Source organism: Marmota monax, unplaced genomic scaffold (assembly GCF_021218885.2).
Source record: "Marmota monax isolate L192 unplaced genomic scaffold, Marmota_monax_Labrador192_F-V1.1 WCK01_AAM20220418_F8-fsc00307, whole genome shotgun sequence".
Lineage (NCBI taxonomy): Eukaryota > Metazoa > Chordata > Mammalia > Rodentia > Sciuridae > Marmota > Marmota monax.
Window position 1 is genome coordinate 9,085 of NW_026695211.1, and position 144,179 is coordinate 153,263.

At 38.6% G+C, this 144,179-nt stretch overlaps 2 protein-coding genes across 3 annotated transcripts; one reads left to right on the forward strand and one right to left on the reverse strand.

Moving 5' to 3' along the window:
- Window positions 1-21,613: 21,613 nt before the first annotated feature.
- Smpx (small muscle protein X-linked) lies at window positions 21,614-77,725 on the reverse strand. Of its 2 annotated transcripts, none has more exons than XM_046430591.2 (5): window positions 77,520-77,722; window positions 73,829-73,885; window positions 60,653-60,739; window positions 54,092-54,239; window positions 21,614-22,026 (listed from the first exon to the last, which is right to left on the reverse strand). In XM_046430591.2, exons 2-4 carry the CDS (start codon window positions 73,865-73,867, stop codon window positions 54,105-54,107), a joined length of 261 nt encoding a protein of 86 aa, XP_046286547.1. In that variant the 5' UTR covers window positions 73,868-73,885; window positions 77,520-77,722; the 3' UTR covers window positions 21,614-22,026; window positions 54,092-54,104. The 2 variants fall into 2 exon arrangements, with proteins under 2 accessions (XP_046286547.1, XP_046286548.1); XM_046430592.2 differs by lacking the exon at window positions 21,614-22,026 and adding an exon at window positions 34,250-34,573 and having other exon boundaries at window positions 77,520-77,725.
- Window positions 77,726-139,764: 62,039 nt separating this feature from the next.
- Window positions 139,765-140,867, forward strand: LOC124083844 (ADP-ribosylation factor-like protein 5A). The gene has a single exon (XM_046430584.2). It carries the CDS (start codon window positions 139,946-139,948, stop codon window positions 140,486-140,488), a length of 543 nt encoding a protein of 180 aa, XP_046286540.1. The 5' UTR covers window positions 139,765-139,945; the 3' UTR covers window positions 140,489-140,867.
- Window positions 140,868-144,179: the final 3,312 nt, after the last annotated feature.

Sequence of the window (144,179 nt, forward strand, 5' to 3'; positions counted from 1 at the left end):
ACTAGGAGATGAAATGTGACTCTACTTTTCCTGTCAAAGCTTGTGTACAAGTTACTTTCTTGGCTTTGACACACAGAGAAAGAAACTAGCCTCTCCTTATAAAGACCTCAAACGTCTCCCACACTTAGGCATCTTATCCATATTTGGGACTGGGTGGGCCTGAATTGATACTCTTCAGCAAGCCCTGAGGTGGCTATACCTAAGCTATGAAAACTCTTTGACCTTAGGATGTGGGGTACTTGGTGTCTTGTCTCCAGAATGGATACTAATAATAATCTGAAATAGTAGAAAAACTCTCCCTGGACTTGATGGACATAAGTGCCCTTCACAAGTGCCCCCAGAGTCCCTTGCTACTTGGCTCTGAACCCCCTTACATAGTGTGGTTCTTACTTGCTGTATCATCTATCTCCACTGGACTGGCTAGTCTTTCAGTTTTCTGGCTCATCCTAGAACCCAACTTAGTGCCCACCATATGGTGAGTGCTCAATAAGTATTTTTTACAAGACTGGGTCAGCTAAGTTTAGTGTGGGAAGATTTTAAGGAAAAAAAAGAAAGTTTTACAAGGATTGGAAAGAGAACTTATACTTGTTTTCAGAAAGAAAATGGAAGATATTCCAAATAAGGGAAATAATTTGAGACAAGTACATAGATAGAAAAATTCTGTGTCTATGAATAGAAATGTTGATTGGAACAACACAGTGAATGTATTCTATATCAAAAAATGAAATGTTGCTTTATAAACTACAGAGTTTTGCAATTTTTGTACAATAATAAGCCTCTATCATGTATATCCACAGTAATCTTTCCATATAAAGGCATATGTCCTCAATTACAGAATTCCTACAAAAGATACACTCTTTGGGTAAAGCTAGACAAAGAATATTGCATCATGTTACCTCATTCCTTATAGCTATTGATGCATTCAAGGTTTGTTTAACAACATAATTTCCACTTTAAAGTTATTTCTGATTCCTTCCAGTAAGTTGATATATGCTGAACAAATTCCAAAATCATTTAGGGGCACAAGGTTGGTTGGGATAAACAAAGTTTGGATGCCCTGACTATGTTTTATAAATGCCTAATTAAAGGCATTGTTATTTGAATTCTCTGTGTGTTACATATCTGGGGTCCTTTTGTGAATATTCCAGACAAGATGTAATTTACCCACAGTGGATAAACATTTGTAAATTACTCCTGCAGAGATATACCCAGAGTTAAGAGAAAATGTGTATTTATTGAACTAAATATATTTGAAACAGAAGGGTAAAGCTGATTTTCTGGGTCACCTATCTCTACAAGAAATTCTCTTCTTAAATCACTCCATGCTGTTTGACTTCTTTTGAACTTTATATAATCAGCAGACTGCTACATGACTGTTTGTAAGAAATTGCAAGGCTTGAGTTGCTTTAAACCTGTTAGATTAATGGTGTCTGCTCTTGGAAAGTTACCAACTGGCTCTCCACTAGGAATAGAGTTTTCCTTTAGATTTGTCTTTGATGAGTTGAGGTTGATGGTGATCTGCAGCAATTGGTTAATTAAAGCATGTGGTTCACATCATTTCTGGTTTCAAATTGCCATTCTCTCTCCATCATACCTTTGGAGTGAGAATTTAAGCTGACATTCCCTACAGCCTTGAGTTTTTCCCTTATTGTTTCCCTCAACCACTTTTTCTTAAAATCTTAAAAAAAAAAAAAAAAAAAAAAAAAAAAAATCTTCACATAGTTTCCCGAAGTATTTCAGACTACTACCCCGTGTTTTGGCCTATGTACACATTCTGCCATGTGAAGCAACTCTAAATGACTCAAGGAAGAGACAGATTTTCAATCAGCAAAAGAATTCAACTACAAAAGAATTCTTGACAGATGCCTTTTAATCTCTCAACATCTCTCAACCTCCCTTGCTAACTGAATCTAATCTGTTCCTGAAACATACTGATAGCAAATTTTCATATACAGGAAGCTTAAATGACAAAAATAATGTATTCTCAGGCCATCCAGAAAACAGAACTGATGTTCTCAAATATCACTAAAATACTCTTAATCCAATATATAACCATCCATCAAAGATTTGTACATACTGTGAAGCATTTAAAACACTAACCACCTAATTATTTGTGTGCAGTAACCTGTTTCATAGTGGGACCAGGCAATTCAAACTTTGGCACACATAAGAATCATCTGGGGAGTTTGTTGAAGCACAGAATCCTGGGACCCAGAGTTTCCAATTCAGTCGGTCTGGAGTGGGGACGAAGGATTAGCATTTCTAATACAGTCCCTAGTGATGCTGATCTGCTTGGTCCAGAACACTGAGATAAGGACTGCTATAGAGGACATGAATTTCATCTTTCTCCCACATTCAAGAAGTATTACAAAAACATCTATAAGGGGCTGGGGATAGAGCTGAAGTTGGTAGAGTGCTTGTCCTGCATGCACAAGGCCCTGGGTTTGATCCTCAGCACCACAAAAAAAAAAAAAATCTATAAAAGAACTAATATGTTGAAGATACTATGAATAATGAATGGAAATTACACTTGAAAATGAAATTAAATTAAATGACAATTTTCAAATAATGGTTATCAACTAATGGATGAGTTGCCTAAGAAGAGTCTGGTGTCCAGTAGTGGACATGGAAGCATTAGTCACAGTTGAGGGTGAGTAAAAGAATGAATGGAAGGGTAGATGGCCTCATGTTCTCCATGTCCAAATGCAAGGACCTGGAAGACCATTTTCTCTAATTAGCATGTGAAACTCCAGAAGTGGGCAGGGCTGAAACATTGCCTGAAACTGTAGCATGAGGAGAATAAAAACTGTCAAAGTGGACAGCTGCTTATATTGTCTTTGCTTAAGGTTACTGCTCCTGCTAGCCTAAGCAGGGCTTGTCATTGCATTTCTAAAATGTGGCTCTTTCTTTAATACCATGATCATACACACTTGTTATAGCAATGGCTTTCTGGGTATGAGCTACAATTTCTTCTAAAGATTTAGCATAGAATATTCATAGGTCCTCTTTTCCCCTTTCCTGTAAATAATGTTGAACATGAAGCTGAATAGGTTCTGCTTTCTGAGAAGACATTTCCACTTAGTAATTGGGAGTGCTTATGTGGCTGTTGATAGTGCACATTTAAACAACATGTATCACCAATCAGGCAACAGCTGAGATAGAACTGCAACACAGTCTGTATTCTCTTATTTGGGCTCACTTGCAACTTAAGCAGGTTTTCTGGCAATTACTTGCTAATTTGCAATATCAGGCTTTGTTTCAGATAATTAATCTGGAATAAAAGATTTTGCAGGTTGTAAGTATTTAGATAATGACAGTCCAGGTGGTGAGGAGTACCTGGGTAAACTCAGTCTTTACTATGCAGCAAGCATAGGTCTGGATGCTGGGTACATATAGTGATTAACACAATAAATATGGAGCTGCCTTCATGACCTTATAGCTAGTAAAAGAGAAAGAATAAACAAGCCACAAATAAAATGTATGTTACTACAATGCATGATAAAGACAGAGAGGAAAATAACAGGATGCTATTAGAGACAACAGTGTAGAGACAGAGAAAGGGGGGCCTTCTGAGAAGGTAACATTTTGTTTTTGTTTTTGTTTTTGATGGAACATTTTGTTTTGAGTTTTCTAAGGAAATGTTTAAAGTACAAAAAAGTACCAAAAAAAAAAAAAAAACACCCACATCTCCACCATCCAGAAATAGCTTCTTAACCATTTGGAATTGCTACTTTCAATTAGGTTTGCAAAAAATCTATTCCACTGCTGAAAGGAGAAGTGGATTTAAGGAAAACTCATAGCATCCAGGCTCAGCCTAGCTTCTGTGGTTATGGAGTAAAGGGAAGTGACAAAAAGGATCTGGCATACAGCATGATGTGGCAAAATTTCAGTGCCTGAAAGGGAAGAAAATAACATGAATCCTAGGTGTTGGCATAAGTGAGTGAGTGATAAGATGGGAAGGGAAATGTGGGTAAGATTGGAGGTGAAGAAAGGAGACCAAGAATTCAGTAATTTGAGATGCATGTGAAACATCGAAATAACACTATCAAGTAGGCTATTGGATTAAAAAAAAATTCTAGGGCACAGGAATGTTGAAATGTTGCAGATAGATGCTATTTAAAATCAAGAGAATGGAAGAGATAATCTGGGGGAAAAGTTAGAAAAGAAAAGGAGCCAGGAATGAGCCCCAAGGAAAGCCAACATGAAAACGAATTAAAGGAAGAGCAACTAGGCTACAAGAATGAACATACATATTTGTAGGGGTAAGAGGAAACCCTGATAAAGTGTGTGGCAGGCAGAAGAGTTGCTCCAAAATATCCAAATCCCAATCCCTGGAACCTGTGAAAGTGCCACCTTACATGGCAGAGAGTTTGCAGATAGAATTAATGTCATAGACCCTAAAATAAGGATATCATCTTGGATTGTCCAGCTGGGCCCAATGTAACCAAATGGATCCTTAACAGTTGAAAAGGGAGGCAAAAGAGATCAGATTGATTCAATGATAGAAAAAAAGATGGCAGGTGAGAGTCAAAGACCCACCATTGCTGACTTTGAAGATGGAAGAAGCAGACCATGAGCACTGGAATCTGGGACCTGTCCTCAACTGACAGCTAGCAAGGAAATTAAGCTCCACCAACAACTGAATTCTGCCTGCAACCTCAATGAGCTTGGAAGCAGATTCTTCCCTAGAGCTTCCAAAAGGAACCCAGCTCTGCAAACACCTTGGTTTTAGTCTGGTAAGGCCTATGCCAAACTCCTGACCTACAAAACTGTAAGGCAATTCATTGTGTTGTTCTAAGCCTCTAATTTTGTAGTAAATTGTTATGGCAATTAGTGCTCAAACACAAAAGCTATTATTATCCTTTTTAAGACTCACTTGTTGTTTAGCTAGTGAAAGTATGGCTTCTCTCATTTGTGGCCCAGATGAGTCATTAAAAGGTATAATTAAACTTCCAATAGTAGGCAGTATCAGAGGCAATGGTCAGTGAATCTTTCATTATGTCAGCCTGACTTGTTAAGTGGTTGGTCAGTTCCTAGCCAATGGCACAGGGATGCCATCTACATCCAGATCAAGGTATGTTTTAGCCAGCTTTTTCATCACTGTGACCAAAAGACCTGACAAGAACAATTTTAGAGGAGGAAGTTTATTTGGTGCTCACAGTTACAGAGGTCTCAGTCCAAAGATGGCTGATCCCATTTCTCAGGGCCCAAGGGGAGAAAGGACATCATGGCAGAGGAAAGCAACTGAGGACATGGCAATCAGGAAGAAGGGAAAGAGAGAGAGAAAGAGGGAGGGGGAAGGAGAGAGAGAAAGAGGGAGGGGGAAGGAGAGAGAGAAAGAGGGAGGGGGAAAGAGAGAAAGAGAATGCTCCATTTACCAAGGACAAAATATAAACCCCAAAGGCATGCCCCCAGTGATCTACCTCCTCCAACCACACTACCTGCCTACAATTACAACTCAGTTAATCCATTCAAGTGGATTAATCCACTGATTAATTTAAGGCTCTCAAAACCCAGTCATTTCCCCTCTAAACTTTCTTGACACTACATATTTGAACCATAACAGTATGCTCCCTGTCTCCTTATCTCAATTATGTCTAGGCCCTCTAAGAAGGGCCATCATCAGAGTTCCTATCCCTGGTCCATGCCTGTGTTCAGAGAAGCAAAAAGGAGTTGCATACAAAGTAACAGAAGCATCTAAACGGTTTGTACCCTTTGCCTAAAGGTGAGGCTTTAATGATTATTCCTTCCCTATTATTCTTGCAACACTGGTAATAGTTCATGACAGCTGGAATTTACATATCTACTAAACAGGGGCACTAAGGACAAGCTGAACTCCTTGTCTCAGAGGGCTTCTTTAGACTGGCCTCACTGCCATTAAAAGCAACTGGAAGGTTTTTTGTTTGTTTGTTTGTTTTAAACACTGATATTCAGGACCCACTCTAGAATTTGAATCAGAATTTCTGGGTGTTGGGCAAGGCCTGGGTACTTTTTGAAAGTATCCAGGTGGTTTCAAAGTGCAGTGATGTTGGAGAAGCACTGCCTTAGCCACTTTCCCTTCCACTGGTTTTTCTGCCAAGAGTGGGGGACAGCTTTTGAGTCTTGAACCCTTCAAGCTCATGGGAAGAGGCTCCAAACTGCAAAGTGCCCCTGTAGGTACTGTGGGAGGAGACATCCAAAGGCAAACATCTGCACATGGCAATGGAAATCTTAACTATAGCTGCCTTCACTATTGATACTGTACTTCTGGTCACAGGCAGAGTCTAAAGCTTAGAAAGCAAAACTATTTCAGTCTTTCATTAACTTCATTAAAGGTACTCAATATTTCAACAAAGCAGGAAAAAACTCATATATTCTAGTTTCATAATGTAGCAGATAAAATGTTATCCATATATCTTATCTTAACCTGTTATGAAAAATACCATAGTGTGGATGGCTTGAACCACAGACATTTACTTTTCATGGTCCTGGAGGTGGGAAGTCTGAGATCAAGGTAGCAACCTATCTGGCTCTGGGCAAAGGCTGGCCTCCTGGATTTTAGACAACATTCTTCTTACTATATCATTACATGGCAGAGAGAGGAAATTCTGGGTCTCTTTCCTGTCTTAAAAGGCTATTAATTCCATCATGGGGGGCCTTATCTTTATGATTGCATCTAAATCTAATTACTTCTCAAAGGCCTCATCCCCATACACCATTGCATTGTAGGTTAGAATTTCAACACATGAACTTTGGGGGAACACAAACATTTGGTTCATAGTATCCTATAATTTCCTATAGTTCTATGGGTTAGAATGAACAGTGTCACTGAGCACATTGGCACATGCCTGTAATCTTAGTGGCTCAGGAGGCTGAGGCAGGATGATCTCAAGTTCAAAGCCAGCCTCAGCGACTTGGCAAGGCCCTAAGCAACTCAGGGAGACCCTGTCTCTAAATAAAATACCAAAAAAAAAAGGGCTGGGGATGTGGCTCGGTAGTTAAGCAGTCCTGGGTTCAATCCCTGGTATCAGGGAGAAAAAAATGAATGAACAGTATCCTCTAGGTACCTGAAGAACCCCAATAGCCAGAGCTTGATGAAAGTGGTGGGAAACCCTGTCTTTGGAGTCCTTGGTGATCTTAACAGGGAGGAAATTGCTGTGGCAAAAAAATGTCCTCCAAAAGATGTCCATACTCTAATCCTTGGAACTTGTAAATATGTGACATTACATGACAAAAGGTGTAGTTAAGACTACAGCCTTAAAACAGGGAGATTAGCAGGTACACAGTGCATGCCTGTAATCCCAGTGGTTTGGGAGGCTGAGGCAGGAAGATCGCAAGTCCAAAGCCATCAATTTAGCAAGGCCCTAAGCAACATAGAGAGACTCTGTCTCAAAAAAAAAAAATAGCTGGGGTGTAGCTCACTGATAAAGTGCTCCTGGGTTCAATCCCCAGTGCCCCAGCCAAAATAGGGAGATTAGCCTGGATAGGGATGGTAGCCAAGTGGGTCCAATCTAATTACATGAGTCCTCCAAACAACCCTCTCTGGCTAGAGGCAGAGAGTTGTGGCAAAAGAGAGCAGAGAGACTTGAAGCTTGAGAGTGATTCTGTGTGCCATCACTGGAATGAAGATGGTAGAAGGATGTGATGAGGGGTGCAGATAGTCTCAAGGAACCAAGATAAGTTCCTGGATGACTTATAAAAAAAATGTAATATGGGGATTATAGTCCTACAACTACAAGGAACTGGGTTCTACCAACAACCTGAAAGCTTATAAGTGGATTCTTTCCCCAGAACCTACAAGAAAGAGCTCAGGCTAACCAACACCTTGATTTCTGCCTTGAGAGTCCTAGAACAGAGGAAGATAGGGAGCCCACCCAGGCTTCTCACCTACAGAACTGTGAGATAATAAACCTTTATTGTTATAAGATGCTAAATTTGTGGTGATTTTTTAGGTAGCAATAGAAAATTATCATTTCAAATAATGTAACTGCTGAAGTAGTTTTGAGCTAGTAGACCATTGATAAGCGATTCTAGTGACATTGACATTCCTGAACACAAACCATAAGTTGAGATGTGAGAAACTGGCAAATTTGGGTGGTTGATTCATTCCTAGAACATTTAGCCTGCCTGCTGACGTGCCAAAGAGGAGTTATGATGGCAAATACTTGGATGATGTTCCTTTCTACAAAGTCCTCAAACACAGGAAAGGAAAATGCTGATGACTGTCAGAAATTATTGTGTCTGCCTAGCCATGTTGTAAAAAAAATGACCCAGAGCTATGACTATTGCAAGAAAATGAATGAAATCAAATGCATAAATTTAGAAAAGAGATTTAACCATCATCAAGATGATTTTCTCCTGTAATAGACCTACAACAACAATAGGGACTTCTGAACAATTCATCTTGCTCCTTGGCCATGGATGTTATACTAAGGAGCTGGGCACATCCCAGCCTTTATGGTCTTCTCAATTTCCCAGCATCAAATTTCTAGCTCCAGCCAGGGGTGCCATTAGTGAACCCCTGCTTCTAGAATCACAGCATTATCTTTTAAAAGGCTTCCTTCTGGGCATATTTTATTAACTCCAACAACAGAAACCAACTCTACTTACCTTAAGCAGAAAATCAATTTATTGCAATTTATTGAATAGCTCACAGAATTAACAGAAAGGTTGCAGAAATGGCTCTAAAAATGGTAGGAAGCAAAGGAAGCTGAGCAGTTGGATCTACTGCTAAAATGACACCATAGGAACAGTCTCTTTTAAAAAAAAACAGAGAGAATATTTAATATTTATTTTTTAGTTTTCTGTGGACACAACATCTTTGTTTGTAGGTGGTGCTGAGGATCGAACCCATGCTGCACGCATGCCAGGCAAGCGCGCCACCACTTGAGCTACATTCCCAGCCCGGAACAGTCTCTTAAAAGAGTCATCTCTGAGCCACAGCTGCATCTCTGCATGCTGCCTCCCATGGCTAAAGCTACCAAGAATTCTAAATTGTTCCCCATTTGTATCTTCAGAACCAAAACCCTAACTAGAAGAATGTATTTCTTCTCAGTTTAGATAACACACACATACACACACACTCCATCCCTCAGGGGAAGAGAAAAACATGTTTTAGTTTCCCTTTTTGAGGCAGGACTCACCTTCCCCATAATACTTTCACTGTGAACCATTCCCCATACATAGAAAAGGATGCAAGTTTTCCAGACCACACCTTTGGCTGGTCATTATCCTTGAAAACTCACCTTCTTATACTCTTAAGTGCACATGTGCATACACACACACACACACACACTTTAAATAATGCAAACTCAGGCTGGGATTGTAGCTCAGCAGTAGAGCACTTGCCTCATTATGTGTGAGGCACTGAGTTCAATTCCTAGCACTACATATAAATTAGCAAATAAAACAAAGGTTCATCAACAACTAAAAAAAAATTTTAAAAATAATGCAACCTACCCCATTCCCAAAGAAAATAACCCACTACTTCATAAATTTCTTCTTCTAATCCCTCATTCAGAGTATCTGAAGGAGGTTAATTTTGCCATAATACCATCTCAACCACCAGCAAATTCTGTATGCAATAGTGGGATAAAGGAAAAGGAAAGAAAGGGAAATCACTTAAAATATATAAATGTGTACATGAAATTGCAAGGAAGAAAATCTGAGAAGATCCTGTAGTCCCTGTTTCTGATGAGGTATTTCTGTCTTCTTTCTTCCTTTGACCATTCTGAGTTCCCCTTCCCCTGAGGCCCACCTTGACCATGATACACTGGTAAATGTTTAACAACCAACTCTCTGTGGGGGGTGGAGGGGTGATATTCATTATAAATTTTACTGATGTAAAGGATATACAGTGCACAATTTACAACTAATAAAAATATGGAATGTTCTTTATTATAAATTCCATAAAACAAATTGATTCTCCAATATTGCTTTTGTGGATTTTCCCCCAACCAATGATGGCAATTCAACCATGATTTGACAAAACCAGACTATTAATACTTTCTTACTCTACAAGTCAACCAAGAAGTTGCTCATATCTAACTAATACATTTGGCATGGATATTGGTTGATAATCTCATTTGCAATAACAAGCAAGATGAAAGTTTAAAAATGAATATATATGATGGAACATTATTTGTTCTTCATTGATATGTTACTGGTTTACTGAATCGGACAAGTTTTCAAATACTGGAAGAATAGTTACTCAATTTTTTGTGCTATCCACAATATAGTGATTATAAATAAGTCTCAGTTTCAGGCACAGGGATGTAGCTCAGTGGTAGAAGGCTTGCCTAGCATGCACAAGGCCCTGAGTTGGACCTCCAACATTATCAAAAGAAAAAAGCAAGAAAAAGAATAAAAATTATTTGAATAAAGTTAAAGGGACCTAATAGCATATTTTTAAAAGACTCACTTTTAAGTTTCATCTGCATTATTAACATTGTCTCCATCATATTCTTTAGATAACCATGAACCAAACAGATCATGACTTGATCCATTTAAAATCTACATAAATGAATTCCTAGTTAACATCAATAAACTTTACATCTTGTTGAACTTGAATTTCCATATCTTGACCCATAGAATTTTATGCTGAGTAAATAAATTTGTAAATATATATATATATATATATATATATATATATATATATATATATATATATACTATACTTCTCCATGTTTGTATATATAAAGATAATATCCACTGGATTTTTCTTATTTTTTCCAGCTTTATTGATATAAAATTGACAAAAATTATATGTTTGACAAATAAAAATTGTATATATTTATACCATACAATATAATGCTTTGACATACACATTCAATGTGAGGTGATCATTACAATCAAGATAATTAATATATTACTTCATATAATTATATCAACTTAAAATTTAAATTTCATATCTAATGGTTAAATTATTCTTCTGGATTGATTTATATGGTTATTATTTATATAAAATTGACCAAAACAGCATAAATATAAATGTTGATGGATAATCATTAAACAATAAAAAAGCAAATTTAATTGAAATTGAATTTCTTAATAATATGGATGGGGTTGATTTTTTAAAATTAGTCTATGTATCTATGAATGAATATGAGTTGTTGATAGAATGAGACAGTTGCACAAGAATTCAACATTTATTCCTATTTTTCTTCATTATAGATGTAAGCACCAAGAAAACTTGTTCACATAAATAAGTATATAGGAATAGAGTTTTGCTATACCAACCTCACTTGATTTGTTGAATTCTCTCCAAGTATATGCTAAATGTTACATAGTGATCTATCAACAAAGTTTATTTTTAATGATGTATCAGCTTTCATAGTTTTTTCAAATTTGTTGAGAGCAAAGAATTAGAATTATAAGACTTGAAAAATAAATTGACACCTGTTCTTTGCATCATTATTTTCTCCATTTCCAAAAGTGTACCAAAAAGACATTACCACACAACTATCAATTTTACTTTGTCTTTCTGTAAGAAATCTTGTTAGGCTTAATATACTTAGAATAGTTAGCAAATATTTTTCATTAAGTATTTGGCATACAATATTATTTCTAAAGTACAATCATATTTTCATCTAAAATTTGGAACTGCAGCTTTAACTCCATTCAAGTTAAGTAACATGTCTGCCATATGGGAAAACCTGTTCTCATTGTCAATTCACTCTCCATGTGACATCTCACATTCTAGAATTTCTCCATATGACTTGGGCTTCTCCAAGAATGGTGGTCTCAGGAAATTTGCTCTCCTCACATGGTGATTGCCTTCTAAGAATCAAGAAACAGGAACTGCCTGATGAGTTAAGGGTTATACCTGGAAGTGGCAAGATGTCACTTCTGTCCCATTCTATTGATCAAAGTGGTCTCAGGGCCCACCCAGATTCAAAGAAGTGAAGAAATAGACTTTACCGCCCAATAAGGAGGGTCACAAGGTTACATGCAAAATCCATCAGGATCTGAGGTATCATTTGGAAAATGTAATCTGATTTGCCACAGCCAGTTTCTGAGAATATATTTCAGTAACATCCAGAATGGAGAAAAGAACATGGGGATGAATTCTGTGTCTCTCTTTGTGTTCTGCCTCACCTGATTAATGGTTCACAGTAACTTTCTGGTCCTTGGAAAAGATGTGTTTCCCCTTTCACAGTGCACATTTACTATGATAAACCACAGAGTCTCTCAGTAGACTCTCACTGATGATGGCTAGAAAGATGATCCAGAAAGTACTGGGGAAGCCTTTGCAGGTTCCTTTTGTGGAGCACACAGTCTCCCCTTTATTCATTTCCAAGGAAGAATAGCTTTTGTATTAGTGAAATAAGATTCAGCTGGACTTAAAAACTGCATACTACAGGGACACAGCCACATCAATGTTTATTGCAGCACAATTCACAATAGTTAAACTGTGGAGCCAACCTAGATGCCCTTCAGTGGATGAATGGATAAGAAAAAATGTGGCATACATACACAATGGAATATTACTCAGCCTTAAAAGAGAATAAAATCATGGCATTTGCAGGTAAATGAATGGCGTTGGATAAGATAATGCTAAGTAAAGTTAGCCAATCCCCAAAAAACAAATGCCAAATGTTTTCTCTGATATAAGGAGGCTGACTCATAGTGGGGTAGGGAGGGGGAGCATGAAAGGAATAGATGAATCCTAGATAGGGCAGAGGGGTGGGAGGGAAAGGGAGGGGGCAGGGGGTTACCAAGGACAGGGGAATGTGATAGACATCATTATCCAAAGTACATGTATGAAGACTCGAATTGGGTGTCAACATACTTTACATACAAACACAGATATGAAAAATGTGGTGTATATGTGTAATAAGAATTGTAGGGGCTGGGATTGTGGCTCAGCGGTAGAGCACTTGCCTAGCATGGGTGGGACCCGGGTCCGATCCTCAGCACCACATAAAAATAAAGGCATTGTGTTGTGTCCATCTACACCTAAAAAATAAATATTAAAAAAATAATTGTAATGCAAAAAATAAAGTACATGTATAAAGACATGAATTAGTGCGAACATACTCTATATACAAATATATGAAAAATTGTACTCTATATGTGTAATAAGAATTGTAATGCATTCAGCTGTTGTGTATTTTTAAAAAAATAAAATCAATTAAAAAAAAAAAAAAGATTCACCTGGGAGTAACAAAAAGCCCAAAGTATAATAAAGCCATTTTATTTACCTGTCTCAGAAATATAGGCAATTTCAGTCTAGTATTCCATCTCTGTGGACCTGGGCTTCTATCATCACAGTTTCCAACTCATGGTGCAAGATGGCCACTTCCAATCCAGTCTTTCCATCTGCATATCAGCTAGAAGCAAAGGGGAAAAGGGAAAGAAAAATGTACCCGACCTCTCCCTTCAAGAATACTGACCAGGAATTATAATTGCTGGTTTTACCTAATAAAGTTCACCAGAATTTAGTCAAAGTCCACCTCAAGCTGCAAAAGAAATGGTCATACAAACAATTAAAATTCAGGATTTTTATTCTGAAGAATAAGAAGAAAATGCACAATATGGGACACTGAGACCTCTCTGGCTCTATCAAGAAATTTTTATATTTTAAAGTGGTAAAATTGCCTTCTACCTTTTCTACACCTCTATCCCCCCATGCCGCCTCAAATCACTATTGCATAGAAAGCACTCAACTAAAAAGATTTGCTTGCCACCCTTCGACCTCAGAGCTTCCCAGGACATCATATAACGATCTACTCAACCACATTTCCATTGCTGATGGTTTTATTTCCTAATTCCTTCTTGATACTATTAGCTCATTTGCCATTTTCACTGCAGAGGCTAGCAAGCTACCAAATCATGGATATCGATTACACATTATGTTCAAGTCCTCTCTTTTCACTCCTTTCATCAATTTATTCAAGGATGCTTTCTTATTGAGCTGATACTTAAGCCCCAAGTCCTGTACAGTTTTGCAATGACTTACACAAATAAGAGTGAAGGACAGTCTGAGATGCTTTGGGGCCATGGGATTTAACCATAAGGATATTTTATTGCATCTTTCAAAAAATCCTAATAGCCCCAAACATGCTGCTTTTGTAGAAAAGAGACATTTAGGTCTGATCAACTGTGTTTCTAGTGACACATCTATCTTCAAAATGAAAACAAACCTTCAGAATGATAGTAGTTGTATACATTAATTGTATGTGAAGAGCTAGCAATATTAACCATGTAATGTTATTATCTGAATTTATATATCTATAGATAAATATATGCCTCCCTGGATTTATCTTGTGTTATTATGATGAAAAATTTGTTTGGAAAATATAAAGAGAGGAGGAATAGATATGAGATTAGGTAGCATAGGCTGTTATATAGGATTTCTATTTTTTAAATTGTTTTATCATCAAAACTGTTTCTAAATGTACACCCTTGTGGGGGGAAAAAAACAGATATCCCTTTGCCTTGCTTTTCCAGCAAGTGTTATGCCCCTCACTAATTTTTAGTAGGTATGGTTCACTTTGATACATTTCCTGAATTAATGATGCATATTTAGTCACATCTTCAGTAGAAAATATGTTCTGTGGGGCTGGGGTTGTGGCTCAATGGTACAGTGCTTGCCTGGTATGTGTGAGGCACCGGATTCGATCCTCAGCACCACATAAAAAATAAATAAATAAAATAAAAGTATTGCGTCCATCTACAACTAAAAAAAATTTCTAAGAAAATATGTTCTGTGATCTAGTACAATAATATTTTTTATCATTTCATAGAAGCCATCATGGACCCTATCCTCCTAGCTACTACATTTTGAACACAAATAACCCAGCTTCCTACTTTCCAACCACTGTGTGGCTTTGGGGCTTTTCCCTGAGCTGCAAGGTGAACTTGCTCTGTGTGACAGGTAGTCCTTAAAGAAGAATGGAAGCTTACACATGATTACATCAGCTCCCTCACTCCTCAGCTGGGAAAATTCTGTGGCCTGTGTTCTATTCAAACTCCGGGGCTTCTTATGCAGGATTGAGGTCCAGTTACCCATTGTACTAAATGAATTAATAGCAGCCTTCCCTGCCTCATCTCACCTCTTCAGTCCCCTACTGGTGTTTCCTTTCCTGCCCAAACAACCTATCTTGATTTGAATCCTCATCCCAGAGTCTGCAGCCAGGGAAAGCAAACTAAGACAGAAGTTGGGGGGCGGTGGCTTACTACCCTGGATTTTTCCCTAAATCATAACTTCTGATTTAGATAGAGGAATCTGGATTCTGAAAGATATTGAAATTAAGTCCAAATAATTTGAATCATGACTTCAATCACTTGATATGTAAATTAATTTTGAATCATTGTTTGTCATTTGTTTTTCTACAAGATAGGCCTCTATACCAAATATAACCCTCAAACATACCAGAACTCCAGGAGATATCAGGAAAGTGGTGAAGGGACAAAACCGTGTGGAAATCTTTCCTCCAATGGCACCAGCCCTGTGCTGGATCAGGGCTCATGGCCTATTGATTTGACTGGTAGGCTGTTTTGCAAACACATGCAGCCATTTTAATTAAGCGGTGCTCTTTCTCAAGGGGCAGCTAGGATTGAAATGCAGATCAGTCTGAGCAGAGAGATGAGCTCTGTGCAGGACTGGCCTATCCAAAACTGAAAGCAAGCCATGAGCTGTTAGGTGCTGCTCTGTGTTAATCTCACTGGGGTAAAGAGTAAGGGATTAAGGAAGGGCTGGTGCCTGAGTCACTCCAGGGCTATTCCAGGTCACATGTACATCAAGACTATGTGACATTTAGATGTCCCAAGTCACCCCAAGCCAGATTATCCTCTGGTCCTCTCTTGGCTTCACCACTTGTACTTGGAAGCTCTTGTGCATCTTCCTTACCCCTCTGAAGAAAATAGATGATGAGTGTTCAATTGTGCATGAAGCAGATATGCTTTCCTTGCTCAGCTAGACTGAAAAGAAGCCACTGAATTTTTGGTGACCCTCCAAAGGGTTGGCTCTAGGAGTAAGCCACTCTCCCTCTTCTCTTTTCTCTTCTCATTTCCTCCCTCCCTCCCTCTTACTCTGACCTTCCTACCCGCATCTTTCTCTTTCTCTTGTACAGAAAAAAAAAGAAAAAAAAACTCTGAAGTTTAAAAACCAGATGTTCTTTGACATATCTTTCTTTGGGTAAAGTCATGTGATACAGGCCCACCCCTATCATTCTTAGAAGCTCCCACCGCCTTGCATCCCTCTTTGTGCTTGAATATCTGTAGAATTTCCAGTACATGGGTAATCAGCTACAATGCATCAGGGACGAGTCTATTCTCCTAAAACTCCTATTCCCAGAACCACAGCAAGTGCTTTTAGCTTATTTACTGGGATTGAAAGTTGGCAAATAACCATAATATCCTAGGACCAGAGACTGTTATATAATCATCCTTTGGTGGAGACAATGAGGTCACATGTTTGCTTGTCTAATCACTGATCAGGGGCATGTTTGATTGCAGATAATGTGCTCACTGACCCACAACTTAATTACTGAGTGTCTGAATCAACAAAGCTTTCAGATGTAGGTCTTGCCTAATGGTGCAACTGTTCAAGATCATTGCCTCTGTTCAACCTCTAAACCAAAGGTCTGGGGGATATGATGACAGGCCATTGCCAGTGCTACTCTCAAGGATCTCACATTGGAAAACATGCCAATTCCCATGGTTTATTTTCTAGCCAGCAATAGGTTTCATTGTTTGTATCCAAGGACAAATGGAACTAACAACTCCAGAGTGCCAAATACAGGTAAAGCCATCGATAGAAGCATGCTCTGTAAGGAAATTATGCTACTTAACAGAGAGGAGGTGGTTCCCTTCCCACGATGGTAAATAAAATAAGCTGGGGAAAGTCTAGGGAATAGCCAAGGGGGCCACAATATGGAGTGTATTGGTTGGGATCTCTGTAATAGACCAGAATCTGATGACAGAGTTTGGAGTCTAGTGGGTTCCTCAGTAAGGACATTTTTCCTGGGTAATTTTATCTTCAAAATGCCACAGTGAATTCCACCTTTCTCTATATCTATAAAGCACCAATCAAAAAAAAAATAGTGAGGGGCTGGTGTTGTGGTTCAGCAATAGAATGCTCGCCTATTATGTGTGAGGCCTTGGGTTCGATCCTCAGCACCACATAAAATAAATAAAATAAAGATATGAAAAATAAATAAGTGAAAGGAAGACCAGTAGAGGAAGAAGAATAGGAGGAGATAGGAGGGAGGAGGAGGAGGGATGGGAAGTGGGGACACTGGGGAGTGGAATGGAGTAAATCAAATTCCAGGCATGTGTGATTTTATGAAAATTAACCCAACTATTATGTATAACTATAATGCAATAATGAAAGAAAAGAATTCCTACCCAGTGTGTGGGTATGGGTGGGTGGGCTGTTGCCCTGGATTCCAAATGGAGTTCTGACTTCCTCTCTCCTGAACTGTTGTTATCACAGCCACAATGCCTAGCAATGAATTTGAGATTTGGAAAAAAATATATGTCTGGAGGGTTGATCTTTTTGTGTTTTTCCCCAAATATTTAAGGAATCTTGGTCTATGTGCTATTGTTATTTTATCATTTAGAGACAGCTGTATTGTTTCCTATTTCCTTAGCTGCAAATTTAAATAAATGGAACATGCCATTTTAAAGAAATTATAATAAAGTTGGTTAACCCAAATGATTTTAGAATACTAAGCAAATGCCTACATTCCAACACCAAACAGAAATTCCCAGGCCTGTTGGTCAGCTGGCCTCCTAGAAGTTGAAAGGTCTCCTTTGGCTTCTCCTTATGTTCCTTATCTCCCACCAAGTATGGAAAACTCATCTCTGGCTGGGAGAGGAGGGTGAGGATCGCCTAAGCCTGAGAATCTTGGTGTGTGGCCAAAACCAGAAGACACAGTATGAAATAAAGCAAAACAAAACCATAAATCAAGAACAAAGCCTTTCCTGTTTTGTTTTTGCCTAAAGCTTGCCATTAGCCATCAAGCAGCATGGCTTGTGTGGGTGGGTGAATCACATGTTGATGTGTTCCAAAAATGTTTGTGAAAAGAAATTTCTCCAGGATCCTGCCTTGTCTAGTGCACCATAGGTTTTTGAGCAATGTTAAGGAGCAGGAATGGCTCTCAGAGAAGTCTAGACCACCTTTTTGCATGCCCAGAATCCATCAGCCACCCACACACTGGGGCAAAACCTGCCTGCACCTTCCCTCCCCATTGCTCCTCCCAGTCAGTTTTACAAATTCGATTTCAGAGTGCAGACTTGCCGTTTGCTTTGCAGCTCGCTTTAAGCCCAAGGGGAAAGCCTCCTTCCCTCTGGAATCTGCATCTTAATATATCCTCACTGAACCAGGGAAAGAGCTAGTCATAAAAAAGAGCCTTGTTACCTGATAGTGTGGTTTCTCCTAGTCAGTGATGTCTCTGAATTATTTTGCTCAGGAGAAGTCAAATGTTAAAGGATTGATTTTTCTCCTATAATAAACAAGCATAGAGGTGAAGGATATGAGGCCAAGAGCTTCCCAGAATCTGAAAATGATTGCTTAATTGAGGTTGTTTTTCTTTCTCTGAAGAACACCTTTAGGTGATGATGTTGTTAAGGCTGTAATCTTAGTTTATGTCTGAATCCCCTCTTTCTATAATCAGTATATTTTTTGACAGTATGATTTGCCTTCAATGCAGGATCTAAACAAGTTTTGTCATTTGCTTAGAGAAAAAAAATGAACTCAATACATGAGTTCTAAGGGTTTTCTTGGCCTGGCAATATGCTAGTGGATTGCTGTCTATCCCAGAGAATGCTTTATGTGTGGCTTGTTGAATGAATACATGATTGTGTCTGAGTGATATAATATATCCTTTCCTTCAAAGCAACACAGAAATTTCACTAATGGTACATAAGGCAAAGAACTAACAATGGGCCACATTGATGTACACGCTCAGCATCAGGTTAAATTCCCAAGGGAGCATCAATTATCAAATTAAATGCAGTTTCTATTTCAAGCTAGATTGCAAAGCAATGGGATAATGCCACAGGCCTTCCAAGGAAACGAGTTTTAATTGATCAATCTGTAGTCCTTGAATCCAAATGAGCCCTGTGCTCATTCCCAAAGGGGAAACCCTGATTCTAGGTCAGCCCAAGAATGTAGGAGAGGGGATTTCACAGGATGGCACATTCAAATTAGTAGCGTTCCTTACATGGACCTAATCACAATGGGAGGCTTTTTGTAAATCCTCTAGCTGCTCTAGTTAAAAATGAGGGATTCATTTGGGTAATTATCATCCCCCATGCCCAGGGCCTAACTTCTAGAATACTACTGTGCCATTCAGCTATTCAGTAAGCAACCTTGGAAACAAAGCTAATTACATCCAGTCTGTGCTCTCAAAATATAAAGATCATGCAAAATGAGTGGCTGAGATGATTCTGAACAGTGTTTTCTATGGTTTCTGATCCAAAGGGAGAAGGCTTTCCAATTGTCCCATTCAGTCATGAACCCAGCAGGGCCTTTTTCCTTTACTGTCCCAAGTACAATATAGGAAGATCCCAGATTTAGGGAAAGGATGAGAGGGAGTGATGGGGGGTGGTATTTTAAGCAAGGTGATTTTCTGGGTGAATTTGCTCTGTGTTCCCCAGAACTTAATATAGAGCCTGACATATCTATCAAATGTGGGCAGAGTGGATGTTGTATCTTTGAGTACACAATAAAATGCTAATCATCATTTACAGCATGCACTCTAAAAACTGGATATGGTAGCTTATGCTTTTCTTATTCAAATAGGTGTTGTTTCTAGGATTTTTTTTCTTTCCTGATGACTCTTCAACTACTTGAACTTGTTTCTCCCCATACAAAAGTTGCATAATAACTGGTTGCTTACAAACCCATAAGATAAGTGTGTTTCTGAGTCATGTATGGCTTTCTTCTCCCTGAGACAAGGTCTCAATATGTTGCCCAGGCTGGCCTTGAACTCCTGGGCTCCAGTGATCCTCCTGCTTCAGCCTCCTGATAACCTAGGACTACAAGTGTACCACCATACCTGGCTGATGCATGGGTATTCTTGTTTTTGTTTTGTGGTGCTGGTGATGGGACCCAAGCCCTAGGAAAGCACTGTGCCATGGAGTCATATCCCTAGCCCATGATTTATGGTATGCTACTTACCATAAAATGTGTGATTTTTTTTAAACTTTAGTTTTTTTACATATTTAATTGTCAATGGACCTTTTTTTGTTGTTGTTGTTTGTTTGTGTGCGGTGCTGAGAATCAAATGCAGTGCCTCACATATGCTAGGCGAGCACTCTACCACTGAGCCATAGCCCCAGCCCTGATTTTTTTTTAAATTATAGCTTTATAGAAAGCCAAAGCTCTAAATTTTCCTATATTATACTATAGGTACTCAGCAATGAATGATAGAATATGGAACTCCTAAATCCTACACATAGTGATTTTGAACATTAACAAAATAAAATACACATTACATTTAAAGCTCTCAAAAAATCTATTGAATTCATCTCATGGCTTCGGTCTGCATTATGCTGCAAATGTGTCTTGGGAGACTTATTAAATTATGAAGACAGTTTTCATAACACTGAACCAGAACTTAATTTTGAAACTGAGTGTGGATAATTTATATTTAAACAAAGTGAAGACTGAGGTAAATGCTGTAACCCTACCCAACCATGACAATTAGGAAGGAAAGAGACAGCCTGAGGCAACCCAGCACCATATTATTTAGAACTTGTTCACCTGCTCTACTGACAAATGATAGGCTGGCAGTTCTGATTGAGCTTCCCCACCCCATAGGCATATATTAGATGTAGATCACCAAGATAAACCACAGTCCAGCAAGATACCTAGGACCTAAAACCAGATAGGCAACCCCTCAGGAAAATGTAAACCCATCAGGCATCAGAGAGTCTCCAGCCAGTCACAGGTGTGGGCAATAGTCTTGCTTTTGGAAACCACTCTCTGCAAAACAGAAAAGCAGATTCATTTCCACTTGGGCTTTTTAGAAGTACATCAAATTTTTTACAACAGCTGGCTCTGAGGCAAGGATAAAGTTGTTTAGCCCCAGAAGTGGTGTTGAGGTCTGTGCATACCAGGTAGGTGACACCCTTTGTGTTTCGAACACCATGGCCTTTGATCATCTGGTCACTCGTGTCCTTGCACTGTGAAGTTGCTTGTGTGATTCTTTTTATTCTGTGATAGTGTTGGACATTGATTAAATTTACACAGAGACTCTTCATCTGAGCTGCAGGTGGCATGTTTCATGTTCCTTTGCACAACTAGCATATGATCTGCCCCTCTCTTTTGTTCTGATCTCTCAACTTTATTGTGCCTTACAATAAACTCTATTCCATTTGGGTGAAGGGAGTTTCTGAGCCTCTATGGAAGTCAAATACACTCTCCACAAATGTCATCTTTGGAGAAGGAACATCAGTGATATCCAATCCCTCAGGCAATATTTAATTTTGTGTGCAATGATCACCCAGCCATAGTGTTATTCGTAGTAGCTAATAATTCAGAATAAGAAGCCCACACTTAGGCAATAGAGGATTTGGCTCATTTTTACATCTTACTTCTCTCCATGTTAGTGAATATGTGGCTGTATGAAGATATGAAAATTAATTTAGTCTAGATTCAGATTTTACATTTACTCCGATATTTATTTGAACTCATAAAAAGTTTATTGACATAATTTAAAAGGTGAAGAACTAAAATGCATTCCAAATATTGACCAAGAGACTGTGGGAAGTAGCTTAGAGATCTTTCCATCAAAATCGCTGTTACACACATTGCCATATCCTGCTCCATAAAATCATATCCCTCCTCAAAACCACACCCTTCAGGTGGCGAATTTATGGGCTGATTTCCTCTGCAAGTTGCCACAAATGAAGATAAATTAAAGTGAAATGCAGCCAACTAGAAGGAAGAGATATAAATGTACAAACAGGCCATTTCTGCTAGAGTCTCAGGCATTCAGGAGGTTCATAATCTTCATACAAATATAGAAAAATTTTTATTGAGCTATATTCATTTGAATCCACTCTCTTCATTTTTAATTCTTCACATCAAGCCTGCAAAAGAAAAAAAACACTAGTTTTCTCTCCCCAGGTTTATTTTAAGGCATGGCAAACAAATAAAAATCGTATATATATATTTATGGTGTACAGCATGATACTTTGATATATGCATGCATTGTGAAATGATTAAACCAAGATAATTAGCATATTCATCACTTTACATTCTAACTTCTTATAAGAACATTTAAGACCTATTCTCAGCAATTTTCAAGTATACAAGACATTATTATTACCATTATCATTGTCACCATACTATATATACACTAGATCTCCAGAATATAGTCTTCCTATATCTGAAATTTTGTACCTTCTAATCAACATCTCCCCATTCACGCAGTCCCCTGCAACTACCATTCTACTCTCTACTTCTGGGAGTTCAACTTCTTCAGATTTCACACGTAAGAGAGATCATACAGTATTTGTCTTTCTGTTTCTGGCTTAGCTAACTTAACAGAATGTCCTCTATGTTTGTCATGAGTTTCCATGAGATACTTTTAGGGACAGGTTATAAATCAATCTGATTGGTACAAGCCAAATGGGACACAAGACCCCATTTTCACTTGGAAATTTCATCTCAATTCCATGAATGTAAAACGAACTATGGGTAGAAGGTGTGACCACCAACTTCAGCTCCAGTGATTTAAATAATTGCAAACTAAATTAGAATGGCTTCCTTGTGAAGATTTAGAGTGTAATACTAATCTTATGACGATGAATTCCAAGACCTTTGGTGCCTGAGATAGATTTGCATTCATGGCTCCATTCTGTCACCCCTCTCTATATCCATTCCTGCTATGTAGTTTCCTACCATTGTGGGTGGGATATAATTTTTCATGCTTGAGTTTGGCCATGTGACTTACTTTGGTCAACAAAATGAGGCAGAAGTGATGATGTTCTAAGCCTACACGTCAAGAAATTTCACATGCTTTTGCTTGGTCTCTTGTACTTCTGCCATTGTTGTAACAAGGGTATGCCCAGGCTAGCCTCTGATCCCAAGAGAAGGATGAGAAACAAGTAGATCAGAGCAACCCTAGTTGTAAAGCCTCATGTAATAGAGAGCCCCCAGCTGACCTGAAGACTCATTAATATTTCTGGCCAAGATTAGCTGAGCCCAAACAAATTAGCTAGAATTTTTAAAAAATGGTTTTTAAGGGACTAGGGTTGTGGCTCAGTGGTAGAGCACTCATCTAGCACGTGGGAGGCCCTGGGTTCGATCCTCAGCACCACATAAAATAAATAAATAAATAAAGGTATCGTGTCCAACTACAACTAAAAAAATAAAAAATATACATATTTTTAAATATTTATTTTTTAGTTGTAATTGGACACAATGCCTTCATTTTATTTATTTTTATGTGGTGCTGAGGATCGAACCCAGGGCTGCACACGTTCAAGGCAAGCACCCTACCACTGAGCCACAACCCCAACCTCTGAAAAATTATTTTTAAAAAATGGTTTTTAAGCATTGGATTTGGGGTAGTTTGTCATGCAGCAATAGTTAATTGACATGTCCCATTTTTTTGTAAACTTCTTGTAATGCAGGGATTCTTGAACATCACTGATACATCTGTTTTCTGTTAATCTTTGGTATCTTCTTTGTGTGTTTTACTTATATAAATGGGATAAGTATTTTCTAAGTAGAATACTCAAACTTTTTCATTACCAATAGCTGGAAGGAATAAAAACTCTGCCAACAAGGGTCCTCTCCCTGCTAAGGTAAAAACTATGGCTTCATACTCTCCACAAAGCCCAGTTTTCTCTACTTCAAAGGCTGGTGAGCCAAATACTCTTATTTTTTTAGTCTCTCTTACAGCTAGTGGGAGCCATGGGTCCCAGGTCTGGCCAGTGAGTTCTGAGGAGAAGTCTATTGCAGAGATCTGTTAGAAAGCTTTGCTTTCCTGTGTATTTCTTTATAGATCACAAAGCCCCTTGTGTCATTGAACATTTGTAGCATTGCTATGATGCAGGATGTGGTGTATCCATTGGTAAGATGAAATACATAAAGGTTCCAAAAGCTAAGTGACTAACTCAAAATGTCATAGCTGACAAATGGAAAAACTGGAATTTTAATTCAGTTGTCCTGACTCTGAGACTCTTTTTACTCTACTGACATGGAAGGTTTGGATGGTTTGGGAACCATAGGGAAAGTTAGAGGGATATTAATAGTTGTAAAACTGAAAATGCTCTCAATAGCAGTTGACACAGTCCCTTGTATTTCTCTAACATTTTATTTTATTTGCTTATCTTTTATTTTATTGTGGTAAGAACACAACATGAGATATACACTCCTAACAGATTTTTAGGTATACAATAAAGCATTGTTGAGTTTAGGTTCAGTGTTATACAGCAGAACTCTAGAGTTTATTCGTCTTGTTTGACTGAAACTTTATACCTCTTGATTTATAACTTCCTTTTTCCTCTTCCATTCTGCCCCTGGCAACCACCATTCCACTCTTTGATTCTATGAGTTTGACTATTTTAGCTACCTCATGTAAGTGGAATCATACAGTGTTTGTCCTTTTGTGACTCTGCCTAATGTCCTCCAGGTTCATCTATATTGTCACACAGTACAAAATTTAATTCTTTTTGAAAGCTGTATAGTATTCCATTGTACATTTACATCACATTTTCTTTATCTATTCATCTGTTAATAGATATTTAGATTGTTTAGTTTTTAATTATCAATTTTTTGTGCATGTTAGTCACCAAGAGAAAGTAAAATACCACCATCTCCACAGTCCAGGGTCTCCACAGGAGATATGTATCATTAACCAGCAATTTCAAAGCCTCATCCTGGTGCACCATGCCAGCCCCATCTCTGACCATTCTCTCTCATTCATCTGTACTCTGAGTTCACTGGACCACTTACTTAATGCTTCTTTAACACAAGAGCCATCAGGCCTCCCCCTCTTTGCTTATAACTTTGGACTAAAATCCTGCCTCCTCATGACTCTCCATGTAACATACTGAATTGTAATCATTTGCTTATATGCACATCTCACTCCTAACATTTTTTTCTGTTATAGCTCTCCTGCCACTAGGCTGTGACCCTGTGTAGGGTCTAAACATGTCCTATTCACTTTTACATTCCATTGCCTATCATGGTACCTGCCATATAGCAGAGACCAGGGAACTGATGACTTGGGCCACTGGATAAATGAGAAAAGAAAAAAAGGCTGAAATTGTAGTTACAGCCAAACCCACATTCTTCAATGTGATGCAGCAGGAATGAGCAAGAGGTTCATAGATGCAGTAAACCAGGAGTGCTGATTAATGGGCTAGGTCTCCACTGTGCTGTCAATTTTGCTCTAGACCCTAGCCACAGTCCCATCATGGCCAGGGTATGCTCTATTCACTTTACTGCTGTGGTCACTGTGCTGGGTGACATATGGCCCAGTCTCCCTGGCTAAGTAAGAGGCCCATGACAAGCTGCCCTTGAAGCCGAGACATTCCGTAGGCTTCTCTGACCAGCATAAAAGGGGTGATGATCCATAGCAAATTGTCACTAAAGCATGTTCTGTGAGGTGTGATTTCTCTCCAAGAAATATTCAGACTGGGAAGCACTATCTGCAACCCAGAGATCAGTGCCATTTATATGGCAGGATTGATATGTACTCTGAACTAAGGTAGATAAAATTGTGACTATACTGAGAAATATTACTTATGCAACATTAGCTGTAGGGGATCTGGGCTCTTTCCCTTTACCCAAAGTGCCCAAGGCCAAGGACACCTCTCAAACTCTGATTAAAGATGGGAACTCTGGCAGTGTTGTCAACCTGTGGCTTCATATGGGGGTGGAAAAAGAGCTGATGGTGACTATACCAGTCTCAAACACCTACTATGTTCTGGACACTCCACCATGGATTTATACAGTTACCTCATTTGATCTAAAAAGTGAACCTGATTCTTCTTCCTAGAAGAAGCCAAACAGGAGGCAGTGGATGAAAGAGAGAAAACATTGCAGTTGTCCTGTAGATCACACTGTGCCTCCAGATCCCTTTTCCTCTCCTGGGTATCAGTAGAATTTGAGATGTCCCAGCTTGAACACTGGACTCTGCTTATGGATAAGGACTTATATAATCCTACCTGGAGTACAAAGCCACAGAGGACCAGAATCTCCAACCCTGGCCTCATGGGAGTTGGCATATGCTAGCAATGCCTGGAAGATATCAGAAGACAGAAATTCAGGAATCCAGAGACCTGAGCTCCCTGCTCTGCGTCAGGGCTCAAATTTAGAAATGGAAATCAATGGGAAGGGATCCAGAGCTAAAATTGCCCATGCTGTAAAGCACACTTGTTTGTTGGGGCGTTGGAATGCAAGTGTGTTGGGCAGTCTCCAGGGCCACACTGCTTTGCTGCCTAGACAACAGCTGTCAGCTATTCTCCTGTGCCCTGTCCTTCTGTATGGGGGCATTTGTAAGAAGGATGGGGAAAGTGAGGCACCCTGCTGAAAAGTCACTCGCCAGTTACCCCACAACTTTTGCACTCAGATTTTTTTTTTAAGTGGAAGCCCAACCTCTAGTTTACTTCTGGGCAAGGGACACTTTGGCTGGTGCTAAGATAGGCTAAATTTCCCCCTTGTGTCACACCACATCCAGCCTGAGGAGCATGTGATGTTTACGCCTTGCCATGACCCATTTATAGCTGTGTTACTCATAGTCACTGTGGCCCTACATATATCATGTGGGAAATGGAGTCTTCTCAACACTTTGGTCTTTTAACCAGACACTGTATTTGGTCTTTTAACCAGACACTCAGGGGGCAGTGCAACAATTACTTGCTCCTATGTGGTGCTAAATCATAAAGCCATAAACACAGTGACACTCAAAAGTAGTTGGGATTCGGGCAGTGTTTCACACTCTGTTTTCATTTGCAGTGGCCCACCACATGCCCAGAGAAAACCAGTGAACACTTTGAAGTTCGATAGAGGGCATCAGAAATAAAGACAAGAGCCTGGCATTTGTGGAGCCCTCTAGAGGTTACAAAGCACATTCACACACATTGTCCTATGTGATCATTACAACTACCACCATGAGGAAAGTGTTAGGGAACACCACACACACACACGGTCATAGAGACAAGACATGTACAGTTTGGAGTTACGCTCAACTCCAAACCCAGAATTCTTTCTTTTATCCAAAACAGCCACTCATAAGATCAATGAAACAAAATTCTGAAAAATTAGAAAATTTTTTCCTAAACTATGAAACATGCATCAAAATTGACTCTGGCATATCATGAAGCCTTTGGTGGCAACACTGATAACTGAATTGTTTCTACCAGTGACTATTTAAAAACAGAGAAGATGAGAGAGGTGTGAAGAACAAGACATTTGTTCTGGCAAAATTCTTCACCTGAAATCCAGAGTAAAGTAGCATTTTGTGTAAGACATGGAGAATTTGAGTGACATCAAGGAAAAGGCAAATTACATATCCAGGTCAAATCTCATTAAAGTAAATTCAAAAGGAGCTTTTAAATTTTATTCTATTGATAGCATGATACATTGTCAGAGTTAGGGGCCACAGGAAGCTGAGACACAAACTTAATTTGGTCGGTGAGATCTTGATGAAGAAAGGGGCATCATCTAAGTTACCACAGGTAGCTAGAGAGTTTGTGGAAAATTTCTCTCCATCCATCAGAACATATTCCTCCCTGTTTTCAAAGGGGCCACTGACTTCATTGTGGAAATACTGACTCGAGATTTCCCTGGCAAAGCAGAGGTCAACAATATCGAGAGGTAGAAGAAGTGATAAGTTGAAGAAATGACTATCTTGACCAAAAGCTTCTGACTTCCCAAATACAGGAACATTCTTCTATGTTGTGTATACCTTAGCATTTGAATCCTAGATACAATGGTGATTACATGGGAAATACCCAGAATCCTCCTACAATTGTCTAGCAATGATCTGTGGTAGCCATGTGTTCTGGAACAACCAAATAGAAAACCAATTTCTTGACATAGTTAACAGAACACCTGAAAACAAATATAGGCCTCTCTGCTGTCTTCCAGAAACATACTCCTGGAAACCACATGGTCATACAGATTGACTCTGTTTTTATAATAACAATGATCATGATGAGTGGTTCAAATTCTCAGTATTAAAAAAAGTACAGCCTTTGATGTACCATCAAGCAAAGATATAACCATAAAGTTTTATCTTTCAAAATAGTTAAACTTATTTTCAAATATGAATGAAATTAGAGGGTTTTTATTGCTTCTCATTTTAGAAATTAAGAAATTTGAATCCAGATGGTTTGAGTCTCTTGTCCAAGATCATACAGCCAGTTAATGGCTAATTCAGGAAGAAAAGCTGGTCTGGAGCTCTTTCCCTTACACTAAATTATTTTTCAAAATTTCTGTAAAATACTGACAGTATATTAGAGACACCAGTGGCAATAACTGATAAAAAGAAATATATTGGTAGTGTATCAAAATTTTGATTTAAATATGTGTACTTGTTCTGTCCTAATGAACACCAAAATTTAATCAAAAATGTTTCTTGTCTTCTTAGAGGCATTTTAAAAATATTTTCTAGATAGTGAGGCCCTAAGCAACTTAGCAAGACCCTGTCTCAAAATAAAATATAAAAAGAGTTGGGAATGTGGCTCAGTGGTTAAACACCCCTAGGTTCTATCCCTGGAACCAAAAACAAGCATATATATATATATATATATATATATATATATATATATATATATATATATATATAGAGAGAGAGAGAGAGAGAGAGAGAGAGAGAGAGAGAGAGAGAGAAGAGAGAGGATATATATACACACAAATATATCTGTGTGTGTGTGTGTATATATATATATTTTTTCCTAGAGTAAAATGCTGAAATCTGACATGAACAGCATGAAGTGTTGGGGGTTTTTGTTTGATTGGGTTTTTGTTGTTGTTGTTGTTGTTATTATTGTGGTTTTGATACAGACTCAACTCAGGACCTCTTATATACTAAACATGTGCTTTACTATGGAGCTACAGCACCAGCCTTTTGTTGAGATTCTTTTTACTATTTACAGCTTGTCCCCAACTTACAATGGTTCAACTTATGATTTTTAAAGGTGTTGCCTTAGGAGTATGTTAGGAGTTAGTAGAGGTAAACAGGGTAAACCATTATTATGGGAAAAGAAAGAGTGAATATGGCATTTCCTCATCAAGCCCAGACAGGGGGAAAAAGTCATCTGATTCAATTTGTGTTCTTTGATTTGATGATGAAAAAGCAATCACATTAAGTAGAAAATGTACCTTGAATGATGAATCTTGATTTTTTCCTGGGCTATCAAGACATGATATGTTCCTCTACCACCATGCTGGGCAGTGGAAAAATCAAGAACTCCCAATTAGCCAGGCTATGATGTGTGGTGGGCTAGGTGTAGTAAATGCATTTTCAACTTTGGTATTTTCAACTTATAATGGACACAACCCCATCATAAAAAGGAGGATCTATATATAACCATGTATGGCTTTTATCTTTACATAACTATGAATATCATACATGCCAGCATATCCCCAAAGTTTTGTTAATTTGTTTGAGAAATACTAATTCCAACAGGTGATAAAAGAAGTTTCACTTTTGAAAGGGAGGGAGAAAAAAATCCTCTGTGGTCAGTTAAATTAGAATTGACCAAATTTTACTATGTATATATATGAATATACCATGGTGAGTGTGTGTGTATATATAGCACCAATTAAATAAACAATAAATAAATAGAAGATGGACCAGTAGAGTAGAGGTAGGGGAACAGGGGAGGGAAAGAAGGAGGAGAAAAGGAAGTATTGGGGACAAAGTGGAGCAAATTATATTCCATTCATTCATAATTATGTCAAAATGAACCCCAGTATTATATATAACTATAATGTGTCAATATAAAACATTTTTTAAAACATACTTAGTTAAGGAAAGATAATCCAATTTCTTAATTTTAGGGCTCCTTAGAGCTTTAGATATATAAATGTATATTGTGTGTATTAAGAGTAAGAATAAAGCCACATTTTATTTTCAAAATTTACTCCACCACTACATTTTCCCAGTTATAGTGTTTGCATTTTTTATGTCTCATTATTATGCCACAGTGTCTGTAGTATTTCATCAGGAGACTGCAACAGAATTTGCTTGATTGAAATCCTATTATTGAACATGTGGGTTTTCAATCAGTTTTTAAATCTTAAATAAACAATTTTTTCTGCATGAACATTGTCTTTTGGAAGTACTTCCATCAAGGCATACCTAGGTTGGAAGAGATAAAAATCCACAAGGTGTGAGACTTTCTTCATTTATTAACCCCCCCATCCTCATCACCTATGCTACTATAGTCCCTGCTATGCGGGAGACTCTCAATACCCATGGAGAGAATGAGTATGTCTGTCTCATGATCATTTTCCCATTCATCTTTGGAATTTTCTAAGAGGAAAATTGTTAACTTTGTTTTCTTGAGCATCCCTTTGATTTCTAATGAGGCTGCACATTTTCTCATGCTTCTCTGCTAATTACATCCACTTTTGTGAATTGTGTGTTCATTTTCTTTAACTATTTATTTATTAAGGTGTTAGTGTTTTGCTTCCCAATTTGCATGGGCTCTTTATATAATTATACATTTCATGCAAAACAATTTTCTTGATAGGGTTTGCTATTTAATGTATTTTTTCCAAGTATAGACTTTTAAAAAATGATCAGCGTTTGGAGGGATTATTTCAATGGCTCTTATTTAAAAGCTTATCATGGAAGCTTAATGCTTTCATCCCACCCCCAATCATTCAACCATTATTTTTAAAGTTAGTTATAGCCAAATTCTATCTTTTGAAGATATCACCAAAGGACTTTAATGTTATAATCCTAAGAGAGTTAAGAAGTCATGAAAGGATATTTATGGAAAGGAAAGAAGCATTGGATATTTGAGGTCTTGTTTGTAGCCTTTTTTATATAAATCACTCCCAATGTTGTGGAGAATTTTCTTCTTTTTGAAAACCCAGAACAGGAGTTCAAAGTTGGCTGCACATTAGAATCACCTGGGCAGTGCTATTTGTTGTTGTTTTCAATCCTAAAGTCCAGGCTGCCCCAGACCAGTTATACTAGACTCTGGAGGTGCAATCAATATTTTTTAAAGTTTCCCAGGTGCTCTGATGTGTAATCAAGGTTGAGAACCACTGGTCTAGAAGGGATTCTCAGACTTCAATGTCCATGTGACCTGGGGATCCTGTTAAAATGCAGATTCTGACTCAAAACATGTGGAGTGAGGCCTGAGACTGTGCATGCCCAGCCTCCCAGGGAGCACTATTGATTCATGGACCATGTTTGGAGAATTAAGGGTTGAAAGTGGTGGTTCTCAATAGGGAGGGGCTTGCCCACCCCCCACTGTACATTTGTTAATATGTTTAGGCATTTTTGGTTATTACAGCCAACAGGAGGAGGGTGGGCCATCCAACAATGCACAGAACAGCACCCACAACAAAAAGTTATCTGGTCCAAATGTCAAAATACTGATGTGAAGAAACACTGGTCCAGAGAGAGCTGTTTCCTGTGAAAGAAAATGCTCACAAACCTGAGCTAGTAAAGAGCTTTGTGTTCTGGTGAAATAAGTGGTTCCTTCTGGGAAACACTGCTGATGAAACATGATTTTCTGATCAACTTTAATGAGATTAAGAGATCCTTCAGGGATATTAGATTTACCTGCCTCACTAGATTTGCCTTGTAACAGTTTAATGATCACTTGTACCTGGTTTCACAATGTTATCTGACCACATTATTTCCTATTCCACATTTTAAAAAATTTCTCTTATTTATTTTTTATGTAGTGCCAAAGATTGAATCTGGTACCTCACACATGTTAAGCAAGCACTCTATCACTGAGCCACAACCCCAGCCGAATTCCACATTTTTTGAACTGGATTTTTGAAGCCACTTGAAACAACTCTAAAATAAAGCTTTGACATGTGCTCACAATCAACTCATCCAGAAACAGCTTCAACAGCTTTGCCTTGCCGGTCTCTGAGCTATTTCCCAGGTAGGATCCAGACTCTACATTCAGCTAGGGTTTTCCTGCATGCTCACTGTGGAGATGTTTCCACAGCAGAAGCTGCCTTCACATGTCAGCTCTCCTGCTTTCTACCCGTGCCACCTTGCACCATGTGCAAGTTATTTAACCACATAAACCCCACTGTTTTTCTGATGGATATGAAAATAATAGTGTCAAGCTCATAGGATGGTTATAAGGATGACATATTCATACATTTAGCAGAGTGCCTCCTACATTATCATTGTGCACTTTTGCTATTATTCTGAGACAAAGGCCCACAAAAAGCTTATAAGTCAACACATTCCTTCCTCCTCCTCTGTCTTCCAAGTAAGATTTTCAGTCTATGTCATCTTAGCTTCAAGCTCTTCATGGTGCTTATAGTGGAGGGAGATCTAAATGGGTAGAGGAAAATTGAAAGAAATGAATTGAGTCTACATTACAGGGGAAAAGAAAGGCTTAGGGCTCAGTGTAAAATTGTGATTCTCAGAAAGAAAGAAGTGAGATTTGAGTTGAGGTAAAAAAAAATTCTCTATGATAAAGGAAACTTGGGCTGATTATGAGAAAATTTTAGGTAGTTTTACCATGTAACTCTTTCTTAAATATTTGCATCTGTTTTTGAGGTCATTTTTGGAAATAAATTTACATTTCTTTTTGGCTCTATACTTACATGTACTAAATGGTCCTAAAGGTGGAAAACAGAATTCCTGTCTAATTGGGTTGCACTGTAGGCCAGGAAACGTATTAGACACTATACATATATGGTAGACAAGTCAAACAGGTTACTCTTCTTCATGGAACTTAACATCTAGAAGGAAAGTCTGACAACAACATAAGTGATGGCAATTCACTCCTCCATTGTGATAGGTGCTGCCATGATGGGACAAACACAGAAAACTATGAATACCTTATCCAGCTTAAGGGGCCATGCAAAGGCTTTTCAGAAACTGCATTTATTTAAACTGGGGAAAAGAAAGGCTTAGGGCTCAGTGTAAAACTGTGATGAGACCTGACTCATGGGTAAGAGTTAGCCAGATAATTGGTAATGGAGGTGAGAAAGATTGGAAAAGAATTTTCTGAGTATTATGGTTGAGATATGAGGTGTCCCCCAAAGCTCATGTGTGGGCAATGCAAGAAATTTTAGAGATGAAATGATTGGGGTATGAGAGCCTTAACCCAATCAGTTTGTTAATCCCCTGATAGGGATTTGCTGGGTGATAATTACAGGAAGTAGGGTGTGACTGGAGGAGGTGGGTCCCTGCCTGTGGGGATGTACCTTTCTGGTTTATAATTTGTCCTTGATGGGCAGAGCCCTCTTTCTGCTTCCTGGTGCCCTGTTCTCGGCTGATTTCCTTGGCCACACTCTTCTGCCATGACCTTCTGCCTCATCGCAGGCCCTGAAGAATGGAGTCAGCCATGGACTGAGGCCTCTGAAATGGTGAGCCCCCAAGCAAACTTTTCCTTCTCTTAAATTGGGTATTTTGGTCACAGCAGTTAAAAGGCTGACTAAAACACTGACTGAGCAGGTGCAAATGCCTAGAGTCAACGTAGCACCTCCATGAACTGAGAGAAGTTCACTAGGATTGGAGCAAGCTAAGTCCTGGGTAGAAAAAAAATGCAGGATGAAAAACTCCTGGTTGGTCTGTATCATTTACTGCACACCCTAAGGGTAATGGGGAACCACTGAAGAATGTGCAGCAGTGCAGTGATATTATCACTTCTGTGGGGGTTTTGTTGGGGAGTGGATTTAAAAAGCAAGCGAGGAAAAGCTTTGAGGGGTGAAATTCACAGGTAACTTTGGCACTTGTAGGACCTCAGTGAGATCACCTGTGTGACAGCAATAAGCATTGTGAATAATTAGAGTTTGCCAAACTTCATTTAAGGTCATCAAACATGAGAAATTCAGCACTTGTCCAAAGGCTCTTGCTTGAGAATTGAGAAAGGAGGCCCTTATCTATTGGTAAAACCCCTAGTGCTCCTCAACGAAGAGTTTCAGTTCCCGATCTCAAATTTCCATGGAGAGCTGAGGAAAATTTCCACAGGCCTCAGAAGTATTACTTGGAGCAGTAAATACAAGATAATTGGCAAGTGACCAGACTGTTATGGCATGCAGTGGGAACTCAGACTGAGCTCTTTCCTGTCACTTCAAAGTATTTTGTGGGCTGGGAAGAATTTGACCTTAAATAAAGTAGAAATGAACAGTCTCTTGGATCCCATGGCTTAATTTATTGAACAGGAGAAATAAGCCTTGTGAGGGAGACAGATCCATTCCTAACAATTTAACCATTAATAAAGCCCTACTATATATGGAAGTCAGGAGAGAAGGTAGCTTGTCAGAGGGCAAAGGAATCGGCCCCATTATACAAAATAGGTCAGGCAGGGAAAAAGTTGTTGTGTCTCCTGACTAGTTAAGTTGATCAGAGATGACAGGCCTTGTCGGTTTTGAAGAGATTGAAAAAGGATAGAGAATATACAAGAGGTTTCTTTCTTGCTGTGTCCTTTCTTAGGAGATAGCTGTTTCAAAGAGGACCTGAAAAGGAAAGCACTGATAATATTTATCACAGTTTTTAAGTTTCATGCTTGAAAAACTGTGTTTTTGTAGGCATGGGTGTTTGTGTGTGTGTGTGTGTGTGTAGAAACAAGTTTTTCCAAAACAAAGTTGCTTCTTCTAGGGAGTTCCTGGGGCTGAATAATTCTCTTTCATTTAGGACTAATGAAATTCCAACCCCTAAGGAGAGTCTTCCCTTCCATTGGTTTGATTTGGGTGATACCCTCTGCTTTTTTCATGTTGTTCAAGTTTTTTGTCCTCAGAAATTAAGAGAGTGGGGAACCCACTGCATATGGAAATAAGCTAAAGAAAGAGAGGAAACAAAAGTTAAAACGTGTCCCTCAAATGCTGGCTTTTTGGTTTACTTCTATATCTGCTTCCCCCCTGAAACATCTCCTCCCTAATAACTCAAATAAGCAAAGGAAACACTTTTCCAAGTGATCAGAGTATGCACTTTGCTTGTTTGTCATCTGGTTTGTGAGAGAATAGCATCAAGGAAACTGACTTTGTTTGGAAATAATCTTTCTAATCTCCTCAAGATAAACAGCATTTGATATTTTAAGTACATATACGAAGTTGTGGTTGGTGAGGATCTGTAAAGGTGAAAGAAAAACAAATACTGAAGTGTTATGGTTATGTGACTTCAAGCAAACCTTACATCTCTGGACCTCAAGTTTCTCATCTGTTAAAAAAATCAGAGAGGTAGCCCCCAAGATGTTAATAGGACCAACTTGTATAATCAATAGAACATTACAAAAATGACACAGTATGTCTTCCAAGGCTAGATCATAAAATACTTTGCTTGCTTGCATTGCATTCTCTTGGATCACTCACTCTTTGAGAAGCCAGCTGCCATGTTGTGAGAACACTCAAGCAGACCAATGGACAAGTCCTTATGGGAAGGCACTGAGGCCTCCTAATTACAGTCATCACCAGGTAGCTAGCAATGAGAGTGGGCTATCCAATCTTTCTTTTTTTTTTTTTTGAGAGAGAGAGAATTTTTTTTAATATTTTTTTTTTTTTAGTTCTCGGCGGACACAACATCTTTGTATGTGGTGCTGAGGATCGAACCCGGGCCGCACGCATGCCAGGCGAGCACGCTACCGCTTGAGCCACATCCCCAGCCCCGGCTATCCAATCTTAATCAAGGCTTTAAATGACTGCAGTCCCAACTGATATCTTGACTGCCACTTCATGGGAGACCCTAGGCTATAACATACCTAAGCCATGAATTCTTGACCCACAGAGACTGTGAGATAATATTTATTGTTCAAGTTGTTAAGTTTGGAGTAATTTGTCATACCGCAATAGATAACTAGAGCTGCCTTAGGCTAAGTCCATTCCTTACATGTTTATGCCAATGAATAGATGTGATCGATAGGAATCATGAAAAGTTGGTATTTCATTTGACAGGTCAAAAACTGAATCCAAGCTGCAAGGTAAATACCTTGCAAATGCATTGGGCATTTCTAAAATGGACAGAAAAAGTGAGTAGCCAGAATCTAGAGAAGTAGCAACCTGAGAACCGATTGGTTCAGCTTTGTGGGAGCAGGTCACAAAGCAGCTTTGTGGCTGACCTTGAACCAAAGCTTATAGTGCAACAGCTCAGTACCCAGCAATTTGTTCTGAGCACATTACACTAAAGCACAACCAACTTATGTTTACACACTCAGAGACTGAACTTGTTAAAAGAAACTCTAGTGAAATAGGGGCTTACTTAGTATTCCCTTTAATAAATCACTCCAAAGGATATGACTTGAGATTATCTTGAGGGAAGAGCAGCCTTGGCAGGTTTTAGAGGGAAATGAATTAGGATAGAGGTTAAAAGTTACTGAGTTCATAGTTAAACCCAAAAGATTCTTCAGAGTAATGGATATAATCTGGGAAGCAGGGAAATAGAGAGGATCTTTGTATTCAGCTATAATGGCATTGATGGTCACCTAACCTGTGAGAATGTGACTCATCATATACTGATGGATAGACACGCATCACAACACTGAGAAAGCACAGAATACTCGTGGGAACTGGCATGTCTTTAGTCCCCTTTAAGACCAATTTGGCTACTCCTTGGATTCACATGGCAGTCTGCATAATCCAGTATCTCTTTCCTGTGCTCTATCCTAAACAGAGGCTGTAGCACCAATGAGTTACCCTACATATATGTGCACATTTACACTGCGTGGCTTTTTAGGAATGCTTGGCTGTTTTCTACATTTGGAGACTTTCATCCCAAAGAAAGACATTCAACCAAAAAAAAAAAAAAAACACTTTCATAAGCAAGAAAGATTTCACTGTGGCTTGTTAAGGGAAGATGTGAGAAACACCCTCTAACTCAGCCCTTCTCAGCCCAACCTGCACATCAGAATTACCTAGAAATTTTGTGAAACATTCTCATGCCTAGTTCTTTCTGTTCTTCTTTCAAAGAATTCATTGGTCAGAGGTGGCACCCAGGTAAGTCCACATGACTCTCTAGAATAGTCACTGTCAAAGACAATGTATCTAATTGCATTCAGCATTTTGCTGCTGCCTAACTCTAGGACTAAAATAATTAGAATAAAAATGAGCAATTCTCACCCTAAAGCTCAAGACTGGACAAACCAATTGTTTAGAAACTGGCTACTTCTTGTGTCATAATATTTGAGAAAAGCTATAAAACTGCCTAGCCGTGATCCTTTGGTCCTGTCTGCTCTTGGACTTGAAAAGTATACAAATTTAGAATATCTTTTGTGTTTTACTTCCACTACCTGTACATCCATAAAAGCATGCTGGAATGAAGATTATCAAACCCAGCTTTTTGTCTCAGCATATATTTGAAACTTGACAAGGCCTTCCTTAGAAATATTTTCATAAAGATTGGAAAAAATGATTTCTGCTCTTTCTTCCCATTCATTACATATAGGAATCTCTCTGTATTATTTCTTACAACTGCATGTAAATCTAAAATAATCTCAAAATAAAAAAAAAGGTTAAAAGGAAAACTCAATGATAGGCTAAATTGGACCTATGGGCCCTATTTTGCCAGGCCTGGGACTATAACAGTATTAGCATATAATTAATAGAAATTAATGTTGTATTAGTGTTTGAGTTAGCTCTTTTTGTCACTGTAACCATAATGCCTGACAAGAACAATTTAAAGGAAGGAAAATTTTATATTGGCTCATGGTTTTGGGTGTTCATGGTCAACTGACTCCATAGCTCTGAGTCCAAGATGAGGCAGAACATCATGGTGGAAGGGTGTGGCAGAAAAAGGCTGCTCAGCTCATGACAGCCAGGTTTCAGGAAGAATTTTGCTCACTAGGAACAAGATATAAACCCCAAAGGCATGCCTCAAGTGACCTACTTCCTCCATCCACATCCCACCTGCCTATAGTTATTCAAATTATTAATCCTTCAAATGGTTTAATTCACTGATTAAGTTATAGTTCTCATAATCTGAGAAATTCACTTCTAAACACTCCTACATTGTCTCACACATGAGCTTTCAAGGGATACCACTTATCTAAAACATAACTGTCAGTGAGGTTAAGTGACTAGTTGGTAAGTCAATGCCATTGACAAAATTCTTTATCCTGTACATTAGGATTGTCCCTTGTAATTTGCACAACACATTTCATCCCCATGGGAGCTATCCTGTCTGCCATGTGGAGAGTCTGCCTGGGGTAATGATTAAGAAATCTGCCTAGATTTGACTATTGTCTGCCCCACTGTCTAGCTGTACAATCTTGGGCAAATTCATGTAACTGTTCTGTGCCTCCATTTTCTCATCTGTAAATTTGAGCTCCTACATGTACAAACCCATTTAAGTCTCATAAGATAAAGTGCTTTGGAAAATGTCTGACCCTTGGAAAGACTATGACAAGTATTTGTGATTATTGCCTTGTTGATATTTAGTGTGTCTGAATTTCAGCAAAGAAATCTGACCAAGTGTCTCACTGTACATTCAAACACTAGGTAAAAACTGTGGAGTGGGTGATAGCATAGTTATAGGATCTTTGAATGCCCAGATCTAAACTATCTAGATTGATGTTTGGCTCTAAGTCAATGGTTCTCAAAGTATGATACCCAAACCAACAATAGCTGCAGCCCTGGAAACTTGTTTCAAATGCAAATTCTGGGACAACCCCAGAACAACTGACTCAAACCTTTGGGGTTTAACCCAGCAATATAAGCCGAAGTCATCCCTCCAGCTGATGTTACTGCATGCAAAACTTTGAGAATCATTGCTCTAGACCTATCTAAAAGGTTTCCTTCACAGAGGCCCACAGGATGCTGTCCTTGGTGCTGCCCTGTCCCTATTCTACTCAAGATCTCAAGTTAGGGAGAAAGCTTCTTAAATTGGCAGGTCATCCATGCAGTGCCAGCCTGGAGGAACAACTACATGATTGGATGCTAGAATGTAAACCTGTAATGATCTCCATAGGTTGGAAGTGCCTGCCAAATTTTAGAGAGCTGTTTTGGTTTTTAATAAAGATAGCTTCCTTTTTTAACCTAACTCAAATTTCTTGGCATTTTTAACTTCTACATGATTGGTGAAGTTGTCAGCAGTGATCCAAGCCTCCATGTACCATGGCCCAAGTCCACACCATGGTAAATGCTGCAGAATTGCAGCAAGCAATAGAAGGTTGACCCCAACTATAGAAGAAAAGCCCTGACTACCACCTCTTGTTATTTTATAATTTGATTATCTAGTGAGAAATAGTACTGCTCAGAAGAGGAAACCATGTCTAGACTTGGGTATGAAGGGTTAGAAGTGGGGTAGTGGTGGTGAGGAGGTTCCAGAACTTGATGCAGTGGCATTTGCCACCTGTGCTGTAGTACTGGAGTATTATTAGCTGTTTTGTCTTATCTGGGCCATGAGCTCCTCTTCCTATGCACTGGGAGCCAGTGCAGCCAGGGGCTCTGAAACCAATTGGGTTGGTAGGGTGGCCCGCTTCTGGCTGTGAAAGCATGTCTATAATTATTCCATAATTGGATTGTATTTGGGTCATAATGACTTCCAGGCTGTCTCCCCTGACAGATAACAAGCAGCAAAATTTGTATATGATTCTTCAGGGAGTACAGGACACCATTTTTTTTTTGGCTATTGTTGATGACAGGGAGCTTTTCAGAATAGTTGACCTGTAGGGTGATGATTTAGGGGCATCTTGAAATGAAGTTTTCCCAGACATGTATTTTTTGGCAGGGGAGGATTACATGGTAGCATTTCAGCATGATTTCCAAATCCTGGTGCAAATATATATATATATAGTGTGTGTGTGTGTGTTGTGTTTATATGTGTATAAAGATTACACTTAAGTATGATTCTTTTAATTAGGCAGTGAGGGTTGGGGGTGGAACTCAGTGGTAGAGCACCTACTTAACATGTACAAGGACCTGGGGTCAATGACCCTCAGGATGACAAAATATTAAAAAATGAAATAAAATTAGGCAGCAGGAAAAGAGCAAATAAAAATAAAAATTGAGACAATACATTTCCTTTGGAATTTATCTATAAATAGAGATGGGTAAGTTAATCTTGGCTATCTTTCTATGTCAATGAAAAACAAATGTCTTCCTGGATAAAAGGAGAGCCATTATCTGGTCAATTCTGGCCCTGTGGAATGGGTTGTAGCTAATCCCACTCCTTGGCAACTATAGTTGCAGACTATGTAGTGATCTTATTGTATTCGTTAAAAGGGATTGCTCCCATTTTCTATAAATGAACTCAAATAAGCTGATGTCACAATTAAGCTTAAAATTAGCTTTCTCTGGAGGGAGATAATAGTATATGACACAATCATATACTATTGTGAAGCTGGAAGTCATGTAAGAATGTACTATAAATTCAATTTCTGCCCTCCTGATCTCACAGAACTGCTGGTGGGCTCAAAAAGAGAATAAACATGGAAGCACTTTGGAATTTTTAATATCAATTTCAAGGACTTGTTCATGTTATTGCTACCATAGTCCCTATGTAAAAGGTGTGATTTTATTTATTTCATAAAACTCTAAGTAAGCATCCGTTTCCTCATTGCCTGCCTCCTGATGCCCCTTTAAGCAGCCATTTCACAAAGTCTCCAGACTCTCATGTTTTCTGGCACCTGTATTTATTAGTAACTGCCTACCTGTTTACTCTTATTTCAAAATAGACATCACTTAATTATTAAATTAAGCAATGTCAGAAAGAGGGAGACAACACTCCTGAAGGGTAATAGTTGAAAATCGGATGTGGATATAGCATAAGACAGGACAGGATGTCATAGAGAAGACACCCAGGGCACTTCTGGGTGTCTTGACAAACACGGCTCTCATTTTATTTCTGGACCACATGAAAGATTACTATAAAGATAAGCTGCCTCTTTTTGGCCATCAAACCCAACTGAAATGTTCGGGAAAATGGTGTATGAGATTCACTGTTTGACTTTTCCCTGAGAGGAGGAGAATGGCAGCTTCATCCTCCAAGTATTTCTTACACTGATTCTCTTTAGAGAAAAATCAGAAATCACAAATCAGATGCATTTGATGGATAAAAATTGGGGAAAGAGGAGAAAAAATCCCTTGAAGTCTCCAAAACAAAATGAAAATGCTCAAGTGAAATGCTTATAATTCTGCTGTCTCAAAACAAGGACTTTGGAAACAAGAGCTGCTGCAGGTTTTGAAAACTGGAACTGCAATGCCTCCTCTAGGAGAAAGAGGACACCTGCAGGTCAGAAATCACCTCACTAACTGGTGCAAACTGCAGTGGCTCAATGTAGGTGGTGACTGAGAAACAGGTCTTCCTGGATGCTTGCAAGTATTTCAATGAGCTCATATTAGTCACCAGTAATTAATGGATTTTAATTTTCAGTGCACTTTCTTCCCATCCCCTGCGGAAATATGCAGAGCTAATCTTTACACAGTATTTCATTTATAAACCAACCAGTTCTCAGCCTTGAAAGAAAGGGGCAGAGTGCAGAAGGCATGGGCACATTGCGGGGACACCAAAGGGGATGAACACTTTCTGGATGCTGGCTCGGCTCATACCAGCTGACACAGCTGAGTCACTTCTCTGTCTTTATGGTCCCTTCTCATGAATTGGCATTATTATTCCTATTTATATATTTAGCTCAGAGTGATCAGGAAGTAGACCAAGGTCACAGAATTATATGTAACAGCTGAAAGTGGATTTCAGGTGTGTCTCACTCTTTAGTATATCCAGTGTCTAGTGCCTGCTGTCAGGTGGGCAAAGCTGTGGCAGGAAGCCTATCCAAACCACCTCAAACAGTCTGTCGACTCCACTGTGACCACCCTACTCCGTCCTGCAGAACTCAGGTTCCAAACCCTTTTCAATTGTCAGTATCCAATGAAACAGAGACAATATTCAAAATGAAAACTGTATGCCTTCCCTAGAAAGTTAGGACATAAAACTGGGAAATAGGAGACTGGGATTTTTTTTTTAGTTGTAGATAGACACAATACATTTATTTTGTTTATTTTTATGTGGTGCTGAGGATTGAACCCAGTGCCTCACACATGCTAGGCAAGTGTTCTGCCACTGAGCCCCAGCCCTAGCCCAAGAGACTGAGATTCTAGACTGGTACTAATCTTGACTCAGTTTCTATTGCTAATAGATGAGGGATTTTAAATTCTTTCTAATTGTAACATTCAATAGTTAATAATAGTAATAGCCATTATTATGCTGAGAACTTTCTACAGCCTATGTAATTCAACGTTTTTCAACCCGCCATGAAGTATGACAACTACAAATGTCTTCAAACATTCCTAATTGTCCATTGGGGGGGAGAAGAATCTAAACCCCATGAGACAGGTGAAGAAACTGAGGCACAATCATTATGTAAAAAATCAGAGACCAAGGGAATAACAAAGCCAAGACCTGAACTTATGCGTGAATTTCCTCTCCTCAGCATTTCTTTCAGTAGAATACCTATTTTCCAACATCCTATCTGGAATCATTCTTTGTTGCCTATATTCAAAGGCTGTACCTTATCATTTCATCCCTGCTTTATCCACAATGCGTTAATATCCCCTCTCATTCCTCACCCAGTTAGTATGTGAATTCCTTGAGGGGCATTGTCGTTTATCACCTTTTTTTTTTCATCTTGAAATATTGGAGATTGAATCCAAAGGTACTTTACCACTGAGATATATCCCCATCCCTTTTTATTTTCTATTTTGAGACAGGATCTCAATAAATTGCTGAGGCTGGCATTGAACTTGTGATCCTCCTGCCTCTGCCTCCTGAGTAACTGAAATTACAAGTATTCACACTGCACCCGGCTCTCACATATTTTTAATGTCACCATGACTGACACGGTAGGTGCACACATACTCACTTAAAAATGAGTATATTTATTCCAGTACTTTAATCCCTCCGATTTATATACAGTTCATAGAGTTAATGTGCATTGTGAAAAAAAATGTTAATTCAGCCAAGGTAAATTCCAACTAGACCACATACAAAATTACTAGTAAATGAAAATCGAGTCTGAATAAATGGATGTTTGAACACTCAGGATTTAATAAACCTGTGTGGTAAGTTTTTAGGAACTAATTGTCTGTGAAATTAAATGGCAGCCATGATTCATGATTCCTATCATTTGTATTAAAAATTGGGGGTCAGGCAAGAGCTAGGCAGCCAAACGTGTATTACTTGTTAAGGATTCAATTGAACCGTGTCAGGGCAGGTCTTCTGGGGTGGAAGAAGTGCCATTGTCCTTCCTACAGAAGTTATCCAATGACTTTCTGGCAATAGGGAACGCTTGCTTTCCACTGTTTTTCCAGCAGTCCAGATGAATTGTTCTGAACAGCCTTTGCGCCACCTGCCTGGACGAAAGAGACTTCAATCTGTCGACTGCTTAATAGAAATTTCCCTCAGTGAGAAGCCAATTGACCAACCCTGCCTGGGACTAAACCAGTTACCACCTCGCCATCTGCATAAAGCTCTAAACCAGAGGGTGTGGAGCGATGAGTTCACCAGCAGGGAGTGGTGGCAAGGGAGTACAAGTTAAATTTGCAAGTCTTGATTTGCTCCTCGTGATTCTTTTTTCTCAAATGCCACAGCATGTGCAGGGAGTTAAAACGAGCAGCGTTGTCACGATGCAGCCAAGCCTGATTAGACAGCCTGGAATTCATTTCCCCAGTTTTCTGCGTGGGTTGCACACAGCATGAGAGGGAATAAGAGAAAAGGCTTCATGGCTCAGAGACGGCTGCACCATAAACGACAAAGACGCACCTGACAAGCCCTTGCTCATCCTGGGAGCCAAGGCAGGCTCTGCAGAGGCTTGGCAGTCTCTGCTGTGGTGGTGTTGGCACTGGGCACAACCCACACCAGCCTCAACATGACCATAGTCTCCTCTCTTCTTCCCCCTCCCTCATTTCTTTCTCTCTCTTTACCTTTCTCATAGTCTCTCTCTTTTTTTCCTGCTTTCTCTGATACAAATGGGTATTAAGCCTTTGGGTTTTTTTCAAGATTTTTAAAAAGAGAAAATTATTTGTGCTTCTTTGTGATGTTTTTCCCATTTAACTGTGAACCAGGGTAGATGCTCTAACTCACATTTGAATCCCCAATGTCTGATATACTCAGCACCTGGTGGATATTTATGCTTAATAAATGCTGACTGACTGGTTGAATGAATGAATGAATGAACAAGCAGATGATCAAATAAGCCAGTATGTGAGAGTTGTGATTCAGTATTCCTCTTTGAGGAGATGACAGTTTCTTCAGTGTCTTTAGCCTTTGCTTGCTTCACTCTGACCCAACACAGTGAAATATTTGCAAAGACTGTAACTCAAAAGGATATTTTAAAAGAATGCAGTGGGAAATAGTGATTTAAAGGGCTAGCATGGAGTATAATAGATGGTGGTGTGACCCTCACCTCTGTTACTTACAAGCTGGGTGACCTGGGTCAAGTTACATAAGCTCTCTTAGCCTCCTTTCCCCATAAAAGAAACTGGACATTATATGATATACCCCATGCAGTTAACATGAGGAGCAAATAAAATAATGTGAAGCACACAATGTGGTATAGGACATATCACAAACATATAATAAATGGTAATGCTCATGATTACAATAAAAATGATAGTGATGATTACTAATGCTTAACATAAACATTTTAAAATAGTTGGTGAGCTGCTGAGATAACCTACTGCTCTCTGATACATTTGAGATGAAAAAAAATATCCTACAAAAAGTAGTTTGGATATTCCATGTACACCATATAGCATAAATATGCTTACTTTACCAATTGATAAAAATAATTGTATTTAAGATTACCTTATTTCTATGTCTCTACTGTGGAGAGAGTTTAGATGTTGGGCAGTTAACTACTCTTTTTGTTAATGTCTTAATTTCTGTAAAATGCACTGAATTGATTGCTTGGAAAAGAAAGTTTGCAGCAAGTTGCACTGACATTCAGCTCTCAAGCAGATAAAGCAGGATTACTCAGCACTACTGACATTTGGAATTAGATCATTCTTTATTTAGGGGGCTGTCCTGGGCACTGTGGGATATTAAACATCCCTGAACTCTCTCCTACTATATAACAGTAGCAGTCCACCCCTCACCCAAGGTGTGACAAACTAAACTGTCTCCAGACATTGCCAATGCCCACGAGGGACAAAATCTACATATATTCCCACACCCTGGGTTGAGAACCACTGAGTAGAAAAACATGGTCCATTAGAATTGAGAGGAGGGGACATGCTGGTCATGATTGTACTTTTACCCATGGAAATTTACATGCCAGTATACAAGGATCTGAAGATTTGGGTCCTGAATCACCTGTGCCTTCTACCATGCTTGCTGGAACAAATGTGTTTCTCTGGTCTCAAGTCTACTCTGTAAAAGTTGTCTCATCAGTTCCAGCTCCCTGCTGAAAATTCACACAGCAGCCCCTCCAGGGCTCTGTTTAGTAGAAGCCATCCAGGTGATTTCAGTGTGTTTGCCATGGAGAGGCTCTTCAATCAATGGCCACAATCAATTCAAAGGCTCCTCAAACTCACCCTCATTGAGTCCTTTACACCCAGCCAGGCTGAAATCAGAGCCTAGAACAAGAGCTTTGCCAAGCAAGAAAACAAACGAATGAAATCTTGATGCAGTTCAAAACCACTGCAGAACTCACTTTCTCCTAACCTAGTGAAGAGCAGGAAAAAAAAAAAAGAGCATCACAAATCAAAAGAAATGTGGCTTCACTAAAGAGTGAAAAATCTCAGCCTCAAACCATTTCCTTCAGAGAAAGTGAAGAGACCTTGTATAATTGGGTCAAAGCTAGGAAGATGTCAAAATTGAGGACAAAACATTTCCAGCAAACCACAGAAAAGACATTTGGAGAAGCTTTTTGTTTTGTTTTGTTTGAGTTGAGTTCTATGTAAATCAATAAATCAATCTTAAGTCTTCTGCAGAGGGAAAAGGTTATGAAATCGTGACAATGACTATGAGAAATAAATCTTAATAGTGAAGGCTAAAAAGCAGCATAAAAATAGTCTTGTGAGAAAATGTATAGTGGAAAAAGCAAGATACAAATCTGTACAAGTGCTATGAATGATGCTTTCTCAGAAAAAAAAGTATAAAGAGAATCAGTTCCCATTTACTGAGTAATTACCCATCCCAGGTGTTGTGCTTAGATATAATTTTGCAAAAACATCTCTCTAATCTTTTGCAACTACCCTATGAGGGATGTGCCATTTTCTGTTTTGTTTGTGAAATAAAATAGATACATCAAGCTCAACATTGCAAAAGTAGAAGGAAATGAGATCAAGTCTTTATGACCCCGAATCACCATATTGTTAGCAACTTGATTATATTTCATTCCATATGTAAAAGCAGAGGAAAAGACTAGAAGGGGAGAGATCAAAGTGAATGTTATGCTAAATTGGTGATCTGGACAATTATGTTTTTATTTTCCAGTTCTGTTATGTTGTTCTAGTGTTTATATAGATAGATTTTTTTAAGTTATTATGCTTACCATTTGAAAGGAATGATATTTCTATTCACAAATAAATTTAACCATAAGTTTACTGTAAGATGATAAAAGACATGTTTCCCAAATATGTAGCTGCTAATATTGATTTGGTTGGTTGGTTACGGATTTGAGATCCTTCTTTTTTTTTTAATATAAGCATTTACAACTAAGCACTTGCTTTCATTGCATCCCATAAGTTTCAGTATGTTATATTCTTATTTTTATTAGTCTCAAAGTATTTTTTAATTTCCATTGTGATTTTTTTCATTGACACATTAGTTATTCAGGAGTATGTTATTTAAGTTCTACATTCCCAAACTTCCCTCTGTTATCAATTTCTAATTTCATTCCTTTATGGTCAGAGGGCAGACTTGCATAATTTTAATCCTTGTAGATTTATTGAGACTTTTTTGGGGGGTGCAACATATAGTCTGTCCTGGACAGTGTTCCTTGTGTACTTGAAAAGGATGAGTAGTACTCTGTTCTTGTTGGATAGAGTGTTATATGTGTGTCTGTTAGGTCTGGTTGCTTTGTAGTATTGCTCAAATCTCTGTTTCCTTTTTGATCTTCTGTCTAGTTCTAGCCATTAAGGAAAATGGGATATAGAAGTCCTCAATTATCATTAGATTGTCAATTTCTCTGTTTATTCTGTCAATTTTTTAATTTCTATATTGGGGGGGTCTGTTGTTAGGTGCTAAATGCACTTCTTATCGAGTATCTGGATATATCATTTTGCCTTCCTGCCAACACTCAAAATTGGCCCTTGAGTCAGTAAGAATGACAGTGATGCATAATGCTTAACATTTAAGAGTAATAAGCACCTTATGTTCTCCTCTATCAGAGATGACATCTCTCTGGATGACTGGTTGGTAAATATGTCTTATCTGGACATAAATGTTCTTTGAAAAATAAAGTTAAAGAGTTCTTGAAAATTAAATTTTCTTCTGGTTTTCCTCTTTGGAGAATATGAACCAAATTTGACATTTTCCCTAATTTTTCAGTTTCTCAAAGGAATCACTGAATTGAAATCATATTTCTGAGCCTATTACTGGTTATGGTAAAAAATGTTACTGTCAGCACTTGCCAGAGAAGCTAGTCTAGCTTTTAAGAAGTAATCTCCCTAAAATACAAGGACTTGGAAGCTCCCCATTTCTAAGAGACACCAGACTTGCTGTAGTCAAGGTGCTACTATCATCCTACAGACATGCCCTGTGTGCCATACCATGGCATCAAGAAGATAAAAATCAGAAAACCAATATGTTACAATTTGATAAGTATTACAGCATAAATAGAAGATGCTAGAGAAGTGCTGGAAGAAGGGGGCTGTTACAGACTGAATGTTTGTGTTCCTGCAGACTACTTTGTCGAAGCCCTAATCCCCAATGTAGAGTATTAGAAGGAGTAAGGCTTTGAGGATGTAATTAGATTTAGGTCAAGAGGATGAGGCCCCCATGAAGAGATTAGTTCTCTTGTAAGAAGAGAAAGAGATCTCAGAGCATCCTTCTTCTACCATGTGAGGACACAGAGAGAAGTTAGCTGTTTACAAACCAGGAAAAAGGCGTTTGCCAGAATGTGACCATGCTGGCACCTTGTCTGGGATTTTCAACCTCAAGAACTATGACAAACAAATGTTGTTCAGCCACCCAATCTATAGCATTTTGTAATAGCAGCCAAAGAACCCTAAAATAAGGGCACTCCAACCCCAACAGGGAATATGATTCTTTTCCAACCTACAAAATTCAGAATCAAAGCGGGTTAGCTGATATAGAATATAGGATACAGATTAGGTTGAGATTATGGGACTATGTATGGGTCCAAGGGAGTGGCAGATCATTTCAACTTACTTGTGTGTGCTACTGTACAGCCATGTTTCTTGAAGTATGATCTAAGACTTATGGGTTGATCTCAAAATACTGCAAAGATTCAGGTGCTTCCCTCAGTTCTTAATGACAAATTGGGATCAATTCCATAGGTTTTCATTTTTATACATGACCAAAAACTAAGTGAATTAATAAGAGTCATTAAAAGCTTGAATTTGGGGAATCACCTGAAGTATGTGTTGATGGATGAATGGATCATGAATATGTGATGCATATGCAATGGAATATTAGCCATAAAAACAATGAAATCACATCATTTGTGGCAAAAGGAATTGTAATGGAGGACTTTATTCTTAGCAAAATAATCTAGGAGCAGAAAAAAAATACCACATGTTCTCACTCACATGTGGAATCTAAAAACGTTGACTTCATAGAAGTACAGAGTAGAATAGTGGTCACTAGAGACTAGGAAAGGGAAAGGAGGATGGAGAAAGGTTGGATAACAGGTGTCAAAGTGCAGTTATATGGGAATAATGGGTTCTGATGTTCTACTGCACAGTGGAGTGACTACATTCACAACAATTTCTTATACCCTATAAAGAACTAGGAGTTTGAAGCTTTCCAAAACAAAGAAATGATAAATGTTTAAGGAGAAGAAATTGCTAAATACCCTGATTTGATCATTACACATTGTATACACATATCTAAATTACCACACTGTACCTTAAATTGTACAATTATGCCAATTTTAAAACGCCAGACCACAAAATTGTTTTGCATTTCTCTGAGACCTTGGTTTAGTATTTATGTATACTAGTTTAATTATGTATGAAGTCTGCCTCCCACACAACATGTGGTCATGCCACCATGCCCAACACTGAAGAGATGCCCTGTAACTTCAGAATGACAATTTCTCTCAAGAGCTTCACCAGTCGCAGAGCTTCTGATTGCTGCTATCTTGGTGTTAACTAGCATTATTGGAGAACTATTCTTAGGATTTACCTTTGTTAATCATTTCTTTTTCTTGTAATTGCTGCATTATTACCACTTTAATATTTATATTGTTCCTTTCCAATTCTTTGTTATCACTGAGCGCTTTTACCACTGGAAAAAGAGGAGAGACAGTAGAGGCAAATTGTAGGGTATTGGCCAGGTGCAGTGGCATACTCCTGTAATCTCAGCAGCTCAGGATGCTCTGAGACAAGAGGATCATGAGTTCAAAGCTAGCCTCAGCAAAAATGAGGCACTAAGCAACTCAGTGAGACTGCCTCTAAATAAAAATACAAAATAGGGCTGGGGATATGGCTTAATGGTTGAGTGCCCATGAGTTCGTTCTGTGGTATCACCTCCCCCACAAAAAATTATAAAGTCTTATTTTTGTCTGCCCCAAAATTTTAACAAGTATTGCCCCAGATAAACTGTTGAGTCTCACCAAGCTACCTTATTAATGGTGGCCTGAAATTTCCATATGTCCAGAGGCTATCTCTGAGCCTATTTTAAACCATTCTCTTCCTTCTACCTTGAAATTGTCCCTGACTCCAAATCATCACAAATTCCTCCTCTCATAAGTCTTTACTGCGTAACTTGTTAGTGGATCAGAAACAGCTGTGAGATATCTTCAAACACAGAACCGCTGTCTAATTCTTGAATTCTCTCTCTTGGGAAGTAGTTTGACTTTCCATCAAGACTTAGGTATCCTGAGATCAGGGACCAAGTTTTGTATCTATACATCTTAGTACGAAATGAAGAAAGTGCCCAAGGTATAGAAGCATTACAAGGGTTATTTACAAAGCACCTGTGGTCTAATCTCAGGGTTGTGAGGCAGCAGAAATGGACAGAGTCTGTTTGGACACCAGCCCTGAGCTGGTTCCCCAGACCTGTGTCGATGAAGCCTGTTGTGGCATCTGCTGTAGCTATGAGCAAATGAGCTAACAGGACTTATGGGATTTTTGCTAATGCAGCAAATAAGCAGGAGTGTACTTGTTTTTCAGACTTTGCTGCTGGTCCTGCCTCTGCATCTGGCTCTTGAACTTACTTTCGTTTGCTTGCTTGCTTGCTTGCTTGCAGTACCAGGAAATGAACCTAGAGTACTCTATCATTGAGCTATATCCTTAGCCCTTTTAAAATAATTTTTTTGAGACAGGGTCTCACTGAGTTGCTGAGGCTGGCCTCAAAATTGTGATCCTACTTCCTCTGCCTCCCATGTAACTGGGATGCCAGGTGTGTGCCAGCCACCACACCCAGCTCTTGGACTCTTGTGAATCACCATCTGACCACCTGAAATCACAGCCAGTAGAATTGCAAGAATCTATGGTTGAACACCCTGCCTTCCCTGCCCTATGCCACTTCCAGCCTGGTTTGGGGCCCCATTTGGGACACTCATATGTCCCTTGCTATATGCTGTCTCATTCTTTTTTATTTTTTTTTTAGTTTTCGGCGGACACAACATCTTTGTTTGTATGTGGTACTGAGGATCGAACCCGGGCCACACGTATGCCAGGCGAGCACGCTACCGCTTGAGCCACATCCCCAGCCCCAATGCTGTCTCTTTCTTACCTGGTCTGATTCCTGACTGGGTCCAGGTCCTAAGTCCTTTTTCACAAGCTATGATTCCCCATCCCTAATGGGCCTTTATTGGCCTTTCTGGTTCTTGTACTGTAATGTTTTTAGTCAATTTCCATGAACAATCTGGCCATAAAATAAAGCAGGGAACACATCTAAAATCCTGCTTAAAAGGAGACACTGATCTTGACTGGAAGGATATGCTGCTCTGCCTTATATGTCTAAAGATTGTATTAATTATAATGTGGACTTTGATTCTTGAGTCTCATGGTTTTTGGTGTTTGTCAGTATGAACACATTAGACTTACTCTGTCTTCAAACCGATGATCTGTTTGATCAAATAATTGGACAATACAGAGTGAGGGTGAGTGACAACAAAATGGTGGCCCAAGAAGGAGGAAATCAATCTAACCAGTGAGGAGTTAAGTAATGTCTATTCCAGCGTAGCTCTTGCTCATGAGTTCATTAAATCAATGAATGTTACGAACTGTTCTCCCTCTGTGACCATAGACCTATAACCACTGAAATCACAGGTTTGCAGAACAGATGAGTTAGAAGCTTCTACAAGAAATAAAGATCATTTCTTAGCTTAAAACAATGTCTGTACTCATTTGGAATTCAGATCAATTAATCTGACAACTTAGATGTTCACATTCCTGTGAGATTAAGTATAAATAGGTTTCTCAGAGAGGTTTCACATTAGAATTGTTCATGGGGATGTTACAGTTTGGATCTGAAATGTCCCTCAATGGCTCATGTGTTGAAGACTTGCTTCCCAGTTAGTGGCACTACTGAGAGGTGGTGGAAATTTTCGAAGATGGGGACTAGTTGGAGGAAGTAGGTTATGGGAGTAGGAGGTGCCTTTGAAAGGGATATTTTGCACCTCCCTTTCTCAGCCCCTTTGTCTTGTTTTCTTTTTGCTTTCTGGCTGCCAGAGATAAGCAGTTTTGTTCCACCATGCCCTTCCATCATGAATGTTTGCCTCACCACACACCCAAAGCAATGGGGCCAAACAACCATAGATTAAACCTCTAAAACCAGGAGTTTTAATAAATAAATCTTTCCTCCCTTTAAGTTCATTTTCCCAGGTACTTTTTCACAGTGACAAAAAGCTAACACAAGGGAGAAGAAACATTAAAGTCTTCTCTGAGAAAATGAAGTGACAAAAATGTGTACTGGGTACTCTGCTACCTTTTCAATATTTTATTGAGTTGATTTTGTTCTCTGTTTACTGTAACCAAACATCCAAGGCTACTGAATCAACTGCTGCTATGTACCAATGCAAGGTCCTCTCTGAGCTCATTTTTAACAGCCCTTCCTTGAATCTTCAAAGCCAAATTCTTTTGAAACGGGAACTAGGGTTAAATTTAGGTCAACATGGATTTCACAAAAGCAAATCCTTTAAAGTTTGCATTAAAAATTCATGTGTCTAACTAGACAACCTTGTTCGGCTGATGATAATATTACAAAAAGTTAATTTCCCATCTCTAGGCTTTCTCACAAGGAAGTTCTGTAGCTTCATTCCAAATGGATTGGAAGATTTCATCTCAGTTTCACAACACAAGCAGGACTGAGTATGCTTATCATCAGTTTGCTCCATTCTGTCATAAATAATATCAAGTGCATGTAGCTACATGTCAGGTCAGTTCCCGTTCATGTCATTTTGTCCCCATCGAGGTTCCTGGGATTCATTTCTATGGGCATGGATTCCTCTGTTTTTTATTCTTACTCTTTTTTTTTTTTTACATAACTGAACTACAAACCTTAAATACTGTTTTTTTTTTTTAGTTTGACTCAAAATGGCTATTCTTTTTCTCTAGACTACAAAGATATCTTTTTTGCAGAAGTAGCAAATATCCTAGTAAATCCATGCACGTATGACACAAATAACATGGCCACAACCTATTGGATTGTCTCACAGAACATTCAGTTCTTCATTCTGTCTAGAGGAAAAGATATATCAGGGCCTCATCTGCCCTACTGCTTGCCTCTGCCTTCTAGAAGGTCAGAAAATTTCACCCCAACACCAACAGGGAGTGTGTAATCCATCTGAAAGGTGTGATGGGAAGAAGGGGTTGAAGCAGTATAACAAGTAGGTGATAGCATGAACTTTGAGGTCAGAAACCCTTTTTAGGATGTATGATAGATGGAGAACATCAGCTTCTCTAAGACTCATCTCAAGAATTAGGACAATAGTTGGTTATCATGAGGCTTATCAGAAACAATAGATATAGTGCTTTTCACAAAGTATCTGGCACATGGTAAGTGATTAATAAGTGCTTCTAGTGTTCAGCACATTGTAGATGATAAATATTGATTGAATAATTGGGCACGTGGACAAATGAATGAATGACCATTCAGTGAGATAAAAGCCTGTTTTAAGTTCCCAGTATAGATTCCTCTCCTGTAGATGTCTGCTTAAGAAATGGAATAGATTGTGCATGGTTGGGTTTAGTAATGTTAGATAAAGGTACATTTGCTCTCCTCAAGTCTTTTGGAAAAAGAGCAATGATTTGGGTCAATTCTACAATCCTCCTGGTGGCAAGAATTTCTATACCAGTTGACAGGAGCCTGCTTTACAGATAGAGGGTGGGCTGCGCCCCTACCAGGGGGTCATTGTTGAACAGATAAATTGAATTGCCTTATTGGGGGTAGCATGTATAGTTTTAAACCTACACTTGCTCCATCCACAGGAGTTACTACAAGGTACTATCTGCCTTCCACATACCTGGGTTAATTCTCGTCGAGCCCTAAACTCCTATTCTGTGCCCCTTCACACTTCCAGAGTTGTTCATCTCCTTGCTCCTTGGATCTTCTAGCTAAAGGAATAGCCCACTGCTCTTTGTGGTATGTGAGTGGGGAAACTGCAGCATGTGGATGAAAGAGGGCTCCCTGGATCCCAAGACCAAAAGCTCCTTAAATCTATTCCCCAAGCATTTTTCCTCTCCTCACCCTTCCCCAACCCAGAAGGGTGACCAGAAAGGAGCTGGCAGACAAACATCCTCAATTTCTGACTAATTGTAGAATAAGATGAGCCCCAAAGCTTGGCTTTACCAGAAAAATGCACCATAGACATACTAGTCTAAATTGAAGGCTCCTGGTACTTAATAAAATTCCAGGCTTCTTCTGTGCCATTTTATAGTGGTGGTTTTGAGACAAACTAGTTTTTAACTCACCTTTTTCTGCCAACTACTGTTCAGCTTTGGGGACATATTTCAGTTCACTTTTAATATTCTGGATCTCCGATAGGTTGACCGCAGGTCCTGGAAGTTTCTTAGCTCCCAGAATTGGCTTCTTCTCCTCATCTGAGGTGGGAGGAGCTCCCTGAAGGAAAATGAGAAGATATTCAACTCCCTAGAAAAGATATTTGATCCTTCTCTGGCTCATGGACATAAACCAGGAAAAAAAAATAAAGCAAGAATGTCAGATTGTGATTCTAGCAGAGTTACTTTCTCTTGCATTGTTAAGACAGCCTCAGTTCCAATAAGATCTAGAGTTTAGTAAAATAAATCTGGAAGAACAAAATAAGTAACTTTAGTGTATGGCTGGCTCTAATGATGACGTAGTTCAGGAATTTTCAAGGTTTTATTTGAGGTGCTGTGGCTGCCAGTCTTTGGTCCCACGACATCTTTGAAAAGTATAAACAAAAGGACATAAGGGAAACCACTTTGAATAAGGATAGGGTGTGAGGGGCCAATAGAGGAGACCCAGCCTTCTCCTCCTGCTTTGAAAGTATTTTAAATTTCCTATCATGATCTGTTGTTATGTTTTTGTTGCAGCTTTAGGGCAATATCTACATCCTGTCCTTTTTATGGCTCTTCCAATGCCCAGTTACAGATACGCACAAGCATACTTGATGATTGCTGATTAATTCGTTAATCTTGAGAATGTACCATAGTGACAAATCCACACCTCTATGTACATATACCCAACACACATACAACAGTGACTATAAGATAATAAGATCAGCTGCTGTGTATGGCTCCAACTCATTACTACAGAAGAAAGTTGCTTCTTAGTACATTCTTTCTATTTGCTACAGGTGGGGGAACACAGTCTCCAAGGGCCTGGGAAGAAGCTATTTAAGAGAACATTTGATCACCTTGGCAGCCTTGAGAACATGCCTCCTATCAGTTTACTGCAGGGAGGGTACTCGAATGACAGTCCCAGCTGCTTCGCCCTGAAATCCATCCATCACCAGCTGAGGTCACGCTTCCCACGGCTGCTTGTAACCAATGACTGAGTGTGACAGGAATCCTAAGGCAGGTCTATTCCTGAGAGACACATGACACTTCAACAGAGCAGCTCTGGCTGGAGAATTGACCTTAGAGCAGCCTGGAAGTCTGAATTGCTTCCGCAGATCCACCCCCCTCCATCCTTCTCACCTTCCCCTGCAGTGTGGTCTGACTGGTGCTCTGACAGCCTCCCGCCACTCCCTCCCACTTTTCCTTACAAGTAGTTTCCTCAATAAATATTTTGCACATCTAATCCCATCCTTGAGCCTGCTTCTTGGAGGACACAAACTAACATGGTCTCAAATGTGAGACTGGCAGAATTCCACTTTGGGGGCCAATACCTGGGTGAATTAATACAATTCCAAGGGGAAAAGAATAAGAAACTGAATGTCGGCCTTCTGTGAAGTCCTAGGCCCTCCAGCCTAACTTGGCAGCCCTGTCATTGGGATGATGCTGATGCCATGTGTTAGTCCCTGCCAGCTCCTATGCCTAGTTCTCAGATTGGTTAGAACTTGAAGAACATTTTCAAGCTTCTCCAAACCCTGACAAATTACTTGGAAGACATTTCTTTTATAGACACATTTTTAAATTGCTTATTAGAGGGAATGAGTAGACACATAAAATATTGAGGTGATGTTCTTCTACTAAGGACTAATGGCTTTTCCTATAGTCATTTTCTCTGAATCTGGTATAGTACTGATGAAATGGCTAACATGTCACCCACATGAAATGATAAAGTAAGTCAATGTAGACTATACCTGCTGTAAATATCTGGAAGATACCGTTTCTGCAGGTCAACGTACAGAGCCATAGGATTGGCTGCTTTTCCTTACACACACACACATTCATCATTTATAAATGTAGATATAGAAGCAGTAATTAAAGCTGTAAAACATCTACTTAGATGACTAGGTATTCCAAAATGTTCTTTGTTGGGCTTCCAGGAGGGACTTTTTAACAAGAATATAAAGTATTGCTTTTTTTTTAATATGTGTAGCAGTGAAATGAAAAATGTTTCCTCACTTATAAATGTTCCCATGGTTGTTAGGTGGGTAGATCTTAATAAAGAAGCCTGAAGGAGAAAAATGTTTCCAATTCCTTCTGTTAAGTTCCCCAGTAAGTCATATCTTTGTAACATCAAAATGTGCTCCATTGGCACATTTAACACATTATATCTATCTCTGAACTTATGTGTCAATGTACAAAGATTTATGTGAATATATGCAGATGAATAATGGTAATATTTCATAGTGGGCATCTTCTTTTCAAGTTATTAAAACCTCAGTGCACTGTGTTTTTGTTGTTTTTTTTTTAATCAAGGTAAGACTTTTAGTGTTTGATTTGGAGAGGTGAGATATAATGGAAAATTATATTTAATAATTTGACATTATGATATTGACTCAGGAAGGGGGTTAATAGTGGTGCATTTTTTAAAACTGAATCTTCTCTCATCTTTTAAAAACTTAATGAAATACAATTCTATTTCTTCCACGAATTTGTTGTTATAAGGATTACAGTAAATTAAAGCATGAACAAGCTGAGTTCCAGATGGCCTCATTTGGCTAATTAAGTACATTCTTTTTGTTTCTTTTTCATAAATAGATATTTGAACTGAGAAGGGACATGGAGGACATTCTTTGGTTCAGATGAAGAAAGGATGGGAGAAGCCTTATAGACCACAGACACATTCCCAGTTTTAGGAGTGACTGTTGGGAAGGAAAATGCTTGTTTTGGAAGTCACAGAGTATTTGTAAAGGTTAGCAAAACAGTGAAGCATTTTCCAGCTCACTTGCTTTCATATTCCTCTTTGCTACCAGATACTTTACTGAGTTCTCCCCCGAGCTCTCCTATGTGGGGTGACAGTCTACTGTTCACTCATGCCCAAGCACTGAAGACTTAACAATAACAGCAAACACTACTAGCTGTTCTAAGTTACACATACTTGCTCATTGAACCCTCATACCAGCCCTATAAATCTGGCACTACTCTTACCTTACTCACAAGACTTAAGCACAGGAGAGCTGAGAAACTTGCTTAAGATCACACAGCTAAGAAGTAGCTGAACCAGAATTAAATAATATGTTCACATTTTGAAGAGACCTGATGGAAAGGGAAATATTTAACAGAAAATCCCAACATGCTATTTTGTGGCTTGATGACATTTTGATCAAAAGAGAGATTTGTGGGGGCTGGGGATGTGGCTGAAGCGGTAATGCGCTTGCCTGGCATGCGTGGGATGCTGGGTTTGATCCTCAGCACCACATAAAAATAAAATAAAGATGTTGTGTCCACCGAAAAGTGAAAAGTACATATTAAAAAAAATTCTCTCTCTTGGTGGAGGCTTGTCAATACCTTTCCAATCACTTTAAGCCAGCAGCTGCTTGTCATGCAAAAGACCAGGCCTGCCTATGAGGATTTGACTATGAGGTTCCTGTGCCAGGCAAATGCCAATGACTGACAGGCCAAGCACACATAGGGTGCACTCTACCTGGGGAAGCAAAGCAAAGGGCTTGCCAGAGGCCACAGGTGGACCAGAGATAACCAGTGTTCACAGGCTTGTGAGGCTGCCAAAGATTCATTGGATTTCTGCTGGGGTGCATCTTCTTCTTCACATCTGAGAGGGTATCAGGATCAAAAACTCTTCTGAGTTTACATGGAGAGCCTACTGACTGTGACAGAGATATTATGTTAAGATCCCCATGTTATACCAAAATTCTCTTAAGGCAAGGCTAAGCAATGAGTCCCAAATCTATGGAAGTAAGCAATTCTGTTTCCAAACTTAGATAGTAGTATTAAATATGAATGTGGAAATTATTTTGACTTCAGATTCTATTTTCCCAAACTATGCCACAAATGGCAACTGGGACTTACCACACAGAATCCTACTTAACCTACCTTGTACCCAAGCCAAACTGCCCAACCACTCCCCTTAAAATATTGTTTCTGTGAAAAACTAATTCTGTGATCCAGGCCAGAGCTTGAAGCAGGAGAGCCCACTCCTCTGGAAAACCCACCAGTCCTCACAGTTCATTCCTGCTTGTGTGATAAGGGAGCTCCCCAGCTCTACTTTCCTCTTGCCCACTGAGCCCTGTGAAGAAGTGTGGCACCATTGAAGAAATACTCCTGGGGTCTCTGGATCTCTGTGGATACCTTACTTACTCTATCATGTAAAGAATATTAGTTGGCTACTTGTATATGTGGCTGGTTATAAAGTATATATTAATAAACTAGAATGTATCCATTCTTGATTATTTTAGAATGTGCTGGAAACCTCATATTGGGGGCAAAGCAAGAGTGAGAGCAAAGTGCTTCCCTAGCCCCCTCAGTGATACACTTGTGTGGAAGAAAGTACCAGTTGTATAGAGAAGAATCAAGGACCATCTGTACCACAGAGAAGAAGTAAGACGGAGCCTCCAAAGCAACTGTTACATCAGTCAATTTAATGAGAAAGAAGGTCAAGCTACCTTCTGATTAATTGCCACCATAGTGACAGAAACAGCTTAAGAGGAAACATGAGAAGAAAATCTAATGACAACAGGCATAGGAAAAATTCCACTGCCTTCCATTTTACCTTCCCATGGCTCTTTCTCACAACATGCAAAACAGTAAGTCCAGGGGTCTCTCATGAAAATTGGACAATTAGATCAACTGATGAATAATCATTTATCAGATACCTACTAGACTATGCCATATCCATTATATCACAGATTATTTTATCACAGCAACACTCTGAAGAATGGAGGACATACAATTTGAGGCACACTCTCAAGTACTTGACTCAGATCCTGGATGGAGAATTCATGAGTTAACTGGAAGGCAAGTTAGAGAACTAGAACTTAGGGTTATATAACCATTGAAAAGCAGGGTAGAGGGCTAGGGTTATGGCTAAACGGTAGTGCACTTGCCTGGTGTGCATGAGGCACTGGGTTCAAGTCTCAGCACCACATATAAATAGATAAATAAAGGTCAATTCACAAATATTTTTTAAAAAAAGAAAAAGAAAAGAAAAGCAAGGTAGGGTCAGGTCTTTTAAACTTGCATATTCAACAATTTTATTCATCAAAGGTAACTTAGTAGCTGAAATTCCAGAACTTGATGACATCACTTAAATAGTTCATTTCTTTCTCTCAAGAATTATCTATTGATGGGAGGCTGGAACCACTGACCCAGGACCACATCAAGAATAGTCACAGGGCTGGGGTTGTAGCTCAGTGGTTGAGCACTTGCCTTGCACATGTGAGGCACTGGCTTTGATCTTCAGCACCACATAAAATAAATAAATAAATAAATAAATAAATATATTGTGTCCATGTACAACTAAAAATATATTTTAAAAAAAGAATAGTCACAGGAGGGATGGGGTCGAGGCTCAGTGATAGAGCACTTGCCTAGCACATGTGAGGCACTGAATTCTATCCTTAGTACCACATTAATAAAATAAAATAAAGTTTAGGGGCTGGGGTTGTAACTCAGTCGTAGAGTGCTTGCCTAGCATGTGTGAGGCACTGGATTCGAGTCTCAGCACCACATATAAGCAAATAAATAAATAATCCATCAATAACTAATAAAAATTTTAAAAATAAAGTTTAAAAAATAGTCACAGGAGAAAAGATTAGATACAGGATAAAATCTTGTTAGTAACCATAATATGGTGATAGATGTTGTTGGGGGGAAATACCAAAAATGTCACTGAAAAAGTAAAAAAGCCTTTTTACTTTTATCACAAGATAAAATACAGTTTTGTGTGCATTTTGGCTTTATTTAATTCCATTTTTCTTGTCTTGTGCTAATAAAATGCTTCAAAATCTTAATTTTTACCTCAGAATCAGATCTTCCTTCCAGGTTTCAGCAGAAAAGTCACATGTGAATAAAAAAACAAAAACTTCTGAAAACTCTTTGCTACTTATTGCATAATGTAAGCCTTCATTTTAGCAAACCAGGTACTTGAATTTGGGGAAGAAAAATTAGAGGGAGAAAAAAAAGTAGAAATGGAGTTTTGATAGACTCCTTTGCAAAGTTGTCTTCAAAGGAAACATCCAGAGGTCATGGTGATTGTTCAAATCCACAAGTGATTCAATGTGCATACTTCCAGAACTCCAATTTGTATTCAGCACACATCAGAAGCTGTCTTAAATACATCCTATTCAGATTGATAAAGGTTTCCAAGTGAAACCTAGCTAACAAATTACTAGTAACTATCACTAAACTAAAAGCAACTGAGAGGCTATGTCCTCCCTGACACACATAAAATCAATGAACAACAGGAAGCTCAGTATCCTCAAGAAACTGTGCCAGGGACTTGGTTGAAGAAATGAGAGGGACAGAGTTTCCTAGCTGAATAACCAAGACAACTACATAAATCTGCATATTATATATTGATTCCCTGATGCACATTTATTTCCCCTCCCTTGTCCTGCTGCCCCACCTGGCCTCTGCTCTCCTTCAGGGAGGATTTTGGAGGAGACAGACCTTGCTAAGCTCTACTAGCTAAGTTTTCCTCACCTCCTCGGTTTCAGGAGTACATTCTTTTCTTCTGGGGGGTTGCCCAGCTCCTGGCCGAAAGGCTCCCATTGGAATATTGATATTTGCCTAAAAGAGAAAATGGTGTAGATTTAGCTCGAGAAATGTATGAAATTGCAATGATACTCTGAGACAGCAATCATTGTGAGAAAAAATGTGTCTGAAAAGTACATCTTCAAAGCTTTTTATCTCAGGAAAATTGCTGTAATGACAGCACAAAATATGCAAAGGAAAATTTGACTTCCATTTGTTACAGATTTCTGGTATTCATCCTTATATCTGAGCAGCGATTTTACAATTCCTTATTGGGTGGAAGAATTTGAAGACAGTTTGTTCTCGCTATTGCCCTCCTGTGGTGCATATTATCTCTGTCAGGGATAAGGAAGAAACACAGAACCGTAGGACAGAAGGAAAGCATCTGCAAAAGCCACCCCATGCCCTTGCCTTCCTTCAGGTCCCTTCAGATTTACCAAGGAATGGGGGACATTCACACCTCCTATGCTGCTGTTCCCTTCTTTACATAACATCCTGCCATATTTCAGCATTGCCTTAGGCCTCTGGAATTGACCTTCAATCCTCTTCCCAACACACTCTTCTGTGTCAGTAAGGAATAAGCAGAATGTTGAAAAGACAAGTTCCCTTTGTATTATAACTCACCGATTCTTATTCTTTATTAAGACAACATATTAATCTCCATCAGTGGAGAACACAAAATACCATCTACTTAATATGAAATGTTCCAAAAATTAAATTATGTAATGTCATGTTGACATAGTAATTTGAACTTGGGAAGAGAATACATAAATTTGAATTTTGCCCATATTTTATCTGATATCAAAAGGTGAAAACACCCAGGCATAGTGGCACGTGCCTGTAATCCCAGCAGCTCAGGAGGGTGAGGCAGGAGGATCAAGAGTTCAAAGCCAGCCTCAGCAACTTAGCAAGGCACTAAGCAACTCATTGAGACCCTATCTCTAAATAAAATACAAAAAAGGGCTGGGGGTGTGGTCAGTGGTTGAGTGCCCCTGAGTTCAATCCCTGGTACCAAAAAAAAAAAAAGAAAAAGAAGGGTGAAGACATATAATAGAGACCTAAAATGTCTTCAACCAATAGTAGCACTCACATAAAACATTCATTAAACACTTTTTTTAAAAAAAAGTACAACACATTTTTTCCACTATAGATAAAAGTGTTGCTTTATGAGTAATGGGATATGTGGGTTTGAAAAGTTGAAGTTTCATCTTGTTTTGAGTGACAATGATGCCTGAGCAAAGGCATCATTTTATTATAACACAGATTGGACCAAATGAAATTATTGTGAAATGTAATAATGTCCATTTGGAAGCACCTGGTATAAGCTGTCACCAGGGGAATGACACCCATGACAAGTGGTATCCACTGTCCATGTTCATTCAGCACGGACAACAGGAAGTAACTTTTCCCATCTAGGGGCTTTAAAACTTCCCTTCTTACTAGAATAATGATGATTCTACAGAAAAGAAATCAATCAAGAGTATTTATAGTGGAAAAAAAAAACAGAGGTACATCATTGTGGTGCCATCACTAGAGCCAGCAAGCCAGGAAGTATTTTTGATTAATATGTCCTATAAGACAGATAAGATAGAGGGAAAGATAGGTCTTAAATAGTTGAAAATATGGAGCCATACTTTGTGAACTCCAAGATGTATTTTTTTAATATATTTGAAATCATAATGTGTCTTACAGCTAGTGATATCTTATACTTTTTTTTTTGAGACACAGTCTTACTGTATTACCAGGCTGGCCTCAAATTCCTGAGCTCAAGCAGTTCTCCAACCTCAACTCCCAAGAGACTGGGATTACAGACATAGGACACTACGTCCATTTGTATCTTATAATTTTAATTGGCAAATTTTCTTTATTTCTGGGCAAGACATAAAATAATAGTATTAGCTGGGGTTGTAGCTCAGTGGTAGGGCCCACTTAACATGCATGAGGCCCTGGATTCCATCTCCATCACCACCAAAAACAAGAAAATAAAATAAAATAATGGTATTTTACAACTGACAGTGTTTAGATTGGAAGACATATCATAGGGACCTGAAGTAAGAAGATCAAAACAATATAAATAAGACTCATAGAAGATGATACATAATTGAGTCAATAGACTATTTCCAGTAGTACAGTCTGGATGAAAGAGGGAGATAGTCAATAAGGGTTATATGGGAGAAGGTTAATCAATTAAAAGTTTAGTGAGATCACCCCATCCCAACCCATTTATTAAGAATCTACATACAGGGGGAATCTTCCTAATAGCCAGGTCAGATTATCATATTGTTTCTAAAAGACTTAATAGTTAAACTAACCTATTTACTCAAGTATGTATGTTCTATAGTTCATTGTGGCTTTCAGTAAAAAAAAAAAATGCAAAAGTCATCCACAATAATGTAATAGATAAAGCACATGCTATGGGCCCACCCGCTTTTCCCATTTGGGGATTAATTGTAGAAATTCAAGTAGCCTCTCCATGGGTCATGTGTGGTTTACAATAGTGAAAAGAGGGGCTGGGGATGTGGCTCAAGCGGTAACACACTCACTTGACATGCACAGGGCGCTGGGTGCAATCCTCAGCACCACATAAAATAAAGATGTTGTGTCCACCGAAAACTGAAAAATAAATATTAAAAAAATTCTCTCTCTCTTTTCTCTCTCTCTCTCTTTAAAAAAAAAAATAGTGAAAAGAGCCCAGTTCTAGGAGTTGCTAACAGATTCTCAGTACTTGAAAAAGTGATAGCTGCTCTGTCCCCACTTGTGATATGAATATTAGGCTACAGCAGGGTTTTTCAAACCTCTTAACCATGGAATCCTTCCCTCAATTAAGGAATTCTAAGGATATCTAATGCAAAGTCTGAGGAGATGGAGGTTTGAACACCTACATTCTCACAAGTATTCTGAGGTTGATATAATCATCTTTGTTTTACTGATAAAGAAACTGAGTTAGATAATTTGTACAAGGTCACACAATTAACACAAGCAAGTGGGCATGCTGGCACAAAATGTCTGTAATCCCAGCCACTCAGGAAGCTGAGTCAGGAGGACCCCAAATTCCAGACCAGCCTGGGCAACTTTGCAAGACTGTCTCAAAATAAAAAGGACTGGGGATGTAGCTCAGTGGTAGAGCACCCCTGTGTTCAATCCTGACCGCCCCTCTCCCCAAAAAAGACTACAAGCAAAAGCCAGGATTCTAAATCAAAGCTGTCTAACTGTAAAATCAGACCTTTATACTCTACCAAACCATTCTCCAAAGAGTTCTTTTCACTTGGCTGAAGTTAGCTGTAACCTGCTCTGAAATTACAGACTTATATTTTGAGAAAGGCCTTTGAAAAGGGGCATACAGAATAGATAATTCCAGAATATCTGCCAAAGAAAAGCCACTTTGAAAAATGAGCCATTAACTTACTGACTTGACACTTTTTCTTCTTTAAAGCATCACTCACATCAGGAACCTAAATGGCTTTTTATGACAGCAAATATTGACAGGAATGAAAGCAGCCTGAAAACATGTGGAACATCCAATCATTCATGTGCACCAATGAGGGAGTGTAAAAGGAATGCTTTGTCAACGGTGGCATGCATTACACTAGTAATAAGATGATTAGAGATGTTTCATTAATATAATTGTAGGGCAGTGATACTTGAATGACAAATTATAGACTAAATTATACACATAAAGAAAATTCCTTTAACTTGAATTTGATAGGAAAATGTAGATGTGTAGATCTCTGTTTTTATTCCATTGGCCAGAGAATTGGGTCATATTCTTGTCTTTTTCACTGACTTGCTCCAGTTTGTTTGAAATACTAGGAATGGAAACCAGAGCCTTGAACGTGCTGGGCAAGCACTGTACCACTGAGCTACATACATCCCCAGGGCTTTCTCTGTGATTGAATACAAATGAAATATCTTTTCAATCCTTCACTCTTTCCCCCTGCAAATTGAGTATGGCATTGGCCATTGAAAATGAGTTTGGAATATAAGCTTCTATCTATCTGTCTATCTATCTATCTATCTATCTGTCTATCTATCTATCTATTTTTGGAACTGGAGAGTTAACCCAGGGGTACTTAACCACTGAGCCATATCCCCAGCCCTTTTTTAATTTTTTTATTTAGAGACAGGTTCTCACTAAGTTTCTTAGGGCCTTTCTAAGTCACTGAGGCTGGCTTTGAACTTGCCATCCTCCTGCCTCAGCCTCCGAGACACTGGGATTACAGGCTTGTGCCACCACACCTGGCTATAAGCTATTTTTAAAATGAAAGAATAAACACAGAAAAGGCTTAACATTAATGACCAAAGTCATTAATGTACAAAGTCATTAATGTTAAGTTGGAGTTTTTTTTGCTATATAGATTCTGTATAAATGTGAAGGAAGCAGGTTCTTGGTTTTTTTTTTTTTTTCCTCCCTTTGGTAATGCAACCCTATCTAATTCCTTTCTCTCCTTGAGGTTTACTCATATTAGATATTTTTAAATGTGCTCCCCTTCAACAGACCAGGTACATCATTTTCCCAAGCTATACATAATTTGTTACATCCTCCAAGTTGGGAATGGAAAAAATCTACTAGATCATCTTTTGCCAGTACAGGATACAGTTCCCTGATAGAAGACCTATCTGATGTGAAATGAATACTACATTTGATCTCACCAGATGAAGAAAAGTAGAAAGAATTCCCTGTAAGTTAATTCCACCACTCCCTTAATTATTTGTATTGTTCTCTTTACTTGACTCCAGGCTTTGAGCCAGGAGGATTCTGGAAACAATATTCCCTTCACAGTCACTCCACTGGGGTTTACAATGGAATGACATCTTCTTTCCCCAGGGGGTTGGATTCTGATAGCTGCTGGCCCCTGGGTGCTGACAATTCCTATTGAACTTTACTTTCCATAGTCATTGTTCTCCCATCTCCTCCTCTCTTTTTGTCTCTCTTTTCTGAACCTACTGTGTTGCATATTTGTTTCTAATGACCCCCCACTGATTCATCTTTAGTTTTCAAAGATTCCCATCAGCTCCTGCCAGGATCCAAAAGTCATTCTCCCAAGATGCAGTCAGAGGAAATTCTATGGGGTGCATTTTACAGTATTTCTTTCTGCAGTTTCCTATACTCACAGTCCTAGTCCTGCCATGAACAGAGCAGGATGTGACATTTTAAGACTATAGCATCTTTACAGAAGACTTTCAAAAAGAGGTATGTTTTCTGAGAAGAAATTGAAGTTTCTTTTTTTTTTTTTACCAATCAGCACAGGATCTGAAAGTTTTATTTCTCCATATGTCAATTTTATGTGAGTTTTATTAATATTAAGTGAGTTTTTATAATGACTATATACCATCTAATTTATTTTTAAATTTTAATATATACAAGTCATACATAAACTTAAATGATGGATAAGTCCAGAGTCTTATCATCTGAGGATATGACCAACCTATAAAGTTTCTCCATCTGTGGGTTAAATAATTGAGGAGTAGGAGGCACATAATTCAGACTCCAAAATGCCTTGTCTAGTTGTAGGAATCCAGCTTGACATGACTGCAGCGCTCTTGGTCATAACCACCATTTTGTTCACCCACTGACTTTGGCACACTTCTCAAACCCTATAGAACAACTGTGCCAGCCACTGATGCTCAGACTGAAGTAGGACAGAAGAGGCTGGATACCTGAGGAGTTTTCAGGAAGTAGGTTTATTGACTATAGGGTTTAGAGGTGGCTCTTGCCCAAGAATTCTTCCTCTGAAGAATTAATGTAGAAATTATTTGAATTTTATAACCAGTGTGTGTGGGGGGTCTAGGAGGTTCATATGATAAGCACATTTCATTCTATCTTCTAGATAGACAGGGGTTTCACAAGTTTTTTCCTGCAAACCTGGCATTTATAAACAAAGAGGAAGCTATAGATCACAATGTCTTCTGCAGATTTTTGTTGAGAGTAGATATTCTGTGCAAAAAGCTCTTGAGAAGAAGGGGAATTTACATGCCACAAATATGGTAAGGGTCTTCTGGGTAGAGGTCTCTGGCCTGTTTCATTGCTTCCTTGATGATTGTTATTTAATTATTTAAATCAAAGATCATCCTCCTCCTCTTGGCTTAAAGCTTTATATAATGTCATAATCTTAGTTGTCTTTTTTTTCAGCAGCTGATTCCATAGTAGACCCAATAGTTCTGATGTAAAGGGGAGTCAAACATGGGAGCAATAAACAGGTTAACAGTAGAATACTTACTATGCCAATTAAGCTTTTTAAATTCACCAACAGTTGAAAACCATCCTCCAAATAGTGAGATTAGATCCCCACATCAGAGTCCTTGAGGGGTTGGTCTGTCAGGTCCAGTTTACTGGTGAACACTTTATAACGTCAATGCAGTTGTGATCAGGTTGCCCAGTCCCAATGGGCAACGGAGTTGCCAGGTTTAGACATCAGACGACTTTAATGTGGACATGTGGACTTTCACATGATGTGCCCTTTCACCTAATGTGCCCTGGTATCTGACCATCCTCTCAATAGTCAGCCAATATTGTCCTTTGTTCTCTAACAATGTCAAAATCGAATGAGGAACTCTGACAACCAATTCTTGCCCCAGATCAAAGTCTTTCTTTCTGCATGTCCATGAATGGTCTGAAATAGCTGTAGGAGTTCTGACTCAAATGCTGGGGACTTGGCACCATTCAGTGACCTATCATTCTAAACAGCTGGACTCCATAGCCCAATGCTAGTCACCTTGTTTATGGGCCCTTGTAGCTATAGCCCTTCTGGTGTTGAAGTTTCTTTTTGATATATTCACCTGAAATGAGAGACAGACAGGCAGACAGACACACAAACACACACACACATACACACACACCTACCAACTGAAATATAATCAACTTATTTTAAATTAAAATTCTGTGTCACTAGAATGCATAACAGGTTAGGGATTCTTGAAAGGTGGAATAGATTAAAAACACACAAAATATTCCCACTCAACACGACTTTGAGAAACTCCCACTCAGCCACTGTTTTCCCCCATGATGTTTCATACTGAACTGTTTTCTTTTTTCTCTGTTCTCAACACTTTTTGTTCTCTTCAATAATTTCCTGGATGACTCAACTGTAGTCTTGACATCCAGGGAAATCAGATTTCAGGAATGTACTGTACAGCTATTAAGATAATGTGCACAATTGGTTGGGGGCAGGTTGTATCTCTGAAGTACTTATAAATGTCGCCATCAAAAAATGACATCTTTTAGCCAGTTTGTCTCATGTCACAAGAATGAGGCCCTGGTTAGAGCAGAGAGTCAGACAGCTGTATGCAAGTTCTTGCTATTACTTTATAGAATCCAGCATTGAAAATCAGAAACAATGTATTGAAGTGGTTTTTGTAAGAAAGAAATAGTATATACATGATCAAAGAAAGGGCTTTATATCTACATTAAAACAAATGGCAAATGAAAGTTACTGTTTTAAATTTAAATAAAATATTGAAGGAAGGCATATATAATTATTATGATTTTTAGCTTAATCAATGATGATGATAGTCTCTTCCTTTGTATCAAGGAGTGTCATATACTTGGAATCTTGTCTGTGTGTATTTGGGGCTTCCACAGAGACTGCTATTTCTTTATGCCCTGGGCAATTGAGAGTGGAAGAGCAATGATTATGGATGGAGAAGGAAAAGAAGCATTAAAATGTGGGGTGTCAAAATATTCTGTTCTCTATGCAGACTGAATAGCAATGGAAACCTATAGTAAGAAGCCACACACGAAGGGCTCACAGAATCATTCCTTTGAATGTATGATGAAAGAGTTGGAGTTAGTTTCACAAGCAGCTTGATTGAGTTGATTAAGCCAGAGGTAATAATTCAGTGGCGGTGGTTGCTTGTATTTCAAGACCATGTTTGTCACTGAGTCCCTTTATTTTGTACTTTTCACTCTAAGCCAACTTGCCTTTAACATGACTTTAATTGGTGTCAGCTATTAGCTTCTCCACTGAAATCCTGACACAATTTCTGAAAGAGAGTTGAATTCTTTAAAAAAAAGAAAAAAGGCAGGCACCCAGCATCCATAAAATAGTAATTGTCCCTCAAGTAGCCTTGGCACTTCCAATCACCCTTGAGATGATCCACAGCCACACACCCAGTCTTGTGCTCTATGCCAAGGGTGGGGATGACAACTAACAAGAATGGGCACAGTGGTTCCAAACATGGCCTTTGGGATTGCACTGGACCACTGAGTTCAGGTCTGACTCTCCTACTTACAAGCTGTGTGATCCTGGGTGCATTATTTCATATCTCCTAACCTAATGTTATGATCCACAAAAATTCTTTGCACTGTGCCAAAAACATAGGAAACCCAGAATAACTGTAGTTATTACTGTCATCCTAATAGTAAACCTTGGAAGTTATTCTCAAGAAATTCACAGACTATTAGAAGCTGGTCAGAGGCTTAGTGGTCATTGAACACAACACCTTCCCTTTGCAGATGACAAGGGGGGGGGGTGAAGTCACACTGCAGAGCTAAGACTAGGGCACAGGACTCTTTCCCAGTCAGCCATGAGCTCTCAGATCGCCTGGGAGAGGAAAAATAATAGCTACTTTGATAAACAATAGAGAGAAATGACCAGTGACAACCCAGAGAAGATTGGCTCTGTATGAATGAGACCCTGGGAGGCCTGTGATATTTCCAAAAGGGGGTGTGTTTGGGAGGAAGAAGAAGAATAAGCAGGTGCTACCAGTAGCTGATGTCATTTGGTCTCATTAGAGAAAGTCACAAAGCAGATCACTGATGGGATTAGATTTCCCAGCAGCTCTAGCTTTCCCCACCACCTGTCATGTCAAATTCTTTCGTGGGAAGGGAGCGGACTTAGTGTCCCAAATGTGCTGATGTTACCTTGGTCACAGCTCCATTCCCATCAACAATGGGGAATAACAAGCAGCCTGGAGAGTCTAAAACTGTAGTTGGAAAACTACAATCCACTGGCCAAATTCAGCCCACCACCTGATTTTCAAATAAAATTTCACTGAAACACACCTATGTTTGTATTGCTTATGGCTGCTTTATGGTATAACAATGGAGTTGAGTAATTGGAACAGACCAAACAACCCCAAAGCATAAAATATTTACTATGTGGTCCTTTTCAGAAAAGGTTTGCCAACCTCTGAGACACAACTTTATCAGCTGTTTAAGAGACAAAAACCCTGTCCAGGCTATGAAAGAATCAACTGATTCCTTCAAGATATTTTTATGCTCCCTTGCTGAGACTTAGTTAAAACTATGTGAAATAAGGGTATACTTAAAATCTCCACAAAATTCAAAGGCCTTCTCTTCTTCAGTAAGGATGTAAAAGAAAATTGTCCACTTCTTCTAAGGGTGAATCTAGTTCTGGTCTCCCTCTTATTCTAGTACATGGAGGAGATAGAGCCACTTGAAGAGAAAGCAAAGCCATTCCATGCATTACTACATGTAAAGAGCCATCTCTTAAGAAATGTGTGTACTATAAACCAGGTGCTTGCCATACATGATTTTGCATTTTGCATTATAACAACCATGTTAAGTAACATATTATCCCCATTTTACAGAAAGGTAAGCTAAGAGGTTTGCAACTGTTTGATGCCATGTTTTCTAACACAGGTGCAATAACTCAGTTCCTGATCTGCCTGCCTGTTACAAGCATGGCTGAAAGTAGCTTAAGTTTAACCAACCCAGACAAAGTAGAGACCCCAATTATTATTTCTAGACATTTGCTCTGCCAAACACTATACAGCAAGATACTCATTGAAGAGGTCCAATATGTTTAGAAAACATTGTATATGTTACCACCTTCCTGGAAATAATATGATGCTATTTTCAAGTTATTGACTCTGATAAATTTTTCCAAACATTTAATGATAGATGCCTTTAATTTAATTAACAATATCTCATAAAACTGGTTTTCCAAAGGACACATTTGGGTACTATTGAATTAGATAATGAGGGCTGGGGATATAGCTCAGTTGGTAGAGTGCCTGCCTTGCATGCACAAGGCCCTGGGTTCAATCCCCAGCACCCCCCCCCACACACACACACACACACACAAATCTGCCACTGGTTGGGCTGGGGTTGTGGCTCAATGGTAGAGTGCTTGCCTCACACACAGTGAGGCACTGGGTTCGATCCTCAGCATCACATAAAAATAAATAAGTAAAGATATTGTGCCCAAAAAATAAAAATAAAAAAAAATTAAAGATATTGTGCCCATCTACAACTAAAAAAAATTTTAAAAAGTGTAGTCATGAACTAGATGATGATGATGATTGATGATTATCATTGATAATAAAAGTTCTTTCTTAAACAATTACAATGACCCAGCCAATGGCCTAAGCATTTACATGTATTAAATTTGATTAATTCAATTTACCCTCCCAGAAACCTTGAGATACACACTATTATTAATTCCCTTATTGACAGATGAGGAAACTGAGGCACAAAGAGGACAAAATAAACTTGCCCAAAGTCATGTAGCTATTAAGTAGGAGTCTATGAGTTTCTCAAATATAGGAATCAGATATCAATGCATCTTTGTATACCCTACACTTAGCACAGTACCTGGTCCACAATATGTACCCAGGAAACAACCAGTGAACTGGATTGGAAATAAGGTTCTAATAAAAAGTGACTAGAATGTATTGAGTAGAACATTTAAGACCTTTGAATGGCATTTACACAATGAGGGTATTCCCTCATCAATCAGGGTTTTTATTTGTTCCAGAGAAGACTGTAACCTAGAAAATATCCCTACTATAAACTACTTTGTACTGTGTAACCATTTTTATATTTTATTTAATGCATCCTACTTAAGGTTAATACAAAAATGATAGAAAATATTAGATAGTACTGATCCAATTTAGCCACAAGAAAATGAAGGTACGTTAAACTGGGCTTTTTGTGTGGCATAAAATATATTGAAAGAGGCAACACCACACCATAAGGAATGACTGTATTGCCCTTGTTGGTAAAGTGGATGGATTTTTTTGTAATGCAACATAATAACAGCTACTGAGAATAGTCGATAGTAGCTTTTTAAATATGATAGGTCTAAACATATATGAAGGTCAAAATTAGTAAATGAAATGCTGGTGAATTTTCAGTGTAGAGTTGAGTGAGACCAGGGAGCACTGAGAGAACACAAATCATGCTTTCAGCTTTAAAGGAAAGAGAAGCAAAAGCAGCCCAAGAGAAGATTACGGTTTTGTGTCCTACAAAATAAAAAGGAAATTTTATGTTTAGCACTTTGAAGCTTTAAGCGAAGTGATCCAATGGTATTATTGCTCAGAACTTACATAAAACACTCCTGAAAGATCATAACTATAATAATGGTTGATCTTCAGCTAGTGTATATTGTACTGTTTTCAGCATCTTATACATATAGCCCTAGATGGTGAGTACTATTATCATCCCCATTTTACAAATGTGGGAGTGGAGGTACAGAGAGAGAACAGGGTACAGTTACTTTCCTATGATCCTATGCCAGCACAAGACAGATGAAGGACCTCAGCAATCTGATTTGAGAGCACATGTTACTAACTGCTTACATGTGGAAGAGAAGATTCTAAAGCTCAATTATATCCAAATTCTGAGAGACAAAATAATTTCCACTGCTACTTTCAGGATGTCAGGGTCTCACTAGGTAGACACCAGAGGACTGAATGTCACAATTTGGAATGGAATCCTTGCCAAATACATAGGCCCCTCCTTGGTGGCTTACTAAGTGACAGGTTTCTAGAGGTTGTCATATATCCTGCCACTTAAGAACCCCACCAATTTAAGAATATGCATTAGTCATGACAAGTAAAGAAAGATCTGTCCCTCCACCCACGTCCATCACTGGTGTGTGCCAGGATTTCTAAAACCCTCAATGATGTAGTCACAGCCTGGCCACGTGCATGCCCTTCCAAAACACAGTCAACTGTTTGTGACTGTATTTATGCCATGATGGTACATCAAAGCTAACACATTCTGCAACTGCCACATGCCCTCACACATTCAGAAAAAGTCCAGAAAGAAAAAAATGTTCATTTGGAGAAAGCAGAGATGGGTTCCATGTTGATAAAAAGAAGGAATTTTACAATAAATCATTGTACCCAATTCTCTGAGTGGGAGCCATTTGACAATCAAACACAGAACACTTAAGAGAAATAGCAAATTAAATGTTGAATAAAAACAAATACTGAAAGTTATTTTCATAATTGTGTTTTTGTTTCAAAATGCCTGCTTCTCTTTCCCATTTTTGTGGGTGATACTAAGTCAATTTAAACAACCAAAGAATTTGTTTACTGAGATGGCATGAGGAAAGCTAATAACATATGAAATTTTAAAAATAAATAACCAAAATTAAAAATAAATAAATAAATAAACAAGCCATGGGAAGAACACTTGATTATAAAAGGGCATTTTTTTAAAGAAAGATATATTTTATTTGATTTTATGCTGAGGATTGAACCCAGGGCCTCCCACATACAAAGCTTTTGCTCTACCACTGAGCTATACCCCCAGCTTTAAAAGATGTATTTGAAACAGAGGCATCAACAAACTTTGACCCACTGATATATCCATATAGCAATTGGATATGAAAATGGAAACTGAACATTCTATCTCTATTGTTGAGCATATAAAACATGGATATCAAAAAACATGCTACATTTTTAAATTAATATTTAATAGTTATAAAGATTTATAGAGTACAGTATGATATTTCAACAATATGATATTTTATAACAATACATGTATGCAATGTGCACTGATCAAATCAGAGCAATTAGCATTTTCCTCTCCTTATCATTGCTTTCTGTATGGAGCCTTTGAGCAAATCTCTTCTAGTTCTTCAGAAAGCATATAATAGGCTATTGTGAACACACTATATTTTTGTAGATGATAATTTAATTCTCATTTATAAAATTTGATTTGTCTTTATAATAATCCAGAACAATTAAACAAAAATAGCTTTTATTTTCTCTTTTATGCTTACCGGTCTTCATTTCTCAATTGTCCTTCAGGAGCCTGACCAAGAGGAACTTTCTTTTCTTCTCATCAGTTAGAGGTGAACAATCGCAGTATGACTTAAGCGATCACACTAGAAGTCACAGAGCTGATGTTAAAACACAAACACACCTACTTACCTGGATGGCTCTGACATTGGAAACTGGCTGTTTCGACATATTCAGGCAGTCTTAGTCCTAAAAAATAAGTAAGAAACTGTTAGATGTGGCGGCATTCAGATTCTTAGTCTTGATAAATTCAAATTTAACTCATGATTCAACTGGGCAGCCACCCCTTTCACAGGCCATATATTCTTTCAGTCTCAATTTCCAAAGTTACTTAGAGACCCTCCTTCTGAAAGCCTTGGGGAGAGGGAATACTAGAGCGCCCCAATAAATCATTCAGGAGGAGAAATGCTGAGATGCCTCGCCCCTGATGCTAATGATAGGGGATCAGAAACTTGAAAGGCCCTATCATCTCCTTCCCTGCCCTCCTGACCCTCTGCCAAGAGCAGCAAAGCACAGAGGCGGTGGGAATAAAACACCTTTGTTCAGGCTTCAGTGGCTCTCCACTTGAAGCTGAACTTTTGATCTGAATTCATTGTTGCCAGGGCGGCTGGTCAGTCCAGTGAGAGCACCTGCTCTTTGTTGAACACCCAAAGACAAATGGCCTGTGCTACATCCCCACTGTGCACATGTCTCTTCTCCCAGCTCTTGGGAGGTACTCGGAGAACCTGGGCTACAGCTTCATCACCCCACACCCCAGCACTGCCTTATGTTCCTCAGGCCCTCTGCAGGGTGCTCATACAGAGCTCAAGCTTTGCTTTCAACGATCTCAGAAGGCAGAAGGACTTCAGTGCCCATGTCAGATCAGATACCCAAGATGTAGAACTGCTTCATTCCCAGAGGACTATTTCATTCTTTCAACCTTCCTTAGGGCAGTGTAACTGGAGCATATTTGGGGACTAGGCAGTTTACTGGGGCTGAAGGAACAGGAAATAATAACCCAGCTCTGGCTTATTTTTATAGCTTCATTTATTAAACAAGAACAGGACCAAGTGAAAAGTTAAAAAATTCATTGAATGAAAAGCACTCTGTGTTCTAAACCTAAACTATAAAACAGGTTGACTGCATTCTATCTATTGACTGGTTTAAACATACATGTTAACATGTAAATAAGTGACACAGGAAGCAATATTAGCATTTGCCACAAGTCCTATGTGACCTGGGCAATGTTGCTCAACATTTCTAGGCTCATTTCCCCTTCCTTAAAATTTACCTGCCTCACAGGCTGTAGTAACATTCAAAGCACATAATGCTGCTGGGAAGGCCCTGCGAATGTTAAAGCATGATGCAAGTATTTATTGTTTTACTGGCACTGTCCACAGCTAATGATTTGTGATTGCTATTACTGATATGCAGCCTTAAGTACAGAGAATTGATAGACAGATGTTCCTCAACACCTGTAGAGATAAAAGATCTGAGAACTCTGTGAGTAACTTAGGTTGTTGTTTTTTTTTTTCAGATCTTCAAAGTCTTAGGCTCTATTATGTGAAGTTAAACAATTACATATTTTTAAAATTAGTATATCCAAGTAGAGTTTTTGTAGCTATATACATGAAAATGATGAGGCTTTTTATAAAAGTTTTACCCAAATGCTTTAGAATTACATGGATATAGCCTCCATGCATAAAGGTGTAGGTACAGTTATTTTTAATATGGTTAAAAAATTAAATAGCAAAACCAAAATGAACAACAGGGATACATTTTGCTCTATGATTTGTTTCAAAAAGATTACTGTCTTTTGTTCAGTGTCAAAGGAAAATGAATCATTTTAAATTTTTGGATCTAGGGCACACAGCTCAATGCCAAAGTGAAAAGTGTAGTGACTTAATTTTTAACGTTTCCATTCCTCAAAAGCTAGTAGAAGTCATGCAAAGAATTCTCAGAGGATTTTAAATATCTCAGCATAGTTTTCTCTGAGTGTGTACAACTAAAGTTCAACTACTATCATTTGGGAACTTTTGAAAAGTTATTTTACATCAATTTAAAACATGGGAATTAGGAAATTTCTTTATGTTATTACAATAGCATGTTGGAATGTAAAACAAAACAAAAAACAAGCAATGGATAGTTGTGTCATTTATACTGCATTGATTTTTTTTTTTTTTGATAAGCTGATTTTGTTTTTTTTTTTCACTGGCGATAACAACAACTACTGTCCTGCTATGTTTTTTGAGGGGAGAAACATAGCCTAACAAATGGGTGGGCCTTATCTTCCTTATAGTTTTGGTATATTCTGATTTATATACAAATCTCTTCTAAACATCCATGTCAATATTGAATAGAGACACCTATAGAAAAAGTTGGTTAGCTCCCAGCTCTTGTTCCTCACAAACAGGCTAGAGAACATTTGTGTAAATCAGTTCAGCAGCAGTTCCTGCTGTCCTCATTATTTGCAGAGAAATCAGGGCAAAGCACACTAATGAATAAAAATAGACCGTGTTCCCTAGCTGTTTCCCTGGCCCTGTATTCACCTCCATCAGGGATGTAGAGTATAGGATGCACCTTCCCTCTTCATCTGCATGCTTCCTCCCGGGACCAAAAAAAGAAAGCTATGCCTTAGGTACACTTTCTACTCCCACCGGGGCCACAGCTTTTCATCCAGAGAGGTACTCTTTATAATACTCAATTACTGTGTCTGTCTCCTGGCTCTGGCTAAAATTTGAAAACATTGAAAGTTTGACAGGCATATATTGACTTTTACAAAGCCTATAGTATAATGGAAATGCTTGCCAACTGAGTGCAGTTGAGTTTTCCTGGCAGTTCTGCAAGTCAGTAGGGACTTTTAATGGTCTGTATGCTGAGTCATGTACAATATATACCCCTGGTTGGTTTTGATTGGATAGCACTTAATATCTAACTTCTAAATAAAACTCTTTGAATTACTAAAAATTGGTCAACATTAATATCACTAATTTAATAAGAAGGGATTCAGAGGAAAATCAATATTTGGAAAGAAGAGCTTTGTTTGTTCTTTCGAAAGGTCAAGTAAATGGATAAAGCTCCATCTCAAAGGGAATTATCTTCTGTCCTACAGCTAAAAATAATTCCTGAGAAGGGTGTAGAAAGATGTTCAGCTGTCTGAACTGACTCCTTATTCACTCTGTTTTAAATACAATGGGAGGGAAGAGACTCTATAGTCCCATGCCTTGAAATCTGGTACCCGCATAGATGGGGACAGTGAGAACTGCCCTCTTCACTGATAGAAGTTACAGGAAAACTGACCAGAGTGAAGCTCTTAAAAAGAAGGTTCTATCTACACACAGATATTAATAGAACTTTATCATTAAGAGTAAGCTTGGCACTTAGGGAAATGAGAAAAGCATTCAAACTTGTACTGTGTAACAACTCTGTCAATAATGCGGATTTAGGTAAATCAGAAAACTAGCATTATAGCTTTTCTTTGCTCCCAGTTCTCCTGATTAATTCTCAGCTTTGAGTCCAAATCAGTCTACAGCTGGCTGACTGTAATGCTGACCATCCAGCTTCAAGGTCACAGTTATCATATCTGGATTGTGAACATTTTACTAACATCCCTATCAATGAAAAATACCTCTAGTTCAATATTTTTTCAGCACACCCCTCACACACATATGCATAAACAATGTATAAAATAAGCAGCAACACCATCAGTGAACAGGGAGTTGATAAAGAAACTACCCCCACTGGTTACAAGCCTATAAAGTTATAAGTAGTTACATCAAGTTGGGTATCAAGGACATTTCCTTCAGAAAGCCCAGTTGCCAGCAGAGCTGGTCCTTCTGCTTACCTGCTTTCTGTATTTGTTTACTGCCTGAGGAAAGTCCCAGGCAGCCAGGTGCAAGAATACAAAGCTCCTTGGAGGGTGGAAGGGACGCCCGGTGTCCTCTGAGCTGCGATCTCAATTCTGATGCTTTTCATGTGGCTGAAATAGCTCGAGTGCTCTGTGCCTCTCCCGGTACAGAGAGCTGCTCCTGGCTCGGGGCTGGAGGGGAACTCAGTTTAAGGCTAAGTGTTAAAGAGAATTCCTGTCATAGCTCACAGTTGTTCTTCCTAAATATAGAGTTTGATACAAGCCATACTCTGGCTGCCTCCAAAAGGATTGACCAGGCAGGAAGCACGGCTCAAATGTCAGCCGGGAGGTGGCTATGGTATCTTACTGCCCTCCTAATCTTCCAGAGAGGCTGATTATATTTTCTCACAAATTCTAAGGAAGTATAGAAAACTTCAAAAAGTAGGAAAAGGCTATCTTTAGCTTTATTACCTGGAGGCCAGGAGATGAGGAGCATTTAATAAAATTTGGGGGAAGCAGCTAGGGTACTGATGTCAGTGTTTTTATTCCAGCTTGGCCACTTGGGAGTTATTAAAGTTTTGATTTTTTATAAATAATCAGCATTCAATAGTCACCAAATGATATTTAAATTATTGCATTGAACTGTATGACATTGTCTTTTTGTAGGACAAAAATGGTTAAAGAGGGACAGGCTGTTGGGCCCATAGTCCTTGTTCCTCTGCTTCACTGCCTCTACTGGGGGCATTAACTTTGACCCCCAAAGCAAAGGAGACAACAGAATAGAACAAAGCAAACAAAGATGAAGTGTCTCAGTATGACAAGAGCCAGGACCAGGTACCAAGGAAAACATTTTTAAACAGACCACACCAAACCCTAAGGCACATGCTCACTATTTTTAACATGACTTTTCATTTTTTTAACTTCTCCAGTCTTTGAAATTAGCTTTATATAAAACTTACCTTCAAAAGAAGGAAGAGAGGATGGGATATCATAAAGATACAGGGAAGATCAGTAGAGCAGAAGAAGGAGATTAAGAGGGAGAAGGGATGGGAAAGGGTAGGAAATATGGAATAATTTTTTTTAAAAAAATCATGCTATGTGCATATAAAATATGCCACGGGAAATTTCACCTTTATGTATAGGTAGAAAGAACCAATCAAAATATAAATAAATAGATCAGCAAAAGGAAGATCAGTAGAGAAAGGAGAATGAGGTGAGGGAAGAGGGAAAGAAAAGGGGAGGACATTAACTGAAATAGAATTCCATGAATGTATTAATTTGTTGAGATGAACCCAACTACTATGTAAAACTATAATGCTTTAATTAAAATATTTTTAAGTAAAAAACTGTCCTTCTGTAGAAATAATTGACAGAGTGTACAGACTTAATATCTACCCACTAAATGAAAATGAACCCTATGTTTGAGTCCTTGATGGCGTGATTGAGCCACGGAACCAGCAACCGTCACCCACTAATCTTCTTGTTAGGTAAAGGAAAGAAACTTCAGTTTCTGTGAGCCCCTTAAATCAAGTTTCTGTTCGCTGTAGCTGAGTGCATTCCAAATAGAAGCAGTTGGCTTTGTTTTCAGGCCTGCAAAGAGAAAAACAATTTTCTGGGAGTTTAGGGGGTCAGCAGATTATTGGGATTTATTTTAGTTTGGGGTTCACCATTGACTTCTATTATTCATATACTATTTCAAAAAATTGTGTCTTTAAATTTCAATTTAGACATCATGCTTTAAGATTATATAGTGCCAAAAGTGAGTTATTTATACACTGGAGAAGAAAATATAAGGAGCACTTGAATATTTGCCCAGATGTTTGGCTACACCTGTGTGTTCAGAGCTCTTTACTGCACCAAAGATGTTGTCACTCCATGGACCAACAACAACAAGCCATTTGGACACCCTGCCCTGCAATCAGCCTACACATTTTGCCACAGTCCTACCTCAGTGACCACTTGGTAGACAAAAGAAAAAATAATAAAGAATGATCAGCTTGGAGAAGGGACTATGAAAAAGAACCTAGCTATGATCTATGAAAACACTTTATTTTTCCATAATATCTACTTCTATGTTAAATTGGAATTTTGACACTGCAACTATGATCAAATCAATGCTCATCTGTAATCCAGAAAAGTTTCAAGTTTCATTCCCTGGCTGATGCTAACACCTTTAAAAAGACTGGTGTGAGGGCTAGAGGTGTAACTCAGTGATAGAGGGTTTGCCTAGCATGCAGAAAACCCCGGGTTCTATCCCCAACACTGCCCTACCCCCAAAAAAAGACTAGTTGTGCAAATGTAGCCCACTCTGCCCACTTGATACTTGTCCCCACCTGTTTGGACAGAAAATAATTCAAAAATTTCCATAAGGGATGCGGCTGTAGCTCAGTGAGAGCACTTGCCTAGCATGTGTGAGGCACTGGGTTCAATCCTTAGCACTGCATAAAAAACTAAAACAAATAAAGGCATGCTGTCCATCTACAACCATAATTTTTTTTAATTTCCATAACATCTATCACAGTTGTACCAAAATTTTATAAATTATAGGTCATTTTATCTTAGAAAGTATAATCAGTTTTTAATAATAAATATAATATATTGCAATATTGATGCAATCTGACTAATGGGATAGACTAATTCTGATTGAGTAATTGGTTGTAGTTCTCTGTATGTTCATCTGGTAATGGCACTGCCCATCTACCCAGGGCCAGTGGCCTTTAATGACAAGAAGGTTAGAATATTGATTTCATTAAATTCACTAACAGGATAAATATGGATATTTGTGGTCAGATGAATGATAGGGACCAGGAATAATTTTGGATCTTTATTTTTTATCAATATTGTTGTTGCTTCCTGTTTTACCCTCTCCCATGTCTACAACCCCATTTCTCTCTGCAAAGAGTAATACAATATTATTATCACCTTATAGTTAATCAATTATTAACTTCCACAGTTTCTTTGCATTCAGCAAGATATACATTTGGTATTATGGATCATAACAAATAAAAATCCAACAACATGAAGATATTTGTCATTTTTATAGTCTAGACTTATATAATATTACAGATAATTTCTGGAAAGATTGCTCTCACTAAAGGTATGTTGTCCAACAATTCTACAACTAGATAAGTTATTTTCATGTGTTCTGGTCTTCTTAACTGCATTTGTAGCTAAATAATAATATGACTTAAATATCTTAACCACTATTTTGTGGTACCTATATATCATTTCATAGGTGTATCCCCAGTATGTGGCTCAGTGGCTATAATGAAAAAGACCAACAAGACAAATTTTTTGTGGAGAAGTAAGCACCCCTCATACACTACTGTTTGGAAAGTACAATAGTACTTTCCAAAGTTGGAAGAGTCCAGCAGTTCCTAAAAAGATTAAATACAGAGGGCTGGGGTTGTGGCTCAGTGGTGAAGCGCTCTCCTTGCATGTGTGAAGCCCTGGGTTCCATCCTCAGCACCACATAAAAACAAATAAATTAAATAAAGGTACTGTGTCCATCTACAATTAAAAAATATTTTTAAAAAAGATTAAACACAGAGATACCATATAACCCAACAGTTTTCTTCTTTTGCAAGCTAATTTTGTCTATTCTGAGTCCATTGTGTTTCCATATGAATTTTAGGGTTAGCTTACCAAGTCCAGAAGGGGAAAAAAACTGGGATTTTTTAAAGAGTTTGCATTGAACTTGTAGATTGATTCAGGTAGCATTGCCATCTTAACAAGATTAAATCTTTCAATGCATAAACATGAGCTGTCTTTCCATTTACTTCAGTCTTTTGAAATTTACTTCAATAATGATTCCATTTTATAGTTCTCAGTGTACAAGCGCACTCCTTTTGTTAAATATATTTTAAGTATTTTATTCTTTTCATTTCTATTGGAGGTGGAATTCCTTTCTTAATTTCATTTTTGGATTCCACATTGTTAGCATATAGAAATAAAATTTGTTTTGTATATTGATCTTATATTCTGCAACATTGCTGAACTCATTTATTCATTCTAGTAGGGATTTTTTGGTAGATTTTCTTTATATAAAAGCATATAATGTGTGAATAAAGACAGTCTTAGTTTTTTCTTCCCAATATGGAAGATTTTTACTTTTACCTTTTCTTTATATATTTATTGCCAATTGCCTTGATGCCCTTCTTGATCATAGAAAGCCCATGTTTTGTCAGATACCCATTCCCAAGCATTTCTCAGAATGCCCAAGAATTAAGTGTCATATGTTTCAGAAATCAGCCCAGTGGCCACATATCTCCTTACTAATGCTCTGGCTCCATACAATTTCTCTTACAGTTTGAAGCCTGCTCCTCCTAAACTACCCCTTTCCCTGGTCCCAGTGTAAATCCAGACCCTTTGTTTCCAAAAGTACAACTCACACAAGATTATAACATTGAGTAAAAATTCATTAAAGATTTGTGATAACAAGACAGTGACAAAATAAAAAATAAAAAGTCAAAGCTGAGTATTATCTGTATTACACGAGACAAGCCACTTCTCTCCTTAGAACTTGGTTCTGTGCTATGATGCACTAGCCATATGTATGTCTCTCTCCTTAGAATTTAGCTTATTTCCACAGGTACCCACGGAGAGGAAAAATGTTTTTTTTTCCTAAAAAGAAGTACTGCATAGAGTTATAATTTCCACTCACAAGGAAAATAACTTTTATATAATTATGCAGAGCATTTTAGCATTTCCTTGCCTTCAAACTACCATTTTGAAAAGAGACCTTTGTTTCACCTTTGTGTAGTTCAATAGCTTTTTCCCCAAAAGTATTTTCTTTCCAAAATAAAAGGACTATCTAGCTTCAGAAGTGAATTCAGAACTCCATCTCCAAAAATATGCTCTGCTCCTCTGTCCTCAGAGAAATTGCTGACATCTACCTCTCAATGCTTTTAGTCACCCTTTATCATGATAATAACATTTTATTCATTCATTCATCACATATTTTATTACACCTACTATAATTCAGGCAGTGTGATAGATGCTGAATGTTTCAAAGTAAGTAAAATGTAGTTTTGTGTTCTAGGAACCTATTTGCCACAGTCTGGTGCAGGAGACAAACAAGTAAATAATAACATAATTGTAAGCTGTATGTGCCATTGGGAAAGTAACTATACAAACTGCTATAGGACTTCAGAGGAAGATGACCTATTTCTCCCATGGGGCTGAGTGCTTCACCAAGAAGGAAATGTTTGAGCTAAATGACCTGAACCTCTATTAAGTGTAGGCACTGTTCCATTCCTACTGTTCTGGGGAGAAAACAATAAATGAGACTGAGTATGTCCCTGTTCTCAGAGCTTATCACTGGGAAAAAGGGCAGACAAAGCTAAGTAAACTAATAAATGGATAATTATAAATCCTACTAAGTTATATGAAAACAAATACTAAGGAAGAGAATAATGGGGGAAAGGGAGGAGTGGTGGTATGAGAGGCATCTCTCCAAGAAAACTGAAATTGATATGGTGAGAAGGAACTGAGGAAAAGGGCATTCCAGGCAGCAGAGGCCGCATGTACAAAGGCCCTGAGATGGAAACATATATGTGTTCTCAGAACTCAAAGAAATACAATATGGCCTGAGCATAGATGAGAGTGGCATGAGATGACGTGAGAAAGAAAGTGGCTAGTGAGGCTTTGTAGGCCATTTTGGCAAGAAGTACTGGTTTTATTCTAAGTGTAATAGGAATCCTTGGAAGGTTTTAAGCAGTGGAGTTGCCTGGCTTACATTTTAATGACCTCACTACTGCTGTAATAAATGGATTATGCTAGAACAAGTGGATTAAATGATGAAAAGGCTAGAGGTTATGGTGACCTGAACAAAGAGAGATTCAGAATGTACTTTAGTAATTGAGTTAAAAGTTCCTTGCTAATGGGCTCGAATATGGTAGAATGGGAAAGAGGAATGGCAGGTGTCTCTTAAGTTTCAGGCTTGGACCATGAAATTTAAGGGAACTGGTGCATTGGGGGAGGAGTTAAGATAGCAACAACAGTGAGATACACATCATAAGTTCTTGACATTGGGCTTGTAACATAGTATACTCATAAGGCAGAGCATTGTGATATAGGATATACATATTTGGGACTTCATCCATGGATCTGGCTCATGACTCTGACCTACCTCGACTGATAGTAGGTCAGAAGATCCTCCTTGTTCCAGAGGCTTCCTGCCCCATACCCAGGGGTGCAGGATTGCTGCACAGAAAGGCAAAGAAGTATCTGAATAGACAAGTTTTGCTGGGTTTTCCCACTCACTCTATTAGTAATCATAGCTATGCAATAAAGTCTTCATAAAAACTGAAAAGAATAGGGTTCAGAAAGCTTCTGGATAGCTGAACACATGCAGTTCCCTAAAAGGTGATGTTCCCAGAGGGCACGGAAGCTCCACACACCTGTCATTCTTTACCCTGTGCTTCCCTTCATCTGTATTGTTAAAATACCATTAACAATAAACCAGTAAACATAAGTTTCCTGGAGTTGTGGGAGCCAGTCAAGCAGGTTAATTGAATCTGAAGAGGAGACTGTGGGAGCTCTGATTTGTAGCCGGTTGGCCAGAAACACAGGTTAAAATAACCCGAGGCTTGTGACTAGCATTTACAGTGGAACAGGTTGGGGAGGCATCTTGGGGACTGAGCCCTCAACCTATGGGATCTGAAACTATCTCCAGGTATATGTATCAGAACTTAATTAGATTAGAGGACATCCAGCTAGTGTCCACTAAAGAATTGCCTGTTTTCTGCTAAGGAGATCCTCACACCTTTTGAGGTCATTACCATAATCCATGTTGTTAATGTATAGTGGGAAAAACTGAGTCTGAGTTAGAGTTAGTTCTTCCTTCTGTATCCTTGGAGACATGAAGAATTAAAAGATCATTGCTACCAGGTGCAGTGGTGCACACCTGTAATTCCAGCAGCTCGGAGGCTGAGGCAGAAAGATGGCAAGTTCAAAGCCAGCCTCAGCAACTCAGAGAGGCCCTAAGCAACTTAGTGAGACCCTGTCTCTAAATAAAATATATAAAAGACTGGGGATATGGCTCAGTGGTTAAGTGCCCCTGAGTTTAATTCCTGGTACAAAAAAAAAAAAGTCATTGCTGACCTCAGAAGAGTTTCAATTGATTGTGGAAGCTTTTCAAAAAACAGGTCACAGTTCTGGAGGCCTTGGAGCCTCAATCCAGCAGGTCTCCCTTCCCTCCTCTTTCTGCTTCTCTCTGCTGATTGGTCATGTCCCTTTCATCCTGGCTTTCTCAGGAGGCAGGAACTATGGCTACCAGCACCTTGTGACTTACATTGTCCTGCTTGGTCATGAGAGGCAATAAGACCTTACAGTCATAGTTTCAAGCTGAAAAATCCCAAAGATTGACTCTGGTTGGGTTTGAATTACACATCAACCCCCTCTATGGCTGGAAGTAGAGCTGAGATACTGAGGTTGGACCAGAGTCTTCTCTATAATGGTTTCTGTTGCAGGAATCTGGAGCCCAATAAGAATAAGCTAGCTCCCTTCACTTTCTGACATGTTGGGGTTGGAGGAGATGGAAGCTGTTCCTTGCAGTACAATGAAGTGCTGTTCCCTTAAGGACAGGGTGGTTCCAGGATGACACATCCATGATATCTTCCACATTGGAGAATGGCATTATGGAAATAATAACTTAATAACTAAGAATTAGGCAAGGTATGTTGTTACCTCTTTCACAGGTTCTTTGTCTCCCTTCATAATAAATCAATCCTTTCTTTTTATTTCATAAAAGCAAATTGCTTCTGTGAGGGGCACCACAGCACACAATTTGAAGGGTCTTCATTCATTTTACATTCCAGAATTTAGAATATAAAGGGAATGGTATTGCCTGGAATCTTTCAGAGCCTTGTGCATGATTTTCAATAAATCCTTTTTGTATGACTATATGAAAAAAAAAACAGGTAGGTTACTATGGGTTGTGACATGAATGAAGAATTGAGGCAGTAAGTAGACGTGTCCCTTCTGAGACTCCTGATTAAGAATAAAGAAAAGGGGAACTGGGGATGTCACTCAGTGGTAGAGCACTTATTTAACATTTGCAATATCTACTGCCAAAGAAAGAAAGAGAAAGAGGATGGTAGCTGGGTAGCTGGGTTTGGAGATATCTAATATGAAGGAAAAAAAAATGACCATGCCAAATTTCAATCTGAGCAATATTTAAACATGTTTATAGCCAAGGTGAAGAAAATGATAGAGGTTAAGAAGAGGTCATTGGTGACTAAGGCTCAGAGGAGGGAATGAAATCCAGCCTTCAGAAGTAAAAACTCTGAGAAGGAGTTCAAGTAGGAAAGCTGATGGCAAAAACTTGTAAGAAGTTCTGCTATAATTTGGATCTGAAATGTCCCAGAAACACCCACGTGTTAAATGTAGGCTTGATCTCCAGAGTGGCACTAATGGGAGGCTGTGGAAGCTTTGAGATGTGGAGCTTAGAGGGTAGAAGTGTCCTTGAAGGGGATATTGGGACTCGGGGCCCTCCCCTTCCTCCTTCTCTCAGCTTCACATCCACCTTGAGATGAACAGCTTGTTCTACCACATGGTCCCTGCTATGATAAGCTGCCTCGCCACAGTCCCAAATGCAACGAGGCCAAGAGAAGAAGAACTGAAAACTTCTAAAACTGTAAGTCAAAGTAAATTTTTCCTCTTTATAAGTCAATTATCTCAAGGATGTGTTAGAGTAATGGAAGCTGATTAACATAGAGTCATAGGGCTGAGGAAGTAGGAACAGGGAGAACAGAGGCCACCTGATGACCTGCCTCAACTCTCTAAAGGTCTTGAAAAAGAAATCAGGTGTAGGGAATAGGGAAGAGCTGAATGGATTGCCCAACAGTAATGCAAGCACAGCTGAGATTGGAAACCTTACAAGTGATTTGTTAGAAAGTGTTTCTAGGAAAAACCCGAGCAAGGGCATTTTCTCAAGTCCCACAGAACTAATCTTGTATCTGACACCACATGGGAGACCTGGAACATAAGTTATGCCATGGAATGATCCCATCTCATGGCAAGTGGTGGAGGCTGTCATACTCCTGTGTCCACCAGTCATTAATTAAGTACTGCCCAGGGGAACAAATTCCCAGGGCTTCTGGCTCCCCTTAACTTAGAAAGGTATGCTCCAAAAGCCCTAGGGTGGGCCTCCCGAAGAAAACTAAGGTATTAGAAATAGACACCCACTGGAGCCAGGAGCAGACAAGAAATTGGGGAAGGGGGACTGGGGGGTACCAGGCAGTGCACCATCATGATCTGTCCTAGCACAGCTGCCCATCATGGCATATGGGCCTCAGCAAAGTTGCCCTTAACTAGATTGACATCTTGTTTCCAAAAAGCCTAATCGATTTGGATCAGACTTACAAAATTCTATTAATGCCATGTTGAGATGAGCACTTCTGTTCTCACTGGTCATTTTCTAATCGGTGGTGAAATGGAATATTTCTACAGGGTTTTGGCAGCCTATAAATATATTTAGTTATGCTTTTCTGATTTGTCACATGAGACCTCTATAACCTGGCTTCTTTTTTTAAAAAAAAATGAGGTAATTCCAGTCCCTTTGGTGACACATAAATAGATGGAGTAAGTAGAGAGGGTCCTCCTTCAGGGTCTTAAGCAATAACAGTAACTTCTTGGCACATGCACCAGAGAACTGGAATACTACAGAAACAACACTGTGGCCTGTGTGCCCTTGAGTGGAATTTTTACCCAATTTCAATTTTACTCAAGATCAGCATCTATAAAACCAGAGAAAATCACAATTGCACCACACATTATGAAGGGTAACTTCTCACTCTCCTTTCCTTCCTGCCCTACAAGTCTGTTTTAAAAAATAAATCAATGAATTCAAATGAGACAATAAACTCGTAAATAACTGGGTCCTCCTAGAGAGAGAAAGAGATAAAACCTAAACTTAAAGTGTGTCAAAGATAGACTCGTCTGGCATGCGTGCTGCCCGGATTGGATCCTCAGCACCACATACAAACAAAGATGTTGTGTCTGCTGAAAACTAAAAAATAAATATTAAAAAATTCTCTCTCTCTCTCTCTCTCTCTCTCTCACTCACTCTCTCTTAAAAAAAAAAAAAAAAACATAGACAGCGAGATGTGTTGACACACACCTGTAATCCTAATGGCTAAGGAAGCTGAGGCAGGGAGATCACAAAGACTGAGGATGTAGCTCAGCACTCCTTGGTTCAATTCTTAGTACCAGAACATAAAATATAAATCAGAAAAGAAAACTGAATTTTTAGGTTAACTTGACAAAGGTAAAGGAATTTTCTGTGATGTCCATGTGATTGCAGTATGGTTTGGAGCTATTGCCCTAGGAAGTAATAGCCTGGTTTGCCTCCTCTGTGCATCTGTTTACCTTGAAGATCACATTTGGTGTGGGAAGGGGATGACGAGTAAAAGATTAGTTTGTATATTCCTGAATCTCCTTAAGAACTTTCTCTTAGATTCATAGTCTTGATAGCACCCCAGAACCAAGTTGAAGAATACTAACAATAAAGATTCAAAGTATGAATGTGCTTGGCATACTGAAGCAAGTGGCTTTAGTGGAGCAAGCCAGACAGTGAAAGGAAAGCTGTAGCCAAAATTAGATCACATAGAATCTTAGAGAACCTTCTCTGTGCCAGGTACAATTCTAGGCACTAGAGATACCTCAGTGGACAAAACAGGAATCTTTGCTCTCTTGGGTCTTATATTGAATGAAATCCTAGCTCTAAATCTCAGGGAGTCAGAGAATAGTGAGGTAGGGACTACTGGAGTAGGGAATGCTAGGGGAGAAGCAGGTTTGGGGATAAAAAACAAAATTTGGTTTGAAAAATATTATGTTTATGATACCTATTAGATCTCTAAATAGAGCTATCAGACAATATGGGTATCTCAATGTGAAGTTCAGGAAAGAAGTCTAGGCTGTGATCCAAATTGGGGGATCACCACTGTAGAAATGGTATTTAATACCAGAGGTTCAGATGAAATAGATCACCTAGAGAAGAAGTGGAACTAGAGCAGAGATGGTGTCAACGGGCTGAGCCCTAGAGCAGGGCAACATTTAGAAGTCAAGGAGAGACTGAGAAGTGAGGGGAGCGGGACTTGGTATTTCATAGGTTCAGAGTTTGAGTTCCGTAAATGGATAGTGGTGATGGCTGCACAGCAATGTAAATGTAGTTAATGCCACTGAACTGTACCCTTAAAAACAGTTAAAATGAAAAATTTTGCTGGGTGTAGTGGCACACATCCATAATCCCAGCAACTTGGGAGACTGAGGCAGGAGGATTGCAAGTTCAAAGCCAGCCTCAGCAACTTAGTGAGGCCATAAGCAACTCAGCAAGACCTGTCTCTACACAAAAAAAATAAAGACTAGGGATGTGGCTCAGTGGTAGAAGCCCTTCTGGGTTCTATCCATAGTGGAAAGGAAGAGAGAGAGAGAGAGAGAGAGAGAGAGAGAAAATTTTATGTTAGGTGTATTTTATCACAATTTAGGCAGAGGAATAGAAAGAGACTGGGAGGTAAATGAATACAAGAACCCAAATGGAAGGCTTCCAGAAAGGAGGTGTAATCAACCATGTCAAATACTGCTGATAAATCAACAAACAGTTAAACATTGGTCTTGGCAACATATAGAGTCATTGTGCCCTTAATGGTGGGGCAGGTGGAATTGTACTGAAAGATGTAATGAAGGATGAAGAAGGCAAGATGGGGAAGTAGCTGACTCAGGGTGGCAGATAAATGGAGGCAACAGCTGAACGTGGTTAAAGAAGTCTTATTTTAAGACCAAAGATAGTGTATCATCTTTGAGGGCTGAGGCTGTAATGATCCCAAAGGGAATGGGACATTGACGGAGGAGAGGGGACACTTGTCACAGCCACACTCAGCCCCTGAGCAACCAAGAGCCTTAAGGATCTAATTTACATGGGGACAGGCAGTGGCAGATGGCAGGCTGGCCTCCACAAGAGCAAAGGATGTGCAACTGATCCATGATGTCAGGAGTGGGCATGGTGTGTGGGTACAGAGGCAAGCAGGTAGGGCTGCTTGCCAGTGGGAGGGCAAAGACGTGCTCTTCTGACCAAGACTCTTTTTTGCTGAAACAAGAAGCAAGGTTGTCAGCCAATAATGAGGAGTGGAAAGAGATTTTGAAGTTGTTTGTTTGTGGTGCTGAGGATTGAGTCCAGGGCTTTTTGAATATAAGGCAAACATGATTTGGGACTTTTGAGAAGCATTAAAATAGCCCTCTTAAAGGGAGGGAGGGACAATTGGCACTGGATTTAGTAAGCTGTTCTTGGTGCCTAATTAAGGTTTATGGTCAACAATGTAAAGTGAGGTCAGAATCAATTTTTATCTGAACATGTAACATTTTTTGTTAATACTGAATAGTGTATAATATCAGTCTTATCTCTGATTCACTTATTATAGACAAGAATTTTTAAAATATCTCTAAGTATGTTTTATAAAAATGCAAGCCATCAAAATATATCATTCATAAATCTCTAAGTACTGACAACATTTTGTCAAAATATATACTTCAGAGACTTCTGTAAATACCATTAAAGGGCCAGGTTCAGTGGCATATGCTTTTAATCCCAGTTTATAATCCCAGCTCCGGAGGCTAAGGCAGGAGGATGGCAAGTTCAAAGCCAGCCTCAGCAAAAGTGAGGTGCTAAGCGACTCAGTAAGATCCTATCTCTAAGTAAAATACAAAATAGGGCTAGGGATGTGGTTCAGTGGTCAAGTGCCCCTGAGTTCAATCCCCTGTAACCACCCCCCCAAAAAAAAACTGTTAAAGGGAAAATTCCTTAGACTATTCAAATTTAGTAGAGTTTAATTGACCAAAGCAAAACAAAGACAATTTGGAAATCGGGCAGGTTCTGAGAACTCCAGTCAACAACATGATCAGATAGCATTTATAGCAAAACAGAAGTGAGAAATAGAAAACAACTTAATTGTTTATAGTCTAGTCAATTAACCAGTAAATTGGTTACAGCTTAACTAGTTAATTGTTTACAGCTTAGTTAATTGACTACAGGACCTCCTGGAACCAACCAAAGCTCACTAAGTGTGATTGAACTCTATATTGGTTTGGTCTGTCAAGCCCCATGTGATTGCTTAGTCCGAATTCATGGCCTTCCACAAAATATTGTTTAATAATACAAAAAACAAGTTTTGAAAGGACCTCATGAAAGAATAGAAACAAATAAAGAAGGGGATCGGGAGGAAGGAGAAGGGAAGGGAAAGGGGAGGTAGTGGAGAATGAGACTGATTAAACTGTTATGTGCATGTATGAATATTTCACATTGAATCCCACTATTATGTATAATTATAAGGCACCAATAAAAACCATAAAAAGAACTTCTTCCAAATTTGAAAAATATCTAGCCAAAAATAGATATAAAATATTTTAATATTACAGTTATTAAACTTCATTGAATATATGCAGACACAATTATACATGATTCAATATGTGTATATGCACAGTATTATATATTTTATGTTCATATCTTATACATATCTATATCTATATAAACACAAACATAAAATTTCAATTCAATGTTCATTTGTTATTGCCATGAAACATTTGCCAAAAAATGTTTAAGGTATTGTGATACCAAAAAATCTTCAAATTCCCAAATTTAGAAGTTGTATATTTTTTGGGGGGGAGGATGGGTACCAGGGATTGAACTCAGGGGCACTCGACCACTGAACCACATCCCTAGCCCTATTTTGTATTTTATTAGAGACAGAGTCTCACTGAGTTGCTTAGAGCCTCACTAAATTGCTGAGGCTAGCTTTGTACTCACAATCCTCCTGCCTCCATCTCCTGAGCCACTGGGATTACAGGTGTGCACCACTGCATCCAGCCTAGAAGTTGTGTATTCTACTAATCAATAGGATTAAGAGACAACCTACAGAATGGAAGAAAATATTTGCAAACTATTTATCTGACAAGTGATTACTATCCAGAATATATAAGAAACTCAAAAAGCTGTACACCAAAACCCAAATAATTTTAAAATGGGCTAAAGAAATAGACATTTCTCAAAAGAAAACATACAAATGGCTAACAAGTATATAAAAAAGTGCTCAGGATCACTAATCATTGAGGAAATGCAAATCAAAATCATGATGAGTACTATTTCATCTAAGTTAGAATGGCTATCATCAAAAAAAAAAAAAAAAAACATGCTGGCAAGGATGTGGAAAAAGAGAAACTCATACACTTTTGGTGGGAATGTAAATTAGTATGGTCACTAAGGAGGACACTAAGGAGGTGCCTCCAAAGATTAAAAGTAGAACTGCCACATTATCTAGCAATTCTAATGCTATGTATATATCCAAAGGAGATGACATCATTTTACCAAAAAGATACTTGCATCTCCCATGTTTATTGCATTATTATTCACAATAGCTAAAATGTAGAATCAACCTAGATGTCCAGCAGTGGATGAATAAATAAAGAAAATGTGGCACACTCACACACAATGGAAAATTATTCAGCCATAAAAAGAATGAGCCAGGTGTAGTGATGCACAACTGTATTCCCAGTGAATCAGGAAACTAAGACAGGAGGATCACAAGTATGAGGCCAGCCTCAGTAACTTAGCAAGACTCTGTCTCAACATTATGTCATTTGCTGGTAAATAGATGGAAATGGATACTATCATGCTAAGTAAAATAAACCAGTCCCAAAAAGTCCAAGTTCAAATGTTTTTACTGATATGCGGAAGCTAATCGAAAATAAAAGAGGAGTTGAAATCTGGAGTGATCCAATAGAAATTATTTTTAAAAGTAATAAAGCACCAAATTAATTTTTCAATATTTACAACTTGATTTATTTCAATTTTCAATATTTATAAGAGAGAGAGAGAAGGTGAGGGAAGTTCATCAAAATAGAGAAAAGATCAGTAGAGTAGACAAAGGGGATCAAGGAGGAGGAAGAAGAGATAGGAAAAGGTAAGAACAGTGGATTAAATCTGACCAAACTTTTGTATGCGCAGATGTGGCATGGTGGGTCCTAGCATTGGGTGTATCCACAGAATATGAATTTAAATTTTTTAAAAAGTAAGCTGTAAGGATTGAAGAGGGGTGGAGGAGGACAAATGCTGGGGACTGAATTGGAGCAGGTTGGGTTCCATGCTTTTGCAATTATTTCAGGGTGGATCTCAGTGTTATATCATAACTAAAAAGAATAAATTGAAAAAATAAATGAGATTTTTTAAAAATTGAAAAAAAGCCCTTATCTCAAAAGCTCAGTATTGAACCAACTGGGTTCAATCTCCAGTAGCAAAAATAGAAAATGAACTTCTGTTGTCTGCAGTAACATGGGTGGAACTGAAGGGTAATATGTTGAATGAAATAAGCCAGACACAGAAAGACAAACACTATATGTTCTTACTCATTTGTGGAAACTAATAAATCAAGCTCATAGAAGAATGGAATGAAAGAGGACTCACTGGAGACTGAGAAAGATAGGGGGAACAGGAGGATAGAAAGAAGTTCAATAAGAGCATCAAAACATAGAGACGAGGAATTAATTCTGGCTATTCAATAGAACAGTAGAAAAACTATTACTTAAGACAATCTATGGTATGTTTCAAAATGACAAGAACAGAAGAATATAAAAGACCCAACACAAAATGATCAAAGTTTGAAAAGGCAGAAAATGAAAGATCTGACTTGATAATTATACATCATATATATGTACCAAATTACCAAAATACTCCATAATGATGTACAGATATTATGTCTTAATAAAAATTAAGTTGTATATTCCATTTTCTGATCCAGATGCTGAAACACTAGAAAATAACAACAAAAAGAAAGAAGTAGAACAATTGGGGAAACTCTAAAATATTCATTTAAATAACTTAAGGACTGAATAAAAATAAAAATTGAAATTACAACATATTTCTAAATGAACAGTGAAAACAATATACACTCACAGGAAAATCCATACCCCTAAAGAACTAACTCCTTATAGAAAGAGCTGTAAAATAGTGTGGTCATGTCTGTCAGTGAAACACAAAGGCAAAAAATAGGAAGACATAGTGAGGTAACATGGAGACCCATGAAGTATTTATCTTCATGGGTCTCCATGTTTAGATGATAATTTGAGATCCAATTCAGCAACCTTACATGCTTCCTGCATAGAAGTAAATGACTCAGAATAAGAACCATCAGCAATCATAGCTGGTCCAAAAGTATTCACTAGCATATCAACCTTTCCTGCCACTTCTCTCACAAAGGAATGGCCAGACCAAAAGAACACCCTGCCTTAGGGAAAGAGAGGAACAAGGGATTCTCTTTTCCTTCTTTGTCCACTGTGTCCATCATGTAGATAGTCCTTTTTCCTTTCTAAATGTCTGGTGATGAATACTCAATGTGGTTGATCCTCACAGGCCAGTAAGGAGGGAAAGTTATTTACTCCACCCTATTTTTTATGTCAACTGGAGTATCTATAAATAGTTCAGCATAAATATGGAAGATTCATAATATGTATGAGGGTCAAGAGAACAGCTGCAAGGAAGGATAAAATGTACCTCTGAGACAGGGAAAGTGGCATATGCAAGGAAATACAGTAAGTACATTGAGTTTATAGGAAATGCACTGATTCAATTTACTAACACTCCTAGGCACTGGAGAAAAGACTATGAAACATGTCTTCAAGAAACTCACAGATTTTGGGCTGGGGATGTGGCTCAAGCGGTAGCGCGCTGGCCTGGCATGCGTGCGGCCTGGGTTCGATCCTCAGCACCACATACAAACAAAGATGTTGTGTCCGCCGAGAACTAAAAAATAAGTATTAAAAAAAATTATCTCTCTCTCTCTCTCTCTCTCTCTCTCTCTCTCTCTTAAAAAAAAAAAAAGAAACTCACAGATTGATAGAGGGTCTCCTACAATGTTCATTTCCCCTGGAGTGATCCAATAGAAAATATATGTGAAATTATTTAAAAAGCAATAAAGCACTAAATTTGATTTTCAATATTTACAACTTGATTTATTTCAATATTCAATATTTATGACTTGATCATAATGATCTCCCTAATAATATATAGCAATGGTTAGCAAACTATAGTCTGCTGCCTATGCTTATAAAAATAAAGTTAGAACGGCAGAGTAAAGTTGTTGAAACAGAAATGACCTGTCCTTCAAAGGCTATAATATTTACTATCTTCCTTGTACAGCAAGAGATTATCTGGGTAGGATGGGGTGCACATGAAGTCCTAGCTACTCAGAGGCTGAGGCAGGAGGATTTCTTGCACCCAGGAGTTTGAGGTCTTCTGGGAAACAGAGTGAGACCACATCTAAAAGGAGAAATTAAAGAAAAAGATGATCTAACTTTGATATACAGAGTCATGAAGATATTCTCTAGGTCACTCAACTCCCCTGTGTCTTCTTTCTGCTGTTTTTGCATTTAAAAAAAAGACCATCCTCATTTAAAATAAATTCTTTAAAATATTTTGAAAAACACAAGATGGTATGTTTTCAACTCTTCCAACAAAAAAGTAACATATACTTACTATTTATTACTTTCAATTTGATTGAGTTCTTAGAAATGAAAATTTCCTTTTATAAATGAAAAATTATAAGGTGGTGACTTGCTTTTTTTCCATTAAAAAAATGAAAGATTTTTTTCCTTAAATTTTGACAAAATGTCTTCTTGAAGAAAGAATTGCTTCATGTTAAGGTGACTTGCTTGAATCTGTTTTTTTAAAGGCTTTTTTTTAACAATAGTGTTTTAGGTGTATATGGACATGATACCTTTATTTTATTTATTATTTTATTTATTTTTATGTGGTGCTGAGAATTGAACCCAGTGCCTCACATGTGCTAGGCAAGTGCTCTACCACTTAGCCGCAATCCCCCCACCCCTTTAATCTGTTTTATTATTGCCAAGCAACCTCATCTTAAATCCCAAAGTTCTAACTTCTTTTAATAGACACAGAGGCATTATCTGAGTTCCAAGAATTTATATTAAGCTCTTACAAAGTGTGTTATGAATGTAGCCCACACAAATACTGAAACATAACTCTGGAACAGCTGCATTAGAGCCAAGGCAGGTTTCAGTTACCATTTACTCTTTGAATATAACAAATATGTAGCAGTGAAAAACCAATTGAAAAACAGATATTAGTTGGTATTGGATCGATCCCACAGCAGTATCTGTGATCATCCGAACACTGAAGCCATAGCCATGTGACCTAACCAAACTTGAACTTTCTTCAAGTTCACTATGAACTTGAACTTTCTTCTTCCCTGCTAAATATTATTTCACACATATTCTAAAAATCATCATTTCACCTAGAACCAACAGATTTGCTATCCTTTGATATTTCAATTGAGTTTTGCCAGGGGGTGCAGCCTTTGGTTTATTTTTTAACTAGACCTTTGTAAGTCACTTTTGAAGCTCTGAAGAAATAACTGGCAAATGTCAGTTTTGAAAACCTGGCAGATAGTCATACTTAATATTCAGTCTTCTTATTATCATTTAGAAACATCACTCCCCTAGTCCCTGACTTCTCTTCGAATGATTTCTTCTAGACACAAGTCATTGAGTAATTTTGGGAATGTTAAGTCACCTGTTTTAAAGGCTGATGTTGTTCCAAAATAGGCACGAAGCAGCAACCTTGGCCAAGAAAAGCCTTAGAGAGAAGCATATGCATTAACATGAGCAGCTCTTGGAAAGTAGACAAGAGGGATATCTTTAGGCAAAAGGGAGGAAGAATCCAGTTTGGCTACATAAAAGAGCTAGAAATATTCTTGCTGATTGTGAATACATTGTATTTCTACACCTTATCTGAAGAGTCTACCCATTAGCAATCTACTTCTGGGCACAATCAAGATTTTGAGGGAGGGTACTGGGAACTGAACCCAGAGGCGCTCAACCACTGAGCCCCACCCCAAGCCCTTTTTATTTTTTTATGTTGAAACAGGGTCTCACTAAGTTGCTTAGAGCCTTGTTAATTTGCTGGGGCTGGCCTTTAACTGCTGATCCTCGTGCCTCATCCTCCCATGATGCTGGGATTACAAGCATGTGCCACCATGCCTGGCCACAGCAGAGCTTAAAAACATAATTAATACCTTTCCCATTAGTAGATGTCATGGGTGAAATTGTCCTAACCCAGAGTACCTCCAATTTTGACCTTATTTGGAAGTAGGACCATCACAGATATAATTTGTTAAGAAGAGGTCATCTGGAGTAGGTTATGTCCTACTCCAATATGACTAATATCCTTATAGAAAGGAGAAATTTGAATACAGACACACATACAGGGAGAACACAATGTGAACATCAAGGCAAAGATCATGTCAATGCCTCTACAAGACAGAGATTGCAGGCAAACGACCAGAATCTAGGTGAGAGGCATGGAACCTATTCTCTCTCACAGCCTCATAAGGAACCAACCCTGCCCACACCTTGATCTTGAACCTCTATCCTATAGAAGCATGAAAAATAACTTTCTATTGTTTAAGCTGCCCATTTTTGCTGCAGCCCGGCTGGCTGGGCAAAATAACCGGGGGGTGACAAACAACTTGTGTACATTGATACAGCAGGAGTAGGAGCCGTTTATTGTAGGACAACAGAGGTATTTATACATTTTACACAGCTTATCTTAATTAGCATAAACTAGATACATCAGTCAACCAATAAGGAATCTCCACACTTAATGGCTCGCTGGAGTTACTTCACAAACCACTCCCTCTGGCAAAATGCCAGGCGCCATCCAGACTTGTTTACAGACTCTAACACATTTTGTAGTACTTTATTATGGTAGCCCTAGCAGACTAATAACAGTAGAATCCCCATCAGATTTTCTCTTTTTGTTTGTTGGTTGGTTAGTGCCAGGGATTAAACCCAGGGTACTTTACAACTGAGCCACATCCCTAGCCCATTTTATTTTATTTATTTTGAGACAGGGTCTCACTAAGTCGCTTAGGTCCTTGCTAAGTTGCTGAGACTAGTTTTGAACTTGTGCTCCTCCTACCTCAGCCTCCTGGGTTGCTGGGATTACAGGTATGCTCCACTGTGCCTGGCCCATCAGATTTTCAGTCATATCTACGCTTCAACAACAGCATCACCCTAGGTCTCAAGATAGCATTCTCAGTCCATCGGGTTTATTCCTTTTGCAGATCACTCTAGGGGAAAATTCAATAAAAAATCTATAGACTAATGAGTGTTCCTGTATATTGTATACAAGTTGAGTATTCCTGAACTGAGAATCCAAAATCCTTGATTAAGCACACCCAACTGGTAACATCTATGAAATTATTCTAAAATCCAAAAAAGTCCCCAATCTGAAATATTTACAGTCCCAAGCATTTCAGACAAGGGATGCTCAACTTGTAGTTTGTTCATTTTCCTATTTCTCTGCTAATGCAGGTATTTCCCAACTTGTAAATTTTCCACTTTAGTAAATAAATAATACATACATTCTTTCCTTATCTCTCATTGGATTACAACGAAAGTATTCTCTGGGGGGAAAGGCATTTGTTTTAAAATACAAATAACCAAAATCCTAATTGAACACTTTTCTAATCAGGATATGCACAATCATCTCTACTTTATGGTTTTATTTCTGTTTTATTATTTTTATTTTTCACTGTTTTATCATTATTTTTCTCCTGGTTGACAATAAATATACAAGGACTCACTAGATCTCTCTTTTTTAAATATTTATACTTAAGTTTTAGGTGGACACAATATTTTTATTTTACATTTATGTGGTGCTGGGATATCGAACCCAGTGCCCCGTGCATGCTAGGTGAGCACTCTACCTCTGAGCTACAACCCCAGCTCATAAATCTCTCTCTTTTTTAAAGAATTTAAACTTTATTTATTTGTTGCTGTTTATTTGTTTATTTTTTTAATGTGGTGCTGAGGATTGAACCCAGGTCCTCTCACATGCTAGGCAAGTACTCTACCACTGAGCCACAACCCCAGCCCTAAATCTCTTTATTTGAAGAGTTTTATTTCACTACACCAAAAAAATCTCAAGTATAAATTATTCACAATCTTTTTTATCAAGTAATTTTAAAGTGATAAAATAATCCCAACAAAAGAATGTGTGTGAGAAAAGGGTTTGGAGACTTGCAGCTATGATCAAATCCATGAAATATGAATAAACTGGAAAAGAATATACAGCAGAGAAACTGCATAGGTATATAAATAATGTTCCCTATGCCCAGTGTGGCAAGTGCTTTAGTTACATCAACTGTTCCATTAAACAATCTTATAATGTAGATAGTACTATTATTTTTCCCATTTTATAAATGTAGGAAGTGAGACACCAAGAAATTCCATGAATTGCCCAAGGTCAAAGAGCTAGCCATTGGTGGCACAGGAATGACAGCCAAGGCATCCTGACTTCTGAGTCCACAACCCACCCACTTGGTAATATAGCCTCTTGACATTCAATCACATGCACGTTTATACTTAATTTCTTTCCTTCTGTATATGAGAAGTAATATTTTTAAAAAGACAAGAAAATTGCAGCTATTAATGACATTGGGGGTCAATATGAGTTGAGGAAAGTGAATTTTTTTTAAGAGAGAGAATTTTTAATATTTATTTTTTTAATTTTCAGTGGACACAACATCTTTTTTTAATTTTTTAATATTTATTTATTTATTTTTTAATTTTGGGCGGACACAACATCTTTGTATGTGGTGCTGAGGATTGAACCCGGGCCGCATGCATGCATGCCAGGCACGCACGCTACCGCTTGAGCCACATCCCCAGCCCACAACATCTTTATTTTATTTTTTATGTGGTGCTGAGGATCGAACCCAGCACCCTACACATGCCAGGCGAGCGCACTACCACTTGAGCCACATTCCCAGCCCAGGAAAGTGAATTTTAATGTTCTTGGAGTGTTTATCATGTTTGCTAATTGTAGGTCCACCTTCTTATTTAATTCTTAATACAATTCTGAGTGGTAAAGTTGTTTGCTTTTTAAAGATGAGGAACCCTAACAGTGAAATCAGTGAGTATGCTGACTAGTAAAGGAGATCTGGGCCAGGCTCCAACGGCATCCACTAAGCTTAAATAGGTTGACCTACAACTAGGTTCTTTTCAGAAGTCATTTCCATACTAAACCTTCAGTGTGGGTCTAGAGAATCTGCATTTTTTTTTCTGAGTCTGCTCTCATGCAGCAAGATCAAACTTTTATGCATTTTTCTTTAAACTCCAGCAAGCAAGCATGCTTCTTACAATAAAAGTACTGGGATTTCTACAACTAGTACCCAAAATAGAAGAAGGCTGTTTCTGACTTGTCAATGAAATCCTCTACCCACTGGCACCAAGATTAGACTCCCAGTCTTTCCCCTGTGTTTTGTTGGTCTGCTTCTATACTTGCCTTCCTACACCTCTATAATTTTTTCTTTTCATCTTTGTTCTCTGTTACTCTCTTTGACTCCATCCATAGCTACAGTTGCAGCCCATCATGAACTTCCATTTTCTGACACTGTCCAGGGCTAACTTCAAAATGATTGACCACCAAGTTGGGGCATTGGATTAAGGGTCCTACTTCAAACAAAGCAACCATATTTTGATCTATTATATACATTGGCCTTCCACATGATGAGCTATTATTTGAGGACAGAACTCACTTTACAAAGTTTCAAAAACACTGGTCTATACTACAGCTACATCTACAGTGTGTTTCATTTGAGGAAGCTGAATCCCTCTACAGACCAAGGATTCTTAACTTTGTGCCACAGACCACTTTACATCCAGTAAAACCTATGGTCTCCTTTGCAGAATAATGTTTTTCTGCATAAAATTAAATATACAGTATTACAAAGCTAATCAATACTTAATAAAATATTAAAAACAAATCTGTGATATAATATGCATTTTCTCATTAGTACATTAAATAATAAAGTCTAGGGGTAGTTCCATTAAGTACCATAATTTCCAAGTGATCAGCATAAATATTCCAACAATTGCAACAATTATAATGTAATTGGAAAATTATAATGCTCCATTGGTAATAAAGTTATACATCAGTGCTTAATATTACTGTGATTTACTGCTGATATGCATAAATGAAATAAATACTAAGTTTCAGTTAGAGGATAGTGAAAAAAAAAATATGTAAGTCCTTAAGCCTCCTGAATTAACTCCAGGTAAAGAAGCCCTGACATAGATAGGCAGGTATCTTACAAACTGTTGAGTCACAAAAATCTTACAAATTGTTGTGCCACTTGTACAAATGCTCACATATCTACATGTAGAAAAGGCAAGTTCATTCCACCTTCCATCTGCCATGACCAGTGAGTTGACTTCCAGGAAGACCCAGAAGTCCTTGACACTAACAGATGCTTAGAATCTCCTTGAAAACTACAAATAAAATATTTGGGGAAATATTCATACTCCAAAAGCCCCCACAGCTTTGGAATATGAAAGTCCAAGGGTAGAAAAGGACTTGCCAACACAGTGTGAACTATGTGGTTTGCAAGATGTTAATTGCAATTGACACTTCTGAGGCTGGTGTGAGATGTGTTGTCCTCCATCTTCAAACAGGTGTTTCTGACCTGCTTTCTTCCTGACCACCTCGCTAGGAAAAGGAGGAAAAAACTTTGAATTTTCTTCTAAGTGTTTTATTGGGTTCTTTTAATTAAAACGTTCTGAAGGATAATGTATTTTCATAAAATTGGAAATAGAAATTCTCTTTAGAGCTCATGGTTTATGTCAGTGAGCAATTGTGGCCTAGATTGAACAAGTTTGGGCTTGACACATTTTTCTATTAATATAGTAATAATCCTTCATGATTCTCCCATTCTATCTATATTTACACATCTCTCTGAGATGAAACATTTTAAAATTTTCACTTGTTCATGGAAGAAATAGACATAGTAAATTTCAAACAGGTAATGTGAATTTTTATCAAACTTGGATTAGTCTTTATTGATTTTTTTGTAAACATGAAATTCAAGTCAAATCAGTCCCAATTCTTGAAGAATAATACATCAAATTCTTTCTTCCAACTCCGTTTTAGTCACCTTTTTCACTGCTTGACCAAAAGACCTGACAAGAACAATTTTAAGGAGGAAAAGTTTGGGACTCATGATTTTAGAGGTCTTAGTACAGAGATGGCCGACTCCATTCCTCAGGGTCTAAGGTGAGAGAGAACGTCAGGGTGGAAGTGGGTGGTGGAGGAAAAAAGCTGGTAACATCATACCAGGAAGCAGAGAGAGAGAAAGTGCTCTGCTCACCAAGAACAAAATATATACCCCATAGGCATGCCCCCAATGGCCTACGTCTTCCAGCCACTCTCTACATTCCTACAGTTACCACTCAGTTAATTTCTATCAGGGGATTGATTTCACTAATTTGGTTAAAACTCTCATAACCCAATCATTTCGCCTCTAAACTTTCTTGTATTGTCTCACATATGAACTTTTAAGGGACACCTCATATCTAAACCATAACACACTCCCACTCCATAAGGTCTCTCTGCCCAAAGTAAATGCATTATTTATGCAATTATAGCAGCTCTGATGTTCTAAACTTCCATTTATTTATTCAGCAAATATTAAGTGAGAGCTTCCTATATGATAATTGGTGGAGTGGACCTGAAGATACAATGATAAATAAGAAAAGTTCTGACCTGTGAGGGTCTCACAGTGAGAAGACAGGCAAACCTAACCATACTGTAGCCTGACTGATGGGGCAATAGAGACAGGAAATAAATGCTTTGGAAGCAATGAGGGATTCACAATTAATTTGCCTAGGGGTTTGAAGAAAGACTTCAAAGACATATAATGATCTTTGGATTGGGTCCTGAAGGATGAATAATTTTCCAGGTGGAAAATCCTAGAAGATATTCCAGCCTTGAGATATAAAATGTTCAGAAAACAAAACTAAAAGTTTGAAAGGTAAACCCAATTAGATCAGTCTAAGAGTTTGTTGAGAAGGGTTCATATGAAATGTGTAAAAATAATTGTCTTTAGGAAGGGGAGAAAAGCAGGGAAAGCAATTTAAATTTACCTATAATGATTTACTTATATATAAAAAGCAAAACAGGGGCTGGTGGTGTAGTTCAGTGGTAGAACACTTGCCTGGCATATGCAAGGCCCTGGGTTCCATCCCCAGCACTCTAAATAATAGTAATAATAATATTAATATTAATAAATAAACAAATGTGATAAAACATTGTTAGCAATTATGGCTTGTGTTGGTCTTTGTACTTTTATAGATTTCTAAAGCTTTGCTAAAATTACAAAATACCAAAAATAATAAAGAAATTAATTTTACTTAATGTAAAATGGAAAAGTTCAGATAATAAAGATAGAAATATTTTTATTTGTTGTTTTTAGTTGTTATTTTTATTCATCACTGACATGGAAATGTTCCCCCAATTTATAAATTGCAGATCTACTGGGTATCCTGAAATTTTACTTGGCCCACCTCCAAACTATTTGCCAAATCTCTATAACTCTAACTCTCTTCCTTCAACTTTTGTCACCTGACTCAAGAATGTAGAAATATATAAAAAAAATAGATACCAGGGGGCTGGGGTTCTGGCTCAGTGGTAGAGCATTTGCCTAGCACACATGGGGTACTCGGTTCGATCCTTAGCACCACATTAAAAAAAAATGAAACAAAGATATTGTGTCTACCTACGACTAAAAAATAAATATTTAACAAATATAGATACCAGCTTAAGCAAAATAATATCTCAGGGAGGAAAAGTATTATGTCACATCATTAATGAGCTGATGATTAAATCAGGGGGTCAAATTCCACAAGCAAAATTATACAACAAGACTTAAGTGAAAATGGCTTAATTTCAATTGGAAATCTACTTCAAAATCTTCTAGAAGAAGAGGAATATTCTTATACATCATTCTTTCAGTCTAAGATCCCCAATACTACTCTCCATTACCTCCAACTTGTACTGTAGAAAACTATTACAACTCACGTACCTAAACTTTTTCTCTTTATTATAGAGTTTTTTAATACATACATCAGGATTCATTCTGACATAATTATAAAGGCATGGAATATAATTTGCTCTAAGTCAGTCCCCAGTACTTCCTCTTTCCTTCCCATCATCTCTCCTCCTATTTCGTTTCCTCTACTCTACTGATCTTTCTTCTATTTACTTTTAGAGTAAGTGTCTTTCAGATACACATAATGGTGAGAATAACTTTAGTATATACATATAGGTACTTAGGAAAGTTAGGTTAGAATCATTCCACTGTTCTTCCCTTATCCCATCCCTCCTCTCTTCTTCTTAATCCCCTTCTTCTAGTCCACTGATCTTTCTTCTATTTTGATGGAATCCCCCATTTCCCTCTCCCCACTACCCTTATTTTGGACTAGCCCCTGCATATGAGAGATAAAGTCATTCTTTGTTATCATAATACTCCATTGTGTGTGTGTGTGTGTACGTGTGTGTGTGTGTTTATCCATTCATTTGTTGAAGGGCACCTAGGCTGGTTCCATATCTTGGCTATTGTGAATTGTGCTGCTATAAACATCAATGTAGCTGTCTCACTACAGTATGCTGATTTTAGATCTTTGGGATGTATACTGAGGAGTTGAATAACTGGGTCATATGGTGGTCCCATTCCTGGTTTTCTGATTAAAATCTCCATACTGCTTTCCAGAGTGGTTTCATGAATTTGCAGCCCCACCAATGATGTATGGGTGTATCTTTTTCCCCACATCTTCACCAACACTTTTTATTATTTGTGTTCTTGAAAATTGCCATTCTGACTGGAGTGAGATAAAATCTCAATGTAGTTTTGGTTTGCATTTTCCTAATGGGTAGAGACGCTGAATTTTTTTCATATATTTGTTGGCCATTTGTATTTCTCTTTTTAAGAGGTGTTTGTTTAGTCTCTTTGCCCATTTATTAATTAGGGTTTTTATGTGTGGGTGTTACATTTTTTGAGTTCTTTATGCATTCTGGATATTCATGCCCTATCTGAGGAGCAGGTGGCAAAGATCTTCTATATGTGGGTTTGTCTCCGTATCTTCTATTCCACAGGTCTTCATGTCTGTTTTTGTGTCAGTACCATGCTGTTTTTGTTACTATAGCTCTGTAGTATAATTTAAGGTCTGGTATTGTGATGCCTTCAGCATTACTCTTATTTCTCAGGATTGCTTTGGCTATTATGGGTCTATTATTTTTCCAAATAAAATTTATAACTGCTTTTTTATGTTCTCTAAAGACTGTCATTGGTATTTCGATGGGGATTTCATTGAATTTGTATAATATTTTTACCAGTATGGCCATTTTTTGTAATGTTAATTCTGTCTATCTAAGAACATGGAGATCTTTTCATCTTCTAAGGTCTTTGATTTTGTTGTTGTTATTGTTATTGTTGCAGATGGACACAATACCTTGATTTTATTTATTTATTTTTATCTGGTGCTGTGGATCAAATTCAGTGCCTCACATGTGCTAGGCAAGTACTAAACCACTGAGCTACAACCCCAGCCACTTCGATTTCATTCTTTAGTGTTCTATAGTTTTCATTGTAGAGGTCTTTTACATCCCTCATTGGATTAATTTCCAACTATTTTTTGAGGCTATTGTGAATGGAATAGTTTTCCTAATTCCTTTTTTAGCAGATTTATTATTGGAGTATAGGGAATTGATTGATTTATATGTGTTGATCGTGTATCTTGTTACTTTGTTGAATTTGAATTTCAGCTAGAAGTCTTCTGATGGAGTTTTTTGGGTCTTTTAAATATAGGATCATGTCATCAGCAAACAGATAACTTGAGTTTGTTTCCTATTTCTATGACTTTAATTTCCTTCTTTTGTCTAATATCTTGCTAGAGTTTCTATGACTATGTTGAATAAGAGTGGTGAGAGTGGACATCCTTGTTTTGTTCCTGATTTTAAAGAAAATGCTTTCAGTTTTTCTCCATTCAGTATGATGTTGGTCTTATGTTTGTCATATAAAGCCTTTACAATGTAGAGGTAAGTTCATTCTATCCTTAGTTTCTCTAGTGTTTCAAACATGAATAGGTGTTGGATTTTGTCAGATGCTTTTTCTGCATCTATTGAGATAATCATGTGATTCTTATCCTTAATTCTATGCGCTGAGTTACACTTGATAAATGAACTAGCCTTGTATCCCTGGAATAAAATCCCCTAGACCATGGTGCATTGAAATCCACTTTGCCTGATATGAGAATGGCTACCCCTGCTTGTTTATGGAAATAATTATTTTTAATTTTTTTAGTTGTAGATGAACACAATACTTTATTTATTTATTTATTTATTTATTTATTTAATGTGCTGTTGAAGATCAAATCCAGTGTCTCACACTGAGCCACAACCCCAGCCCTATTGAGATAATTTTTATAGTAAACCTTTTCCCTTCAGTCTGTGAATGTATTTGTCTGTAAGGTGTACCTCTTGCAAACAACATGTTGTTGTATATTGTTTTTAAATCCAATCTGCCAATCGATGTCTATCAATTGAAGAGTTTAGACCATTTATATTCAATGTTATTATAGAGAGATGATTTTTATTTCCTGCCATTTTGATTTATTTCTTAATGTTTAATTCTGACTTGTTTCTCTTTTAATTGACTATTCTTCCAGTGTAAATGTATCTGTATTAGTCAGGGTTGTCTAGAGGAACAGAATCAAGAGGAAGTATAATTATAAAGGGAGGAATTATTAAGTTGGCTTATGTGACCAGAAGCTGGATAGTCCACAATGGTTGTCTGCAGGTTTGGAGAGCTGGAAAAACCAGTAGCTGTGCAGTCCAAGAGGCTAAAGCCCAGAACAAGAGGGATCAACAATGCTACCCTAGTGTGAGACTGAAGGCTTCTGAGAATCACTGGCAGAATCTGCTTTGGAAGAGTTAAGAAGTAAGAATCCAATATCCTCAGACGATCATACCAGCAAAGAACCCATTCAGGAAGAATGGATCCTGCATCTGCTGCTGCTTCCTTGTTCTTCCAACTTTTACTCCATCCAAGCCATCATCCTATTGGTCGGTGCTGCCCATGCTTAAGGAGGGTCTCCATTTCAGTTGGCTATCCTACATGCCAATCATTCCTAGACACACTCTTATGGACACATCCATAACCCTCTTAATCCTTGGCATCTCTTAATCCAATCAAGTTGACAATTCAAATTGACCATACAGTATACCACACTTTCTTTCTCTATTCATCTGTTGAAAGGCACCTAGGGGGTGGAGTTGTGGCTCAGAGGTAGAGTGCTCACTTAGCATGCACAAGGCACTGGGTTTGATCCTCAGCACCATATAAAAATAAAATAAAGATATTGTGTCCACCTAAAGCTAAAAAATAAATATTAAAAAAGAAAGGCACGTAAGTTGGTTCCATAGCTTAGCTACGTTGGGAATTGTGCTGCTCTAAATATTGATGTGGCTGTGTCACTGTAATATACAGATTTTTAATCCTTTGGATGTATACCAAGGAGTGGGATAACTGGGTCAAATGGTGGTTCCATTCCTAGATTTTGAGGACACTCTATACTGCTTTCCAGACTGGTTGCACCAGTTTGCAGTGCCACCAGCAATGTGTGAGTGTACCTTTTTCCCCACATCCTCACCAACATTTAGTGTTACTTGTTTGCTTGATAACTGTCATCCTAACTAGAGTGAGATAAAATCTCAGTGTAGTTTTAATTTTAATTTGCATTTATCTAATTGCTAGAGATATTGAAAATTGTTTTAAATATTTGTTGATTGTTCATATTTCTTCTTTTGAGTTTTTTGAGTTCTTTGTATATCCTGGATAAAACCCTATCTGAAGTACAAGTGGCAAAGATTTTTTCTCAATGTGTAGGTTCTCTCTTCACATTCTTGATTTTTTTCCTTTGCTATTAAGAAGCTTTTTAATTTGATGCCATCCCATTTGTCGATTTTTTATTTTACTTCTTGTACTTTTGGAGTCTTGTTAAGGAAGTCACTTCCTGAGCCTATATGTTGGAATGTTGGGCCTATATTACCTTCTAGCAGGCATAGGGTTTCTGATCTAATTCCTAGTTCTTTGATCCTCTTTGAGTTTTGTGCAGGGCGACAGATATAAGTTCAATTTCATTCTACTACATATGCCATGGGCAGCAAAATGAAACTAAGCCCCTATCTCTCACCATGCACAAAACTCAACTCAAAATGGATCAAGAACCTAGGAATTAGTCCAGAGACGCTGCACCTAATAGCGGGAAAAGTAGGCCCAAATCTCTATCACATCAGATTAGGCCCGACTTCCTAAAGAAGACTCCTAAGTGCAAGAAATAAAATCAAGAATCAGTAAATGAGATGGATTCAAACTAAAAAGCTTCTACTCAGCAAAAGAAACAATCAATGAGATAAACAAAGAGCCTACATTTTGGGAGCAAAGTTTTTCCACATGCATGCATGTCAAATAGAGCACTAATCTCCAGGATATATAAGGAACTTAAGAACTTAACACCAAAAAAACAACAACACAATCAATAAATGGGCTAAGGAGCTGAACAGACACTTCTCAGAAGATGATATACAATCGATCAACAAATATATGAAAAAATGTTCAACATCTCTAGTAATCAGAAAAATGCAAATCAAAACTACTCTAAGATTTCATCTCACACCAGTCAGAATGACGATTACCAAGAATATAAACAATAAGTGTTGGCAAGGATATGGGGGAAAAGGCACACTCTTACATTGCTGGTTGGACTGCAAATTGGTGCAACCAATCTGGAAAGCAGTATGGAGATTTCTTGGAAAACTTGGAATGGAACCAACATTTGACCCAGCTATTCTACTCCTCAGTCTATACCCAAATGACTTAAAATCAGCATACTATAGTGAGGCAGCCACATCAATGTTTATAGCAGCTCAATTTACAATAGTTAAACTGTGGAAGCAACATAGATGCCCTTCAATAGATGAATAGATAAAGAAACTGTGACACACACACACATATATACATACATAGTGGAATATTACTCAGCATTAAAAGAGAATAAAATCATGCCATTTGCAGGTAAATGGATGGAGTTGGAGAATAATGTCATGTTAATTGAAGTAAGCCAATTTCAAAGAAGCAAAGGCTGAATGTTCTCTTGAAAGTGGATGCTGATCCATAATGGGGAGGGAGGAGGCATGGGGAAAATGGAGGAACTCTTGACTGGACAAAGGGGAGGTAGTATGGGGACAGGAAAGATAGTGGGATGAGATGGACATCATTACCCTAGATACATGTGTACTTGCACATATGGTGCAACGCTACTTTGTGTACAACCAGAGAAATGAAAAGTTGTGCTGCAATTGTGTACAATGAATCAAAATACATTCTGCTATCATATATACCTAATAAAAATAAATAAAATTTTAAAAATACAAAACAAAACCAAAATGTACTAATCAAAACCCTAACTGTCAAAAGACAAAAAAAATACCTTCAAAAAAATGCTACAAATAAGAAAAAAATATGCATATGTATATATGGCTATGAACCATTCAGCACACACATACAAACAAATGAAAGAGAGCGAAAGAAGAATAAAAAAAGACAGAATAAAAAAGGAGAGTCTTCATGAAAAATTGGAATTGTTTTCCCTGGGGTAGTCTAAATAGTCAATGAGAATATATGTTCACTATCTATGCCCAAATTTCTTTCTGTTTCTTCTTGCGGTATGTACTAAGCATACAAGTAGGGGCTGAGGATTTTTAAACTCTCTCTTTTTTTGTTGCTCACCAGGTTGCTAGTTGGAGTTAAAAAATTCTCAATTTCTCTTCCCAGCAGTATGAGATAGGATGGGATGGGAAGCGCTGTTAGCTGGAGTTTTGTCTGCACAGACCAGTTCAATATACTGCCAGGGTGGAGCTGCTACAAAGTTCTGTGAGAAGAGTTCCCATAGGCATAGGTGGAGTTCCCATAGGCAGGGCTTAGGTCTAGTCAGGCCCCAGAGGCTTTGCTGGGGGGTGACTACTCTGGAGAGATTAGATCAATGCACATGTAGGGCCCAACAGTTACCAATCTCCAAGGAGACTATACCCAAGGAGTCTCCCAAACATTCCACTCATGGAGTCAGGGAGCAAATCCTTCACCCGCTTTGCTGCCCAAGGATGCTGCCTTCCCAAGCTTCCTGGGCTTAGTCCCTGAGCATAGTCACACCCAGCTGTTCAAATTCCCAGCTTGCTTCAACTGGTCCTGCAAGCACAGACTCAAAGAGGGGAGGGAGCTGGGCTGTCCTTCACCTCTCTGTCCTACATTCATTCCTCTGGCTAAAATACTCTCCGTGCCTGTTTTGCTCATGCTCTGCTAGGCATAGCCTAGGTTATGTGGCATATGCCTGTCAAAACCGTATATCCATCCCAGCTCATATCTCCTGGCTCCTGTAGCAGTCACTGCAGTATGGTGGCCTCAATATGGCTCCTGCCTCAGCTCTCTGCAAATGGTTGGGAAACATAGGGCAATCTTCATGCACCAGTGTACAGTGCATATAGCCTGTGGATCAACCAAGGGCAGGTTGCCCTTCCAATCTCAGGATTTTCCACACTAAATCTGTTTGGTGTATTTCTCTGGAGTTTTCCCTCCTCTGTGCTGTGGCAGCACCACTATTGCTACTAGCTTGGCTCTAATGTAGTCTTTTTTGTTTAATGTACCCAAATCTCTAAGTCTCTAAGGCACTCTGACTGCCCAATATTGTCTTCTTTCACCCACCTCTCAGAGAAACAGTACTGCTGCTACTTGAATCCTGGATCATGGAGCAACAAGAAATACTGCCTTCCTCTAGCCCGCCATCTTGCTTCTTGCTTCAGTGCCTCTTTGAAAGGAGAGTGCCAGAAGGAATGATGGTAGTTTACAAGTAAATCATGTATCAGCATGTATTATAAATGTAATTACTGAAGATGTCTATAATTCTATTAACCCCGTAGAAATGTGGGTGAAGAATAATATAATATAGGCTGAAAGGTCACATACTAATAATTATATACTAAATTGGATTTGAAAATGGATCAAAAATAAAGAAAATAGAGAGGGAAAGGAAAAGGAAAAATGGAAGGAAGAAGGTGGGGTAGGGAGGGGAGACAGGTTAAAATAGGAAGAGTACAGTGGGTGAAGAAGATGTGGTTGATGTGGAGTAGTTGTATATAGGACAGACTAGTTATTAGTTAATATCAGTCAGTTAATATGATAATTATTCAGAGGTTCATAGTAATTGTTACAGCAGTTTTTGAAATACAGTCTTTTGTATCTGGTGTTTTAACTTTTAGAAATGGCCAGCTATAAGGAAGATGTTAAAATATAAATCCCTTTTGATTTTAGCTCTGCCCCAAACCAGCCAAACTTGTTAGGTGAGTCTGTATGCAAAATTCAACACCCTCATTGCTTGACCAGCTCTTCTGGAATGGGTGGGATAAATTGCTTTTTGTTGTGTCCTAGGTCAAGGGAAGTGAGGAATGAAAGATGGAGTCCAGGCAGAGATACAGGTGAGAGTTTATTTGTCAGAGCTGAAACATAAAGGCCATCTCTTTATAGGAGAGAGGGGTAAAACAGGCTTGGGTACTGGGATTTTTATAGAGCAGGCTCAGGAATCAGAGCCCCGTGGGTCCTAATGCTGGTGGTTAAGGGTTGGGTTGGTATGAGGAAATGGTGAGCCTTTTTCAGAAAGGCCCTTGGGTGGGAAAGCAAAACTTTTTCTTTAATATGGTGGCTGTCACTTAAGATGGCCATTCAGATGCTAAGCAAGGACCTTATACTGGTGATACCACTGGTTATCAGTGAGAGTCCTGCTTCCCCACATGTTGAAGTTTGAACATTAGAGAAGCACGCTGAGGCAAGCATATGAAGCAGGGTTTATTTAGAAAGGGGTAACATAGACTTCTCCCGTGAGGGAGAAGGGGGCCATAGCTGGTATCCTGGTATCCCAAGAGGCGGGGTGTTCTGCCCTTTTTATATGTCCCAGGATTCCTGTGTTTTCCTACCTTTCCCCCCTTATCAAGCAGGGTTTATTTAGAAAGGGGTAACATAGACTTCTCCCGTGAGGGAGAAGGGGGCCATAGCTGGTATCCTGGTATCCCAAGAGGCGGGGTGTTCTGCCCTTTTTATATGTCCCAGGATTCCTGTGTTCTCCTACCTTTCCCCCCTTATCTTTCCCTTCCTGCGTAAGTGACTAGGCCCAGGAATGCTCAACGGGATGGTCAAAAGGTGGGAAGCAGGTGGGCTGCAGGATGGAGTAGACAAGGAAACATCAATAATCTTACAGCTCCCTGTAGGGAGGGGAAATTCCTGGGACAGGTTACCTTAGCAACAGGTTGGAGCAGGGGCAGGTTCTAGATAAGGGTGGAGAAGGGCTCTGAAGGAATTAACATTTCAGTCCCTCAGGGGACAGTCTCCAACTTCCCCAACTCACTCAAAATTGGCCTCCCTGATCCAACCTGACTCAATTCACCTATCTATACTTACTTCCTAATTCTGGCTTCAAAGGCGCCTGCTTAGGCTGCCATGAGACACAGTTCTTTTAAAACAGATGTTTCAAGTCACCAAGAGGTGACATTAGCTTTCTCAATTGAGTGTTTTCTTCAAAGGCACTGAGGCTTATTTGGGAGGAAATGGTGTCCTGTAGGAAACCTCGCTTCCCTTTGGGGTCTTCATGGTAGCTGATCCCCCAACCCAGGAAAGGATTCACAAGGGCCACTTTCTAAACTATGGCCGCATACTGGGCTCTACTACCTTTAGAAGGCTGACAAGTATTCAAGACAGTATGAGAACTAGACCCCAAAAGAGCCACATTGGTGTCACCTGAGAGATCCTCAGAAAGGTAGAGGCCTCCCCCCAAGATCTATGAGTCTGTCACACTAATAAGGCCTAGCCCTTTTTCAAGGGTGGTCCCTCCTCCCACAGTAATGACCAGATTCTCTTTAGAAAATGGAAGCTGGTGGCCTGGGTATATTCTGAGTGACAACAGATGGGAAAGATGGCTATGGGACACTCAAGCAGGATTTTGCCTTGAATCTTGCATAAAAGGATCATTTCCTTATCAAATTTTGGGGCCACCACACTTAAATTCAAAAACCAGTCACTAAGTGAAGTGATGCTCGTACATACCACTAGGAGTCACTAGCGAGCTGGAAGAGATAAAATAATCTACCTGCACACATCAAGGTTTTTCAAAAGGCTTGGATGTGACCAAGCTACCACAGCCACAATGTAGTCAGTTGTTTGTCATAGAATTGCTTTAAGTAGAACAGCTGCAAGTGTAGACTGAATTAGGGTGTTAAATCTGTGACTCAAATACCACTAGAAGTATTTCCCTTGGTGATAGGATTTTTCCATAGTGGTAAAATAATGCCTAAAAAAGCTCAGAACAAGGGCTGGGGTTGTGGCTCAGTGGTAGAGCACTTGCCTAGTATGTGTGAGGTACTGAGTTGGATCCTCAGCATCACATATAAATAAATGAATAAAATAAAGGTCCATCAACATCTAAAAATATATTTTTTAAAAAATTCCAGAGCAAAACACATTCTTGACATAATCTTTCTTCAGTTTGCTTTTGTATTCCCAGCAAAGGGGCCGCATCTAAGTTCAGATGGTTAAACACAGGATTTCACTGATGAATGTCCAGGAGGACATTTGAAAGTCAGGTGAGAAATAGGAGCGATTTTCTTTGCCCAGACTGCATGGCCTCTCTGGCCATGCCCATTGAATCTAAAAGTGTCCCCAATCATTGTGACAGCTAACCCCACCGCCACCTGTAGAGGTGGCCATTGTGAACTAAGAGGGATGGCACTGCTGCTGTTAAAAAGCTCTGGGCTGGAAGGAGTAAAGGCCAGAGAGGAGAGAAAAGAAATGCCAAGGCTCTGAGAAGGACCCCAGCAGTCCCACAGATGGGGGCCCTGGGCACACACCAGCAGGTGAGCAGCTGTTGTGCCAGCTCCTACTTTTGAGCCTCTCATTTAAGTAACAATGTCCTGTGTTCTCCCTTTATTTAGCAGCACTTGACTGTGTCCCAAAAAAGATAGTTGTTAACCCTTAAATCTGCGAAGTGCCCAACTGATTCAGTCTCAAAGCATATCTGAAAGAGAACCTTGAAGCTGAGGGGTGGGACAGCCAGTCCAGTGGTTCAGGGTACCAAACATGAAAAACAGGCCCAGAGCTTAGGCCTCGGGTTCCTGAGTTCATAGTCTTTGTATTGTCCTGAAGCTTCCCTGCTTTCCTGAAGATCCACACCAAGGCACCAAGAGGTTAAAAGATTGACATATTTATAGTTACACAATTCTAGTAGAGTGCTCATTAAGGGTCAAGCATTTAGCTTGACAAATATTAACCCATACAAGCTTCATAACAGGCCTATGAAATGAATACTGTCTTCTTTTTTTTTTTTTTGTAGTTGTAGATGGACAGCATGCCTTTATTTTATTTCTTTCTTTCTTCCTCTTGCCCTCTTCCCCTTATCTCTCTCCTTCCTCTGTTTGTGACTAGGCCAGGAATGCTCAATGGGATGGTCAAAAGGTGGGTAACAGGTGGGCTGAAGGAGGAAGGGCAGGATGGAGCAGCCCAGGACACATTAATTAACAACCTTACAGCTCCCTGTAGGGAGGGACAATTCCTAGGACAGGTTACCTTAGCCACAGGTTGGAGCAGGGGCAGGTTCTTGATAAGATCCCTCAGAGGGCAGTCTCCAACTTCCCAGACTCACTCAAAATTGGCCTCCTTGACCCAACCTGACTCGATTTACCTATCTACACTGACACCAGTCTAATTCTGGCTTCATTGGGGTGAAAGTAGAGTCCATCAGAATGATTGACAAGCTCCTTCACTTGCTTTCCCAATTGCACCTCTTGTTCAGAGAGTCCCTATCTATGTGCTAAACTGGGAGTTGGGGGAGGGGTTGGAACTTTCCCTCCATTCTCCTCAGACCTAGATACCTACCCATCAGCCACACTCTTTATCTCAGACCAGTCTGTCAAATTCCAAAGGAAGTTCCCCTTATTTATCCCTACTCTGCAAAGCCCCAGCAGAGTCAGTCTCTCTTCTGTGCTGAGAAGAGGGCTAAATTTGGGTATCAATGATCCAGTGAAAAGTATTACCTAAGTGGCTGTTTGGCTCTTGGGGATTCAAAGAGCAAATATACTAAATACAAGGAAGGGGAAGGAAGGAAGGGAGGAGGGAAGAGAAGCAGAAGAAAGAAGAAAGTGATTCCTTAAAAAAAAAAAAAAAAAACAGTGGTAAGCTGCAGGAGTTCCAAGTCTTCTCAATAAATCCCTTCAAATTATCAGTGCTTCCCCAGGTCAGATCACCTCTACTAGGAGAATTCAAGGTAACTGTTGGGGATTACCATTTCTCTCTCCAGCCAGGGACTCCAGGCTTTCTCCCTGGTAAGCACAACCCAGCTGTTCTAAGTTTATTTATCTGCTCCAATTATGGATTTGTTGACTAGCATCTATTTTTCTTAAGCTTGGTGGAAATTTTTTTTAATATTTATTTTTTAATTGTAGTTGGACACAATATCTTTATTTCACTTATTTATTTTTATGGGGTGCTGAGGATCGAACCCAGGGCCTCGCGCATGCAAGGCTGAGCCACAACCCCAGCCCTAAATTATCTTTCTTCTTAAAGAAGGAGTGCTTTCCCTCCCCCACTGAGCCATAGCATGCCCAACCCTACTGTTTTCTGTTTTTTTTTTTTTTTTTTCTATTCTAGGAACCAATATTTTTGTTTTCTTCTGAATACTAGCTCACTGAGTAACCACCCTGCTCCTCACCCACCCTGTTTCCCTACCTCAGTTTGCTGCTGCAGAACTGCTGATTTAATTCACTCTTGGAGAGCTGCTGCAGCACTGTGAATTCCTCTTAGCCATCATCTTGGAACCCATATCTCTCTCTTTTTTTTCTGGGAAGTAAATCAACAGTTGTTCACTATAAGAGAAATGTAGAAATTTCAAAAGGCCAAAGAATAAAATGAAATCATCCATAACCCCACCAAAGAAATAATCACTATTAATATGTTGGTGAAGATCACTCCTGTACTTTTCTATTCATTTGTAAGCTTGATAAATCAGAATCACAGTACATATATTGCCTTTATGATCTGATTTTAGTCATTCAATGTCTTTTTCTGCATGATTTTCAATGACTGTGTAATAGCCCATGAAATAGATAATTTAGATAGCCAATCCCATTTTATCAAACATTTGGATTGTTTCTTTGTATTTTGCTATGTAACACTTAATAAAATATTCCAGTACATATATCTTTGGGAACATCTATGATTATTTCTCTAGGATAAATTCTTAGAAGGGAAATACTGACATGCTCTTTTCAAAAGGGTTTTTTAAGGTATTTTTAACTTTTTAGAACCTATCACAATTGCAACTAAATGACTATTCTTATAATTTTTTAAGTGACTGACTTCCTGCATAGTAAATTACAACATTTTATCTTCCAATCTGCATCTCCCTCACTGTCTTTTATATCTGAATGAAGTACAAAAATCTTTTGTCAAGAACATGTGTCTGTTTTTAGTTTGGGAAACATGGTAGCCACAACCATATGCATGAAAGCAAAATGATCAGTAAAGAATCAAATATTTGCACCCTAATCCTGAGATGTTCCCTCTATCCAGTAACTTCTAGAAGTGCAGTCTTACTCCTGTATCTGTACAGGGCACAATTGTACCTCTGTATTCTTAGGGGTTGGGTTCCAGAGCCTATGGATCCACAGATATTCAAATCCCTCATGTAGAATGGTGTTATATTTTCATATAACCTACATGAATTCTCTCATAATTTAAATCACCTCCATATTACTTACAATAACTGATACAATGTAAATGCTATATAAATAGTTGTTATGCTAGGTTGTTTAGAGAATAATGACAGGGAAAAGGCTGTACATGTTAAGCACAAATATAATTTTTTCAAACACTTTTGATCTGCATTTGGTTGAATCTGAGAAACTCTACTCCAGAGGGCCAACCAAATAGTAGCTGCCACACAGCAGAAACTCAAAAACCATTTCCTGAATGAATGGGCATGTGATAGGAATTGCATCACTTTATATTACAACCAACAACAAGAGGAATTTATATCTCATAACCTTAGCTAACTTTTAGTCCAAACAAATCTATGTATTCCATAAATACTCAGTAGTTTAAGAAAATCTATTTTAATACCTAAGTAGATAAAACTATCTAAAGGATTCACTCTATCTCACCAAAGCTAAAAGCATATGATGTTTATTTACTCACATTATATGCAAGCATCACCCTGCAGCACCCCTATGCAATAGAAATAAGATTCAAGCCACATATGTAATTTTAGATTTCTGTAACTACATTAAAAATAAAAGTAATCAAGTGAATTTACTTTTTTCTTTTCTTTTCTTTATAGTAGGGATTGACCATACCCAGTCCTTTTTATTTTTTTTTTATTTGACACAGGATCTTGCTAAGTTGCTTAGGGCATCACTAAGTTGCTAAGGCTGGTCTTGAACTCACAATCCTCCTGCCTCAGCCTCCTAAGTCATTGAGATTGTTACTGAAAGCTTAGTCCTTGTCCTCAATGCCAATTAATGCCAGTTTAATAATGAGGACATGGTTTTGAGAAAAGGAAAAAGTTGTTTTATGGCTTGGCTAGCAAAGGAGAAACAGAGGGAACTCCTGTCCCTGAGGTTGTGAGTCTGCCCATCAGGAGGAACAGGGCACTTTGCTGGTATGTTAGGATTCACTTGTTAATTTATCACTCCCTAGATCTCTGGCAGACATTTTCTTGTGGAGCACAAATAACTCAGGGTTATCTTGTTCCTTGCCCCCAGTTTAGGGAGGGGGACAGGAAGAAAAAGAAAAGGAAAACACATCCCTTTTAAAAATAAGCCTTAGAGCTATATTTAAAAGGTGAAGTGGACCACTGTTACAGTATTACAGGCCTGCACCACCACACCTGCCTGAAATTATTTTTAGTAATATATTATATTTTAGTTAATCCAATATATCCAAAATATTATCACTTCAATTTGTGTTAAATATAAAATTATCAATATTTTATATTTTTTATACCAACTCTTAACAGTCCAGTACATTCTATACTTACAACACATTGCAACTCAAACACGAAAGGTTCATCAGAAATATTTTGACTTGTATTTATATTTTATCATACTTTTGTTCCATACTGAAAGTGTTCCAAGTATACTTCAAAGTTTTTGAATAACTGTATCAAGTGTCAGTTTTTAAGTTTTAAATTGCATTTTTCAGTCACACTAGTCATATTTCAAATGTTCAATAGCCACAAGTGGCTGGTGCCTGTTAAATTGGACAGCTCTGCTGAGACCAGTCATTTAAGCAAAAGTCTTTTGTATGGCTCATTAGCATTTAACAAGTTGTCACATAAGTTAAAATTTATCATCCTTGTTTTCAGATGAGGACATGGAGGCTCTGAGAAGCTGCCATTCATATGAGATCACATGGCTAGAATTAGTTCACACTTTAAGCATCTATACTCCAGAAGCTGAATCTTTCCCCTTGGTTCCACTCACTAAAAGAATAGCAAAATGGAACATCTGAATTAGGTGTGCAAATATCTGAGACTTTCCTAGACACTTTGATTTCATGGCATATGTTTATGGCTACCATGTTGCTCAAATTAAAAACACAGACACATGTTCTTGACAAAAGATTTTTGCACTTCTCTCAGGCATAAAAGACATTGAGAGACATAGTTTGGAAACCAAATGTTGGAATTTGAGGATAGTTTTATGGTTTATGGCAGTGGTTTCCAACTTTTTTTAAGCAGCAGAATCATTTTGTCCATGAAATACTAGATAGAACCCCACTATGTAAAATCAACAAAGTGAAGCTGCTCTATTAAATCATAGGTAAGAGCTCCTAGAGTATTACCTGTTGATATTCCCCTCTCCCATATCCTCTCCTCACCATGGCATCCCCTGAAGTAATATTCCAGAATCCTACAACATCATGAAACAGCAGTTAATAACCACCCTTTAGAAAGGGCTTCTATTTTCAGAAAATGGAGTCAATATATTTTCTCTATTTCACTAAGTACAGCTAAAAATATAAGAAGACTCAGAAAGTTGGAGAGAAGGAAGCAGATGAGCTAGGAAACTTAGGATCTAAAGAACAACATGGTGGTAAATTCATGTTTTTAATATTTTATTTTGTTGGTGTTTTGCTATTGCCTCAAATATTCCGGACTGTGTGCTTCAGAAGCCAGTACACTGGAAACTCTAATAGATACAGCAAAAGAAGCCTTAATACAACTTAGTCTCTTTAGTCAAAGTACTAGCAAACAGACAGCTTCTCAAGACAGAAATCTTTTATACAGTAACCACTCTGGAGTAACCAACCAGCATAGAGAATTCTGCATCCTCCAGCCCCACCTTCAAAGACTTAGTGGGAAACCCACACTTCTACATTCTCTACATTCTGTATAACAAAGCAAAATAAGCCCTACCACCTCTCCGGAGTGTTTTTAGGTTAGAAAAGGCCACAGTGAGGAGCCAGGACTTTCAACTTTGTTCACCTAATTCCTGGTGTCAATGGAAATCACGTGGGGAATCTGGACTTCCACTCTTACCTGGCATCAAGGAAGCATCCTTCCCCCTCACCACTGAGGTAGTGTCAGAGTAGGCCTATTGAAGAGTCAGGATTTTCACCACCACCCAGTGTTACCACTGGCCTTCCATCCAAGGTGTCAGTGGGGAATAGTAAAGGGGTACTCTTGATCCTCACAGCTAGAGTGATATTGTGGTATTAGCGGAGGCCTGGTAGTAAAGGAAACTGAATTCAACCTAGCAGTAATGAGAAGTCCCTCCACACTCCCCAGGTATCAATGGAAGCCAAAAGAGAATTTAGATTTCTATCCCTACTTGGCAGCAATGAACTAGTAATCCCCTTCTTTCTGAGTGAGGTCAAAAGACCAGTTAAAACAGAACATTTAAGTAAAATACAGCATAATATAATATAATATCAATCATGTTCAGATTTCAACCAAAACTCACTCATTTTACCAAGAACCAGAAAAGTCTCAAATAAGGAAGATAATAGACACCATCAATGTGATTACATAGATGTAAGAATTATCTGACAAGTATTTAAAGCAGCTATAATTTTTTAAAAAGCTTCAACCAGCAATGACAAAGACACTTGAAATGAAAAAAAAAATCAAAAATCTTGGCAAAGAATAAAATATAAATAAAAAATCAGATGGAAATTTTAGGATTTAAAACAGAATAATCAAAATAAATACTCAATTGAAGAGTTTGAGAGCAGAACATAGAAGATAGATAAGAGAATCAGTGAACTTGAAGATAAAACAATAGAAATCATCCAATGTGAACAACAGAGAGAAAACAAACTAACAAAATAAAATAAAAACACAATCAGGACTGCACTTGCCTAGCATGCGTGAAGCACTAGGTTCAATCCCCAATAATACCACATAAAAATAAATAAATAAAGTATCATGTCCATAAAAAAAAAAAAAAGAACACAACCACAGGAACCAATTCCCATTGATCCCACTTAACAACTGTGTCATGTCAGAGTTACAAGGTGAGAGGAGAAACAGAATCAGGCTTAAAAAGTATTTGAAGAAATAATGGCTAAAATTTTTCAAAATTTGGCAAAAGACATAAACGCATTTAAGAAGGTAAACTAACCCCAAGTGGTATAAACATAAGGAATTTCACACAAAGATATAGCAAACTTCTGAAAATTAAAGGCAGAATAAAAATCTTGAAAGTGTCAGAAAAAAATTCTCCATTGCCAAAGAAAGAACAACTTTCAACCCAGATTTTTTTCTTTTTCTTTTCTTTTCCTTCCTTCCTTCCTTCCTCCCTCCCTCCCTCCCTCCCTCCCTCTCTCTCTCTCTTTCTTTCTTTCTTTTTGTGGTGTTGGGGACTGAACACAGGGCCTCACACATTTTAGGTATCTACCACTGAGCTACATATTCAGTCCTTTTTATTTTGTTTTGATAGGGTCTCACTAAGTTGCTAAGGCTGGCCTTGGACTTGCAATCCTCCTGCCTCAGTCTCCTGAGTAGCTGGAATTACAGGTATGCGAGACGGTGCCTGGCTAACCCAGAATTTTATATACAGTGAAACTAGCCTTTGCAGATGAAGGAGAAAATAAAGACATTCTCAGATGAACACAAAATAGGAAAATTTGTCACCAGCAACCCTATGCTAACATAATGGCTAAAGCAATTCTCTAAACAGAAAGGAAAGTTTACAAGAAGGAAATCTTGGAACATTAGAGAAGAAGAAAGAATAAAGGAAACAATAAAAAATATGGGTAAATATTAAAACAGGGCTTCCTTTTCTTCTTGAGTTTTCTAACTTATATTTGAAAATTAAAGCAAAAATTCTAACATTGACTAGTACAGTTCTCAATGCATGTAGGGGAAATATTTAAGACAATTATATTACGAATGATGGTGGGTAAAGGAGCATAAAGGGAGCTCTCAACACTTCACTTGGACTGGTAAGATGTTGATTCTAGTAGATTGTAATAAGTTATGTATATACAGTGTGGTAACTAGAACAACTATTTAAAAAGTTATTCAAAGAAGAACACTCAACAAAATGATAAATCAAATAAACACAAGTAAATCACAAAAGGAATCAAAATAGAATTCTAAAGAAGTTCTAGTAACCCACAAGAAGGCAAGGGAAAAACAGAACAAACAGAAAGCCAAAAATAAAATGGTACACTAAAGTGCTAGCATACCATTTATTATAATAAAAGATTTAAATACACCAAATAAGAGATTGACAGAATGAATTATTTTTAAAAAATGACCAGGACTGGGAATGTTGCTCAGTGGTTGAGTGTTTACTTAGCATTCACAAGGTCCTGGGTTCAGTCCCCAGTACTACAAAAAAAATAATAATAAATTTTAAAATATGACACAACTATATGCCACCTACAAAAATTTCACTTCAAATCTAACCACATAGAACCATATAAGTTGAAAGCAAAGTAACAAAAAGATATATGCCATGCAAACATTAATCAAAAAAGCAAGATTTGCTATATTAATATCAGATAAACTTCAGAGCAAATTACCAGGGGTGGAGAGGGACATTACATAATGATAAAAGTGTTCCATAACCAAGAAGACATAATAGCCCTAAAATATACAGTAACAGAACTGTACAACATATGAAACAAAAACTGATAGAACCAAAGGAACTAGAGGGATTGGAGTGTAGCTCAGTGATAGAGCACTTGTCTTGCTTGTGGGAAACCCAGGTTTAATCACGAGTACTGCAAAAAATAAGAAATAAAGAAATTCTCAACAATTGATAGAACAACTAAAAAAAAATCTGCAAGTATATAGAATATTAAACAGCTCCATTAAGCAACAGGATATAATTCACATTTATATAATAATCCATCAAACAACAATAAAACACATATTTTTCAAGTCTTACAGAACAGAAAATAATACCAAAGTAATCAAATCCTGGGATATAAAACAAACCTCAACAAAACCAACAGATGTGAAATCATACAGTGTATATATAATCATAAAATAATCAAACTAGAAATCAACAACAGAAAGAAAACAGAAAATCTCCAATCATGTAGAAACCAAACAACACTTTTCTAAATATACTAGTGATCAAAGCAGATGTCACAAAACAACAAAAAAAAAACACTAAATATAATGAAAGTGAAAATACAGCATGTTTTAATCAGATTTTTCACTACTATGACCAAAAGACCTGACAAGAACAATTTCAGAAAAGTTTATTTGGGGATCATGGTTTCAGAGGAATCAGTCCATAGATGGCTGACTTCATTCCTTGGGGGCTGAGATGAGGCAGAATGTCATGGCAGAAGAGTGTGGTGGAGGAAAGCATCTGGGAGCTTGGCACCAGGAAGCAGAGACAGAGAGACTCCATTTGCCAGGTACAAAATACATATTCCAAAATATCTATATCCCAGGGACATACCAACTCCAACCACACCCTACCTGGTCTCAGTTACCATTCAGTCACTATCAGGAGATTAATTTACTGATTGGATTAAGACTCATTTCACCTCTAAAACTTCTTGCATTCTCACACATGAGCTTTTGGGTGACAATTCATGTCTAAACCATAACACAACATATCTAAATATATGGAACACAGCTAATGAAGTGTTGAAATGGAAATTTATAATACTAAATGCATACATTAGAAAAGAAGACATGTATCAAATAAATAATTTAAGTTCCTACCTCAAGAACCTAGAAACAGAAAAGCAAAATAAATCTAAAGCTGAAGGAAGTAAGATAAAAGCAAAAATCAATGAAAATGAAAACAATGAAGAAAATCAGTGAAAAACAGCAATCTCAAAAGGACACAGACTATATGATTTCATTTATGTAACATTCTCAAAATGACAAAAGTGTACATATGGGCCCAGGGGTTACCAAGGGTTAGGAATGGTACGGTTAGAGTACAGGGCAAGCATAAGGGAAATCTTCATGATATTGAAACAATTCTTTATCTTGATTGTGGTCCCTTGAACCTTGTACCTGTTTCAAAATAAGAAATTTTAAAAACAATGACCAGACAACCATATCAAATATTGCTAAGAATGTAGAATAACTGGAATTTTCATACACTGCTGGTGGGAATGTAAATTGATATAATCACTTTGGAAAGCAGCTTAGCTTAAATGATATATTTTTATTTTGTCGTTTTAATTTTTTGTCATTGAATTTTTAAAATATTTTTAGTTGTAGATGGACACAATACCTTTGTTTTATTTATTTATTTTTATGTGGTGCTGAGGATTAAACCCAGTGCCTCACATGTGCTAAGCAAGCGCTCTACCACTGAGCCACAACACCAGCAGCCTCACTTAACTTTTTTTTTTTTTTTTTTTTTTTTTTTTTTTTAAAGATAGAGTGAGAGAGGGAGGGAGGGAGAGAGAATTTTTAATATTTATTTTTTAGTTTTCGGCGGACACAACATCTTTGTTTGTATGTGGTGCTGAGGATCGAACCCGGGCCGCACGCATGCCAGGCGAGCGCGCTACCGCTTGAGCCACATCCCCAGCCCCTCACTTAACTTTTTTGATCTGAGTTTTTCTTTTAAATTTGTCTCTGGAAAGAAAACTCACTATTTAAGTTTTGCTGCTTTAGTCTTTTTTTCCCCTTGTCTTCCTTCCTTCCTTCCTTCCTTCCTTCCTTCCTTCCTTCCTTCCTTCCTTCCTTCCTTCCCCAGAGATTGAACCCAGGGGTGCTTAATCATTGAACCACATTTCCAGCCCTTTTTTATATTTTATTTTGAAACAGGGTCTTGCTAAGTTACTTAGGGCCTCACCAAGTTGCTGAGGCTAGCTTTGACCCTGCAAACTTCCTGCCTTAGTGTCCCAAGCTGTTGGGATGCCTTAGTCATTAAAATATAAATTTTCTACCTGACCTCATTTTAGAAAATGCAAATTTAAGACCTAACAGATTACTTTTAATATCAGCTCAAGAGTCTGGCTTTTAAAAGTAGCAAATGGCAAATCTAAGTTTTAAATTTTTCTTGTATGGCCCTATATGTTTATATGCTTATGTGGTACTAAATTGACATAGAAAATTAACCCAAATGCCTTTTGATTCACATGATTTCAGTAAATCTATAATTAGTAATTTGAACTTGTTCATATTAAGATTGTCTTTAAGATCTAGTAATCATTTTTCTGGCCTGCTATCCAATTAGAATATTTGTCTCCAGGTATTTGAAATACAGTGTTCAATGTTTTCTATATACAGCAACCTCTTAGAATTTGAGAGGGAAAGACCAGAGATTTAAAATGCTAATAACCTAAGTATAGTTTCTGTTTCTGATTTCTGGAATGACATCATTTCATAAGAAGCTAAAAATTGTGGAGTTGTTATTGTTAATTGATCATAAATCCTAGCAGTACTTGCAGAAATTAACTATTTCGAAAGTACTCTCAATACCTTCATTCAGTAACCTGAATGTTATAAAACTAGTTTGTCTCTTTTAAATTCATTTTCAGAACTGCCTTATTAGAAGAAGTTTAGGTTCACATTACAGGCCCTAAATTTGTGAATGTTAAAAATAAAATTGATTTAATTAGCCTTTAGTAAAAGCAGATTGAGTCTGATGTGGTGTGCTCCTGTACTCTCTGCAACTCAGGAGGTTGACGCAGAAGGACTATAAGTTGTTCAAGGCCAGCCTCATCAATTCAGGGAGCCCTGTATCAGTATAAAAAGGGCTGAGGCTGTAGCTTAATGGTAGAGTGCCCCTGAGTTCAATCCTCAGTACAGAAAAAAAAAAAAAAAGATTAAGTTAGATACTTACAATTAGTGTACTTTCTGTAAGCAAACCCTCATTAAAAAGCAAAAAAACAAAACAAAAAAAAAAGCCACTGGTTTTTTTGGAAGACTGTTGTGATATGTCTGGGCTATTGGGTCACTATGAACAACATCAAAGTGAGAAATTGTGTGTGATAAGCTGAACATCATGATGCCTTACCAAAAGACAGCTCAGTCCTTGTCCTTGAAGCCAATTCAATAATGAGGACATGGTTTTGAGAAAAAGGAAGGTTTATTGCTTTGCTGGCAAAGGAGAAGCACTGGGACTCCTGTCCTAGAGGCTGTGATTTCACCCTTTAGGGAGAACAGAGGTTTTTAAAGAAGCTATTCAAAGGCTCCATTCCACAGGATCTCTGTAGGGAGATTGTGACTCACTTGTTAATTTGGAAGATAGCCGTTTCTTAAACCTTCTGATGCCATTCCTGAAGTCTGAATTACTTGGTTCCTGTGGTGGGTGTGTGCTCAAATACAGATAACTAGGGTTAGAATGGGGAAGAAAGGAAATCCCATCTCTCGTCCTGCCAGGTTGGGGTGGTGGGTGGGGAGAAAGAAGAAGAAAAGAAAACATGTCCATTTTAAAATAAGCCTCAGTGGCAGAGCTACAAGGCCTATATTCAAAACATGAGGTGGAACACTCTTACAGTGCATGCCTGCAATCTCAGTGATTCTGGAGTCTAAGACGAGAGGATTGCAAGTTTGAGGCCACCCTGGGCAACTTATGAAAAAAAAAAAAGTCTGGGAATGTGCCTCTGGGTTCAATCCCCAATACAAAGAAGGAAGAGCAAATCTGATTCATTCGTATGCCCCTAGCATTTAATCCTATGGCACACAGGAACTGGCTTAGCATTGTCTCATGGCTAAAGGCAAGATTTTTGGAGTCACAGGGTCTGGGTTCAAAACCCAGCTCTACCACTTACCAATGGGTGTGGTTTGGGACATATTACCTCTCTGATATCAATCTCTTTGCTTATAAAATGAGAGTTAAATGGCATGATTTATGAAAAGGGCTTAACACAGTATCTGGTACATGGTAGAAGCTCAAAAATATTTTCCTAAAAATAAATAACTGTTTAACTGAATTGAATTTCCAAGGTATCATTTAAAAACTGGACAATAATTTTCTCTGAATAATCTGAACCTCAATTATGCTGAGGCTAAGAAGAAAACGTTGGCAGCCAGAGTGCCCATCACAGCTAAAATGTACAAGGCACCATTTGGGGATGTGGATTTCTTTCACCCCAACCTCAGCCTCAGAGGAGAGAGAGATGGAAGTCTTCTCACTGGGACAAACCAGGTGAACAAGAGGAAAGGAAGAAAAAGCAGTGGTTTCTGGACAAAGGCAAAGTACTGTGCAGAGGCTAGTGTGTGGCACTGTGCCCATGGAAAGGTATTGATTTGTTCTTTCCAGGAAGAAATGCACATAATTCATATTTTAATAGGCTGTCTTGCAAGGTAACTTCGGTGACCTTGAAATAATACTTTATGTGTTTTAGGTATGGGATGCTTTGGAGGGAAGGTATGCTGTTTTGATTAAATGGGTACACAAGAGTACTCTGTTCTTGGTACTATGATTAATGGAGGAAATTTCCTTTAGTCCTGGTCTCTGCCTGTTCCTCGCTCTACTCTCAAGGGTACATGATCTCCCCAGAGCTCATTATGACTTGTTCTGTGGCACCGTCTTCTCCAGCTAGTCCAAATGTGTTATTCTACATGGTGGTTTGAGAAGTCCCTAGTTCAGGATCACTTCACCTGGCACTTATCACCTTTCCAAACATTTCTGCAGCACTGTATGATTTTGTCCTCATAAAAATGACCCAGTGAGGTAACATACTGACCTACTTCACAGCTGAGAAAACTAAGGCTCAGGGGGATAAAAATGGAGGGCACAAAGAATGAGAGTTAACTAGCCTGAAAAAGGATGGACTACAGAGGCATTTAGGACCCAATTAATTATTTAATTAAAATGTTAAGTAAATATGTAGCAGATGGTGCTTTTATATAAGAAAACAATAGAAAAAAATAGATTTTTTTGAAATACTGGGAATTTAAATCAGATACTTAGGAATACTTCCCCCACAATATACTGGCACACCCCACTTGATGTAATAAGTATCCCAAAAAGTTGTACTAAATATAATTTTCTTCTGTATTCATGAGTTTGTTCAGTAATAATTCCTATAAATATCTATCACATATCTCCTAAGAGAAAAACAAACAGGAGAAATAGAAAATGAAGAAAAAATATCATGGGCCCTCAAGAAGTTTACCATATAGTAGAGCTGAATGGAAAAGACACAGATGAAATAGGACATGGAAGTACCATTGGGTTTTTTAAAATTTATTTATTTTTGTAGTTGTAGATGGACAGCATGCCTTTACTTTATTTGTGTATTTCTTTATGTGGTGCCAGGAATTGAACCCAGTGCCTCCCACATGCAAGGCAAATACTCTGCCACTGAGCTACAGCCCCAGCTCACCATTGGGTTTTTAAAGGAGGCAGTGGCCTGTGGGATCAGTAAGCAATACAGAGAGGGGTTCATAAAAGGCACCATTGAACCTTGAAGAGATCCAGTTTGCACAAACAGGGAAGGGGGGCAAACCCACCAAAGATGAAGGCTGGCATAAACAAATACATCAGAAGCCAGGAAGCACTGAACTTCCTCACAGAGTCTAAATGACTACAGTTGCTATTAAGGCCTGCTTTAGAATACCCATGGGAAAGAAACACCTAAAATACATGAACTAAATTCTCTCATCATATGAATTCTCCCCCCTTAGGTTAAACATTTTGTAGATTCGAAGCAGTGCTTATGTGCTTTGTGGATAGCAGTGGTGCAGTTTTATCTGGCAGGGATGGCAGACGAAAGACTCTTTCCTATATTCAAATGTTATTTTTAGTATAAATTAGTTCCAATGAAGGCTCATGGATTGGGACACAATAGGCTTTGCCACTTCTGACCCCAGAGTGAATTGGTGTAGAAGGCCCCTTTGAAAAATATTTGAGCATGTGTGAGGCCTTAATCCTTAGAACCACAAAAACAAACAAGCAAAAGTAGTATCCTAGTTTAAAAGAAAAGAGAGAAAATTCTTGGGGTTGCCAGCTAAGCAGGTTTTGTACCCTCCCAGATTTGAATAGCCTTGTTTGGTGTGCCTAAAACTGTATCTCTGTAGGATCCTTGGCTCAGAGCTTATCTATCCCAGATGGGCCCCAGGCAGCTGTCTCCTGGCTGTCATCACTAGATGACCTGTAATATCACTGTCCCTGTGCCAGGGATCAACCTAAAGATGTGGTGTAAACTCCCTTCCCAGCAGGCTGTATGTCAGGGGGATTAGGATGCCACCTGGTTTGTACCCTCATGGAATTACTGACCCCAATGACCTGGAATGGCCTCTGCAGTTATTTTTAAGCCAAGTAGTTAAGAATTAGTCATCACCTAAAATTTAATATGTGTGTTTCTTGGCCTCATAACAGAAACCTTTGCTCAGTACATGTGCGATATATTTACCCTCAGGTGCAACAAGAACTAAAACAGTGCTGCTCTGTAATAATTGTTCATATTATAGTTTGGGATGATGGATCACTTTGAATCTTTAGCAGCACATTTTGGTCTCCAAAAGGGTTTTGTTTCAGATATTTTTTCCCCCACAGGCAAGCATGGATCAGGAATGTCCTTATTGTGATACTTTCCTCACTAACTCAAAGTCAATAGGAGTGTTCTTTTTTTTGGAGGGGGGGAGGGTACCGGGGATTGAACTCAGGGCCACTGAACCACTGAGCCACATCCCCAGCCATATTTTGTATTTTATTTAGAGACAGGGTCTCACTGAGTTGCTTAGTGCCTCGCTTTTGCAGAGGCTGGCTCTGAACTTGCTATCCTCCTGCCTCAGCCTCTCGAGCTGCTGGGATTACAGGCATGTGACATCACTCCTGGCAGGGTGTTCCTTTTTGATCAACAGGAGGAATACAAGAGTCTTTCTAGTTTAGGGGAGGTCACCATAAAATCAAGACTAGTTTCAAGGGTCCTTGCTGCTTTCTGGTGCTTTGCTTGCCCCAATCCCTAATATACCCGTCCACTTGGTTCCTATGGACTCTAGTTTTTCTCTGCATGGTCAGAATTTGACCAACAGCTTGGTGCTCCAGCCATATCCACCAGACTGACTGGGGCCTTCCCATCTGCCTGATGTCTTCCTGGCTGCTTAGATTCTCAGTCTTGCCTTCCCTGGAGCACCTAAAGTCTTTCAAAGAAACAGTTCACCAGGGTCCTGAAGAGTCTGCCTTCATTATGGACCTGATTTAATCAAAGCATTTTATAGTGTGGTAAGGGCACTCTCAGAAGAGGTGACGTGACACACTTAGTACCTATGTTCACAGGTGCAACTCTGCTAGGCAACATGGCATTGTCTATGTGCACATGTGCAGCTCTTTGGTAACTCTGTCTTAACTCTGTTGCAACTCTATTATATAGAATTCCCAATCAGAATGTATGTTACCATGTAGGGGAGACAAAGAGGCTAACATGTATGGGGATACTAATAGAGAGTATATAAGGCATTGCCCTGCTGTGCTCGCTGCTTAGGTCTCAGCCTTTAGATACAAATCCAACTGCTGTCTCTAATACATGCTGCTTCCTGCTGAAAGCCTCAGTGTCCTGTCTCTCTGTGTGAGAATCCTACAACAATAGGAAAAAAGCACATGGTCCGTCTTTCACAGTCCTTTCTTCTCCTTGCATTTGGCTCTGATCCTTCTTTCAACAATTGCCTCAGTTCTCTGGATGTAACTACTGTCCTGTCTTTGAAAATCCCTATTGCCTGTGGTGATACTAGTGATACAATGTCTACATGTAAAAACCATATGATCCAGGTACCTAATCCTAAGTATATAAATAAAAGAATTGAAAACAGGGACTTGAACATATCTCTGTACACTAATATACATAGCAGCACTATTCACAATAACCAGAAGATGGGAACAACCCAAATGCTTATCAACTGATAAGTAGATAAACAAAATGTGATGTATCCATACAATAGAATATTATTCAACCATAAGAAAGAATGAAATTATGATATATGCTATAACATAAATGCACCTTGAAGATATTGCCCTAAGTAAAATAAGCCAGACACAAAAAGAAAAATATTGTATGGTTCTACTTATATGAGGTATGTAGACTAGGTAAATTCATAGAGGTAGAAATCAGGATAGAGGGTACCAGCAGACGGGGTAGGGGGTCTGGGAAGGGGAGTAATTGTTTAATGGGTACAGAGTTTATTATGGGGATGATAGAAAGGGCACTTAGAATTGTGAGCATAATGCCACTAAACTGTACAACTATAAGTGGTTAAAATTATAAAACTATAATGTTTTATGAATTTTACCAGAAATTTTTTATTTGTACCAGGGATTGAACCCAGGGGCACTCAACCACTGAGCCACATTCTCAGCCCTATTTCTATATTTTATTTTGAGTCAGGGTCTCACTAAGTGACTTAAGGCCTCACTAAGTTGCTGAGGCTGGCTTTGAAATTCAGATCCTTCTGTCTCAGCCTTCCCAGCTACTTGGACTATTGGCATTTTACCACATTAAAAAAAACTGTTTAAAAAATCTCTATTCCCAGCACAGTATGAGTCACTGTGAACAGGCTTTCTTCTTTCAGTGCCCTCCACCCACTTTGCCTCTTCATACATCTGTGGACAGTAGCTGGCACCTAGAAATACTCAGAAACAAAAACCAGATGCACTGACATAAGGAAAGAAGTGACTACACACTAAAGGGCTCCACTTCAAGCAGTTTATTTAGCAGCACTGTTGTGTCCCTGCAGAGTTACAGACACACTCGCCAGGGAAAGAATGGAAGCCTATGTTTCCTAAGATGGCAGAGAAAAGCAGCAGTCAGTTGAAAAGGAGAAAGGCACTTTCACATGCCAGAAAGTGAGAACACTGAGGTCATGATTCTACCCCACCCCTATTCCTCAAGCTTCTTTCTTAGATCAGCACAATTATAAGAGAAACCTCAGCTCTGAAGGGCCATTCTGTTCCTGGCACCATTACTTTCCCAAAGAGGGCAGCGTCTCTGGAATTTGTCCAAAAGTAAAATGGATTTTAAGGGATCAAAGACTTAATTCACATGAAAAGCAAGGTTTACAGCTGGGCAGAATTACTGTTTAGTGCATTTTTTTCCTTCTCCTTTCTATAATTTATTTCTAGTGTGTTAGAAAGCCCTGGGGGGAAAAATGAATATGATTTTTTTCAATTAAGACTGATTCCACTGAAATTTACATTATACTCCCGAAACCTCAACATTAAAAAGACACCATGTGTATGTATAGAAATGTTCCTCAATGTCTGAATAATTTCTTTAAGGTGGACTCTATAATTTTTATTGTGTGTCTAAATTAAAAATTCACTTTCTAAAGAGGTAAATGGTAGTGTCAGGCAGAGATCAACGCTCCATCTTATACATGGAAAATAGAAGCACAGAAAGAATGATAGCAGTCTTCTTTGCTTTACTTGTAGGAGAGACAGGACCAGAGCCAAAACCTCCCACCTCTTAAAATCTAGGCCTCTTTTCCAAAATACCACTCTGAACAGATGCAATGCAGGGATTAAGATCAGGTTTCTTGGCCAGGGTCAAAGCGACAAGTCAGCAATATGAGAAGTTCTGAGGAGTGAGAAATAAAGCACCTAAAAATTCAAAATCTTCAGAACTATGAGAAGTTGTTCTTGGACCTTAGCCTTTCAGACTATACATGTTCCAGCCAGCATGGCTTATCTGCAAACCATGCTGGGATGTCACCTCAGTAGAAGGTCTATCAGGGAGGCATGAGGAGGTAGAATTGGGTGGGCCGAGGGCTAAAGGAGCTACCCTTGCCTTGGATGACCTGTAGTTCAAATCACAATATTCAAAATAAAAGGGAAGCCTTGGATCTGGAAGGACATCCACACAGAAAGGGTGCAAGTCAATGAATGGGACATCATGGCCACTCTGGCCAGGCTCAACATCATAGTGCAGGAAAGTGGGTACCATGGGTCTTGACTAGTGGCTAAGGATAGCCTCCTCCAGTACCTTGAAGGAAAAAGAAATGCAAAAGCTGCAAAGGCTATTCAAACAAAGGCCTGATTTGGAAGAAGAAACAGCAGTTCAGGTATACAGACTTGACACCCAAGGTGAGAATTTACGTATCATTTGGGAATGCTTCTCACTGTACATAACAGAAAGACCTAACAGTCGCTTAAAACTTAAAAGTATTTATTTGATGACTAGAGTCCCAAGGTAAGCACTCTCTTATGGTTTGGATCTGGAATGTCCCCCAAAAGCTCATGTATTGAAAGCAAGATCCCCAGTGCAGCAAGCTTCAGAGGTGGACTTTTAGGCAATGGTTCGATCATGAGTGTTCTGACCTCATCAGAATTAATCCATTGATACCTGGATGGAGTACTAGTTGAAGGAAGTAGGTTATCAGAGGTGTATCTTCTCCCTGTCCCCCCTCACACACACACACACACACACACACACACACACTCTCTCTCTCTCTCTCTCTCTCTGTCTCTTCCCCCTCTCTCTCCCTCTCCCCAGCTGAGCTGAGCAACTTTCTTCCACCAGTTCCTGAGCAATAGAGCTGGCCAATCTTGGGCTGAATTCTCTGAAAACTTGAGCCAACTTCCTCTAAGTTGTTCCTGTCAGGTATTTTGGTCATAGTGATGAAAAGCTGACAAAGCTTCTTTCATCACTCAACAATGTCATTGAAATCAGGCTCTTTTTTTATGCTTACCATCTACTGTTCATTCATTCTCTCTCTCTCTCTCTCTCTCTCTCTCTCTCTCTCTCTCTCTCTCTCCCCCACACACACACACTTAACCTCTAATATTCTTCAGCATATTTGCTTTTTGTTCTGTCTTAGACATGTTACCTAATGATCACAAAATGCCACAGCTATAAGCATCATATCCTCACTTAACTGCCCCCAAGGGCAGAAAGTAGGGGAAAATTTTCTCTGAAGTCTTCTTTTACCTCTTTGGCCAGAGCTATGTCACATAACTGCCCACAAAACAAGTAGTATTTGGCATAGTATTTGACCTTTTCATTTCTCTAATGTAAGGGAAGCAAAGGAAAAAGAGAAATGATTATCAGATAACCATTTGCAATATCTGTCATAGTATGGAGAAGAGGCTGCAGCTCAATGGGAAATTCTGGGGTCCAGGGTCTCCCATTACACATCCCAAAAAATCAGGCTTGGACAACCAAACCAGTTCCAGATCTCCATTGCCCAAATTCCAGGTCAAAAATGGGGCTTCTAATACTCTAATATAATATGCATATATAATTCAGGTTATGATATGGGGACTGAGCTAATGTTTTGAGGTTATAATGATGAAAGTGAATCTCTGATTCTGGCAATACCTGACACTGTCCACGGGGATCTAAAAATTCCAAAAGTTCAAGAATAATATTTTATCTAGGGTCTGGGGGTTTAGCTCAGTGGTACAGCACATGCTTAGCATGTTCAAGGACCTGGGTTCCAGGACCATAAGAAAATGCTATTAGGTGTTTAGAATTTGTTTCTGGATAGTGAGTGAATCACACGGCATGTAGACAATATATTCAGCCAAAGGATGACTCTGTAATGACTTAATTCAATTCTGGAGCTGCCATTACCTCATCTTAAGCTGATTCACTTTAATGACATACAATGGGTGACACTAATGATATATGTGATAAATAATCACCAATGATTACCCTAATTCAAACTCTTTGATTATTTAACACTTAACTATAAAAATTGAGCAATACAGAATGAAGACTTTATTTTGCACTGGTAAGATGGAAATTGAAATTTAATATTCAGGGTACATTCCAAAAGCCACCAACTTAGAGTTCCTTCTGACACTGATTGGGAATAATAAATGACCTGCTGTGAGAAGGTGGACAGGGAATGCCACCAGTTAAGGAAGAGCTTTCAAAGACTCAGGTATTGAGCTAACTCTCAAGATTGGTCCAACACAAAAGCACGAATTCAGGAAATTTTTCCCATCTGTAATTCATCACATCATGTTCTTGGCCTGGTCCCTTTCCCCTCACCCTCTCACCTCTCTCCCTTGCTCATACTTTAGTGGAGAAAGAGATGGTCCAGGAAGGCTTCAAAGTCAATCTCTTTTCTGACCTTCTGGCTCTGATGTTCCAGTTATTCAGGTTGATTATATCCATTTATATATACACTGCTCATGCTTCCAGACTCAAAGGAAATAAACTGATAATAGAAGCATTCCAAATTAGTAGCTCACAACAAAAATGTAGCTTCTAGGTAGACAAAACAACCCCCTCACTTGCAAGAGAGCCTGATCACAAGGCAGAAGATAACTGTAGTTCAGATAGGCTAACATAACCTGTGGTAATAACTCCAAAGCTTCAGGGGCTTAGAACTAGGTAAGGGTCTTTCTTATTCACACTACATGTCTATCACCACTCTGCACCATGTTGTAGTCACTCAGGATATTACCAAAAGGAAAAAGAAAGATCATGAACCAGGGGAGGGGCACTGGAGAGAGGAGAAAAAGGGAAACATTGATACAATTTACTATAAGTAATAAAATTCTCCCTCAGAAGAGCCCCAGGCTTAGAGTTAAAAAACTGTGTTCTCTTTACAGCTCTGTTGCCTAACCTACTCTTGACCTTGGACAAATCACTTCACTTCTTTGTCCTTCACTTTCACAATCAAGAAAATAAGGAGACTGGATTCCCTGATTCAAGGTGCCTTCCATCTTGGAGGCTATGTAACCAGAGGCTCCTCCTAATAGCCAGAATGGAGACCTCCCACTAGGCAGAACCTGAAGCACACCATCAACATTTATCTTTACTTCTGACTGTATCAGAAGGTACCTTATTTTGGCCCTAAAAAGCCTGATGTCTCAACTGGGGTTCCATGTCTAAACCCAAAAACAGAGATGATTTTAGTGCCTCGGTTCTCAATTTCCCCAAGGAGAATTGATAATATATACCATTCTAGAAGGTTCTTCTGAGATGGAAGTTAAAGGAAAGAAGTTAATTTGTTAATACAATGGGTGCCTATAGCACACTGGAGTCTATTTCTCTCTTGGGACCCATTTGAGAAAGGCTATAGTCATCCCATGCATCATTTCTTTGGATTTGTAAAGCTTAGCATAAGCCTCCTCCAAACTTTGTGAGGAATTCCATGCCATCCCCAAATGTCTGCAAATTTCTAGAAGCTCCTGGTTCCTGACCAGGTCTTCTTAAGACTTCAGGATCTTGCCAAACCTCACACATTTTTTTTTTTTAATTTTTCCTGTCGTGTTTCTCACAACTAAAACACTCAGGGTCACTCCAGGGGAACTGGGCTGCACGAAATAACCACACAAGAGACAGAGATACCATTTTCTTTGGGGTCCTGTGGTGGCTCCTCTAACAGAAAGAGAGAGAGAAAGCATGTGCTGACCCCTTTTATTGAGGAGAAGCCATTCAAATGAGGCAAGGGGTCAGGTTTCAGGGGTTGAGTCTAGCTTCTTGATGTCTGCTGTCAGCAGACTGACTGACATCTAGGAAGGCCACACCCAAAGGCAGAGCAAGAGAAGGGGCCAGACACACAAAGGGCATTTTCATGGAACATTCAATCCCAAACAGGGCAAAGGGGTAGTATTACAAAGGAACAGGTGAGTGTAATTCAACCCATGGGGGAACACGACTACATCTGAACACATGCCCTCAACTTCCTGGACTAGGACAAAGCGTCCAGGTCACTATAAAATGTAGTGACTGGTCAAAACCTCTCCCCTCAGGATGGAAGATGCGAATCACTCAGAGTGGCTCCCCACAGTTTTCTGTACAGGTGGGAAATGCATCCCATCATCCTTGAGCTATTTGAGGTAAGTCAGCTATCCCCAAAGAAAAGAACACTAAGCCATGTGTTCCAAATATTAAAACTCAGCTTACAAAAATAAATCCATAACACTTTGTTCCCTCAGTGTTTAATCCCTCTGTTCTTCCAAGTGAAAACTATAATTCTTTTCACATAGTCACCTGAATAATTTTCCTGGTGAACACCTATTCTATTTATTTTTAACTCCACTTGTCTTCAAAATAGTGAACTGCTTTTTAAAGCTGTACTAATATGTTCATGAGTATGGAAGTTCCCATTCCTTGTGGATCCCAGCACAGTTTCTGGAAAGGGGTGGATAAGAGATTTTAGATTGTACTCATGAATGAAAGAACAGTAAAACTGATGAGGTGTTAAGAACTGAAGCAGATTGACATTTGGCCCTGGCTTGTAGCTGCTCTCCTCCTTTCTTCCCAAGTGAATATTTTTTAATGAATATCAGATGTTCTGTTTCAAAAAATGGTTGAGTCTGTAGCCTCATTTCCATATCAATTCAACAGGAAACACTCCAAAAAGGCATGTAAGCTTATAATAAATACTAGACACCAGACAACCTTGTGCTGAAAGTCTTCTGCCCTCTTATTATTGGGAATTTCTCACAAGTTTTCTTTCCTCATACAAGCCAGCTTTGACCCCTGTTACCATTAACTTCTTCTGGCTCTCATTTTCAGCCTCACTCTCACCATAGTTCTTCTTTACCTGCTCACTTGTTCACTTAATATCTACTCCCTCCTCTTCTGTTTTGTCTGTTTTCACTCATCCTAAGAATTTCTCTCCATTTCTATGTAGGCAGTTCTGCCAGTATCTTTATTGTTTCCTTCCGTTCAATGTCCAATTGCTTTAGCTTCCATTTCCCAGGCAACCCATCTGGGTTAGTCAGCTTTTCATCATTGTGATCAAAATACCTTAGCAGAACAATTTAAAGGAGGAAAAGTTTATTTTTGGCTCACAGTTTCAGAGGTTGAGTCCTTGGACCACCAATTCCATTGCTCTGGGCCTGAAGTGAGGCAGAATATCATGGAGGAAGGGTGTGATGGAGGAAAACTGCTAAGCACACGTGGGAGGAAGCAGAGAGGAAATGAGGCACCAGGGACAAAATTTAAACCCCAATGGCATGTTCAGTTGCCATCCAGTCAGTCTATTCAAATTATGAGGTTGCAGCTCTCATAACCTAGTCATTTCACCCAGAACATTCCTGAATGAACACAGGAGTTTCTGGAGGACATTGTATATTCAAACCATAACACCATCCAAGGATTTTAGACTTTCCTTAAACCCTGATACTAATGTATATAATAAAATTTTCACTCTGTTGTGCTAGATGAAAAGATATCATTTGATAAAGGTATAAATATTGTCACTAGGATGGTTTGACCAACCTTAGTAACCATGTCACAAGTTTCCTATCAGTAACCTTAGTCCCCCAATATCTGGGAACTGAGCATCCTGTCTGTTACAGTTTTCTTTGGTTGCATACAAACCACTACAAAACCTGGTGGCTTAAAACAAACCTAGTGGCTTTCACCAATCCCTTGGTTGACTGGGCTCAGGTGGGTAGATCTGCTCCAGTCATCTGGGAGCCCAGGTAATCTGTGATATTCAAAATAGCTCACTCACATATCTGTCAATAAATGCTATCTGCTGGGATCTCAACTAGGGCTGTTGACCATTGTACCTCAGTTCTCCTTCCTATGGCCTCCCCATGTGGCTTAGGCTTCTCACAGCATGGTGAGAGGGAATGTATGAAGAACAAGCATCCCAAGAGAAGGAAGCATAAGCTGCCAGTCCTCTTAATGACTGGGTTCAGAAATCCCAGAATGTCAGCCTATCACAAAGCCAGCTCAAATTCATAAGGACAGGAAATAAGTCCTACCCTGGATATTAAAAGTGCCATGTATATAGAGCAAGGGATAGAACTGTTGGGGCCATGTGTGGAAACCAGCTAGCACACTGTCTATAACTCCCAAATACTCAGAGGCCACTTCCCCAATACCTAACTTAAAATCACTGTGATAACTAAATTTTGGGAAAATCCTCTAATCACCTGACACAGACTTGAAATACTGACACCTTAGATCTTGAGCAATTCAAAGGTAGTCATATTCTACTTGTCTTTTCCTTATAAAGAAAACTTTTGGGTTGGAATTTTCTTGACAAACTCCTACAGATTTTTTCCTTCTTCTGTTCTCTTTTTTTTTTTTTTGGGGGGGGTGGGTTACCGGGATTGAACTCAGGGGCACTTGACCACTAAGCCACATCCCCAGCCCTATTTTGTATTTTATTTAGAGACAGGGTCTCACTGAGTTGCTTAGTGCCTCGCTTTTTGTTGAGGCTAGCTTTGAACTTGCAATCCTCCTGTCTCAGCCTCCCAAGCCACTGGGATTACAGGCATGTGCCATGGCGCCCGGCCCTGCTTCTGTTCTTATCTTTAGACACTGACTATATGGTTCAAGATCCAGTCTGAAAAACATAAATCATACTAATTGTTTTAACAGAGAAAATTTAATATAGGGATTTAGTAATGCAGCTATCAACAAACCCAAAAAGCAAAAAGTATATGCTGAGGTAATACAAAGATAGCAAATGGCAGGAAGCAACTATACCAACCCAGGGGCTGGGAAACAAAGGGAAGAATTGAGAGCTGGCAGAGCCTAGAAGCTAGAAGAGGGATCGTAGGGAGTCGGGCCCAGACCTCTGAGGAGAGGGAGCTGTTTGGCTGATGCTGGTGACTCAGAAGCTAAAAAGAGGGTCACTTGGAACTAGGACCCAAGTCTCTGAAGAACACATAACAGATTAATTCCAGAGTGGAAAGTGAAAAAAAAAAAAAAAAACAATTATTGCTAGAACTAACTGCTGCTGACAAAGTGAAGTGAGATTGGTGGGATAATGCTGATGGACACAGGAAGTAGACAAGAAGGAAAGTCCCTTCCTTGTCCAGCCTTGCAGTCTGTCTCCAATGGCTGGTCTTCTAGGTAGAGCCTAACAGGGACAGCTGACAAAGCAGAAATGTCCTTTGCAGAGTCCCAGTCCCCAGCAGTATCATGGGAAGAGTTTGGAATTGAGAAACAACAGTTTAATAACCTGTGTGCTGCTTCCCCCTCAGTAACAAGCGGTTGTGTGTTTTTTTTTTTTTAAGTTATTTCCTTGAATGATGTTTATAATGGTGTTTATGAGGATTGGTAAGAGCGAGAAGCTGAAGAAATGCTATCTGTGAATGAGCATATACTTTCAACTATACTCCAGGCGTAGCTAGAAAACATTGAGGGCCTCAAGTCAGTAATCTACATTTCAGGGTAGCTATGCAAATATGGTCATCTGAATCTGCCTTGGCTTTTGAGGTTTTCTTGTTTGTTTATTTGTTTGTTTGTTTTGTTGTGCTGGGGATTTAACCTAGGACTGCCCTGGGGTTTTAATATTAACTTAAGGGGCATTAGAAATAATTTCACATTGGTGGCATGAGTGCTGTACAAGGTATGTGATGGGCAAGAAAGACTGCATGGACCTTATAGCTCTTGTGTAAATGAGAAAAAAAGAATCTAGCACACCTAAATCTAGACACAGCACACTCTCATTTTGTGTCCTATTCCCTTCATGAAAGACAGCAAGACCTGATTGGGCTAAAAGGCTTGCTACCCTGTCTTCAGATATTGGTGAGTCCACCTTGGATTAAATCCTCAGTGCTTGTTGGAATGCCTGAGGAACTGAGAATAAGCAGATCACTGAGCTCACAGGAACAGGTTGCCCATTTCATGACTGTTTGCTCTAAGTACTTACATGTTTGACAGAATTTGGTTTTTGACATGCCTTTAAACCTATATCCTACCTGGTTATGGGGAGAAGTATACAGAAATCTCTCATCTATCTCTGAACATAATTGTTTCCCTCTATTACTAAACGGATCTGGCAATTACTGAGGCTTAGATTCATTTTCAAGAAGTCTAAGGGTGACCGCAGCCGTCCGAGAGGAGCTGGGGGAGGACGGTGGCCCGCGAGGCTCGTCGCAGACAACGCGGCGGCGATGTCCGCGAGACAGGCGAGTGCCGCGGCGGCAGCGGCGGGGCCTCGCGCACGGCAAGGCGGCCTGGGTTTTGGCCTCCCCCCGGTTCCCTGGAAGCGGGCCGGTGGCCAGTGCGGGAACCGCAGCAGCAGCATAGGCGGAGGCTTCAGTGCGTCTCTCTACCCTTTAGCCTGAGCCAAGGGAGGCCAGGCAGCCCGGGTGGCTGGAGGGGGTCCGCTGCCCGAGAATGGGAATTCTCTTCACCAGGATATGGAGACTGTTCAATCACCAGGAGCACAAAGTTATCATTGTTGGATTGGATAATGCAGGAAAAACTACCATCCTTTACCAATTTTCTATGAATGAAGTTGTACATACATCCCCTACAATAGGAAGTAATGTAGAAGAGATAGTGATTAATAATACACGTTTCCTAATGTGGGATATTGGTGGCCAAGAACCTCTTCGTTCTTCCTGGAATACTTATTATACTAACACGGAGTTTGTAATAGTAGTTGTGGACAGTACAGACAGAGAGAGGATTTCTGTAACTAGAAAAGAACTCTACAAAATGTTAGCACATGAAGACCTAAGAAAAGCTGGATTACTGATTTTTGCTAATAAACAAGACGTTAAAGAATGCATGAGTGTAGCAGAAATCTCCCAGTTTTTGAAGCTAACTTCTATTAAAGATCATCAGTGGCATATCCAGGCATGCTGTGCTCTTACTGGCGAGGGATTATGCCAAGGATTTGAATGGATGATGTCAAGATTAGATGATCTCTACTGACCTCTTCTCATAGACTTTGTATAAACAAAGTGCTGGACTTTACCTGAAAGCTGCAAAAATTAATGGTTTAGATATATTTATAATAAACTGATTTCAATTTTTTCTATATAAGAAGAAAAATTAAGACCACTTATTTGAAAACAAGATGGAGTCTCATCTTCCAATTTGCTTTCTCATTAGTTCCTTTCAAAGTACTTTATTAAAGCTGTGATTGACATTTTTCTCAATGAATCCTCTCAGGACAATGTATAGCCTGTGGTAAGTACAAAGGGAGAGGAAGATGTTTTGAACTTTAAGAGCTTTATTATCAGTATACCCCTCCCCAACTGAATGTTGTTCTCTTTTTGTTCCACTAAGTCAAAATACAAATCAGCACAGATACTGTTTCCAATATTTTAAATGTCATGTTAGTTATGGAAAAAAAAGTATTTTACTTAAGGTTGTGTGTGTATTATGTATATACCTCAAGTTCAAGTTAATGGCTTTGATTTGTGTTCTAAAGAAAAGCAAATAACGCAAAAATTAGTAATATCCTTAGTTATTGCCCTAATGAGATAAGTACTGGCATTGGTATTAAGTGCCATTTTATACTTTTCCTGTTTGTTTTCTGTATTGTACTAATCAAACGTCCCCTCTCCCCCAATCATTGAGCTGCTCTTAAGAAAAAAAAAGATACAGGAAAAAGCTTGACATTGTATACCCATTTTTGTTGATCAGTAACACACATAGAAATGTGTAATCCAACTAAGTGAAATATCTGTCAAATTTTTGGCTTACCCAGTTGACAGAATTGCACAGTGGAGCATTGATCAGATTAATCCTTGTATTGGTCTAAATTATTGAATAGATTATTAATCCACTTATAAATCAATCATAAATTGCGATTAAAACTATCAAGTGATTTCTTCTTAATTAAAATCTATTGTGTGAAACATGTCTACCCAAAGAGGTAACATTCTATAAATATTATTAAACAATTAGCTAGAGTCTTTTTAAGTATAAAATTTTATATGTCAAGCTGTTAAAATGAGAGTACAAGTAATACATAAAAAATTTCTGAGCAACATTTGAAATTTTTTAATTTGCAGATTTCTTATTTTAGGATTTGGAATCCTTTTGAGGTTTTTTTGTTGTTCTTAAGTTTTCTTTGATCTTTCACCTTGTAAATGCATTGTTTAACAATTAATAGTGGTAAATTTTTAATGCTGTTGGCTGGAAAACTGATTGGTGTATGATATATTATTCGTACTAAGAAATAACTTGACCCAAAATACCTTTTGTTTGCTTAGGTTTCTTTCTTTCTTTTTAATGTCTGAAAATTGAAGGTATTTTTGTCATAATTGTAAACAGAATTATCCTGTATTAAAATATATACTCTATTTGTGTATCTTTTATGCCCTGAAAATTTGAAGGTTAATCCATACTGGCATGTTTTAGAACATTCAAAAAAAGAAATTACTTTTAATACCAACCTTTTAAATTTCATGAAGATTTTGGTAGGAATAATAGTATATACTATAAGCATTGACAAAACTGAAAATTTCTTTCTATGAAATATAAAATGCTCAGTATCTAAATCCAAGTTGGGTGTGGTATATCAGTGTTAACTTTGGATGTTTTGTGTTTTATATTTATGTTGCAGTGTTCAAAATGCAAATATAACATTTAATATTTGTCATGCTTTTACAAAAGTGAATTCTAAATTACTAAGCTTTGTCCATATGTACTCATACTTTTGGAATTACTTGTTGTATATTAAAAATTCCCTTAAAAACCCAATTCTATTTTGCAGTTTCATCAGAAACAAATATCCTTTAATAGAGTCCCAAAATCTACACTCTTTGTCCTTTTTATTTTTTAATTTGAGTAATCATGTACTTATCCTTGGATTGCTGTCCTGTCAATACAATACAGATACATTCAATTGTCAAAAAAAAAAAAAGAAGAAGTCTAAGGGTACTGATGGTGGTGGCAGCATCCTCAGGGAAAAGGTAATAGGGGGAAGGGAGAGGCAAACATGGTTGGCAGATCATTCATCCATGAAAACTCTTTCCAGGGCTTCTCCAGAACTTTGGAAATGTGTGCTCTGTGGAGCCAGTTCTTTATCTTCTGGTTCATTATCCTCTACTTCTCCATATTCTACTGCAACCCTCTCCTCCACCCTCACCCCTCAGTTTCTCACTCCTGTGATGGTTAATTTTGGATGTCGATTTGACTAGATTAAGGAATACCTAGAGAACTGACAATGCACATTTTCTGGGTATCTGTGAGGGGGTTTCTGGAAGAGATTAGTGTCTGAGTCTGAGCAGACTAAGTGGAGAAAATCTACCTCAATGTAGGCAGGCACTACACAATAAACCTGTATAGAACAAAGACAAAGGAAATATGAATCTCTCTCTCTCTCTCTCTCTCTCTCTCTCTCTCTCTCTCTCTGTGTGTGTGTGTGTGTGTGTGTGTGTGTGAGAGAGAGAGAGAGAGAGAGAGAGAGTGAGTCAGTCCTGGAGCTGGGATGCACTCTTTTGCTCCTGCCCTTGGACATTAGGGACTACATGTTCTCTGGCCTTTGGACTCCAGAATGTACCAGTGCTCCTCTTGACACCCCCTCCCCAGTTCCCATAGGTTCTCAGGACTTCAACCCCAGGCTGAAAGTTACACCATAGGATTCCCTAGGTTCTGAGGTCTTTGGAAATCCAATGCTGCAAAAATTCCAGGGTCTCTAACTTGCAGATGGCCTGTTGTGGCTTCTCAGCCTCCATAATCATAAGACCAATTCCCATAATAAATCCCCTCCGTCTCCTACATCTCTATATATACTGTAGGTTCGGTCACTTTGAAGAACCCTAATATACCTCCACTCCTTACCAAGACTATGCCATGTTGGAGCCTTTTTCTGTGACCATAACAATTCCAATCTGGAATTTGAGAAGTTTACTCTCCAGTGCATAAGGAAGTGTGAAGAGACCCCAGGGCTATTATTAAGTTCAAATAGCAATGCTGAGAATTCATGGCTATTTATTTATTTATTTATTGGTACAGGGGATTGGACCCAAGGGCGCTTAACCAACAGGGCACATCTCCAGCCCTTTTTCTATATTTTATTTAGAGACAGAGTCTCACTGATTTGCTTAGTGCCTCACTTTTGCTGAGGCTGGTTTTGAACTCATGATCCTCCAGCCTCAGGCTTCCAAACTGCTGGGATTATAGGCATGTGCCACTATGCCCGGCCTCATCCCCTACCTCTTTTTTTGGGGGGGATACCAGATTACACTAGGAGCACTCAGCCATTGAGCCACATCCCCATCCCTTTTTTTGTATTTTATTTAGAAACAGGGTCTCACTGAGTTGCTTAGCACCTTGCTGTGGCTGAGGCTGGTTTTGAGACTCGCAATCCTCCTGCCTCAGCCTCCTGAGCTTTGGGATTACAGGTGTATGCCACTGCACCTGGCTCATGGTCACTTTTGAAATAGAAAATGAAGGGTCACAACACAAAGGATGAGAGATATACATTTTGGAAGAGGCTAACCATACTATCCAAAGTGTTCTCCACATCCTACTTAGTCATTTAAAGTGCAGTTTCCAACACCCCTCCATAACTATCTGCTATAGCACTCCAACAGACATGAAAACACACATTCTTCCCAAAGGGATTACTGATTTCATTGACAAACAATAAATTTCCGGGGCTGGAGTT

Bases quoted from the DNA above. Each gene is read 5' to 3' on its own strand.
- Smpx (XM_046430591.2), bottom strand. From the start codon at position 73,867: ATGTCGAAACAGCCAGTTTCCAATGTCAGAGCCATCCAG. The intron at 60,740-73,828 runs GTAAGTAGGTGT...TTTCTCTTTTAG, and splicing joins CCAATGTCAGAGCCATCCAG to GCAAATATCAATATTCCAAT. The intron at 54,240-60,652 runs GTGAGGAAAACT...ATTTTCCTTCAG, and splicing joins GTACTCCTGAAACCGAGGAG to GGAGCTCCTCCCACCTCAGA.
- LOC124083844 (XM_046430584.2), top strand. From the start codon at position 139,946: ATGGGAATTCTCTTCACCAGGATATGGAGACTGTTCAATCACCAGGAG.